The 130,613-nt window shown below is 35.3% G+C and overlaps 11 protein-coding genes, 1 long non-coding RNA gene and 1 other non-coding gene across 21 annotated transcripts; 6 read left to right on the forward strand and 7 right to left on the reverse strand.

The window, feature by feature from the left end:
• Nucleotides 1–29,338: 29,338 nt before the first annotated feature.
• On the reverse strand, nucleotides 29,339–32,562 carry FSD3 (Fe superoxide dismutase 3). 3 transcript variants are annotated; one of them, XM_086587291.1, is made up of 9 exons: nucleotides 32,373–32,562; nucleotides 32,142–32,219; nucleotides 31,675–31,866; nucleotides 31,305–31,476; nucleotides 30,832–30,905; nucleotides 30,723–30,749; nucleotides 30,611–30,634; nucleotides 29,954–30,080; nucleotides 29,339–29,712 (listed from the first exon to the last, which is right to left on the reverse strand). In XM_086587291.1, the coding sequence occupies exons 1-8, from the start codon at nucleotides 32,436–32,438 to the stop codon at nucleotides 29,955–29,957; spliced, it is 759 nt and encodes a 252-aa protein (XP_086443417.1). In that variant the 5' UTR covers nucleotides 32,439–32,562; the 3' UTR covers nucleotides 29,339–29,712; nucleotide 29,954. The 3 variants fall into 3 exon arrangements, with proteins under 3 accessions (XP_086443417.1, XP_086443418.1, XP_086443416.1); XM_086587292.1 differs by having other exon boundaries at nucleotides 29,698–29,716; XM_086587290.1 differs by lacking the exon at nucleotides 29,339–29,712 and having other exon boundaries at nucleotides 29,828–30,080.
• A 736-nt stretch (nucleotides 32,563–33,298) lies between these two features.
• LOC147473559 (ankyrin repeat-containing protein At2g01680-like) lies at nucleotides 33,299–36,549 on the forward strand. The gene is given in 5 exon segments (XM_086587289.1): nucleotides 33,299–33,700; nucleotides 34,134–34,543; nucleotides 35,441–35,538; nucleotides 35,540–35,702; nucleotides 35,704–36,549. Coding segments are annotated over 5 exon segments (1,605 nt in total). The 5' UTR covers nucleotides 33,299–33,366; the 3' UTR covers nucleotides 36,304–36,549.
• A 928-nt stretch (nucleotides 36,550–37,477) lies between these two features.
• Nucleotides 37,478–42,740, reverse strand: LOC147473560 (NOT2 / NOT3 / NOT5 family). The gene is made up of 15 exons (XM_086587300.1): nucleotides 42,614–42,740; nucleotides 42,272–42,396; nucleotides 42,075–42,183; nucleotides 41,808–41,980; nucleotides 41,626–41,674; nucleotides 41,315–41,533; nucleotides 40,306–40,515; nucleotides 40,122–40,217; nucleotides 39,250–39,338; nucleotides 38,985–39,167; nucleotides 38,472–38,903; nucleotides 38,299–38,351; nucleotides 38,166–38,207; nucleotides 37,871–38,015; nucleotides 37,478–37,791 (listed from the first exon to the last, which is right to left on the reverse strand). Exons 2-15 carry the CDS (start codon nucleotides 42,287–42,289, stop codon nucleotides 37,732–37,734), a joined length of 1,878 nt encoding a protein of 625 aa, XP_086443426.1. The 5' UTR covers nucleotides 42,290–42,396; nucleotides 42,614–42,740; the 3' UTR covers nucleotides 37,478–37,731.
• Nucleotides 42,075–42,155, forward strand: LOC147473561 (small nucleolar RNA snoR35). Its single transcript, XR_015210394.1, has one exon. It is a non-coding gene; the product is annotated as a small nucleolar RNA snoR35 (small nucleolar RNA).
• A 297-nt stretch (nucleotides 42,741–43,037) lies between the features above and the next one.
• LOC147473562 (ARM repeat superfamily protein) lies at nucleotides 43,038–53,434 on the reverse strand. Its single transcript, XM_086587299.1, has 20 exons — nucleotides 53,022–53,434; nucleotides 52,829–52,942; nucleotides 52,668–52,733; nucleotides 51,920–52,009; nucleotides 51,701–51,820; nucleotides 51,564–51,592; nucleotides 51,295–51,437; nucleotides 51,118–51,212; nucleotides 50,889–50,975; nucleotides 50,638–50,745; nucleotides 49,967–50,058; nucleotides 49,657–49,738; nucleotides 48,093–48,158; nucleotides 46,378–46,493; nucleotides 46,149–46,269; nucleotides 45,889–46,050; nucleotides 45,675–45,803; nucleotides 44,405–44,473; nucleotides 43,780–44,079; nucleotides 43,038–43,495 (listed from the first exon to the last, which is right to left on the reverse strand). The coding sequence occupies exons 1-20, from the start codon at nucleotides 53,109–53,111 to the stop codon at nucleotides 43,403–43,405; spliced, it is 2,172 nt and encodes a 723-aa protein (XP_086443425.1). The 5' UTR covers nucleotides 53,112–53,434; the 3' UTR covers nucleotides 43,038–43,402.
• Nucleotides 53,435–56,487: 3,053 nt separating this feature from the next.
• LOC147473563 (two-component response regulator ORR21-like) lies at nucleotides 56,488–60,952 on the forward strand. The gene is given in 7 exon segments (XM_086587293.1): nucleotides 56,488–57,120; nucleotides 57,233–57,385; nucleotides 57,459–57,860; nucleotides 57,987–58,063; nucleotides 58,462–58,959; nucleotides 58,962–59,630; nucleotides 60,730–60,952. Coding segments are annotated over 6 exon segments (1,998 nt in total). The 5' UTR covers nucleotides 56,488–56,921; the 3' UTR covers nucleotides 60,730–60,952.
• A 1,865-nt stretch (nucleotides 60,953–62,817) lies between these two features.
• LOC147473564 (homeobox-leucine zipper protein ROC8-like) lies at nucleotides 62,818–66,655 on the reverse strand. The gene is made up of 10 exons (XM_086587298.1): nucleotides 66,397–66,655; nucleotides 65,945–66,062; nucleotides 65,641–65,829; nucleotides 65,088–65,552; nucleotides 64,900–65,001; nucleotides 64,616–64,822; nucleotides 64,332–64,516; nucleotides 63,964–64,231; nucleotides 63,780–63,869; nucleotides 62,818–63,697 (listed from the first exon to the last, which is right to left on the reverse strand). Exons 1-10 carry the CDS (start codon nucleotides 66,519–66,521, stop codon nucleotides 63,317–63,319), a joined length of 2,130 nt encoding a protein of 709 aa, XP_086443424.1. The 5' UTR covers nucleotides 66,522–66,655; the 3' UTR covers nucleotides 62,818–63,316.
• A 6,549-nt stretch (nucleotides 66,656–73,204) lies between these two features.
• Nucleotides 73,205–76,362, forward strand: LOC147473565 (putative UDP-3-O-acyl-N-acetylglucosamine deacetylase 1, mitochondrial). Its single transcript, XM_086587287.1, has 7 exons — nucleotides 73,205–73,360; nucleotides 73,460–73,763; nucleotides 73,865–74,073; nucleotides 74,546–74,647; nucleotides 75,077–75,141; nucleotides 75,329–75,473; nucleotides 75,943–76,362. The coding sequence occupies exons 1-7, from the start codon at nucleotides 73,280–73,282 to the stop codon at nucleotides 75,991–75,993; spliced, it is 957 nt and encodes a 318-aa protein (XP_086443413.1). The 5' UTR covers nucleotides 73,205–73,279; the 3' UTR covers nucleotides 75,994–76,362.
• Nucleotides 76,363–76,878: 516 nt separating this feature from the next.
• Nucleotides 76,879–79,748, reverse strand: LOC147473566 (Zinc finger, C3HC4 type (RING finger) family protein). Its single transcript, XM_086587285.1, has 5 exons — nucleotides 79,011–79,748; nucleotides 78,799–78,918; nucleotides 78,542–78,674; nucleotides 78,278–78,427; nucleotides 76,879–77,402 (listed from the first exon to the last, which is right to left on the reverse strand). Exons 1-5 carry the CDS (start codon nucleotides 79,559–79,561, stop codon nucleotides 77,241–77,243), a joined length of 1,116 nt encoding a protein of 371 aa, XP_086443411.1. The 5' UTR covers nucleotides 79,562–79,748; the 3' UTR covers nucleotides 76,879–77,240.
• Nucleotides 79,749–79,867: 119 nt separating this feature from the next.
• LOC147473567 (uncharacterized) lies at nucleotides 79,868–91,468 on the forward strand. Its single transcript, XM_086587288.1, has 10 exons — nucleotides 79,868–80,088; nucleotides 81,917–82,375; nucleotides 82,989–83,236; nucleotides 83,846–83,945; nucleotides 84,284–84,352; nucleotides 85,434–85,548; nucleotides 89,269–89,351; nucleotides 90,234–90,295; nucleotides 90,397–90,493; nucleotides 91,357–91,468. The coding sequence occupies exons 1-10, from the start codon at nucleotides 79,876–79,878 to the stop codon at nucleotides 91,429–91,431; spliced, it is 1,521 nt and encodes a 506-aa protein (XP_086443414.1). The 5' UTR covers nucleotides 79,868–79,875; the 3' UTR covers nucleotides 91,432–91,468.
• Nucleotides 91,469–91,928: 460 nt separating this feature from the next.
• On the reverse strand, nucleotides 91,929–104,584 carry LOC147473568 (Prolyl oligopeptidase family protein). Of its 5 annotated transcripts, none has more exons than XM_086587284.1 (13): nucleotides 103,888–104,555; nucleotides 103,540–103,814; nucleotides 103,270–103,464; nucleotides 102,571–102,917; nucleotides 101,673–101,964; nucleotides 101,299–101,457; nucleotides 98,558–98,923; nucleotides 97,717–97,782; nucleotides 97,167–97,215; nucleotides 96,466–96,589; nucleotides 93,859–93,944; nucleotides 93,514–93,568; nucleotides 91,929–92,240 (listed from the first exon to the last, which is right to left on the reverse strand). In XM_086587284.1, the coding sequence occupies exons 1-12, from the start codon at nucleotides 104,063–104,065 to the stop codon at nucleotides 93,549–93,551; spliced, it is 2,157 nt and encodes a 718-aa protein (XP_086443410.1). In that variant the 5' UTR covers nucleotides 104,066–104,555; the 3' UTR covers nucleotides 91,929–92,240; nucleotides 93,514–93,548. The 5 variants fall into 5 exon arrangements, 1 of the variants encoding a protein (XP_086443410.1); XR_015210391.1 differs by lacking the exon at nucleotides 91,929–92,240 and adding an exon at nucleotides 94,068–94,239 and having other exon boundaries at nucleotides 93,452–93,568; nucleotides 103,888–104,211; XR_015210390.1 differs by lacking the exon at nucleotides 91,929–92,240 and adding an exon at nucleotides 94,057–94,239 and having other exon boundaries at nucleotides 93,452–93,568; nucleotides 103,888–104,211.
• A 1,812-nt stretch (nucleotides 104,585–106,396) lies between these two features.
• LOC147473569 (polygalacturonase inhibitor (DUF639)) lies at nucleotides 106,397–115,642 on the reverse strand. Of its 3 annotated transcripts, XM_086587296.1 has the most exons (11): nucleotides 115,503–115,642; nucleotides 115,223–115,424; nucleotides 114,593–114,836; nucleotides 114,262–114,351; nucleotides 113,952–114,121; nucleotides 113,226–113,368; nucleotides 110,895–111,069; nucleotides 110,203–110,806; nucleotides 109,271–109,383; nucleotides 107,789–108,032; nucleotides 106,397–106,746 (listed from the first exon to the last, which is right to left on the reverse strand). In XM_086587296.1, the coding sequence occupies exons 2-11, from the start codon at nucleotides 115,408–115,410 to the stop codon at nucleotides 106,516–106,518; spliced, it is 2,202 nt and encodes a 733-aa protein (XP_086443422.1). In that variant the 5' UTR covers nucleotides 115,411–115,424; nucleotides 115,503–115,642; the 3' UTR covers nucleotides 106,397–106,515. The 3 variants fall into 3 exon arrangements, with proteins under 3 accessions (XP_086443422.1, XP_086443420.1, XP_086443423.1); XM_086587294.1 differs by having other exon boundaries at nucleotides 115,223–115,642; XM_086587297.1 differs by lacking the exons at nucleotides 115,223–115,424; nucleotides 115,503–115,642 and having other exon boundaries at nucleotides 114,625–114,764.
• LOC147473570 (uncharacterized) lies at nucleotides 111,755–113,844 on the forward strand. Its single transcript, XR_015210393.1, has 2 exons — nucleotides 111,755–111,907; nucleotides 112,052–113,844. It is a non-coding gene; the product is annotated as an uncharacterized LOC147473570 (long non-coding RNA).
• Nucleotides 115,643–130,613: the final 14,971 nt, after the last annotated feature.

Below are 130,613 nucleotides of genomic sequence, written 5' to 3' on the forward strand. Positions count from 1 at the left end.
AAGGTAATATATTATTTAACAATAATTGTATCTTGAGTATACCTTTAAGCATTCTCATTACAAATGGTTTTCTTTATCTTCATGCATGATTATATGAATGGTCAACGCTTCTGGAGTAGTTACAAGATATTACCATATATTATCTGGCGATTGACATGGAATGCTCGGTGCGACATTGTTCTGCTGGCTTCACTTTTGAGGGCCCAACGTGCAATGTAATTGAGGCAATCTATGAACTTAAGCAAGTAGTATAATAAGTGAGAGCATAATTAAGAATTTTATATTTTGAATTTTATAAAAGCCATGTAACCCATTGCTTGTGACATCTCACGCACTCTTGGAAGGCCTCCTTCTAATTCACATATTAGATTTTTTGGTAGACCCGAATACTTGATTCTCACCACATCAAGAAGAAACATGTTAATGTTTGGCGGTTGTTTAGTTTAACTATTTGTTATTGTTGGTAACTTATTGTTTGTGGACAAAAGCGTGTAGTGCACTTTTATTATCTGTGAGGGGCCTCCGTGAATCTGATTAGTATTACCAGCTATCTACTTGAGAAGTTGAGAGACACGGGAATAAAACCAATAACTAGAATAAAAAGATTTGACTTATCCTAATTTTAATACTATTTTATTATTTTTATTTCCTTCGATTAATTTATATATTGTTTCAAAATAACTTTAATAGCACTTCATGCCTTCGGTAATACCTAGATTGTAAATATTGAACATGCAAGTTTTTAACATAGGCCACACAAACAACAATGTATAAATTAATTATTTCCTAACTTCTCTCAGATCACCTTACTTCATGTCAAAACTCTTTCTTTTCGGTTCCCCGCTAAATTGGAAGTTTGGAAACAAATTTTACGGTAATTTTTCTTTAAGTACTTTGCCTTCTTTATTTGGCTAAGTTGTTCACATAGGATTATCTTTCAATGATAAAATAATATTTCTTTTTCATGTTTTCCAAAAAAAAAAAAAAAAAAAACCAAATATTTTCTTATTTTCGAAGGCTATATACTACAAAACCACAAAAAAAAAAAAAAAAAAAAAAAAAAAAAAAAGTTTCAAGAACTCACTCCGTTTAAGAGTGTACCATTTGGAACAACCCTAAAGCTATTTGACTTATTTCAAAACCCTAGCTTAGTTGTGTAACATTTTTCTTTATTGTTTTGATGTGTCGATTTTGCTGTCATGTCTATAATATCTAGATTCAAACTTTTACCTAACTCACAAGAAAATGCATTTACTTTCACTAAGGTAATATATTATTTAACAATAATTGTATCTTGAGTATACCTTTAAGCATTCTCATTACAAATGGTTTTCTTTATCTTCAGGCATGATTATATGAATGGTCAACGCCACGGAGTAGTTACAAGATATTACCATATATTATCTGGCATTGACATGGAATGCTTTCGGTTGACATTGTTCTGAAAAGCTTCACTTTTGAGGGCCCAACGTGCAATGTAATTGAGGCAATCTATGAACTTAAGCAAGTAGTATAATAAGTGAGAGCATAATTAAGAATTTTATATTTTGAATTTTATAAAAGCCATGTAACCGCATTGCTTGTGACATCTCACGCACTCTTGGAAGGCCTCCTTCTAATTCACATATTAGATTTTTTGGTAGACCCGAATACTTGATTCTCACCACATCAAGAAGAAAAACATGTTAATGTTTGGCGGTTGTTTAGTTTAACTATTGTTATTGTTGGTAACTTATTGTTTGTGGACAAAAACGTGTAGTGCACTTTTATTATCCTGTGAGGGCCTCCGTGAATCTGATTAGTATTACCAGCTATCTACTTGAGAAGTTGAGAGACACGGGGAATAAAACCAATAACTAGAATAAAAAGATTTGACTTATCCTAATTTTAATACTATTTTATTATTTTTATTTCCTTCGATTAATTTATATATATTGTTTTGAAATAACTTTAATAGCACTTCATGCCTTCGGTAATACCTAGATTGTAAATATTGAACATGCAAGTTTTTAACATAGGCCACACAAACAACAATGTATAAATTAATTATTTCCTAACTTCTCTCAGATCACCTTACTTCATGTCAAAACTCTTTCTTTTTCATGTTCCGTTAAATTGGAAGTTTGGAAACAAATTTTTACGTTAATTTTTCTTTAAGTACTTTGCCTTTTTATTTGGCTAAGTTGTTCACATAGGATTATCTTTCAATGATAAAATAATATTTCTTTTTCATGTTTTCAAAAAAAAAAAAAAAAAAAAAAAAAAAAAACCAATATTTTCTTATTTTCGAAGGCTATATACTACAAAACCCAAAAAAAAAAAAGTTTCAAGAACTCACTCCGTTTTAAGAGTGTACCATTTGGAACAACCCTAAAGCTATTTGACTTATTTCAAAACCCTAGCTTAGTTGTGTAACATTTTTCTTTATTGTTTTGATGTGTCGATTTTGCTGTCATGTCTATAATATCTAGATTCAAACTTTTACCTAACTCACAAGAAAATGCATTTACTTTCACTAAGGTAATATATTATTTAACAATAATTGTATCTTGAGTATACCTTTTAAGCATTCTCATTACAAATGGTTTTCTTTATCTTGTGGCATGATTATATGAATGGTCAACCTTCTGGAGTAGTTACAAGATATTACCATATATTATCTGGCGATTGACATGGAATGCTTTCGGTGCGACATTGTTCTGAAGCTTCACTTTTGAGGCCCAACGTGCAATGTAATTGAGGCAATCTATGAACTTAAGCAAGTAGTATAATAAGTGAGAGCTTAATTAAGAATTTTATAGTTTGAATTTTATAAAAGCCATGTAACCGCATTGCTTGTGACATCTCACGCGACTCTTGGAAGGCCTCCTTCTAATTCACATATTAGATTTTTTGGTAGACCGAATACTTGATTCTCACCACATCAAGAAGAAACATGTTAATGTTTGGCGGTTGTTTAGTTTAACTATTGTTATTGTTGGTAACTTATTGTTTGTGGACAAAAACGTAGTGCACTTTTTATTATCCTGAGGGCCTCCGTGAGATACTGATTAGTATTACCAGCTATCTACTTGAGAAGTTGAGAGACACGGGAATAAAACCAATAACTAGAATAAAAAGATTTGACTTATCCTAATTTTAATACTATTTTATTATTTTTATTTCCTTCGATTAATTTATATATTGTTTCAGAAATAACTTTAATAGCACTTCATGCCTTCGGTAATACCTAGATTGTAAATATTGAACATGCAAGTTTTTAACATAGGCCACACAAACAACAATGTATAAATTAATTATTTCCTAACTTCTCTCAGATCACCTTACTTCATGTCAAAACTCTTTCTTTTCGATTCCGTTAAATTGGAAGTTTGGAAACAAATTTTACGTTAATTTTTTTTTTTTAAGTACTTTGCCTTTTTTATTTGGCTAAGTTGTTCACATAGGATTATCTTTCAATGATAAAATAATATTTCTTTTTCATGTTTTCAAAAAAAAAAAAAAAAAATTTTTCTTATTTTCGAAGGCTATATACTACAAAAAAAAAAAAAAAAAAAAAAAAAAGTTTCAAGAACTCACTCCGTTTTAAGAGTGTACCATTTGGAACAACCCTAAAGCTATTTGACTTATTTCAAAACCCTAGCTTAGTTGTGTAACATTTTTCTTTATTGTTTTGATGTGTCGATTTTGCTGTCATGTCTATAATATCTAGATTCAAACTTTTACCTAACTCACAAGAAAATGCATTTACTTTCACTAAGGTAATATATTATTTAACAATAATTGTATCTTGAGTATACCTTTAAGCATTCTCATTACAAATGGTTTTCTTTATCTTCAGGCATGATTATATGAATGGTCAACGCTACGGAGTAGTTACAAGATATTACCATATATTATCTGCTGATTGACATGGAATGCTCGGTACGACATTGTTCTCCTGAAAGCTTCACTTTTGGGCCCAACGTGCAATGTAATTGAGGCAATCTATGAACTTAAGCAAGTAGTATAATAAGTGAGAGCATAATTAAGAATTTTATATTTTGAATTTTATAAAAGCCATGTAACCGCATTTGCTTGTGACATCTCACGACTCTTGGAAGGCCTCCTTCTAATTCACATATTAGATTTTTTTGGTAGACCAGAATACTTGATTCTCACCACATCAAGAAGAAACAAGTTAATGTTTGGCAGTTGTTTAGTTTAACTATTGTTATTGTTTGTAACTTATTGTTTGTGGACGAAAAAGTGTAGTGCACTTTTATTATCCTGTGAGTGCCTCCGTAGATACAGATTAGTATTACCAGCTATCTACTTGAGAAGTTGAGAGACACGGGGAATAAAACCAATAACTAGAATAAAAAGATTTGACTTATCCTAATTTTAATACTATTTTATTATTTTTATTTCCTTCGATTAATTTATATTGTTTGAAATAACTTTAATAGCACTTCATGCCTTCGTAAATACCTAGATTGTAAATATTGAACATGCAAGTTTTTTAACATAGGCCACACAAACAACAATGTATAAATTAATTATTTCCTAACTTCTCTCGGATCACCTTACTTCATGTCAAAACTCTTTCTTTTTTTCGATTCCCAATTAAATTGGAAGTTTGGAAACAAATTTTACGGTAATTTTTCTTTAAGTACTTTGCCTTCTTTATTTGGCTAAGTTGTTCACATAGGATTATCTTTCAATGATAAAATAATATTTCTTTTTCATGTTTTCAAAAAAAAAAAAAAAACCCAATATTTTCTTATTTTCGAAGGCTATATACTACAAAAAAAAAAAAAAAAAAAAAAAAAAAAAAATCAAGAACTCACTCCGTTTTAAGAGTGTACCATTTGGAACAACCCTAAAGCTATTTGACTTATTTCAAAACCCTAGCTTAGTTGTGTAACATTTTTCTTTATTGTTTTGATGTGTCGGTTTTGTTGTTATGTCTATAATATCTAGATTCAAACTTTTACCTAACTCACAAGAAAATGCATTTACTTTCACTAAGGTAATATATTATTTAACAATAATTGTATCTTGAGTATACCTTTAAGCATTCTCATTACAAATGGTTTTCTTTATCTTCAGGCATGATTATATGAATGGTCAACGCTACGGAGTAGTTACAAGATATTACCATATATTATCTGCTGATTGACATGGAATGCTCGGTACGACATTGTTCCTGCAAAGCTTCACTTTTGAGGGCCCAACGTGCAATGTAATTGAGGCAATCTATGAACTTAAGCAAGTAGTATAATAAGTGAGAGCTTAATTAATAATTTTATATTTTGAATTTTATAAAAGCCATGTAACCCATTGATTGCTTGTGACATCTCACGCACTCTTGGAAGGCCTCCTTCTAATTCACATATTAGATTTTTTTGGTAGACCAGAATACTTGATTCTCACCACATCAAGAAGAAACATGTTAATGTTTGGCAGTTGTTTAGTTTAACTATTGTTATTGTTGGTAACTTATTGTTTGTGGACAAAAACCGTGTAGTGCACTTTTATTATCCTCAGGAGGGCCTCCGTGATATCTGATTAGTATTACCAGCTATCTACTTGAGAAGTTGAGAGACACGGGGAATAAAACCAATAACTAGAATAAAAAGATTTGACTTATCCTAATTTTAATACTATTTTATTATTTTTATTTCCTTCGATTAATTTATATTGTTTCAGAAATAACTTTAATAGCACTTCATGCCTTCGGTAATACCTAGATTGTAAATATTGAACATGCAAGTTTTTAACATAGGCCACACAAACAACAATGTATAAATTAATTATTTCCTAACTTCTCTCAGATCACCTTACTTCATGTCAAAACTCTTTCTTTCGATTCCCGTTAAATTGGAAGTTTGGAAACAAATTTTACGTTAATTTTTCTTTAAGTACTTTGCCTTTTTTATTTGGCTAAGTTGTTCACATAGGATTATCTTTCAATGATAAAATAATATTTCTTTTTCATGTTTTCAAAAAAAATATTTTCTTATTTTTTTCGGCTATATACTACAAAAAAAAAAAAAAAAAAAAAAAAAAAAAAGAACTCACTCCGTTTTAAGAGTGTACCATTTGGAACAACCCTAAAGCTATTTGACTTATTTCAAAACCCTAGCTTAGTTGTGTAACATTTTTCTTTATTGTTTTGATGTGTCGATTTTGCTGTCATGTCTATAATATCTAGATTCAAACTTTTACCTAACTCACAAGAAAATGCATTTACTTTCACTAAGGTAATATATTATTTAACAATAATTGTATCTTGAGTATACCTTTAAGCATTCTCATTACAAATGGTTTTCTTTATCTTCGGGCATGATTATATGAATGGTCAACGCTTCGGAGAGTAGTTACAAGATATTACCATATATTATCTGGCGATTGACATGGAATGCTTTCGGTCGACATTGTTCCTGCGAAGCTTCACTTTTGAGGGCCCAACGTGCAATGTAATTGAGGCAATCTATGAACTTAAGCAAGTAGTATAATAAGTGAGAGCATAATTAAGAATTTTATATTTTGAATTTTATAAAAGCCATGTAACTTCATTTGCTTGTGACATCTCACGACTCTTGGAAGGCCTCCTTCTAATTCACATATTAGATTTTTTGGTAGACCGTAGAATACTTGATTCTCACCACATCAAGAAGAAACATGTTAATGTTTGGCGGTTGTTTAGTTTAACTATTGTTATTGTTGGTAACTTATTGTTTGTGGACAAAAAATGTAGTGCACTTTTTTATTATCCTGTGAGGGCCTCCGTGAGATACTGATTAGTATTACCAGCTATCTACTTGAGAAGTTGAGAGACACGGGGGAATAAAACCAATAACTAGAATAAAAAGATTTGACTTATCCTAATTTTAATACTATTTTATTATTTTTATTTCCTTCGATTAATTTATATATTGTTTCAGAAATAACTTTAATAGCACTTCATGCCTTCGTAATACCTAGATTGTAAATATTGAACATGCAAGTTTTTAACATAGGCCACACAAACAACAATGTATAAATTAATTATTTCCTAACTTCTCTCAGATCACCTTACTTCATGTCAAAACTCTTTCTTTCGATTCCCGTTAAATTGGAAGTTTGGAAACAAATTTTACGTTAATTTTTCTTTAAGTACTTTGCCTTTTTTATTTGGCTAAGTTGTTCACATAGGATTATCTTTCAATGATAAAATAATATTTCTTTTTCATGTTTTCAAAAAAAAAAAAAAAAAAAAAAAAAACCCAATATTTTCTTATTTTCGAAGGCTATATACTACAAAACCACAAAAAAAAAAAAAAAAAAAAAGTTTCAAGAACTCACTCCGTTTTAAGAGTGTACCATTTGGAACAACCCTAAAGCTATTTGACTTATTTCAAAACCCTAGCTTAGTTGTGTAACATTTTTCTTTATTGTTTTGATGTGTCGATTTTGCTGTCATGTCTATAATATCTAGATTCAAACTTTTACCTAACTCACAAGAAAATGCATTTACTTTCACTAAGGTAATATATTATTTAACAATAATTGTATCTTGAGTATACCTTTAAGCATTCTCATTACAAATGGTTTTCTTTATCTTCGGGCATGATTATATGAATGGTCAACGCTACGGAGTAGTTACAAGATATTACCATATATTATCTGCTGATTGACATGGAATGCTCGGTACGACATTGTTCCTGCGAAGCTTCACTTTTGAGGGCCCAACGTGCAATGTAATTGAGGCAATCTATGAACTTAAGCAAGTAGTATAATAAGTGAGAGCTTAATTAAGAATTTTATAGTTTGAATTTTATAAAAGCCATGTAACTTAACATTGCTTGTGACATCTCACGACTCTTGGAAGGCCTCCTTCTAATTCACATATTAGATTTTTTTGGTAGACCAGAATACTTGATTCTCACCACATCAAGAAGAAACATGTTAATGTTTGGCAGTTGTTTAGTTTAACTATTGTTATTGTTGGTAACTTATTGTTTGTGGACAAAAACGTGTAGTGCACTTTTATTATCCTGTGAGGGCCTCCGTGAGATCTGATTAGTATTACCAGCTATCTACTTGAGAAGTTGAGAGACACGGGGAATAAAACCAATAACTAGAATAAAAAGATTTGACTTATCCTAATTTTAATACTATTTTATTATTTTTATTTCCTTCATTAATTTATATATTGTTTCAGAAATAACTTTAATAGCACTTCATGCCTTCGGTAATACCTAGATTGTAAATATTGAACATGCAAGTTTTTAACATAGGCCACACAAACAACAATGTATAAATTAATTATTTCCTAACTTCTCTCAGATCACCTTACTTCATGTCAAAACTCTTTCTTTCGATTCCCGTTAAATTGGAAGTTTGGAAACAAATTTTACGTTAATTTTTCTTTAAGTACTTTGCCTTTTTTATTTGGCTAAGTTGTTCACATAGGATTATCTTTCAATGATAAAATAATATTTCTTTTTCATGTTTTCAAAAAAAAAAAAAAAAAAAAAAAAAAAAAAAATATTTTTTTCTTATTTTCGAAGGCTATATACTACAAAACCAAAAAAAAAAAAAAAAAAAAAGTTTCAAGAACTCACTCCGTTTTAAGAGTGTACCATTTGGAACAACCCTAAAGCTATTTGACTTATTTCAAAACCCTAGCTTAGTTGTGTAACATTTTTCTTTATTGTTTTGATGTGTCGATTTTGCTGTCATGTCTATAATATCTAGATTCAAACTTTTACCTAACTCACAAGAAAATGCATTTACTTTCACTAAGGTAATATATTATTTAACAATAATTGTATCTTGAGTATACCTTTAAGCATTCTCATTACAAATGGTTTTCTTTATCTTCGGCATGATTATATGAATGGTCAACGCTCTGGAGTAGTTACAAGATATTACCATATATTATCTGGCGATTGACATGGAATGCTTCGGTGCGACATTGTTCCCTGCTAAGCTTCACTTTTGAGGGCCCAACGTGCAATGTAATTGAGGCAATCTATGAACTTAAGCAAGTAGTATAATAAGTGAGAGCATAATTAAGAATTTTATATTTTGAATTTTATAAAAGCCATGTAACCGCATTGCTTGTGACATCTCACGCACTCTTGGAAGGCCTCCTTCTAATTCACATATTAGATTTTTTGGTAGACCGTAATACTTGATTCTCACCACATCAAGAAGAAACATGTTAATGTTTGGCGGTTGTTTAGTTTAACTATTGTTATTGTTGGTAACTTATTGTTTGTGGACAAAAACGTGTAGTGCACTTTTATTATCTGTGAGGGCCTCCGTGAGATACTGATTAGTATTACCAGCTATCTACTTGAGAAGTTGAGAGACACGGGGAATAAAACCAATAACTAGAATAAAAAGATTTGACTTATCCTAATTTTAATACTATTTTATTATTTTTATTTCCTTCGATTAATTTATATATTGTTTTGAAATAACTTTAATAGCACTTCATGCCTTCGTAATACCTAGATTGTAAATATTGAACATGCAAGTTTTTAACATAGGCCACACAAACAACAATGTATAAATTAATTATTTCCTAACTTCTCTCGGATCACCTTACTTCATGTCAAAACTCTTTCTTTTCGATTCCGTTAAATTGGAAGTTTGGAAACAAATTTTACGTTAATTTTTCTTTAAGTACTTTGCCTTTTTATTTGGCTAAGTTGTTCACATAGGATTATCTTTCAATGATAAAATAATATTTCTTTTTTCATGTTTTCAAAAAAAAAAAAAAAAAACCCAATTTTTCTTATTTTTCGGGCTATATACTACAAAAAAACAAAAAAAAAAAAAAAAAGAACTCACTCCGTTTTAAGAGTGTACCATTTGGAACAACCCTAAAGCTATTTGACTTATTTCAAAACCCTAGCTTAGTTGTGTAACATTTTTCTTTATTGTTTTGATGTGTCGGTTTTGTTGTTATGTCTATAATATCTAGATTCAAACTTTTACCTAACTCACAAGAAAATGCATTTACTTTCACTAAGGTAATATATTATTTAACAATAATTGTATCTTGAGTATACCTTTAAGCATTCTCATTACAAATGGTTTTCTTTATCTTCAGGCATGATTATATGAATGGTCAACGCTTCTGGAGTAGTTACAAGATATTACCATATATTATCTGGCGATTGACATGGAATGCTTTCGTCGACATTGTTCCCTGAAAGCTTCACTTTTGAGGGCCCAACGTGCAATGTAATTGAGGCAATCTATGAACTTAAGCAAGTAGTATAATAAGTGAGAGCATAATTAAGAATTTTATAGTTTGAATTTTATAAAAGCCATGTAACCGCATTGCTTGTGACATCTCACGCACTCTTGGAAGGCCTCCTTCTAATTCACATATTAGATTTTTTGGTAGACCGTAATACTTGATTCTCACCACATCAAGAAGAAACATGTTAATGTTTGGCGGTTGTTTAGTTTAACTATTGTTATTGTTTGTAACTTATTGTTTGTGGACAAAAACGTGTAGTGCACTTTTATTATCCTCAGTGAGGGCCTCCGTGAATACTGATTAGTATTACCAGCTATCTACTTGAGAAGTTGAGAGACACGGGGAATAAAACCAATAACTAGAATAAAAAGATTTGACTTATCCTAATTTTAATACTATTTTTTTATTATTTTATTTCCTTCGATTAATTTATATATTGTTTCAGAAATAACTTTAATAGCACTTCATGCCTTCGGTAATACCTAGATTGTAAATATTGAACATGCAAGTTTTTAACATAGGCCACACAAACAACAATGTATAAATTAATTATTTCCTAACTTCTCTCAGATCACCTTACTTCATGTCAAAACTCTTTCTTTCGATTCCCGTTAAATTGGAAGTTTGGAAACAAATTTTACGTTAATTTTTCTTTAAGTACTTTGCCTTTTTTATTTGGCTAAGTTGTTCACATAGGATTATCTTTCAATGATAAAATAATATTTCTTTTTCATGTTTTCAAAAAAAAAAAACCCAATATTTTCTTATTTTCGAAGGCTATATACTACAAAACAAAAAAAAAAAAAAAAAAAAAAAAAAAGTCAAGAACTCACTCCGTTTTAAGAGTGTACCATTTGGAACAACCCTAAAGCTATTTGACTTATTTCAAAACCCTAGCTTAGTTGTGTAACATTTTTCTTTATTGTTTTGATGTGTCGATTTTGCTGTCATGTCTATAATATCTAGATTCAAACTTTTACCTAACTCACAAGAAAATGCATTTACTTTCACTAAGGTAATATATTATTTAACAATAATTGTATCTTGAGTATACCTTTAAGCATTCTCATTACAAATGGTTTTCTTTATCTTCGGCATGATTATATGAATGGTCAACGCTTCTGAGTAGTTACAAGATATTACCATATATTATCTGCTGATTGACATGGAATGCTCGGTACGACATTGTTCCTGCGAAGCTTCACTTTTGAGGGCCCAACGTGCAATGTAATTGAGGCAATCTATGAACTTAAGCAAGTAGTATAATAAGTAAGAGCATAATTAAGAATTTTATATTTTGAATTTTATAAAAGCCATGTAACTTCGCATTGCTTGTGACATCTCACGCACTCTTGGAAGGCCTCCTTCTAATTCACATATTAGATTTTTTTGGTAGACCAGAATACTTGATTCTCACCACATCAAGAAGAAACAAGTTAATGTTTGGCAGTTGTTTAGTTTAACTATTGTTATTGTTTGTAACTTATTGTTTGTGGACGAAAACGTGTAGTGCACTTTTATTATCTGTGAGAGCCTCCGTAGATACAGATTAGTATTACCAGCTATCTACTTGAGAAGTTGAGAGACACGGGGAATAAAACCAATAACTAGAATAAAAAGATTTGGCTTATCCTAATTTTAATACTATTTTATTATTTTTATTTCCTTCGATTAATTTATATATTGTTTCAGAAATAACTTTAATAGCACTTCATGCCTTCGGTAATACCTAGATTGTAAATATTGAACATGCAAGTTTTTAACATAGGCCACACAAACAACAATGTATAAATTAATTATTTCCTAACTTCTCTCAGATCACCTTACTTCATGTCAAAACTCTTTCTTTTTCGATTCCGTTAAATTGGAAGTTTGGAAACAAATTTTACGTTAATTTTTCTTTAAGTACTTTGCCTTTTTTATTTGGCTAAGTTGTTCACATAGGATTATCTTTCAATGATAAAATAATATTTCTTTTTCATGTTTTCAAAAAAAAAAAAAAAAAACCCATTTTTCTTATTTTTGAAAGGCTATAAAACTACAAAAAAAAAAAAAAAAAAAAAAAAAAAAAAGAACTCACTCCGTTTTAAGAGTGTACCATTTGGAACAACCCTAAAAAGCTATTTGACTTATTTCAAAACCCTAGCTTAGTTGTGTAACATTTTTCTTTATTGTTTTTTTGATGTGTCGATTTTGTTTGTCATGTCTATAATATCTAGATTCAAACTTTTACCTAACTCACAAGAAAATGCATTTACTTTCACTAAGGTAATATATTATTTAACAATAATTGTATCTTGAGTATACCTTTAAGCATTCTCATTACAAATGGTTTTCTTTATCTTCAGGCATGATTATATGAATGGTCAACGCTACGGAGTAGTTACAAGATATTACCATATATTATCTGCTGATTGACATGGAATGCTCGGTACGACATTGTTCCTGCGAAGCTTCACTTTTGAGGGCCCAACGTGCAATGTAATTGAGGCAATCTATGAACTTAAGCAAGTAGTATAATAAGTGAGAGCTTAATTAAGAATTTTATAGTTTGAATTTTATAAAAGCCATGTAACTTCGCATTGCTTGTGACATCTCACGCACTCTTGGAAGGCCTCCTTCTAATTCACATATTAGATTTTTTTGGTAGACCAGAATACTTGATTCTCACCACATCAAGAAGAAACATGTTAATGTTTGGCAGTTGTTTAGTTTAACTATTGTTATTGTTGGTAACTTATTGTTTGTGGACAAAAACGTGTAGTGCACTTTTTTATTATCTGTGAGGGCCTCCGTAGATCTGATTAGTATTACCACTATCTACTTGAGAAGTTGAGAGACACGGGGAATAAAACCAATAACTAGAATAAAAAGATTTGACTTATCCTAATTTTAATACTATTTTATTATTTTTATTTCCTTGATTAATTTATATATTGTTTCAGAAATAACTTTAATAGCACTTCATGCCTTGGTAATACCTAGATTGTAAATATTGAACATGCAAGTTTTTAACATAGGCCACACAAACAACAATGTATAAATTAATTATTTCCTAACTTCTCTCGGATCACCTTACTTCATGTCAAAACTCTTTCTTTTTCGATTCCCGTTAAATTGGAAGTTTGGAAACAAATTTTACGTTAATTTTTTTTTTAAGTACTTTGCCTTTTTATTTGGCTAAGTTGTTCACATAGGATTATCTTTCAATGATAAAATAATATTTTTTTTTTTTTGTTTTTTTCAAATTTTCAGAAGGCTATATACTACAAAACAAAAAAAAAAAAAAAAAAAAAAAAAAAATCAAGAACTCACTCCGTTTTTTAAAGAGTGTACCATTTGGAACAACCCTAAAGCTATTTGACTTATTTCAAAACCCTAGCTTAGTTGTGTAACATTTTTCTTTATTGTTTTGATGTGTCGATTTTCTTTGTCATGTCTATAATATCTAGATTCAAACTTTTACCTAACTCACAAGAAAATGCATTTACTTTCACTAAGGTAATATATTATTTAACAATAATTGTATCTTGAGTATACCTTTAAGCATTCTCATTACAAATGGTTTTCTTTATCTTCAGGCATGATTATATGAATGGTCAACGCTACGGAGTAGTTACAAGATATTACCATATATTATCTGGCGATTGACATGGAATGCTTTCGATGCGACATTGTTCTAAGAAGCTTCACTTTTGAGGGCCCAACGTGCAATGTAATTGAGGCAATCTATGAACTTAAGCAAGTAGTATAATAAGTGAGAGCATAATTAAGAATTTTATATTTTGAATTTTATAAAAGCCATGTAACTTCGCATTGCTTGTGACATCTCACGCACTCTTGGAAGGCCTCCTTCTAATTCACATATTAGATTTTTTTGGTAGACCAGAATACTTGATTCTCACCACATCAAGAAGAAACATGTTAATGTTTGGCAGTTGTTTAGTTTAACTATTGTTATTGTTGGTAACTTATTGTTTGTGGACAAAAACGTGTAGTGCACTTTTATTATCCTGTGAGGGCCTCCGTAGATACAGATTAGTATTACCAGCTATCTACTTGAGAAGTTGAGAGACACGGGGAATAAAACCAATAACTAGAATAAAAAGATTTGACTTATCCTAATTTTAATACTATTTTATTATTTTTATTTCCTTCGATTAATTTATATATTGTTTCAGAAATAACTTTAATAGCACTTCATGCCTTCGGTAATACCTAGATTGTAAATATTGAACATGCAAGTTTTTAACATAGGCCACACAAACAACAATGTATAAATTAATTATTTCCTAACTTCTCTCAGATCACCTTACTTCATGTCAAAACTCTTTCTTTCGATTCCCGTTAAATTGGAAGTTTGGAAACAAATTTTACGTTAATTTTTTTTTTAAGTACTTTGCCTTTTTTTTATTTGGCTAAGTTGTTCACATAGGATTATCTTTCAATGATAAAATAATATTTCTTTTTCATGTTTTCAAAAAAAAAAAAAAAAAAAAAAAAAAATTTTTTTCTTTTTTGAAGGCTATATACTACAAAACCAAAAAAAAAAAAAAAAAAAAAAGAACTCACTCCGTTTTAAGAGTGTACCATTTGGAACAACCCTAAAGCTATTTGACTTATTTCAAAACCCTAGCTTAGTTGTGTAACATTTTTCTTTATTGTTTTGATGTGTCGATTTTGCTGTCATGTCTATAATATCTAGATTCAAACTTTTACCTAACTCACAAGAAAATGCATTTACTTTCACTAAGGTAATATATTATTTAACAATAATTGTATCTTGAGTATACCTTTAAGCATTCTCATTACAAATGGTTTTCTTTATCTTCAGGCATGATTATATGAATGGTCAACGCTACGGAGTAGTTACAAGATATTACCATATATTATCTGCTGATTGACATGGAATGCTCGGTACGACATTGTTCCTGCGAAGCTTCACTTTTGAGGGCCCAACGTGCAATGTAATTGAGGCAATCTATGAACTTAAGCAAGTAGTATAATAAGTGAGAGCTTAATTAAGAATTTTATAGTTTGAATTTTATAAAAGCCATGTAACTTCGCATTGCTTGTGACATCTCACGCACTCTTGGAAGGCCTCCTTCTAATTCACATATTAGATTTTTTTGGTAGACCAGAATACTTGATTCTCACCACATCAAGAAGAAACATGTTAATGTTTGGCAGTTGTTTAGTTTAACTATTGTTATTGTTGGTAACTTATTGTTTGTGGACAAAAACGTGTAGTGCACTTTTATTATCCTGTGAGGGCCTCCGTGAGATCTGATTAGTATTACCAGCTATCTACTTGAGAAGTTGAGAGACACGGGGAATAAAACCAATAACTAGAATAAAAAGATTTGACTTATCCTAATTTTAATACTATTTTATTATTTTTATTTCCTTCGATTAATTTATATATTGTTTCAGAAATAACTTTAATAGCACTTCATGCCTTCGGTAATACCTAGATTGTAAATATTGAACATGCAAGTTTTTAACATAGGCCACACAAACAACAATGTATAAATTAATTATTTCCTAACTTCTCTCAGATCACCTTACTTCATGTCAAAACTCTTTCTTTCGATTCCCGTTAAATTGGAAGTTTGGAAACAAATTTTACGTTAATTTTTTTTCTTTAAGTACTTTGCCTTTTTTTATTTGGCTAAGTTGTTCACATAGGATTATCTTTCAATGATAAAATAATATTTCTTTTTTCATTTTTAAAAAAAAAAAAAAAAAAAAAAAAAAAAAAAAAAAAAAATATTTTCTTATTTTCTTATATACTACAAAAAAAAAAAAAAAAAAAAAAAAAAAAAAAGTCAAGAACTCACTCCGTTTTAAGAGTGTACCATTTGGAACAACCCTAAAGCTATTTGACTTATTTCAAAACCCTAGCTTAGTTGTGTAACATTTTTTTTTATTGTTTTTTGATGTGTCGATTTTGCTGTCATGTCTATAATATCTAGATTCAAACTTTTACCTAACTCACAAGAAAATGCATTTACTTTCACTAAGGTAATATATTATTTAACAATAATTGTATCTTGAGTATACCTTTAAGCATTCTCATTACAAATGGTTTTCTTTATCTTCAGGCATGATTATGAATGGTCAACGCTTCACGGAGTAGTTACAAGATATTACCATATATTATCTGCTGATTGACATGGAATGCTCGGTACGACATTGTTCCTGCGAAGCTTCACTTTTGAGGGCCCAACGTGCAATGTAATTGAGGCAATCTATGAACTTAAGCAAGTAGTATAATAAGTGAGAGCTTAATTAAGAATTTTATATTTTGAATTTTATAAAAGCCATGTAACTTCGCATTGCTTGTGACATCTCACGCACTCTTGGAAGGCCTCCTTCTAATTCACATATTAGATTTTTTTGGTAGACCAGAATACTTGATTCTCACCACATCAAGAAGAAACATGTTAATGTTTGGCAGTTGTTTAGTTTAACTATTGTTATTGTTTGTAACTTATTGTTTGTGGACGAAAACGTGTAGTGCACTTTTATTATCCCATGAGGGCCTCCGTGATCTGATTAGTATTACCAGCTATCTACTTGAGAAGTTGAGAGACACGGGAATAAAACCAATAACTAGAATAAAAAGATTTGACTTATCCTAATTTTAATACTATTTTATTATTTTTATTTCCTTCAATTAATCCATATATTGTTTCAGAAATAACTTTAATAGCACTACATGCCTTCGGTAATACCTAGATTGTAAATATTGAACATGCAAGTTTTTAACATAGGCCACACAAACAACAATGTATAAATTAATTATTTCCTAACTTCTCTCAGATCACATTACTTCATGTCTAAACTCTTTCTTTCGATTCCCGTTAAATTGGAAGTTTGGAAACAAATTTTACGTTAATTTTTTTTTTTAAGTACTTTGCCTTTTTATTTGGCTAAGTTGTTCACATAGGATTATCTTTCAATGATAAAATAATATTTCTTTTTCATGTTTTCAAAAAAAAAAAAAAAACCAATATTTTTTCTTATTTTCAAGGCTATATACTATATACTACAAAAAAAAAAAAAAAAAAAAAAAAAAAGTTTCAAGAACTCACTCCGTTTTAAGAGTGTACCATTTGGAACAACCCTAAAGCTATTTGACTTATTTCAAAACCCTAGCTTAGTTGTGTAACATTTTTCTTTATTGTTTTGATGTGTCGATTTTGCTGTCATGTCTATAATATCTAGATTCAAACTTTTACCTAACTCACAAGAAAATGCATTTACTTTCACTAAGGTAATATATTATTTAACAATAATTGTATCTTGAGTATACCTTTAAGCATTCTCATTACAAATGGTTTTCTTTATCTTCAGGCATGATTATATGAATGGTCAACGCTACGGAGTAGTTACAAGATATTACCATATATTATCTGCTGATTGACATGGAATGCTTTCGGTGCGACATTGTTCTGCTTGAAGCTTCACTTTTGAGGGCCCAACGCGTGCAATGTAATTGAGGCAATCTATGAACTTAAGCAAGTAGTATAATAAGTGAGAGCATAATTAAGAATTTTATAGTTTGAATTTTATAAAAGCCATGTAACCCATTGCTTGTGACATCTCACGACTCTTGGAAGGCCTCCTTCTAATTCACATATTAGATTTTTTGGTAGACCGAGAATACTTGATTCTCACCACATCAAGAAGAAACATGTTAATGTTTGGCGGTTGTTTAGTTTAACTATTGTTATTGTTTGGTAACTTATTGTTTGTGGACAAAAACGTGTAGTGCACTTTTTTATTATCCTGTGAGGGCCTCCGTGAGATCTGATTAGTATTACCAGCTATCTACTTGAGAAGTTGAGAGACACGGGGAATAAAACCAATAACTAGAATAAAAAGATTTGACTTATCCTAATTTTAATACTATTTTATTATTTTTATTTCCTTCTTCGATTAATTTATATATTGTTTTTCAAATAACTTTAATAGCACTTCATGCCTTCGGTAATACCTAGATTGTAAATATTGAACATGCAAGTTTTTAACATAGGCCACACAAACAACAATGTATAAATTAATTATTTCCTAACTTCTCTCGGATCACCTTACTTCATGTCAAAACTCTTTCTTTTCGATTCCCGTTAAATTGGAAGTTTGGAACCAAATTTTACAAATTTTACGTTAATTTTTCTTTTTAGTACTTTGCCTTTTTTATTTGGCTAAGTTGTTCACATAGGATTATCTTTCAATGATAAAATAATATTTCTTTTTTATGTTTTCAAAAAAAAAAAAAAAAAAAAAATATTTTCTTATTTTAGAAGGCTATATACTACAAAACCACAAAAAAAAAAAAAAAAAAGAACTCAACTCCGTTTTAAGAGTGTACCATTTGGAACAACCCTAAAGCTATTTGACTTATTTCAAAACCCTAGCTTAGTTGTGTAACATTTTTCTTTATTGTTTTGATGTGTCGATTTTGCTGTCATGTCTATAATATCTAGATTCAAACTTTTACCTAACTCACAAGAAAATGCATTTACTTTCACTAAGGTAATATATTATTTAACAATAATTGTATCTTGAGTATACCTTTAAGCATTCTCATTACAAATGGTTTTCTTTATCTTCAGGCATGATTATATGAATGGTCAACGCTATGGAGTAGTTACAAGATATTACCATATATTATCTGCTGATTGACATGGAATGCTCGGTACGACATTGTTCCTGCGAAGCTTCACTTTTGAGGGCCCAACGTGCAATGTAATTGAGGCAATCTATGAACTTAAGCAAGTAGTATAATAAGTGAGAGCTTAATTAAGAATTTTATAGTTTGAATTTTATAAAAGCCATGTAACTTCGCATTGCTTGTGACATCTCACGCACTCTTGGAAGGCCTCCTTCTAATTCACATATTAGATTTTTTTGGTAGACCAGAATACTTGATTCTCACCACATCAAGAAGAAACATGTTAATGTTTGGCAGTTGTTTAGTTTAACTATTGTTATTGTTGGTAACTTATTGTTTGTGGACAAAAACGTGTAGTGCACTTTTATTATCCTGTGAGGGCCTCCGTAGATACAGATTAGTATTACCAGCTATCTACTTGAGAAGTTGAGAGACACGGGGAATAAAACCAATAACTAGAATAAAAAAAGATTTGACTTATCCTAATTTTAATACTATTTTATTATTTTTATTTCCTTCGATTAATTTATATTGTTTCAGAAATAACTTTAATAGCACTTCATGCCTTCGGTAATACCTAGATTGTAAATATTGAACATGCAAGTTTTTAACATAGGCCACACAAACAACAATGTATAAATTAATTATTTCCTAACTTCTCTCAGATCACCTTACTTCATGTCTAAACTCTTTCTTTCGATTCCGTTAAATTGGAAGTTTGGAAACAAATTTTACGTTAATTTTTTCTTTAAGTACTTTGCCTTTTTATTTGGCTAAGTTGTTCACATAGGATTATCTTTCAATGATAAAATAATATTTCTTTTTGTTTTCAAAAAAAAAAAAAAAAAAAAAAATTTTTTTCTTATTTTCAAGGCTATATACTACAAAACCAAAAAAAAAAAAAAAAAAAAAAAAAAAAAAAAAAAAGAACTCACTCCGTTTTAAGAGTGTACCATTTGGAACAACCCTAAAGCTATTTGACTTATTTCAAAACCCTAGCTTAGTTGTGTAACATTTTTTTTATTGTTTTGATGATGGTCGGTTTTGCTGTCATGTCTATAATATCTAGATTCAAACTTTTACCTAACTCACAAGAAAATGCATTTACTTTCACTAAGGTAATATATTATTTAACAATAATTGTATCTTGAGTATACCTTTAAGCATTCTCATTACAAATGGTTTTCTTTATCTTCAGGCATGATTATATGAATGGTCAACGCTACGGAGTAGTTACAAGATATTACCATATATTATCTGCTGATTGACATGGAATGCTCGGTACGACATTGTTCCTGCGAAGCTTCACTTTTGAGGGCCCAACGTGCAATGTAATTGAGGCAATCTATGAACTTAAGCAAGTAGTATAATAAGTAAGAGCATAATTAAGAATTTTATATTTTGAATTTTATAAAAGCCATGTAACTTCGCATTGCTTGTGACATCTCACGCACTCTTGGAAGGCCTCCTTCTAATTCACATATTAGATTTTTTTGGTAGACCAGAATACTTGATTCTCACCACATCAAGAAGAAACAAGTTAATGTTTGGCAGTTGTTTAGTTTAACTATTGTTATTGTTTGTAACTTATTGTTTGTGGACGAAAACGTGTAGTGCACTTTTATTATCCTGTGAGTGCCTCCGTAGATACAGATTAGTATTACCAGCTATCTACTTGAGAAGTTGAGAGACACGGGGAATAAAACCAATAACTAGAATAAAAAGATTTGACTTATCCTAATTTTAATACTATTTTATTATTTTTATTTCCTTCGATTAATTTATATATTGTTTCAGAAATAACTTTAATAGCACTTCATGCCTTCGGTAATACCTAGATTGTAAATATTGAACATGCAAGTTTTTAACATAGGCCACACAAACAACAATGTATAAATTAATTATTTCCTAACTTCTCTCAGATCACCTTACTTCATGTCTAAACTCTTTCTTTCGATTCCTGTTAAATTGGAAGTTTGGAAACAAATTTTACAGTTATTTTTCTTTCAGTACTTTGCCTTTTTTATTTGGCTAAGTTGTTTACATAGGATTATCTTTCAATGATAAAATAATATTTTTTTCATTTTTTTCATGTTTTCAAAAAAACCAAAAAAAATTTTTCTTATTTTTTTAGAAGGCTATATACTACAAAACCACAAAAAAAAAAAAAAAAAAAAAAAAGAACTCACTCCGTTTTAAGAGTGTACCATTTGGAACAACCCTAAAGCTATTTGACTTATTTCAAAACCCTAGCTTAGTTGTGTAACATTTTTTTTGACTTATTGTTTTGATGTGTCGATTTTTGTTGTCATGTCTATAATATCTAGATTCAAACTTTTACCTAACTCACAAGAAAATGCATTTACTTTCACTAAGGTAATATATTATTTAACAATAATTGTATCTTGAGTATACCTTTAAGCATTCTCATTACAAATGGTTTTCTTTATCTTCAGGCATGATTATATGAATGGTCAACGCTACGGAGTAGTTACAAGATATTACCATATATTATCTGCTGATTGACATGGAATGCTCGGTACGACATTGTTCCTGCGAAGCTTCACTTTTGACGGCCCAACGTGCAATGTAATTGAGGCAATCTATGAACTTAAGCAAGTAGTATAATAAGTGAGAGCATAATTAAGAATTTTATATTTTGAATTTTATAAAAGCCATGTAACTTCGCATTGCTTGTGACATCTCACGCACTCTTGGAAGGCCTCCTTCTAATTCACATATTAGATTTTTTTGGTAGACCAGAATACTTGATTCTCACCACATCAAGAAGAAACATGTTAATGTTTGGCAGTTGTTTAGTTTAACTATTGTTATTGTTGGTAACTTATTGTTTGTGGACAAAAAAAAGTAGTGCACTTTTATTATCCCTGTGAGGGCCTCCGTGAATACTGATTAGTATTACCAGCTATCTACTTGAGAAGTTGAGAGACACGGGGAATAAAACCAATAACTAGAATAAAAAGATTTGACTTATCCTAATTTTAATACTATTTTATTATTTTTATTTCCTTCGATTAATTTATATATTGTTTCAGAAATAACTTTAATAGCACTTCATGCCTTCGGTAATACCTAGATTGTAAATATTGAACATGCAAGTTTTTAACATAGGCCACACAAACAACAATGTATAAATTAATTATTTCCTAACTTCTCTCAGATCACCTTACTTCATGTCAAAACTCTTTCTTTCGATTCCCGTTAAATTGGAAGTTTGGAAACAAATTTTACGTTAATTTTTCTTTAAGTACTTTGCCTTTTTTATTTGGCTAAGTTGTTCACATAGGATTATCTTTCAATGATAAAATAATATTTCTTTTTCATGTTTTCAAAAAAAAAAAAAAAAAAATATTTTCTTATTTTCGAAGGCTATATAAAACAAAAAAAAAAAAAAAAAAAAAAAAAAAAAAAAAGAACTCAAAAAAAAGTTTAGAACTCAGTGTACCATTTTTGGAACAACCCTAAAAGCTATTTGACTTATTTCAAAACCCTAGCTTAGTTGTGTAACATTTTTTTCTTTATTGTTTTGATGTGTCGGTTTTGCTTTGTCATGTCTATAATATCTAGATTCAAACTTTTACCTAACTCACAAGAAAATGCATTTACTTTCACTAAGGTAATATATTATTTAACAATAATTGTATCTTGAGTATACCTTTAAAGCATTCTCATTACAAATGGTTTTCTTTATCTTCGGGCATGATTATATGAATGGTCAACGCTACGGAGTAGTTACAAGATATTACCATATATTATCTGTTGATTGACATGGAATGCTCGGTACGTCATTGTTCCTGCGAGGCTTCACTTTTGACGGCCCAACGTGCAATGTAATTGAGGCAATCTATGAACTTAAGCAAGTATTATAATAAGTGAGGGCATAATTAAGAATTGTATATTTTGAATTTTATAAAAGCCATGTAACTTCGCATTGCTTGTGACATCTCACGCAATCTTGGAAGGCCTCCTTCTAATTCACATATTAGATTTTTGTGGTAGACCAGAATACTTGATTCTCACCACATCAAGAAGAAACATGTTAATGTTTGGCAGTTGTTTAGTTTAACAATTGTTATTATTGGTAACTTATTGTTTGTGGACAAAAACGTGTAGTGCACTTTTATTATCCTGTGAGGGCCTCCGTAGATACAGATTAGTATTACCAGCTATCTACTTGAGAAGTTGAGAGACACGGGGAATAAAACCAATAACTAGAATAAAAAGATTTGACTTATCCTAATTTTAATACTATTTTATTATTTTTATTTCCTTCAATTAATTTATATATTGTTTCAGAAATAACTTTAATAGCACTTCATGCCTTCGGTAATACCTAGATTGTAAATATTGAACATGCAAGTTTTTAACATAGGCCACACAAACAACAATGTATAAATTAATTATTTCCTAACTTCTCTCAGATCACCTTACTTCATGTCTAAACTCTTTCTTTCGATTCCCGTTAAATTGGAAGTTTGGAAACAAATTTTACGGTAATTTTTCTTTAAGTACTTTGCCTTCTTTATTTGGCTAAGTTGTTCACATAGGATTATCTTTCAATGATAAAATAATATTTCTTTTTCATGTTTTAAAAAAAAAAAAAAAAAAACCCAATATTTTCTTATTTTCGAAGGCTATATACTACAAAAAAAAAAAAAAAAAAAAAAAAAAATAAAGTTTCAAGAACTCACTCCGTTTTCAGAGTGTACCATTTGGAACAACCCTAAAGCTATTTGACTTATTTCAAAACCCTAGCTTAGTTGTGTAACATTTTTCTTTATTGTTTTGATGTGTCGGTTTTGCTGTCATGTCTATAATATCTAGATTCAAACTTTTACCTAACTCACAAGAAAATGCATTTACTTTCACTAAGGTAATATTTTATTTAACAATAATTGTATCTTGAGTATACCTTTAAGCATTCTCATTACAAATGGTTTTCTTTATCTTCGGCATGATTATATGAATGGTCAACGCTTCTGGAGTAGTTACAAGATATTACCATATATTATCTGCTGATTAACATGGAATGCTCGGTACGACATTGTTCCTGCGAAGCTTCACTTTTGATGGCCCAACGTGCAATGTACTTTAGGCAATCTATGAACTTAAACAAGTAGTATAATAAGTGAGAGCATAATTAAGATTTTATATTTTGAATTTTATAAAAGCCATGTAACCGCATTGCTTGTGACATCTCACGCGACTCTTGGAAGGCCTCCTTCTAATTCACATATTAGATTTTTTGGTAGACCGAATACTTGATTCTCACCACATCAAGAAGAAACATGTTAATGTTTGGCGGTTGTTTAGTTTAACTATTGTTATTGTTGGTAACTTATTGTTTGTGGACAAAAACGTGTAGTGCACTTTTTTTATCTGTGAGGGGGCCTCCGTGAGATCTGATTAGTATTACCAGCTATCTACTTGAGAAGTTGAGAGACACGGGAATAAAACCAATAACTAGAATAAAAAGATTTGACTTATCCTAATTTTAATACAATTTTATTTTATTTATTTCCTTCGATTAATTTATATATTGTTTCAGAAATAACTTTAATAGCACTTCATGCCTTCGGTAATACCTAGATTGTAAATATTGAACATGCAAGTTTTGAACATAGGCCACACAAACAACAACGTATAAATTAATCATTTCCTAACTTCTCTCAGATCACCTTACTTCATGTCTAACCTCTTTCTTTCGATTCCCGTTAAATTGGAAGTTTGGAAACAAATTTTACGGTAATTTTTCTTTAAGTACTTTGCCTTCTTTATTTGGCTAAGTTGTTCACATAGGATTATCTTTCAATGTAAAAATAATATTTCTTTTTCATGTTTTCAAAAAAAAAAAAAAAAAACATTATTTTCTTATTTTCAAAGGCTATATACTACACACAAAAAAAAATAAAAAAAAAAGGTTTTTGGAGCTCGCTCTGCTTTCAGAGTGTACCATTTGGAACAACCCTAAAGCTATTTGACTTATTTCAAAACCCTAGCTTAGTTGTGTAACATTTTTCTTTATTGTTTTGATGTGTCGGTTTTGCTATCATGTTTATAATATCTAGATTCAAACTTTTACCTAACTCACAAGAAAATGCATTTACTTTCACTAAGGTAATATATTATTTAACAATAATTGTATCTTGAGTATACCTTTAAGCATTCTCATTACAAATGGTTTTCTTTATCTTCAGGCATGATTATATGAATGGTCAACGCTATGGAGTAGTTACAAGATATTACCATATATTATCTGCTGATTGACATGGAATGCTCGGTACAACATTGTTCCTGCGAAGCTTCACTTTTGATGGCCCAACGTGCAATGTAATTGAGGCAATCTATGAACTTAAGCAAGTAGTATAATAAGTGAGAGCATAATTAAGGATTGTATATTTTGAATTTTATCAAAGCCATGTAACTTCGCATTGCTGGTGACATCTCACGCACTCTTGGAAGGCCTCCTTCTAATTCACATATTTGATTTTTTTGGTAGACCAGAATACTTGATTCTCACCACATCAAGAAGAAACATGTTAATGTTTGGCAGTTGTTTAGTTTAACTATTGTTATTGTTGGTAACTTATTGTTTGTGGACAAAACGTGTAGTGCACTTTTTATTATGCTCTGTTAGGCCTCCGTAGATACTGATTAGTATTACTAGCTATCTACTTGAGAAGTTGAGAGACACGGGAATAAAACCAATAACTAGAATAAAAAGATTTGACTTATCCTAATTTTAATACTATTTTATTATTTTTATTTCCTTCGATTAATTTATATATTGTTTCAGAAATAACTTTAATAGCACTTCATGCCTTCTCGGTAATACCTAGATTGTAAATATTGAACATGCAAGTTTTAACATAGGCCACACAAACAACAATGTATAAATTAATTATTTCCTAACTTCTCTCGGATCACCTTACTTCATGTCAAAACTCTTTTTTTCGATTCCGTTAAATTGGAAGTTTGGAAACAAATTTTACGTTAATTTTTCTTTTAAGTACTTTGCCTTTTTTATTTGGCTAAGTTGTTCACATAGGATTATCTTTCAATGATAAAATAATATTTCTTTTTCATGTTTTCAAAAAAAAAAAAAAAACCAATATTTTCTTATTTTCAAGGCTAATAAAAAAAAAAAAAAAAAAAAAAAAAAAATAAAAAACTTTCAAGAACTCCGTTTTTGCTTTTAGTGTACCATTTGGAACAACCTTAAAGCTATTTGACTTATTTCAAAACCCTGGCTTAGTTGTGTAACTTTTTTCTTTATTGTTTTGATGTGTCGGTTTTGCTGTCATGTTTATAATATCTAGATTCAAACTTTTACCTAACTCACAAGAAAATGCAGTTACTTTCGCAAAGGTAATATATTAATTAACAATAAATGTATCTTGAGTATACCTTTAAGCATTCTCATTATAAATGGTTTTATTAACCTTCAGGCATGACTATATGAATAGTCAACGCTATGGAGTAGTTACAAGATATTACCATATATTATCTGCTGATTGACACGGAAAGCTCAGTATGACATTGTTCCTGCGAAGCTTCACTTTTGATGGCCCAACATGCAATGAAATTGAGGCAATCTATGAACTTAAGCAAGTAGTATAATAAGTGAAAGCATAATTAAGGATTGTATATTTTGAATTTTATCAAAGCCATGTAACTTCGCATTACTGGTGACATCTCACGCACTCTTGGAAGGCCTCCTTCTAATTCACATATTTGATTTTTTTGGTTGACCAGAATACTTGATTCCCACCACATCAAGATGAAACATGTTAATGTTTGGCAGTTGTTTAGTTTAATTATTGTTATAGTTGGTATCTTATTGTGTGTGGGCAAAAACATGTAGTGCACTTTTATTATGCTATTAAGGCCTCCGTAGATACAGATTAGTATTACTAGCTATCTACTTGAGAAATTGAGAGACACGAGGCTTAAAACCAATAACTAGAATAAAAAGATTTGACTTATCCTAATTTTAATACTATTTGATTATTTTTATTTCCTTCGATTAATTTATATATTGTTTTAGAAATAACTTTAATAGCACTTCATGCCTTCGGTAATACCTAGATTGTAAATATTGAACATGCAAGTTTTTAACATAGGCCACACAAACAACAATGTATAAATTAATTATTTCCTAACTTCTCTCAGATCACCTTACTTCATGTCTAAACAATTTCTTTCGATTCCCGTTAAGTTGGAAGTTTGGAAACAAATTTTATTGTAATTTTTCTTTAAGTACTTTGCCTTCTTTATTTGGCTAAGTTGTTCACAGAGGATTATCTTTCAATGTAAAAATATTATTTCTTTTTCATGTTTAAAAAAAAAAAAAAAAATCAAAAACTCGCTCCGCTTTCAGAGTGTACCATTTGGAACAACCCTAAAGCTATTTGACTTATTTCAAAAGCCTAGCTTAGTTGTGTAACGTTTTTCTTTATTGTTTTGATGTGTCGGTTTTGCTGTCATGTCTATAATTTCTAGATTCAAACTTTTACCTAACTCACAAGAAAATGCATTTACTTTCACTAAGGTAATATATTATTTAACAATAATTGTATCTTGAGTATACCTTTAAGCATTCTCATTACCAATGATTTTCTTAATTTTCAGGCAAGATTATATGAATGGTCAACGCTATGGAGTAGTTACAAGATATTACTATATATTATCTGCTGATTGACATTGAGTGCTCGATATGACATTGTTCCTGCGAAGCTTCACTTTTGATGGCCCAACGTGCAATGTAATTGAGGCAATCTATGAACTTAAGCAAGTAGTATAATAAGTGAGAACATAATTAAGGATTGTATATTTTGAATTTTACCAAAGCCATGTAACTTCGCATTGCTGGTGACATTTCACGCACTCTTGAAAGGCCTCCTTCTAATTCACATATTTAATTTTTTTGGTAGTCCAGAATACTTGATTCTCACCACATCAAGAAGAAACATGTTAATGTTTGGCAGTTGTTTAGTTTAATTATTGTTATAGTTGGTAACTTATTGTGTGTAGACAAACACGTGTAGTGCACTTTTATTATGCTGTGAGGGCCTCCGTAGATACGGATTAGTATTACTAGCTATCTATTTGAGAAATTGAGAGACACGGGGCTTAAAACCAAAAACTATAATAAAAAGATTAGACATATCCTAATTTTAATACTATTTTATTATTTTTATTTCCTTCAATTAATTTATATATTGTTTCATAAATAACTTCAATAGCACTTCATGCCTTCGGTAATACTTAGATTGTAATTTATATATTGTTATTTCTGAAACTATATATAAATTAATCGAAGGTAATAAAAATAATAAGGCCCACTATTCTCTCCTTTCCTTTTTTCTCTAAGTCAAATTCATTGGGCCTCTTTCTTCTTTGGGCCCATCTCTTTGGCCCAATACGATACGTACGAGACCCACTTGTCTCATTCTTTTGCTCTTTTTACCTGTGATGTCCGTAGTCATGAATATGGCTCACACACACCCCCCTCCATCAGCTGCACTTTTTGTGAAGATGTTCTAGTACATCGATGCACTAAATTTGAGGTTCAATTTTGCTCCTTACCTCTTGGAGCTAATAACTCTACGAAGCAGTTGCACCACTGCACCACTACATGCAAGGATTTCTGTGATATCGAGAATCTACTGTATTTATGCCTGGAGGGATTAATTTGTAAAGATTCCTACCGTGTGTGACCCGTAATGTCTCGGAAAAAACATTGCCTCTACGCATTCCAGAGGCGATGCATTTCCCTACTCGAGATGGTTTTAATTTTTTTATTTTAAAAGTTCTGAAAACTGGATTATAGATTAAGCGTTTCAGACGTTTGATGGTGTTTTTTATTTCTCTTTTAGCACCTTACCTTTCAAGTTTCAACGTTCGGAAGCACATATTCAAAGTTTCCACAATAAAGCCAACAAACTTTAGATCATGTCTTCGTTTATGCATTTCCCATAAAAACGTCTGGCAAAGTGACTTCTACGTCAATTGTAGAATACAATTTTGTCACTCTTTACTCAGAAAATGCCTTGCGGAGATAACTCATTAGTTGTGTGGTCTCCACCTAGAGCTGTCTTTGTATTTGTACAACCACATAAAACCTTACATTATAACCCCATCTGCTCCTGAAATATAAGTCCATAATCTTGGCTCTTTCCCAGCCTCACTAATGTTTTTCCTTTTTGCCTAACATTGTCGTCAATCATCAACGACAAACCTTTTGTCTGTTTCTTCACTGGTTTATATTTCTCCAAATTTTCTTCATTTTGATCTGTTTTAGTTCAAACTTAGAATGTTCTATACTTCTATCTTTTTTTCTTTTTTCTTTTTATCGGTAAAATATAATTTTATTAATATAATTAAAGATAGGTACATAAGGATGAGATATCTTCTACATATAGAAAAATAAAATAAAATAAAATAAAACCATAAAGTGATAAGTCTCTTAGCCCATCATCTCATTATGGAATGAGACTCCCATCGAAACACAAACGCCTCAAAAAGTATGTCTCGTGTCTCAATATGCACCTTTGACCAGAAATATAAAAGAACTTCAATTGCCAACACAACTTTCTCCATAGACGTTGTTGTTCCCTCAAAGTGTCTTTGATTCCTCTCCAACCAAATGCCCCACAGAATCGCAAAAGGCAACATGCTCCAAAGTCGTCTCCCTTTCCCATAGTAGATTCTCAAGTCCCATGAGGCTAATAACATCGTCCCCTTCCCATAATGTTCTATACTTCTATCTCACGTTTGCAACGCATAAGAGAGCAAAAAGAATGTGCACAGAATGTTATGATTAATACAACTTCTAAACGTACATCTCTAGTCTAAATTTAACTTATAAGAATGTCTGATGAAGAAGATTACACCTAGTATGTATGGTAATAGGTAGTTTCTCAAGTGAATCAAAATTTGGTTTGTACAACAAATTATGTTCTAAGGGTAAAATAGAAATCAATTTAAAAAAGAACAATAAGCACCTCAAGCCATAGGAATATTTGGCTCCCCTAAATTAACAAAGGATTCTGCTCGAGCCATTCGCGTTGTTGCCGCATGCCATGAGACAAGGTTGTTCATAAACACATTCACGTACTTCCCTTTGTCGTTCTGTTCGGCGTTCCAAAATATATATATATATATATATTAGTGGATGAACTCAATATGGTCAAAATATAGTATCACAGTTGAACTTTAAACAAGCAACGAAGACTTGTCGTTTACTGGAAATAAACAACAATTTCACGATGCCAATCCTAGATCCTGAAAACACTCACATCCAGGAGTTAAGGCCCATGATCTAATAGATCTAAACTTCATAGTTGCTAATTAACTGACCAACTGAAAGCCAAGGCCACCATATTTGATTAAGCTGATATTTCATCTTTGCAGGTGAAATGAAATCATGAACTTAACCAGCTGGTCCAAGCGTACAAAAGAAAACCCTTCCGGATAGATTGGGAAATGACTATGGGTGTTTTGAACTCATCAAAAATGGAGCTGCAGCCAATACGAGCATCATTGTATAGTTTTTTTGTTTTAAGCAAGGCTAGGATCCTAGGAAGCTAAGGTGACGGAACCTTCAATCAACTGCCTGTTGTGGACAAAAAACCAAAGGGATGGCGAAGAGATATCTGTACCTTGTAATCGACATGATAAGCATGCTGCAAAAAGGAAACCAAATAACTATTATCAGCATTACAATTTCTGCACATATAATACGAAATGAAACCAAAAGAAACAATAAAGTACCTCCCACATATCCAAGCTGATGATAGGCTGCAACAAATGAGAGGGTCAGTGCAGCTTCAAAAGGAAAGATAAAGAAAATGAGACAAGCAGAGGAATGATATTGACATACAATGTCACCCCAAACGATCGGATTAACAGCATTTGATGTCTTCACCACTGCAAGTCTTTTCTCTTTAGGCTTCACTGTAATGATCAAAATACAAACAGTTAGAAGGAATGCATCTGCCAAGTAAGCATGGGTGTTCTAACAAACTTAAGAAATCTGTACTTTGTGTGACAGATTATCATGAACAAAAAGGGGAAGATACAAAGGAGATCTCTTAAGTGCAACGAACACGCAAATACAGTTTCCAAGACATTTTTTTGTAATTCCGTTTCTTTAGGCCTCTAGGGGCAGGAGGTGCAGGGTAGAGAAGATGGAAATTTAATAATTGCATTTACTTTGTGAAGCATAATGCATAACAAACTCATGCAGGTAACAAATTAATGTCATGTAGAGAGTACATAATCACAGCTAATGAGTGAGGACTGAAGACTCAGCATGAAAGAACAAACAGATTAAAGATACAGCATACATACCGCAAACAAGCCAAACCCAGCCAGAACCAAATAGTGCGAAGGCTGCTTCAACAAATTTTTCCTTAAAGTTAGTAAACGAACCAAAATCCTTCTCAATCTGCTGTAACACTCCTTCTCCAGGTATCTTACCGCCCCCTGGTTGCATGGATTCCCAAAAGAAGTCATGATTCCAAACCTGCAAATCATTGGTTCCATTATCCCCAAGAGTATTAACCACGTGCTTCAAGAGGACACATACAAACTCAATGATTTGGATGAAGTGAAAAGGTACAAAGAAAGGGGGAAAAAATGCATACTGAATTCAGATGATAAAACAGAACATAACTTCAACTAATGAGTGAGGACTGAATGGATCCAGGATTAGAGGGCACACCTGAGCAGCATTGTTAAATTCTGGCAAAGGGTTCCCATTGTTATAGGTTACTCTGACAAGTTCATCCATGGTACATCCATATAATGGGTTGTTGTTCTGAAGCTGTCTGTTCAAACCTTCCACATAATTGCGATGATGTTCACCCCAGTGCAACTCCAGAGTCTTCCTACTCATATATGGTTCCAAAGCATCCTATTCAAATATATGTAAGCAATATATCTGTATTAATCTCTGGCTGAGGAGAAGTAAAGCCATGAAACAAGTTAAGACGAGGAAATATAAGGTCGCAGGTAGACTACAGAAACTACTAACAAGAAGAATGTATCTCAATAACATGGGGGAAGTAAAATTTTGATGAGCCTAACTATGCAGGAAGCCTAATGTTGAAAACATTTGGTGTCATAATCTATAAATTTGTTGCAGTAGTAGATATTGTTCAGTTTTATCTAAAGAAAAATTGTCCTCACGAGTTTATAAGGAGGGGTGGTCAAGCCATAGAAGGCAACGAGTTTGGGCCTTGGTGGAGTAGAGAGTTTTCCTTTGTGCTGCAAATAAGAAGAGAAAAATTGAAGAGATGTAGATGGAATTAGCAGTTAAGAATTGGTTGATAAAATAGTAGAATGCCTAGCTATGATAGATGATTTTATTCAAAGAACCTCCATTTACTAAAATGAAAAGAGTAGTAGTAGTAGTAGTACCATAGGTAGAAAGTTGGGAATGGTGGAGACGCAGAGAAGATGAGAATTGGTGAGGAAGCACCCCATATCTACTCCTTTTCGCTTGTAAGTCGTTCCTGGGTTTTAAGAAAAGGTTTTAGCTTTATCCGCTTCTGCTGCTCCACAGTCCAATATTTCGATTTCGATCGTTGAAATTTCGACTGCATTTGTCAGGAATTCATCATCCTATTTACACTATTGTATATTTGTATGTGTATTGAATAAATAGTTCCCTATACGACTAATGAGATGTTCATCGTGCAAATGGTTGTGCATTCTATTCTATACAAAGGGACCTTTATCTTTGTCCTCATACTGATACATTGGTATATGTAGAGGTGTGAAAATCTGAAAAGCACCAACTAATAAAAGTCTAAAAAGAAAATTAATCATGGCAATCATACATACATCTTTTAATTAAACAAGCCTTTTGTATTTGATAGTCATTGACATTTTTAATACTTTATTAAGTAAGCTCTCAATGTTGCTTATCTTTCTTTTATAAAGGGTAATTTGTGACTTGTTCATTGTTGCTATTCCTGGTTTAAATAATGGCTAAATCTATGGTGCGCACCCCACTCCCCTGTATGGTGGCTGTTAAATCACAGCCCACCATATACCAAGGACAGAAGATTTAGCCTTGGATGAAAAAGGTAATTTGTGGCTTGTTCATTGTTCTACCATAATCAGTGCTATTCCTGGTTAAAAATAAAACCAGAATTGGTAAGAATAACAGAAACAGTGAAAAAGAAGGAAACAGTTAAGTCTGTGTTGGTTGACCGTTGACGTTTAGTTATGTCACTCACTCACTCCATCAAACTCGTGAGTGAGATATGGAAAAGGTTCAAAGAATCTGAGTGTCTGATGGCTTTCTATTCTATTCTTGTAATCTTGTCAATGTTAAAAAATAAGAGAAAATCTAGTGTGCGCAGGAGAGTGAGTGGTGTAGTCAATCGAGGCCTCCACCAAAAACACAATGGAGGATGCTAGTAACAGTAACTCCCCCTCCACTAGTGCTGCAATTCAGATACGGCTGCTAATGTCGCAGCAGTCAGCTATATTCTCCGCAGTTCGATCCGGCGACCTCCACACCCTCAAACACCTCCTCCAAGCAGCACCATCCTCATCTGTTTCCAGTATCATGTCCTTGCAGAACGATGCGGGCGAGACATCCCTCTACATAGCGGCTGACAACAATCTGGAACAAGTCTTCAATTACTTGCTCACCTTTGCTGATCTATCATCCATTTTAATCCGGTCCAAGCTCGACATGAACCCCTTCCACATCGCTTCCAAGCGCGGCCATCTCGGTACTTTCATTTATATGCATATGCTTATTTCATTATATGAATTCTGCACTTGATAGGCTTGCTTGCTTGCTTGCTTTGTTAATAGTCTGCGTCCTTTGGTTTCCTTTGTAATTCAACTTTTTTATTATCTCTTCAAATACAACACTATACAGATACGATCCACTTTTGATACAAACCCTAGTTTGACTAATTCTCAAGCTCTGCCAATATTCAACCTGCTCTCTTCTCCATTAGCCTCAAGGGCCCAGGATAATTTGTGCTTCGAAAAGAGAGCATCGCTACCGTTTGGATTTGATTCTATCCAAAGCCTCCTGTATTGCCTCTGAAATAACCTCCATTAGATCAGATTTTAAATGCATTAACCACAGCAGTATATAATACAACTATGCCACTCTCATGCAGCATCTAAAGTGTGGATTAATTTTGTGTCCAGGGATCGTAAATGAACTTTTGAGTAGATGGCCTGTACTTTGTCAAACATGTGACTCGTCCAACACTAGCCCCCTTTATGCAGCTGCTGTTCAAGAACACTTAGATGTAGTGAACTCAATACTAGATGCTGATGTAAGCTCTATAAGAATTGTGAGAAAAAATGGGAAGACTTCACTGCACACTGCTGCTAGGTATGGTCATCTACAGATTGTAAAGGCACTTTTAGACAAAGATCCAGGAATTGCTTCTATAAAAGATAAGAAGGGGCAGACTGCACTTCACATGGCTGTAAAAGGCCAGGATCCTTCTGTAGTGGAAGAGTTATTGCTTGCTGATTCCTTGATACTTAACGCACGGGACAAGAAGGGAAATACAGCTGTACACATAGCGACCAGGAAATGCCGTCCACAGGTAAATTTTCTATCTGTATTCTACATTTTTCCATTCTTCTGATGTTTCTATTCCTCTCGATTCTTTTCCCTTCTCTTTATGTCCACATGTATTTGGCTATACGGTTTCAGTTTTATCTTTCTCACGGAGATTTTATTGGCTTTTATAAGTTTCACGAATACCCTGTTCCATGGTAAGAGTCTATTCTCCAACCGTATGTAGTATCTCGCTGAGTCTTCTTTGTTTACACATGAATCTTGTTGAAATAGATTGGTTAGATTTTATTTTTGTAATCCACATCTTTCAATCAGTGGGTGTTTGAAAACCTTAATGCCAAATGATTGGCATAGTGCTTTGTTAAGTGACTAGAATTATTTATGTGAAGGAACTCCTTTGGTTACTGTATGTTGAGTGAGCAATGCCAAAAGGGCCAAACATCGTAAGTAAATGAACAGGGTAAATGATATTATATAAGGCAGTTGCTTCTTCAGTTTCTTCAAACGTTTGTATTGACGCTCATCTCACTTAGTTCTCAAATGTTGGGAAAAATAGCAGAGGCAGTAGGAACAGGTCCATATTTTAAAATTTAAACAACTTGTAAGCTTGCTTCTTCAGTTAAGATGTGATTTGATTAATGTGCATCTGATCATCCAACTAATCAATGTATCTGTTGTACGAGTCGCTTTTTTCTTTAGTTATTCTTTTGTTTCCTTTAGTACTGGAAGAAGCACATATGATGGGAGTCAATTATCTCCATGAATATATAGTGATTGATTGTGAGCTTCATTAGCATACATAAAAGACAAATACTATTTTTCTCAGATGACCTCATCATTTCGCAAATTTGAACTCAGTCAAAGGAAAGTTGGTGACTCAATTAAACTACCATCCATACTGAATAAAATATTTTGCTTACAGATTGTGAACCTTCTACTGAGCTTTGTATCTGTTGACGTCAATGCTATTAATCATCAGAATGAAACCGCAATGGATTTGGCAGATAAACTCCAATATGGAGATTAAGGAAGGTCTGGTTGAGGCTGGTGCGAAGCATGCTAGGTATGTTGGCCAAGTAGATGAGGCAATGGAACTGAAAAGAACTGTTAGTGATATAAAGCATGAGGTGCATTCACAGCTTATACAGAATGCAAAGACCCACAAAAGAATGTCTGGTATTGCCAAAAGAGCTACGGAAACTGCATAGAGAAGCTGTTCAAAACACAACAAATTCTATAACTGTTGTCGCGGCTCTTTTTGCCTCTATAGCATTCATGGCTATATTCAATCTACCCGGTCAGTACTTGCACCTTGGACCTGATGCTGGGAAAGCCAACATTGCTGACAATGTTGGGTTTCAAGTGTTTTGCTTTTTAAATGCTACATCTCTGTTCATATCTCTAGCTGTTGTTGTGGTCCAGATAACCTTGGTTGCCTGGGATACCAGTGCACAGGAACAGGTTGTTTCAGTAGTAAACAAGCTAATGTGGGCAGCATGCCTTAGCACCTGTGGTGCATTTCTGTCAATGGCTTTTGTAGTTGTGGGAAGTAAAGCCTCTTGGATGGCTATTACTATAGTGGTAGTAGGTGGACCTATCCTAATCGGTACTCTTGCTAGCATGTGCTACTTTGTTTTCCGAAAACATTTCAGGATAAATGGAGATGACTCTCAGAGACGTATTAAAAGGCCGAGTGGCACGAAATCATTTTCTTGGTCTCACTACTCGGCTTTCTCAGATCCAGACGCGTATGATTCTGACCATGAAAAGATCTACGCATTATAGATTTGTTTTGACATTAAAAGCATGCAAAGATTGGTCAGTTCTTGTGTATTTGCTGTATGGAGTACAATCAAATTATCCGTCGATGCAGTTTATAAGAGTTCTTTTAACCATCAGAGGCAATTTCCGGGTGCAGAGTTAGTGGTGGGGGTCATTGATTAAGATTTAAGAATGAGGAGTACAATTGTGAAAATTATGTAAATTTATGTACTCTGTTTAATGCTTAATAGTTGTTGCAGTTCTCAGCCACTGGCTTCCTCCACCCCTTTTCTTTCAAGTTTCAACAGTTGTTTTATTTGAGATATTTTGCCACTTTCGCTACATCCTATGTTTATCAGATTTGCAATCAGGATGTTATATCACATGCCTTCTTCGACAAGTTCCATACTGTTATCCTGGTGAGACCAATCTTGTGCTGCCAATGTTTGAAACGTTTATTTATATGAATGCTAACGATTATCTCATATTTTAAGCGATAAAAGTATCTGAATGTTATATATTGTCAAAACGAAAAATGACCATTTTTGTTGAGGGCTCTACAAACAATTTTTAATTACAAGACCAAAACATTTTAACAAGCATAACTTGAATCTTGATTCCTTTTTCTTGCCCATCTTTATTAAGGAGCCCTATTTTCAAGAAAACCGAGCTGGTATAAACATTACACAGTTACAGCAGATTTTGTCGAAGGCACAGCTGCACAAGTACGGCACTCTGATGATAGGCGGAAGGTCCCAACCCAGAGTGACTTTTGTAGTTGCACAAACAAACTCATCTGGAACCATAATCCCAGGAAAACACCAAAGAATGTAAGGCGACCATAAAATTATAGCTCAAGACAGTGGGATACAACTACCAACATTCAACTGGTCACCATGCTAGTTTATCCCATTCAATAAAATAAAATAATTATAATAATCAATATAAACATGGGTTTGCCCAATTCTTTCTTAAATTTTATCTAAACCACACAGCTGGTAACTGAAAATCAATGTGCAACTCTTCTGAATCGCTGATGCACATCACGAAAAAAAAATATAGCTATATATATATATATATATATATATATATATATATATATATATATATATATATATATATATATATATATATATATATATCTTGCAGCTCTATTGAACATAAAACTATATATATATATATATATATATGCACCAATAACATAAAGCACCAATAATCTGGCATTTTACTCACCTAGTAAGATTCCAATGATAATTGCCTTTTCTAAAGATAGCACAGCAGGCAAGATATACACAATTCTTTTTCAAAAAACTAAAATAAAATTAGGCGGCATTCAGGTAATTGCAATAGGAAGGCATTGGACAGTTAATAACAGGAATTAGACAAAAAGAGGATCCTATTTTTAGATCAACATGTCCCAACAACGAGAACTTTACATCGGAAAATCTTTTGCTAATGTGCAGGTAGTGCTGGTCTCTTCTCCATCTGTTCATACTGTAGAACGTAGTTATCCTGCATGCAACCACACAAAATCTTGTTCAGAACTTTAAATATTGAATTATGAAAATAACTGGCTGGTCTTGATTCAAACCTTGCGAACAGTTTCCCATATGTTTGGATCAAAACATAGGTATGTTCCCCTCTCATATGTATTTGTCTTGACAAGGGGCTCCATGCTCGGAATTCTCGTTAACCATATACGCATTTCCTTGTGGTAGAACCATCCTCTGGAAGACCTGCAAGTATAGGGCAAAGGAATCCCAAGGTAATTGCCACCAAGTTTGGGAATGATAAACTTTTCCAAATGAGGGAATAACCAACAAATTAAGCACAACAGAAAACATATGATACCAAATATGTTAACAGGGAGATTTAGAGAGTCATACAGTTCATTTGCTGCATACAACTGTGCTTCGTCCCTCGGCATGCTGAAAACATATAAGAAAGAGAACTCACATCAATGTTGTGGTCAAACAAGTCCTGGATTTCAATTAAAAAAATATCCACAAAGAACTGCACCTGTAAAATATGTAAAACAACGTCTGCAGCTTGAATTTTGAAAAGTAACCTTGCTGTGTCAACCAAGTTAATGGCTTAGTAAGGAGACAAAGATGGCTATGGTTCACAAAAACAAAATATACAATAAAAAAAGGCAATAAAAGTGAACTCATTATTGAAGAGCATCAGCTCACATGTAGCACAGGCGGTTGCTTGGCATAATAACATTCTGGCACGTGGTACTCAGGTCCTCCCTTGGTAGCGCCATCAGACCATGGGGACACAAATTTTTTATGAAGGTCCTCCCCCGAGTTCAAATTTAGTCCTAGTGTTGTCAGATCTATTCCTAGAGCAAGGGAAGTCAAGTCAGGATCACTCATCCTTATGACACTTAACAAGCCAAGCAAACCAAAAGGATCGGGAGCAGTCTGTGTCGCCTGCAGAGACTTCATGTTCTGATCTCTATATGACTGACTGGCTGCTGACATCTGTTGCATACGAAACTGAGACTGATTCTGGAGCTGTTGATACTGCTGAATGAGTTGATCATATGACCCAATACCAGAAACTGAATTGAGGTTGTTTACAGATCGCAGTCCAATGCTAGGTGGTCCACCGTTCTGAACCTACATGAGACAGAAGGCAGTCCTTTCACATGAGATAAATTGCCCAAGGCAACGAAGCAGGCTGAGGACTCGTGACAATACCTGTGAATGGTAGTTCGCATGTGAAGACGGAAACAGATCGGAACCATGTAAATGGAGAAGATCTTGACTGTTTGCATGGGCAAAGGAAGCACCCGTGCCACTTACGGATGGGCCGTGAAGCTGCTGCTGCTGCCGATGAGATGAATATGATCCAGCCATGTTGAATCCACCAGACCTCCCCATCTGTATCTTTCAAAAGCATAAGCTTCAACTTGACGAGGCATTCAAATTCTATTTAGGAGAAAAAAATTCTGACATGACTCACAGGGAACTGTTGAGACTGCATCATAGATACATTATTGTCATGAAGTTGTTCTTTCTGATGCATATCCATTGCAAAATCAGTACTGCCACCTGCATGGGAGAAAAATGTTGATTACAAACACAACAATATAACAGCTGCATAACCATTCAATGACAATCAGAATGAAATGCCTTCTTGTGTACTGAGACACCAATAACATGTGGTAAGACTGTAAGAGGAACTTTGAGTGAGATTGTCCCATAGCACCAAAACAGGAATAGATAACCACAGATTGACAAAATGCTGAAGGATCCAGGACAACAAAAGAACACAAGATGCTTAAATGAAATATCATACTGGCACTAAAACTAATTGATGATGATGTAAGAATTCCATTGGCTTTTAATACATAACCGAGTGAACAATGCAGAACACAGGATGCATATATAAGTTTTAAACATGGGTACGAAATGTCAAACAAATTGACACTGGGGAATTTGTTACTTCCGCACATGAATGCCGCTAACATGTACCAGCATGCCTCTATCGCGTTACATAAGAAAGAGTGCTTCCATAAATTAAATTCCAGTAAATGGAATGTCCTCATCACACCAAACACATGATATGTAGACCACAGTTCTGGAAGTAACTTTGAACCAAAAAGGAAAGAGGTTGGGAAAACAATGCCATCAACTTACAAGGCAAAAAGAAACTAATTGTTGTTGCACATGGGATAATATTGGTAAAACCTTACTTTTTCAAAAACCATGCAAATTGGTGGCATCAACAGAATAAAACAGGTTATATACTGCCATGTTTTTTTCTTTGAATCGGTAAATAATTAAAGAAATGACATCAGCGTGGATCAAACACAATAAAAATAAATAAATTACCTTTAAATCCAGGCAAAGCTGGAAAATCTTCATTTTGTATGCTAAATTCTTGGTTTTGTTGAACTATAGAGCTAACACCTTGTTTTCTCATTGAACCTGCAGCGCAATCAGGGGTCCATATGATATTCTATTGAGAAGCAACAGAAGCTAAAAGTTGATAGTAGAAGATAAACCCATCAATTACCAAGTTGTCCTTGAGGACCTCCTGCAGAACCAGGCCGGCCAGTCAACCTTGGAAAATCATTCAAGTCAAAAGGGGCATTTTCGTTGGACCCTAAGTCAGTTAGCATTCCCATAGAATTAAAGGCATTACTTCCGCCTTGAACTTGACTTTGAGATATTGGACCTCCAGTAGCAGAATAAGAATTTCCAAGCATAGACATGACCTGCGGTGCTGAATACATTACAAGTTACTTCTTGTATCAGACAAGCACTAGTAATTTGGGATAACACCTTATTCATTATTCCTTTGATCAAATCCAAAATGCAAGATTCATTTATTCAACAGAATAAGTTAAGAGACGATAAGTAACAATCAAGTAATAAAGCAAAATCAACTAAAAGAAAGACCTACTAAAGAAAAATTAAACAGCAATAAAATGAATGCTACATGTAGATGTAGACAATGCGAGACAAATCTGTAGTGAAGGCATCTTAACATGCATTGCAAGTTCCATATTTTGGAAGCAGAAAATGTTTATAGTTGCTGGATGGGAGAGAAAATAACTCTAATGTGGCACACATTATACTGATTAACTGCCCTTTTACCAAAATTATTTTTGTTTTTTTTATTTTATCGACAGGAAACAACTTAACAAGTCATTTTTTCATTTAAAGCATACCTAAGATTGACTGCTGAAGACATACAAATATATAATAGTAACAGAGAATAACATATTGTTAAGAAAAACCATCTAGGAATACATATACAATAAGAAAATCATATGCCCCAACTCAAAGGCTACCTTAGAAAGTTATTATAATAAGACTTGATAAGGGTATAATAGTTGTTTATCCCTAGTTAATTGAGATTTCTGAGTGTAGGGCACTAAATAAGTTTCAACAACATGGACAAAACAAAGAGTCAATTGTAAACAGCATACTCCAAGCAATTATTTATCCAAATAGAACATCTGTGACATTAAAAATGCTTCATTGATCTCAATCAGAGAGAGAGAGAGAGAGAGAGGTACATTGTGGAAGAACTCCTCCCATTAATCTGTTAGGTCCTTGTACACCCAAATTCCCAGATGCACTATTGCCAGATAAATTCAACCGAGATGGAAGCCCAGGCATACCCAATCCTCCACCGGAGCTTAAGCTTCTGCCTATGTTTCCACCACCACCAATGTTTCCTATTGAACTCGTCATCCTAGGACCTGCATTTCCAAGAACTGTAGATACTCCCATTCCTGTAATAGCACAGTGTTAACAGCAGTGCAAGTAAAAGAAAAAGCTACCAGCAGGAGGAACTCCTCTCATGCCTCAACTAGTACACATGTACCTCCTCTGTTTGGGGCTCCTGAATGCCCATGTGTGCTTCCATGAGACATCTGCGATATAAAATTGAAGTCCGCATAAAGCTCAAAGTCACAGCTAAAATTGCATAACAGCAGAGTATATTTCTCAGCTGTTGACATCTTTCAATCTTAGATACAGACACAGAGAAAGAGAGAGAGCGTGTACCTGAGACAGAGCCACCGGAATACTGTTTGATGTGAATCGGCCATTAGAAAGACTTCCTGTAGGCTGTTGTACAGCACTAGAAGGGACATTGTTCATACTTGAATTTCTTGATGCAAGTGATCCTGGCATGTTGGGGATGTTGAAGTTCCCATGAAGATTATGCAAACCTTGTACTGTTCCAATTAACAAGGAATAGCCTATGAATTCACCTATTTAAACATAAAAGCTAAAAAAATAATAATAATAACTAGAGAATAAATGTCCCACCAGCATGATGAAAACCTGGAGTGACTGAAGCAGATTGGGCAGAAAATGAGCTCCCAAAAGGCCGAACTGTGGTGTCGGGTAGATTTGCACTTGGTTCGTTGAGGGAAGACTGCACATAAAGGTTATTGTTATTTTAATGTTGATGCTATATAAATTAACAACTTAGTCAAGAAACATAAAAGTGGAAGAGGAAGTACATTGAGTAAGCCAGACATTGGAGAGAATTCAAATGGAGGAGCAGCAGCAACAAAGCATTACTGAGAGCAACCGATCATAGTCTCAATTGTCTTTTGATTTTGAATTAATTGCAAAACTAATAGACCTGGCAAAAAAAAAACATTTTAATAACAAATAACTAGTAAAACCCTAAACTAACGAATCAGAAAAACAAAAAAATAACTAAACCCTAAATCCGAACGACGGAGATTTGTGTAAACTAGTAATACAAAATTGAGAGTCAAAGTAATAAGTAAGTAACGGAATGCCACCCAGTACAAAATTGAGAGATCACTAAAAAAAACTAAAAAAAACTTACGTACCTTTGATATGAAAATTTTTTTTTTTTTTTTTCAGTAGCAGCGTCGTCGTCGTCAGTAAATTTGTCACTCACGACGACTGCATCTCTTTTATTTATTTTGGGTTTTTTCTCTGTGGGCTGGGCTGGGCCTCCACCCAAATTGACACTCAAGCATCCAGCACGCCGTTCCCATAATTGTAATTTGGCATGGGTTTCACACAATACAAATGCAACCATATTTATTTACGCTGAGAACTCTCCTAATTTCCTGTCTCAATAGTGAGAGTTGTGGTTTGTAGATCCAAAGATACAAACTAAACAATCATTAACAAACTACATCGCATGACTCCTCTTCCTTCAAACAGATATATCTTTACCAAGAATCTACAGACCGGTGATATTTTACTACAAATGACATGGAGGCCCCAATGATCAGACAAAGTAAATTGTACAAAATTCTCCAATTGCTTTATTCAAGTAATGCCTGAACTGTAGAATTGCTCCACATAAATAAATAAAGACTTCCCTTCCTGCCCATATGGTCTTCTACAACAGAAAAAAAATTGAAATATATAAAAAATGACAGGACCGGATGAGCATGCCCAAAAAATAGCTCAGAAACAGCCCAAGCCTATCACGAATGGACCCCAAAACTCCACCACTGACCACCCCAACGTCACAAATACAAAACAATCTATTACTAAGATATACATTTTTTACAGTTACAGCAGAATTTTGTCCACGGCTCACGCACACCTGTAGATAGGTCGAAAGTAATAGCCCAACCGAGAAAGCTACAAGATGAATGGAGTCATGACGATCCCCTCCACGAAGATCTTGAAGGTGGCCGACTCAGATCTTGCCCCGGTGAAGGTCGGCGAAGTTCCTCAGGTCTCCACACCTCCTGCACATTAAAAGAATAACAACGTACTAGCTAAGGTCCAAAGGAAGTACTCAACCCAAATATAGAATTCACTTTTTTCATTTTTTTTTTCACTTTATCTTTTAGTCCTTATTTATTCCCTTTGTTCTTTTATTGTTCAAATCAAGACCTGTAATAATTTGATGTTATAACTCAAGAAGTCACAAACTGCAACAAGATAAGGAAAACCCGGTGACCGCAACTGGTTACCAAGCAATTTTTTGCAGGGTGTTTGTAGGCTGTGGCAATGCAAAAGTTTAGCATACCTGAGATAAGGTGGATGAGGTGGAATTGCGTGCCTGCAACTGGGATTTTGTATGCATGCGGTGTTGATGTTGCATGTGCTCAAACTGTTGCAGTCGCAATGGGAAGTTAATCACATTATCTATATTTCCAGTATTGCGGCCGTTCTCACCACCCTCAGTGATATGTGATCCCCCTGCCATCTGATTTAAAATCGGCAAGTAGGAGTCCGCAGAAGATGTTCTCTTGAATTGCTCACCGCTGAAGGAATATGGAGGAACAGTTCTCAGTCGAGTCTGCAGTATTTTGAAAGCTGCACTTTGCTGCATTCACATGCAAAATTACTAGCATCAAGATTGAGAATAAAACCATTGAGCAGGATTTTAGCAAGAATCAGGATACATCTAGAACATGTCTAGCTCCTCCAATCTTTTTGCGTCATTTTTTTGTTCTTTATTTGTTAAATTGTTTTTTGTGCCAAAAGAAGTGTGAAGGAAACCTCCACATTGAGTTCTCACAAAAGTCAGTCCTCAACTAATCTCCAATTATGCCGACAAAAAAACTTACATTTTTTCTTACATGCATAATACATACACAGGAAGCAGAAACATAAAATAATTATAACCGTGTTTAGCTCTTCAGACCAACCTGAGGCAACAACATCAGAAGACCGTACAGTGCTTTCAACAACCATATATATCTTCCAGGTTCAAGAAGCTGCAAGATCCACAAACTTATCAACAAGGAAATCAGAGGAAAAAGAAAAATCTGATGTACACGAGACGAAAAGTATCTCATAAAAGTTTAAACAATATATACCTCACCTAAAAGTACAACTACCTACTACAACTCGATTGTCATTATGATTGTTTTTGCTTGGTAGTATGGAGTACTTACCTCTTCCACCTAAATACACAAACACTGCTTTGGATATTCACAAAGTTCCACCCAGCACAACATAACTTAAATTAGCATATCTTTCCTACGACAATATACTCATCTCCACCATCCCGCTTTTTTTTTTTTTTTTTTTTTTTGCCCAACAAGTGGAGAGACGGATTTGGACCTCTAATGTTACAAAGCTCCATTACCTTTGTTGTCTTTAATTCTTTGGTTTAGCTTTAATACCCCCCACCCCCACCACAACATGCCCACCCACCCATGCCCCGCTCCCCCAAATATATCCTGAATTGACATCCCTAACAAACGTAAAACTACACAATGAGTTGAGGGATGAATTTTAGCGCAGATTATCTTCCTAACATGGATCTTATGTCCACAAACAATCAGCTCATTTCAAGATACATATATAATATCAGTCAGGCTAGGTTGACATCCCTACCAAAAAGTGTACTTTGGCTGATTTTTAGTAGTGACGACCCCCCCTACCATGTTGATCACGTCTAGAAAAAATCAGCTTATTTCAGTATCTCTAGCCTTGTCGAATGTGGCTTACAAAACTGAAATAATATAGGCCATTACAAAAATTGCAAATGTAAACACAGCTTTTGGAGGTTACACAAAATGAAATGAGCTGATTTTTTGGGGAGATCGTATCCATGGTGGGGGAGTTAGCATCTACCAACAATCGGCCAATAAATCATAGTGAAAGGACACTTTTTGGTAGGGGTGTCAACGTGTGTTGCAACACACACACACATATACATGAAACGTTGTGAACCCTTAGATAAATCGCAAACTTACAACCGACTTTTGGCAAGGCGAGTTGTTACACCAATAAACATAGACAAATGATATTCTAAATCTCAAAATTATAGGAAATAAATCTCTGACAAGATCTCAGATTGAGACGGGTAATGCTCAGAATGAACATATGGCAAGAACCTTAATTACTGCAGGCAAAAGTCAGTGTGTCTGAGTTATAGAGCTACATTAAAATTGGTGAGAAGCTGTGCACCTGCAGTCTAAGGTAAGAAAAGATTGGAGTCTCAAGCAAGCGGATCAACTTGTCCAGCTGGACCAAGAACTTAACATTAATATCTTCCTCCACCAGTGACTGAATCACGGAACTTGCGTGCTGGTAAGCCTGTCAAGAAATACAAGTACGCCGCTTACGTAAAACTTCACAAGGGGTTTAATTGCCTGCCTGATGTGCATGACAAGTTACCCACCTGAGTTAATAAGCAAAGACTTATTGTTGCTGTTGGTGAATGGCACCAAGAAGCATACAACGACACAAACAAGTCTTTGCCAGCAGGATTCACCATTGACTGCTTTAGAAGTGCTCTTAGATCAGATAACTCAGAGGAAGTAAGCAAAATCAGATTTAGAGCCTATAACAGAAAAATCAGCAGACAGCACATATGTCAAAAATTGTAATAAATTCTCTCCCTGGCATCACTGTGGATGTTCTCACATAATATTACAGAACCTGAACCATGATGGACGCAAAATCCAAGTCAGCTTCTCCCTCAAGAATTGTGGAGAGTTCCAAGTACACACGCTCAGCATCCAAAAGAACACATAGCCGACGGATTATCAAAGCACCACGCCTGAAAAAAATTTAAAGACTTACATTAGAAACAGAAACATGTTTAAACTCATAAAGGGAAACAACGTTATCCAAACTGATTGGTAAACATCAAAGGAAATTAACTCACTTCTCGAGAAGTGAGTGGTCAACCCGGAATTTATGCACTAGGAAAACAACAAGTTGGCGGAATTGAGGTGCATCCCTTGCTATGCATGCATGCACATCAAGCACCAGGAGAACTACCTGTGAATGATAACCTCATTTTAATTTACTCCTTAATTCAATAGGGAAGTAAGCCTTAAAGGCGCAAATAACACGTAAAAATTCAAACACGAAAAAAGAACCTTGTCAATAATAATAAGATGAAAGAGATGAAACCTATAAAACAAATAAAAATTTTCAAACACGCATCTATATATACAGTCTGCAGTAGCATTATCTTTCAATTCAATTATCAGTGCTAGATACTGAGTCAAAGACATACACACTCATATATTCCCGACATAAAAAGGTTCCTTCTTCGTTTCCATATTGAATAGAAAGGGCATGGAAAGACAAAAAAAAAATCATTTCTCAGGAAGATAGGTAATGTCATTTCATATTATAGCACTAAATACTGGTTTCAGAATCTAAAGAACTTGCAATTTCAACCCAAGAATACCTGGACAGGTTTTTTATAAACAAATAATATCCCTAAACTATCTTTACAAGCAATCACAATCCCTGAGCGCAAATTGATGGCTACAATCTTACTTTTACAAAGAAGAAAACTGTATAGGGCCTCCACAACTCGCAAGTTATATATCAGGCCAACTTACACAGTCCAGAGAGATTAAACTGAATTTTCGTCTCTTACGAAGAAGGAGGCCATGCTATCCATTTCTTATAACAGTCATACCAAACTTAAACTAGATATATCAATATCCCTCGGAATAGCGCAGTTGGCCATAGGCCAGATATGCTTTGATGTTGTTCATGCTTGCAGTTCTAACACATGAATGGAACAGATTGATTGCGCCTAGGCACAAACCAAAAGAATCAACGGCAGGTACAAAATGTATAAACTCAAGTAACCTGAAGAATTAAAGAAAATAATTACTACAATAACTACCTAATCTTCATGAATCTCCAGAATTAGTAAAACTTTAAAGCCTCAGCAAATAGAGTTCAAAGAAAAGGAAAAAAAAATGTTTTCAGCTTATAAACATCTTACCATAACTGTCTGTGTCTTAAAATACACAATTTAAGTCGAAGTTATAACAAAATCATAGAAAAAAAGTCAGTCAATCGTGTATCTTATCTTATGACACACCATATGATACATACAGTATGGTAAAGATATCTATTGATCATCAAAATCTCTTCTCCTTTTCCCCTTTTTAAAGGTCCCATGGACCTCTTGTGAAGTTTTGGTTGAATATAGACCATTCAGAAGGAACTACTACAATTACGGAAGTTTATACTTCTTGACAGTATTTGAAACTCTAAAGAGATTTTACATCTTTTTCTTTCTCTTAAGAGAAGCATGATCCAATATTGTTCCTTTAATTGTCTATAGGTTTCCACTTTCCACTTGTTATAAGAATTCGATACGGTTCAGATTCCTTAAAAGTAGTATGTACAACAATTAGCCCAATTATAGTATCTTATTTTCAAGATAAACGGACATCTCACAAAACTTTAATTCTACACAAAAGTAACTAAATAAATCACATGGTACAAAGATTAAACATTACGAAAAACACAATATTTACAAGTAACGCATTGGCATTTCTATTCACGGTGGGTAAATAGCACTCAAGGACCATCAATAAAATAAAGTATAACATTAAGGGTGCTTACCTCGTCAGATGGATCTGATAGTGCTTTAAGAAGAGTGTCAAATATGTCATCCAAGACAGATAAGACCTAATCCAAGAGAACATACATATATAAAAAAACTACCATGTAAGGCTGTCCAGACGAAAACTAAAAATCATGCATCCAACCAATGTAGTATGTAACAATCTAACGAAGATATATGATGAAATAGGCCACAAAATATTGCAAAATTTGCGACCAACTCTCGCATTTTCACATGTTGATATCAAATATATTGTGATGATTTTTTTGCTCTAGAAATATCAGCAGCATCCCTTAATCCATATTGCCCTTCGGAAATTTTATCTGCCAACACAACCATCTTGGCGATATATGCTGAGATTTTAAAAATCTGTAATTTGACTGATGACAGGATTTTGAACTATAGTTGTTATTCAAGGGTGATAAAGACTTTAAAAAAATACAAGAGATGAGCAAGAATAGAGGTCTGGCTTGGGAAGGTGAAGCACCAAGAAGTGTAAACTGGAATTCTGTGAAAAATTAATTTGATCTTCGGTGAGAAAATGAGCTCCAAACAAGGGCTATATATAGCAAAAAGTCATGGGATTAAGGGTCGGTGATAACAGTTGGAAAAGTCCCAAACCAACTCTTAGCCAAGCAGATCCCAACATATGTAGAGTCAATTAGGTATTTTTGCTGCTCGTTAAAGCACTACTTGTTCACCTCCCCCACACCCCCCCCTTCTACCCTCTCTTTTTACCGCTCAAAGAAAGAATGTCATCCTAGATTGGAGGAAAAACATGACTTCCATAAAAAGCACATTGAAATAACGATGGACCATATCAAATGAATATAACAGCCCATCAATTTTACGAGGGAAATCTACAAATTCATCGCAAAGACCATGAATGTGGGATATAAAGAAGAAAACACTTACATAACGGTCAATGAGCTGTGGAAAAGAGAAATACAATTTGGGCCTTTGGGGGCATACTACATTTTGAAGTAATAAAGTAGGGGTTTCTTGAATGCTATTCTAGAACATTAATTATAAAAGTATTAATTGCAGTTGAAATTCCCACATACGTAATGGGCTAGCTACTCAAGTTAAATCTCATTAAGTAAAGACTCTTTAGTCATATACTCACTTCATATATTTTTTAAATATCTCTATTCATTCTGGTAAAAATCAAATATTCTTGTTGAAAGAAGGTAATCCATATGCTAGACAACTTTCTTCATTAATTTTTTTAATGCGCAATGTTTTTCTTCTTTACTAGATAAAGAAACATCAATTAAGAACTCCATGACAATGCACCTCGGTCAGCATATTCCCTAAGACCATACATCAGCCATAATCATTTGCTTCACAGAGTTCTCCACAAGAACTATTTGACAAAGTAAAAATAATGTTCTCAATATAGTAGATACTTTACCCATGTAAAAGATCACAGGAATATTTTTTTTTCAAGTGCAACTTCTGAATGAATCAATTTACAACGGGAATGAGGAGATATCAATAAGCACAAGAACGCCCACTTCATAACAGCATGCTTACAAGAAGCTTCAAGCGATCAAAAGTTACCTCAGCACGATATCTTGCCAAAAGGGTTCCAATCCAATGCAGTGCTTCAATTCGAGTGGCTTCCCATTCACTAGATAGTTGCCTAACAACAGAAAAATGGCCCAACGATTCATAATTAAGTTTCGTTAAATGCAAGCAATGATTCATTTATGACAAACTGTCAATATGTAACTAAACCAGGACAACACATGTAACCCTCTCCTCTCTTTGTCGATCGTTTACAAGACAAAGAGCTACATTAACCCTTACAACATAGAAACATTAGTAACCTTTAAAACCTAGCTGGTTTCCCAGATGACAAAAACTGCACCTCCTTGCAATGGAGAGGATAGCTCCAACATCAAATCCCTCAGCAGGATCAGCCCTGATTGCACGAAGCTCTTCGTTGGTTTCACGAGCAACCTAATACATAAATTCCAACAGTTAGAATCTTCAAAAAATTGATAATAATAACAATAGCAATAATAATTATAATTATGATAACAAAAAATTGATAATAATACTAATAATGAAAATAATGATAATAATAATATTGATGACGATAATAATAGTAATAATAATAATGATAACGATAATTATAACAACAACAACAATAATGATAATAATTATAATCGTAGTTTTGTTTAAAGTTCAATACCATCAGAGAAAAAGTAAAAGCACTCCCTTTTAAGATGCTATGAATTGCTTCCCCGATGCCAGAGAAACAATGTCTCTTTAACCTCAACAGTGATGAAAAAAACAACTTCAACCATCATTGTACATCAGTTACAATGTTTAATAACAACTTACAATTTATGGATTTAAAAAGAAAAGGATACAGAAGAAATTATGATTTATAATAATTATAAGTTTGTATGAAAAACAATATAATCTCCATATTTCTCAGTAGAAGAACAATAATGATGGAAACTGTCTGACATGTAGTGGTCAGATAACCACATGCATTGGATTATCATTGGCTAACAAAAGAATATCAATTACCACTCTTATCTTTTCTTCTTTATCAGAGATACAAGGCAATATGGCTCCGAGAATATCAGCATAATATGGAACAAGCTGGTCACCACCAAGTTTCACAAATTCATTTATCTGCAATAGGTAGTGATGTCAGTCGATGAATTACAAACAAAAATATTCTTCTACATCCAATTTAAAGTGGGGAAAAAGACAATGGGAAAAGATGACTGGTAGAAACACAAATTTCCTTCGATCAAGTAAGTCAATCTCCTTACCCACGTAATCGCCGTCAGACGGGTGAATTCATCAGGAGAACCTGCCCTTTGTACTAATATTTCAGCCATGCGACCATAATCTACAGACTACAAAGCAAAAGCACTCAAATCAGATAATTATACACCATATGACAAAAAAACTCACCGGACTAACATCAATATTCTTGAAAGTCAAACAATAACCAATAAATATAATGGTAGCACGCTTGTAGTGTAACATAGATCTTACTGGTGAATTCTTGATTTCTTGCAAAAATTCAGATAGTGCTGAATCAGCTTGTTGCCGTATCTCGTGGCTAGAATCACTTAACATGTTGAACAAACCTGATAGCATCGAAAATTACTATGAATTACAATCATCTACAACAACTCTTAGTTCTGTCCTAAATGTAACTAAAATATTTACCATCAAGAAAATCTGGAAGAAAACCAAGCATGTCAATATCAGGAACACTGTCTAACACCGTAATCCACCCTACCAAAAACTGGCGAACATAAGGATTTAGGACATTCATTCGCTCCCTCAGCAGTGGTATAAACTCCTCGATGCTGGGAACAACAACAGTAAGGATTCGATTAACCAAGTTTTCGAATTTTGAAACATTAAAGACAAACAGTTGACTGCTTCCTTATCTCGAAGCAAAATCCTTAAAATTGAGTGGAAAGATCTCGCACCTGAATTGGTCACTTTCAGTTACAATATCCTGTTCATCATTGTGCAGCATCAAAACACATGTTTTCAGCACAATATTGGCACATCAACTAAGAAGAAATTATTTGCAAAACCCTAAATAAGAAGGAAAGCTATCAACCTTTACAAGCCGATCCAAAAGATGAGCAGCACTCTGCACGTTGGCATCTGAGTCTGCTGAGAGTTTACATAGGGCATCAAAAATCTGATTGAAAAATACAATGAAATCTCCTCTTACAACCTGCATAGCGACAAGGAAGATCAGGTTGGGACCAATATATACTCAGAATGCAGCAATCCTCAACATAGTGCCAAGAGGAGCCAGCTGACAAAATCTCACCTTTGCAATGTTATATAGAGCTTCACAAGCATAGTAGCGAACTCTGCTATCTTGGTCAGAAAAGGAATTGAGAACAGGTGGTACAATTTGCTGAGAGGAAACATAATATACAAATCATTAATGTTGAATATCTAGAAGGGAGAGAGAGAGAGAAGATCCATCCATCTGTGTTCACAAAATAAACTTGAAGGCACTAATCATGGATCCTGGAGTGGTGTCTCAAAGTCGACAACCCAATAACTGAATTCCGTATTCAAGGGTGTGGTCTATTTAAGATGAAAAAGAGTTGGCAGTGCTATTAGAGATCCATATTCCTTCCTAAAGTTCCACGTTAGGATAGCTGTCTTCAAGCAAGAGACTGAAACATAGCTAATGCAATTTGTTGTCGGCTTAAAGACTATGAGAGTTTATCTCTAATTTGCCAAGCCAGCATGTTGAGTGGAACCCAAACTTTGACAGATAAGTATCCATTAGAGAAACATATAGCACAAAAGGTAAGAAGCCAGTATCGGGTGTATACTTATCCAGTTATGCCCCTAAAGAAGAAAAGCTGAACAGCTAAAAACCCATAATGCCTCGAAGCCTAGTGTTTTTTCATTCTTGGTGCAGGTATTGAAAAAAATGTAGACATTTTAAAATTAGGGCCTGAGGGCGGCCTTGCTATGAGTAGATAAGATGAGACAGGCAAAGTGATTGATAAGAAAATGTGGAGTAGTAGTTAATAATAATAATAGTAGTACAAAATTACCTCGAGATGTTGAGCAGCTTCCATAGTTAAACCAACAGTTGCAGCAGCTAGTCCAATTAATCCCCCCTGTAAAAAAAAAAAAAAGATTAATAAGTCTAAGTTGATATTCATCAAATTTGATATATATATATATAAAGAGAGAGAGAGAGAGAGAGAGAGACCTTTCGGTGATTGGCCTGGGGTGAGTAAGTGAATTCAGTGGTTAACAGATTGATGACTGCAGTAATTCGATCGTGATCTCCAGCAACTGCGAGTTGCTTAACTATTCCTTCGATCTATATATATATATATTATGTTATCAGCAACAACATTTCATTTTCATTTTCAAAAAAAAAAAAAAAAAAGAATGATTACCTCGAGAGCAGCGTTTTTGCGCTTCTCGTAGAGCTTGTCAGCGAGGTTACGAAGGACCGATGCTGGAATTAAGGTGAGTGCATCGGCCATATCGCCTCGGAAGTCGGATTCACTACAAGCTTCGTTTCCGAAACTTCTCCTGCTCGAATCGGAACATTACCTTTTTACCTTTTTACCTTTTTAGGGAAAATAATCCAGATCAGGAACTGGATAAATATCAATGTGCCACCTGAAATATATTTTTTAAATCTCTCTGTCTCTCTTTCACGACCACCTTGTTTAATTTCGAACAGCCTTTTTTTTTTCTTTATTTACGGAATTTGCCACTTCGTACGTTCTTCTTTTGGACCAAAACTCTCTCTCTCTCTAACCAAACTAGACTTCCATCCCGGGCCTGGGGCCCAACTACAGGCACTTATTATTTCTATTTCTCTATTTCTCATTTTTTGTATGTGTCACACGACTCACGACTGAGAATGCGTGTGATTTGATGCTCCAGTTCCCATCTGCCGAAACCGAGAAAAGCTAGTTGCAACAACTGTACTACGCAACTAAAATATATATACATATATCTCATAGCGTATGTGTATAACAACGAGGTTTTGGACCCGGATACAGTCAAATTCTTCTAGATATTTTTTATTGATTGAAAATATAGTCCCCCTCTTTGAGTTGTACTCAATTAGGAAAATTAATTCTATTGGTGTATTAGTGTATTTTTAGGGCAAGTTTGAAAGTCTACTTAAAATCTGAAATACATATGACTTGGTTTGTCCTCACCCACACTGGCTTGGAGTCTAGCTTCAAGGAGCTATTTTCTTGCCCAATAAAATATGAATTGCATTCAAAGAGTCTGAAGTAACTAAGATCTGCCTTTTTTTTTGCAATATCTCACAACTAATTAGTAACCCATCATAGATGACTTTCAATTCTTGATATAAACTGACCTAGTACCTCAAACCTAAGTAAATAACATCTCCATTGCAATCTCGAATGGTGCCTCTAGTTCCAGCATGATATCTGTCACAGAAACATCAAAATTGAGCTTGAATGTGCCTCCATCAGGCTTGGTCCAGATACAATCGGTAGGAGTACTTTGTCTATAAGTAGCCACGATACCAAATCTATCAATAAGTTTAGTATCCTGATTGAAAATCACGTTTACAAAAAAACCCTTAATATAAACCTTCATGGAGTTGATGAGAGAAGTACAAACCACTTGCCATGGTTGTGATATATATATTTAACTCTCTCGTAACCTTCACTATTCTCTTTCTCATCTAGAGATGCATTGCACCTTCACTATTCTCTTCCTCCTCTAGAGATGCATTGCAGTCGGTTTGTTGAGTTCTCTTTTCAAACAATATACAATTTGGCGCACCAGGAGTTGTTAAAACTAATTGAGAAGTATGTAAAACCAGGTAAAAACATTGATTTTCAAGATATGCTTCTATTGAAAACATTGATTTTCAATATATGCATTGCTGCCTGATATTCCTTTCACTAAGGCCTTTGAAGAGGCTACTGAGTTTACCTTATTTAAGTTCCTAGTGTCTCCATTTATGCGGAAACTCATGGAGTTTTTCAACATTGGGTCAGAGAGGAAATTAAATAGGGCGATTCAGGTTGTTCATGAGTTTGTTGAGATGACCATATCTGAGCGAAGAAATGAAAGCTATCCCAAATATAAGTCTGATTTGTTAACAAAACTTCTGAATGTTAAAAGAAATCCACCGAATATACGGTCACCGATTGGAGAGTTATTTGCACCTTTAATGAAATGAAATATCGAGCCACCGATGCACCCCATGCTAAAGGCTCCACCTAGATCGCCTAGGATTCGGTCTGGGCGTGGTTCTCGGCTATTTTATGTGTGGTCGACTGACATTTTGTTTGTTTTTACTGGTGAGAGAATATGAGACCTACTACTAAAAACCCTCGGTGTCAATTCTATTTTGTTTGGAGCCGGTGTGTTTTTTTAAATAGGGCAGGTAATTGGGTCGGGTACGGGTTGTTGATATTTAAACCGACTTTAGCTTGGGTTTGGGTCCAGTGGAAAGTTTATGACCGGTTGAATATTTGAATGTTTAGTGTTACGTGGTTCAGCGGCACATAAACGTCTTTTATGGCAACCATTTTTATCCGATTAGTATTTTCATTTAAGCAATCATTTTTGAACTTTTTAATGTATACAGTAAACAACTTAGACGTTAAGTTCATTTAGCAAATATTTTCAATATGTTAAAGCATTATTTCAATAAAGAGAAAGATGAAAGAGAGAGATACGAATAAAAAATAATTGTCTTGAATTCTTGAAGGTGTGAGAGAGAGAAGGTTCTACTTCTTTATGGAATTTATTTGGTTTGTAACTTATTCATGGTTATGATTTAGTTGTTATATATATGATATTGACGGCTAATCATATGTTAAAAATTCGTAAAATAATTGGAAATCGGATCGGATCGATTTTGAAATCACGTATCAAATTTGGTTTTGAAAAAAATGGAATTTTCGGAAAAAGGCGGCACTGCATCAAGTGCAAGTTAAACTAGCTTATATTGTGCGACAACCTTATAGTCATAGTAAATGTGATGATTGAGCATGGTAGCTCACTGCACATGATCCATGCGCATGATACCTACTGTAATTGATGTCGAGGAAAACTTAAAACCTGTCTTTTAATGAGCTATTAAGGAATTGATGAATTGTATAATAGTCAATCAACAAAACAAGTGGTACGCTGCACCCAAGAACTTTGTCTATCTTGTTTAGTTCATATATATGCATCATTTGATTATTGGTTCACAACACGTTCCATTCCACTTTGATATTTCCATCTGAGACACAAATGTAAAATGGAGCTCTCAGTCTTCAGCATGAACAATTTGCTTGAACACATAAAGCTTTATGATATATTACTTGCTTTATTGGGTCTTTTCGTCTTCAGTTCTTTGGTACAAAAATTCGGCAACAAGGGTCCGATGTTGTGGCATGTGATGGGAATCATACCAATCTTCCTCGTACACCTCGACAACATCTATGGCTGGGTTACCAATGCTTTGATCACGTCCGGTGGCTCATTTTACTATCGAGATATGTGGATGGGCGGGGCACATGGAGTCGTAACTATTAGTCCTTCGAACATAGAATACATGCTCAAGACAAAGTTTAAAAACTTCCCTAAAGGAAAGTACTTCAAAGAAAGGTTTTGTGATTTACTCGGTGACGGTATCTTCAATGCTGATGATATATTGTGGAAGGATCAAAGAGGAACCGCTAACTCATACTTCTATATGATTCTAATACTTTCTTATACGATATAGGATTGGTGCTCCGCTCCACGGTATTATTGGCGCTTGTGTTTGAGTGCTTAAGTGCTTATTAAAGGGGTGGAACATTTTTTAAAAACCGTTGAATGAAAATTTGTGATAGGAAATACAATATAATTAGTTTAATAATGTGGAGTGGAAGCTGATGGTTGAAATAACAATAGTTTAAGGGGCGCGGTATTGGCACCCTGATAAATGGGACTAGCACCCTTTTGACAGGTGATTGCGTTAGTGTTTTTTGTGTATTTAATGAAAGGTGCTAGTACCGTTGAATTGGTGAAATGGGTGCTAGTCCAATTTATAGGGGTGCAATACTTTAATAAAGGTTTTGTCGTTTGACTCCCTTTGGCGTTGCGTGTCTGCATTTGTATCCCATCCACTCCTTTGTCTCCGAATTTCTCCCTCTGCTACCCAAACAGCCAAACAGGATACACTGAGTAGTAGAAGCCTAGTAGGACATTCTCCTCTCTGTGTCAATCAATCAATCAATCAATCACCCCGACGACGCAGATCTCGAGGATATGGAAATCTGACTGACTCACTTAGAAGACGAGTGAGTGCGCGTATATGGATGATGATGGGAACTAAATTGCAGCAGTTTTCCAGCACCATGACTACTACGACGAGCAGCGATCAATATTGCTCTACTAATAATAATAACAAGAAGAATTTAGATGAGCTCCCAAATGGGCTGAGGGTTCTTGTAGTGGACGATGACACCACTTGCTTGAGGATATTGGAGCAGATGCTCCGCAAATGCTCCTATCACGGTATCCATGCCCTCCAATTTTACTTGTTCCTTTCCCCAATTAATTGTTGAATACCTGAAGATTCTGTCTACTTTCCTTGGTTAATGTCAAATTCATTCTACTTGGGTTGCAGTTACAACTTGCTGTCAGGCAACTGTTGCCTTGAATCTTCTCCGAGAAAGGAAAGGTTGTTTCGATTTAGTAATAAGCGATGTTCATATGCCTGATATGGACGGATTCAAACTCCTTGAACACGTTGGACTGGAAATGGACCTTCCTGTTATCAGTGAGTACCATTTCCTATTATTAAGATGTCGGCTCTTGCACTTTATACACGAATTCAAACTTTCTTTTTGCAGTGATGTCTGCTGACGGGAGGACAAGTGCGGTAATGAGAGGAGTTAAACATGGAGCCTGTGATTATTTGATTAAGCCTGTAAGACTGGAAGAGTTGAAAAATGTATGGCAGCATGTCGTTAGAAAAAGGTGGAGTGGAAGTAGAGATCCTGAACAATCAGCTAGCATGGAGGAAACTGATCGGCATAAACGAGCTGGTGATGATGTTGAATATGCTTCATCTGCTAATGAAGGAACCGATGGCAGCTGGAAAATTCAGAAGAAGAGGAAAGATGCTAAAGAAGAAGAAGATGAAGGAGAATTGGAAAACGACGACCTTTCTACGTCTAAGAAACCACGTGTAGTGTGGTCAGTTGAGCTCCATCAACAGTTTGTCACTGCAGTGAATCAACTTGGAATTGACAGTATGAACTTTGAGAAAATATTTCCTCTTCATGTCCTATTTTCCAGTTACCTTGAAGGTGTTTGTTGAAACCTTGATTTTCTGTTTATTTGTTGATTAGTGACGATGTTCTCCACTTTGAATGCAGAAGCTGTTCCGAAGCGAATCCTCGAATTGATGAATGTTCCAGGTCTAAGCAGAGAAAACGTTGCAAGTCATTTGCAGGTATTATCCATGTAATTTAACTATGCAAAAAATTATATGATTGCACATGCTGGCGAGTTTCAGTAGTTTTTCCAAGGCCGAAATCAGAACTTGTTGCTCTACATGTTAAGAGGACAATGGGTTGCAAATGATGTCTGTATAGGTCGTAGAGCAATATAATTCCTTTGTTTTGTTGTTCTTTTCCTCTATAGAGCTCCTAATGGGCCTTATATCAAGTTTTGGCTTGGAAAAATGGCCTCTTGAATGCAACTTTGAGTAGAATTAGAGTTTCTATGAGCTTGTACCTCCCCAAATTTGTTGCATTGCTGTTCATTCTTGTTTTAAGAATTTGGTTTTGCAATGTAATGGCTCATCATATAACTCATTATGCTAATTTGTAAGCTGATTTTAACGTACAGAAATTCAGACAATACCTAAAGAGATTAAGTGGAGTAGCTCAACAACAGAGTGGGATTTATAATAACTATTATGGGACTGGAGAATCAATTGGAAGACATGGCTCAGTAAGCGGAATCGATATCCAAGCTTTGGCTGCCTCTGGTCAAATTCCTCCAGAAACACTAGCTGCTCTGCATGCTGAGGTTTTTGGTCGACCAACAGGTACTCTAGTTTTACCTGTGATGGACAAGGCCGTTCTTATACATGCAGCCTCGCAAGGTGGAAAGTCAATTCCTGGTGAATGTGGTGTGGCATTTGGACAGCCTATTGCTAAATGTCCACCCCACATATCCAAGCAATTTCCTCAATCCAGTGTATCTGATGAGGATATCCCTTCTGGTATTAGTACATGGCAGCCTAACAACCTCACTACTGTGGGGTCTACTGGCAACCACGAAGGGTTGAGCGCTCAAAATAATAACATGTTGATGCAGATGCTACAGCAACAGCAACAGCAACACACCATCACTCTGTTCTACCAGAACTAAGCCATACAATTAATGTGCGACCTTCTTGCCTTGTGGTCCCCTCACAATCGCCGACCAGTTTTCAGGCAGGAAATATTTCTGCTCCCTTCAATCAGAGCTCCACCTTAACAACCAGCAGCTTGAATGACTACAGTTTTCTTTCTGCTCAATCACATAATGTCTCTGTGGGTCTTGGGCAAGTTCCTTGTGTGGACACAAAAGGCGGTGGTGTTCTAGATGGGTACTCCATTCCAAGTTCCATCTCCTCATCAGTATCATCTTGCTCAGGTCGAGCTGACAATGTTACAAGGTGGCAAACTCAGAACTTTGCCATCAATTCCAGTGCTGCTAGACAGGTGTCAGGGCCAAATATGTACAGTGTTCAGGGTTCCTATACCTCAAAAAAAAATAACTTACCTGATCAAGAACTGGGTAGGGATCTTGGGTTTGTTGGTAGAGGTTATTCCGTCCCCAGCCGATTTGCAGTGGAGGATTTGGAATCATCAATAGGCCACGTAACTCATGCGAAAACGTATGGGGACAATGATGGAGGGGGAGTGAAGCAAGAACTCAATTTGGATTTCTTTGAGAATGCTAAAACTGGCATGCCAGTGATAGGACAGTATTCTCCTAGTGATCTCATGAGTGTTCTCTCCAAATAGGTACGTTGCTGTTTTCGTACACTTTAAGAGAAAGATGTTTCTCACTAAGGATGCTGGGGTTTGGATCTTATTTTTAACTTCTGGAAAATGTTTCTGTTATCTGGATATTTTTTTCAAAGTTTTGGACATTTATATCTGCTACACATGTGGCTGGTGGGACATGGCAAAGTAAGAATGTTAGATAATGGTAACAAATCTATTTTGTGTTGCCTCCAAGTCTACAAAAATTAAGCATAGTGTCCAAACCTTCTCTCAGTTTTAAGGTTTATGAACATTACTCTTAAGTGTATTTATTTGGACAAAAGTATACCAAGTTTGTTGTTATGTAATTATTATCTATTATTTAAACAATAGTGCAAGCCATGTTTTCTTTTATTTGGAGAAATTGCTTCATGTTCTTAAATACTTCTAAAATTTGATGATTTCTTCAATGAGGAACTCTAAGGTGCTACCTTTTTAAGGAGCCACTCCAAATGCAAGATTTTACCCTAGGCAGAATTTTTTTTTTTTTTTTCAGATTTCCAAAATGTGAGCACCCAGAAAAACCTTGTCTTTTGTATGTATTGCTCCCTGTGACATCCTTAGACGGCTAGCTCCTTAGCAATCCTCTTCCTGAATTACATGGTCTGTAAGGTATATATATAGTACTATGTTTGTTATTTTTTGTTATTTCGTTCAATTTTTCCACGAGTGGTTTAAGCATGGTACTTTAGATCCAGACGGATTAGAAGGTTTTAGATCTTCGTTTCATACTCCCAGCATGTCGTTCAAGAGTGGCAAGATATCATCAAGCTTTTTTTGTTATTACTTGGTGATTAGAAACTACTTTGTAGTTGGGCTGTGGTAGGGTATTGCTGCGCATGAAGGATCATGTCATTTCTTGATTGTCCTTTTATAATTGCTCAATTGTTATCATGATACGAGTCCATTTAAAATATCTGTATACGAATCCATTTATAATTGCTCACTTGAACTAAATCAATTGTTATCATGACCGAGTATCTTGGACAGGAGACCGTATTGTCTTCAATTGCTCAATGGTTCATATGCATGGTTTTAACATCTAGTTGGAATCTAAGTCGAATTTTTCCTGAAACAGGTTTTTTATCTGTTGCTTGTTGAAAAGATTTGCTCCAAAATCCACAGATCACGATGATTCATGAGGTTATCGCTGAATATTTGGAAGTGATTCCTTGTGGTGTGTATGTATTATTCTTACTCTTGTGATTCCGTGTGAAGCGACTCATACTGCTTGCAGAAAATTCCTTCACCTGTTCCTGGATGTTTTTGAGAGGAATTGCTCCCGTACTTATTTTACAAAATGGTGTTTAGAAAACATAAGCATAGCGAAAAATTCCATTTATGGTATTTAATTGTAATGTTGTCGCAGGTCATTTTATGTAGTCATGAAGGGTTTGTCCTTCGGAGCCATTCACAAAAATAAGCTATGTTGAGCCTGAAGAATGGTTAAGATCTGAAATTTTATCGTTTTATGAACTAAAAAACAGATTAAGTTTCCAAATATTTCAAGGGGGCTTCAAAGCTGAGAAACAAACTTTTCTGAGTCATTACTAGATATTGTATTATATGTATTTGATCTTCTATAGTATTGTAGCTTGTAATGTTATGCCCAAATTTTTTTATAAGAACTCAACATTGATCCTAGGCCATTTTGTTTGGCTTCTGTTTGTTAAGGAGACGAAGCGTTTGAGGGTCTTTTATTTCTGGGTTGTGTTGCATAACCCATCGCTACGACCATATTATCATTTGCTCAGTTTTCCATAGTGTAGGAGACCGTCTTGTGTATGTAAGATTTTGTATCATATTCAACGCAACTGGAGACAAGCCCTTCAGTGTGGCCTGTTGACTGTTGTGATTTGACTTATTTGACCTTTTGTAATGGTACACAATGGGTCGCAGTATGTTTTAGTGACTATAGTATCGCATAATATCGAATTCTATAGTGGCAATGGATCCATCTATCATCTATGTAATATAATACTGGTTAAAATGTCATGGTGGATATATGTCGAAGTTGTGCTGTCTGTTGCCCTCATTACTGTCTTGGGCAACGTAAGAAGTGAATATACTGGGCATAGATGAAACTGCATGCACATCCTCTATCAACGCTACTTCATATGTATGGTGTGTGGTCTGTAGTCTGTACTAACTCTAAGCAGCGAAGGTATTCATGGGAGACAGTCATATTTGGGAGAACTGAAAGTCATTGAGCCTCGATATCAGATCACCCATCATTCTAAGGAATATATGAAGGACTTCTGTCCAATGGGTTGTGGATAATAAAGTCATAACAATCCCATAGACACCAGGATCATACACTTGACAACAATTTATTAGACACCAGTTTGAAATTTGAATACTCCGTGGTTAATATGTAAGAGAAGTATAATGGGGGCTATATGGGCTGCTAAAGGCAAATATAGCACCCCAACCACAAAAATGTCATTCAATGTGCTGCTAAAAGGGTTTTAAATTTGGAAGGAGTAAAACCCAGCTAAAGTTAAGACCTTCTCTAGCAGCTGTTATAATAAATTCGGGAGACAAACGACATAATTTCTGCCGTTCGTGTGTTAAATTTCGACGGACGGAAGAAACTGTGATATCCGTCCAAAAAAAATTCAACTTAAGTTACAAAATAATGGACAGACGGCAAAAACTATATCTGTATCATTTAGCACTTCAAAACAAAAACACGATTGGATTAGTTTTTTGATTTTGGGGTTACAAATTTGGCTGGACAAACTAAAAGATCTATGTGGCACCTTTTAGGTTTTAGCAGCTCTCCATTAGACTTGCTCTAAGGACGGCTGTACGTGTCAATTAAGGCCAGTTTAATAAACCTTCTTGAATGTTAGTATCTGTAAAGGGGGAGAAAGGGTCCAACACTCAGATGTGCGGGATGCAGTATGAATATATGATTGTCAAAATTGAATGCGTATAGTTAGATTGATCACAAACAACAATCATAATCAATAACATGTTATAAATAGACAATGGGTCCATACACCCAACGCTGCTTATCTGACAATATTTAACCCGTCGATGATGGCCATACTTCCTTCCCTTCCAACCCAATAAATAATGAGACAGCCACGTGTGATTAAGAAAGATATTAAAGACATCACTGTAAGTCTGTAACAAACAAACCAACTTTGAGACAAATAAATGAAATAAGCCACATAAACACAGCATCATAGATAGGTAGATTGATAGATTATTCATGAATGTAATCGAAACAAAAGTCCCTCAAAACAGAAGTCAATGCCCGAACCATTACCCTTGCTAAGTGATGATGAATCCACACAGCAAGGAAACACTGGCTATGGTGCGTTCTTGACTCCCTCTTTAAAGACCCTTTTTGGTTTCCAAAATGACTGAATGAAAGGAATCCTATTTGTTTAAAAGCCAAAAAGAAAAAAAAAATACTCTAGGGAGTTGCTATAAAACTTGGAGTAGCCAATGCAGCAGCAGATGAGTTAAGCAACTTCAGCTCTTGATGAGGGCATTCAATACTGACCAACCAAGTAAAATCAGAACCAACAACCCACCTCCAAAATCCATCTTTCACCATTAAATGCCACCAACAAGAGTCAATGAGTTGTTCTGATCCCTATATTTAAAGATTGTTGTGGTGAGTGCAGCCATGCAGCTGAAGTAGTAAATCATCAAGAACCAGTGCAATTCAAGGCAGCCTTTATTTGCTGGACAGTGGTGCTGATGAGGTTGTTAACTGTATTCACCGACTCCAAACTGAGTTTTGCTGATGGCAAGCTACTCACTAGTATCTGAAACGCCACCGTCACAAGTGATCCTCCTGACCTGCTTACTGTAGAGCTCGTTGAAGTGCCTGCTGTACCTTGGTCTGGTCGACCATCTGGCAAAATGGCAAACCCCGAAGGGAGCAAAGGGATGAACGAAGGGTCTTCACCACTCATTGCTATGTTGATAGCTGGAAGATCGACGGTGGCATAGACGACAAGTGATGCTCCCGATGAGTCTGTACAGCTCTCTTGGAGAATCAACATGTTATGACTTGCATTTAATGCCTGTAAGAAAATGTACTTGTGATGAAAGGACTAACTAATCTGGATACTGATAGATATAATTCAAGTCAGAAAGAAGACTTACTCGAAGAACTGATATACTATTTCCAGGATGTGATCCATTTGCAATATGAGCAACCTCTTGTACCGAATTACCATTGGAGAGAACATCCCACTGATCAAAATAGAAAAGAAAACCAAGTACTTAGTTCACTTTTCTATTTGGTCCCTAGATAAAAGTGATCCAACACTAAATGTTCATAGAATACCTGAGAACGAGACCTCTCGTCTCTGAAGAAGTTGAATACATTCTGTGAAGATACAGGCAGCCATATGGAAGTTGCAGCACTAAGAACCACACCATTGGGTTGCCCAGGATCTGTGCTCTTGTGAACTGTCACTCGGACCCCGACATCATTCAGACCAGAAAGGGTAGTCCATCTGTGGCCATTTGAAGCACTTATGCTCGCACAGAAATTGTTAATCATCCTTTGTGAGAGCTTCATCATGCTTCGTCTACCATCCGTGAGGGAATAACTAAACATCATTTGAAATAATGTAAGAACAGACTGAGGCAACCAACAAAGCGCATGATAAGGTGCTAAAAGTACCAAAGGTTCAAAGATAATTCTAATACACACCTCCTCCAAGATCCCGCGTAGAAGCCCCAGTCACCATCAGAGAAGCAAATCGCTCGCACATCCTCTGCAATGTAGCAAGCCACCTCTCTGCTCCGAATGCCATACCACTGTTAACAACTTCCCTGTAAAGACGATGGCTCGGTGTTTTCTCTTCAACCTCCACATGTTCTGCCCAAGTGACCTATCAAAGTATTCCTCCAGATATGAGATAATAAGAGGTGGCCTTATTTAGGAAGAAGAAATCAACTGAAAATTGGGTGCATGTTATTGATTCAATCACCTTAGAGTATCCATTGGGCATGTCTTGAATCAAGCAACCAGATGGAAGCCTTCGAGAGTGAGGTGACGAAAACTGATTTTGTCGAGATATATCAAACGACACATCTGATATCGCCCATAATCCTTGCTCTAGTTGTTGGCAGTACCGAAGGAAGTAGAATTCTCGAGTTGATACCAAAGGTGAAAGCACCTGTAATTCTTCGTACATCTGTGCATAGAGACTTCTATTTAGAACAATTCTGTCAAACTACGATTCACATGTTGAATGAAGATATAGGTGATTACCAGTTGCAAGGATCCACTACGATTGCCTGTCATGCCAGATGCTAGTACTTCAATTATCTTAGCCTTCAACACTATTGTAGGAAAAAGCTCTACCCATTTATTCTGCAATGAAATTGGTACCAATTAAGAAACAGTAAGAAAACAGACACTAGTAACCAAGATTAATGAGGAAAAGGAACAATGCTCACAGGATCCATAAACATGTCAACCAGTGCCAATCCGTTCATAATAACCACACCAGAGTCTCTTGATGCCTCTATTCGAACATCTGGATTTTTCAATTGATTCATGCTGGGAAAGATTCTCTCATAATTTTCAAGATTAAGAACATCCCTCCCATCAACTGGAGACCTCATCCACAAGGGTTCACCCGCCTGTACAAGGCGTATCAATTCATCCATGGCATTGGAAGCACACTCAGCCATCAGTGATTTATCCATCTCAGAGATGCCGGACATCTGTAATGGCAATGTAGGGATGGAAGAGGAGCTTCCAGGAAGAAGATCAAGATCGAGAGAAGGTCCAGAGATGCCCTGAGCCCCAAAACTCCCCATAGATAAGTCCAATGAAGTAGCGGAAAGAGGCTGAATTGGAGGGAGTTGTGTAATAGGTCTTCCAATGTACTTAGCAGCAATGCTAGATACTCTGTCAAGCTGCAATAGACATCCATAAAAAAATGAATAAGCAAATTACAAAGAGAAGATGGAAATGAAGAAGAACTAGTTTCATTTAAAATTATACCTCTTCTTTCAGTCGGGCATTTTCCATTCGCAGTTTTTGTTCATCAAAGTACATATCTTCGGCCATGGGTGGACCACCGCAAGATGGGCAGATAACATTTTTTAGAGCCTCTCTAATTGCAATGTTCTCACACCGGATCTTATCGTTCTCAGACCGAAGTGCACAGTTATCTGCACGTTCGTGTTGTGCCTAAAGCAGCATCATAGAGATGAAGAAGTTGGTGGAAAAAAAAAAAAGGTAAAAGAACAATGGGGGTCCTGTGGCCTAAAGGAAAGATATAACACAGGAGGAGTGATGGAATTACCTTCATCTGCGTCCTCCTGTTTTGGAACCAGAACTTGATCTGGCGAGGTTCCAGCCCCAAATCTCTGCTTAACTGCAACCTCTGCTTCTCGTCTGGGTGTGGACATTCCTTGAACATTCTTTAGTTCAAGACGAGAAACATCAACAACATAAACATCAGTGACCGACACAATCCAATCCATTACCAACCAGTTGAATGAAAGAAACAGAAAAAACAGTCCTTTTTTAAGTTTCAAACAACACTCAAAAAGGAGGGGAAAAGAGAGAAGAAAACAAAAAGATAAATGGCCAAAAGGGAGAAGCTAATCAGAGGTCAAAATAACTAAAAACAGAAAGGGAAAAAGGGATAAAAGTCGTTTTGAGTGCGCACAGGAAAGTGTGTTTAGTTTAATAATATGTGAAATCTAGCTATCAGCAGTGACACACCAAACAAGAAAGGGGACAAGAAGATACCTTTCAAGCTCCTGAATCTGACGAGCAGTGTGACGGTGGTAGCGCTTCTTCTTTCTGTTGTGTTGGAGGTCAGAAACATCTTGGTCATCCCCAGACCCAGCACCTCCTCCACTTCCAGAATCCATCTCGTTTCTTGCTGCTTCTGGCCTTTTTTATTTTTCAAAAACTCTTGAACTACCCCAACAGCTACTTAATTGTCCTCTCATCCAAAGTGAAAACTTAAATTAACTGCTGGAAAGAAGAAAAGGGGCTGGTGCTTGTTTGTTGGAAATGCATGCTTGTTGTTGGTGTTATAAAAAATTTGGCTAGTAGTAGTAGTGGGACAAGAAGGCCGGAGTTAATGATGAATACAAGGGTGATAAAGGAGCTGATATGGAAAGGAGAAACGGCCGGGAACAAGAGATACGGGAGGCATCAATCAGGATGAGAGAGAGAGAGAGACAACGGAGCTAATTTGGTAACAGAATCACACTCCAATTAAAGCCTTCTCGCACGCTCTCTCTCTCAATATATCTTTTGATCCCAAGCCCAATATTATTCCAACGCACCCGGCCTCCAGAAGATATATATGTTTTTGGTTATTAGACCATCACACCTTCTCTTTGCTTGCCCTTCTAAAAGAAAGAAAAAGAGAGAAGACAGACAAGTGACCGACGGATTTAAAGCTCTCTTTCTAACTGCAACTGCCTGCCTGCTTCAACAACTAAACAAGACTAGTACTACTCCTCTTTCTCCCTTCGAGGCTGGACTGGATTTTTCTCTCTCCTCAACAATACATACACACTCTCATACTGAATGTAATGTAATGTAGACTAGTATAGCAGTAGTAGTATTGTAGTAGTAGTAGTAGTGGTGAGTGTGGATATAGAGAGTTGGGGGTGGGTGGGTGGTTATACAAGTATATATATATTGAAGTAATAGATACCAGTATACAGTCAGTTTTTCTTTTGTGCGCCATTAATAGGCTACGGCTCTTTCATTGCCAGTTGCCAACCGGACTTTTCTCAACATCATTCACCACCGGGTTCCATTTCCCGATGTATACGAGCTGACTTGTCGTCACCCGTATGGACATATCTTCTATTAGATCCTCGTCTCCTTTTTGACTAAAACGACCCCAACTTCCTTTTCCATTTCCAGATTACTCCAACTTTTCACACCCACACGTACTCATGTCTCTTATGTAAATGCCCAAGCAACCAAAGTCAACCCTGTTCCTTTCGGGTATGGGCGTATGGCATCCAATCTTGACATCTTCTTCCACTTTTAGCCAAAATTATATCTGGATTTTCAACTACTGCCTTGGGGAAAAGAGTAATTCGTTAATTGAAACCCAAAAACAGCTAGTCCCTCCCTAAGTATACATCATTATTACGAAATGAATATACGACATGTTTCAATTCCAGAATCGTTGGATCTCAATTATTTGGGCATTGAAACCTTAATTAAATTTCAATAATAATACAAATTTTCAGTCATTTTTATTTTTTTTAAAAGTGGAAATTATATTTATAACGATTAAATCGATAACAAGTTTTACAAATAATTAATACAAGCGTGTCTTGTGAGTCTTTTATAAACGGTAAATTCTATTTTTCTAAATACAAATTCATTAGAACTAATTTCTATTTTTCTAAATACAAATTCATTAGATCCAGCTGTCAAAACGTGCAAAAACAAATATATATATTTTTTTATAGCCATAATTAGGCTTTATTAACACTTTATATTCATGAACTAATACTAATTCTATCTCATACTAATTGACCAACTCTAAGAAACTAGTCACATTCATACGATTGAACATTCTTAATCTATAATATACATGTAGAAAGGCTGCAACCAACCTTCTAGCTGATTGTCTTTCTTGTAACACCATCATGGATGGTTGTGCATCAATTTTAACAATTTTTCTTTTTAAGCATAAATCTTAAAGGAATTACTTATAAATCTTATAATTACTCTGAGGGAAATGATTATGAATTCTCTTCTAACAATCATAAAATATTATTATCATGGAGCCAATATGGAATGAATTCCAATCTTTTCCCTATCTGGGGGAATGACTTGGCTTCCCTTCTTGAGTTGTTTTTTATTGCACAAATACAATATGGAAAATTATGCTTGCGGGGAAGCTCGATCTTAATCCTTTGAGCTTTGAAACAACAACTTAAGTAGTTGGCCAGGGTGGCCAGGGCAGTTTAGGATATCATCTATAATGCCAACAAAAAAGAAACAAATAATACGAGATCAACATTAATATATTATAGTATTTATGACAAAATATCTATGACACTTGTGGACTGTGGAGGAGACAAATTTTATGAAGACCACCCCTACAAAATTCAAAATTCAGAATTCAGCCCGCTATAAGTAAATGGAGCCCAAAACTCAAATTTGTCTATGAACATAATGCTGAACTATTAACTTATCAAAATGTGTAGTATATGACATATTGTCATATTGTATTTGTAAAGAATAAAAAATAAAGGCTATTTTATGGAAGTCTAAGTTCGTATACTATAAAATGGATAGTAATGTAATGGCAGCTGGCCAATTCTAACGAGTTTGTATTTAGGAGAATATGATTTGTCATTCAAAAAAGATTTGATGTACGTTTATTTTAATTATTTGTAAAATTCATTATCAATAAAATTTCCACTTAAATGAAAACAAAAAATAAATAAAAATATACCATAAAATAAACCTAACGCAAAACAAGTGAGCAACCAACCCAAAGTCTCAAACAACCCTCATACCAGAAAAAGACATGCAAGCTAAGACAGACCGTTATTGTTCTAGATGTCCATACTAGAAATGTTCTTAGCAACTCATTGACCAACTAAGGCATCTGATCCATAGGAGACGTTCTTGTACATTATGAAATGAAATTGGAAAATACAACAATTCTTTAATTTGTTCCCTTGGCCTAAAAATGATTAGGAATTGAACAATAATGGTGATGTAGGGTTTATAACCCCTATTTCTTGTGCCAGGATTACTTCTGCTTGTGCTAAGATTGTTTTCACTACTTGTGCCAATGATTATAGTTTTAATAATTAAAAATATTGTTAATTGGGAATTTAATATTTTCTATTATATATGAGTTTAATTATTAAAATTTTAAGTTTCTTGATTATCAAGTATAAAACTTAATTATCTGCATAAATATAAAGAAGTCAATTGTAGTTTAGTTTTAGTTAGTTTAGTTTAGTTTTTTTTTTTTTTTTGCTGAGGATAATTTATATTAAGCAAACATGGAGGCACTATATATTGTGCAAGGGTACCTAAGTCTCCTCATCACATTAATTGTACGTAGTTTAAATGAATCAATTTTCAATTATCAAATCTCTAAAAGCCTAGATGCTTTTCTATTTCAACTCCTACAATTCTTCAATTCAATATTCTTCTCATTTAAATCTATTTTCACTTTTGAGGATCTCCACATCGTTCATTCTCTTTCTCTTTTTGTTCAACATCAAATTACGATTTTTGGTGCTAATATATAATTTACATAGCCGAGCAAACATGCATATGTGACTTTGCTATATGGTTAGGTTGGTTGCAATAATGGCGATCTTCGAAGGCGTATGTTCGTACTTAGGTGTTCATAATACTGTATTTAATTACTATATTTCTACTATCTGTGAAATATATAGTTCGAAGATTTTGAATTTTTGATAAATTTAATTACATCCTTAATTAATTATCAGAGTTCATCATATATTTTTTATTTGGTGTTTTTGTGCATGAAAGAAATGACTATGTTAATGTCAAAGTTCATTAACTCATATTGTACACTCATATGGCATTGGTAGATGATTAATATTCCATACTTTCATGTGAAGTGAGGCCTCATTTTAATAAATTTTTACTGACCCTGTGAGCTGAGGTACGTAAAAGACATTCCATCTTTTGTCTTGTCATTGTAGGTTAGTATTTGGTTGTAACTAATATTGAATTGATGAATCATATTTGTCGATCACCATTCAACATTTATAGTCGAGCAATATCATTCATCATCGACCTATTTTATTGTTGTTACTATACAAGCAAACAACTTCAGGACATAATACAAGCTCCAATAAAGCTTTCGTGGGCTCGTGGCTTCTTCTTTAATATCTCTAATTAATCCATTGCGACTAATGAATACATAAACTAAAGTAAAAACGGAAAAGGCGACCAGCATTATACGATTACTGATGATGAGAGATGACCAAACGTTTTGAGTAGTTGGTTGTAGTTGTGACAAAAGTTATCAGATCATCATCATATCATGCTTCATATGGGCTATGGCTCCTTCAATATGCATTTAACATATCTTTATGTTAGTGTCTCTGAATATACATCTAGAGTCTAGACGTCTAGTATCCTCAGGCTTGCAATATTATGTTAGCTAGGGGTACCCTTATGTTAGTGTCTCTGTGTTAAGATTTTAATATATCCTTCTCATTTGACTGCTGAGTACGTTTATCTTTTAAAGCCGTATTAGCTCAGTATATTCGCGTTACCGTTTTAGTTTCATGCAAAAACAAAAGAAAAAGGCTTCGTCTATGAGCACTATATCAGGCATTAGAAGTAATAGAAGTATTTTATCGAAATGTCAAAGCGGTACATTCAACTGCTTGCTCCATTTTTTAATGGATTAGGCGTGGAAAAAACATATTTAGATGGACGAATATTTGTTTCAAGTTCTTCATGATTTTGTTAGTTCAGATTGGAATGTAAGTGGAATGAAGCATCCTGAACTATTTAGGCCATACTATTTGAAAAGAGATATAGGTACTGCTTAAGCACTTGCTAACCTATATAAACAGTCTGTACAAAGATTCAATTAGGGGAATCGTTTTTAACTTTATTCCAAACTGCAACAATTTTACTCATGCAGATCTAAAACTCACCAAGTGTTAATGACGCTAGCTACAAAACACAAATGCAAATAAGTTAAACACATTTACATCCTACCTATATACTTGCAGATTCTTCCAAGTCCCTATGAATTGGCCCGGCTGCCAAAAAAAAAATAGGCGTTTATGTTTTCTCATTCCTGGAGTTTCCATCATTTTTCCACTTCCTTATAGAGCAATTGAACCAACAGTAAGAACAATGCTTAGTGTAAGCCATTATATCCTGAAATAGTAAGCATATGTGCTTCACATGGCATGGGACTGATCTAGTCAAGGGCAGCTTTGTTCCTCCGAGTATTAATCGGCTTTGGCAAGCCATCAAAGATTGGTCTAGCAATGGCTGCGGCTGAAAGAGCCTGTAAATCAGGTTTTAAACTCCATTTCAAAGTAGTGAGGATGGATGAGGAGTCACTGGTCTCCTGGTCCTGCAAATTCGATGTGCTAGATGATTTTCTGACTTCCACAAAAGCATTGACCATTGGAGAGTTTACAATTCCCATAGGTGTAGAATTTATCAGAATGTCAAAGCCTAAGAGGTAAACCTTTTTCCCGTTATTCAAACACACTGCTTCTTGCTCTTTCATTATTTTTGAAAACCAAATTCATCAGCAATGGATTTCTCAACCTTGGCTTCTTCAAGTGGAAAAATTAAGCATAATTTAAGAAGTATCCCAGATGGACGAATGTTCATTTGTTTCCCTGTAGACTAGTTCTTCATGATCATTCGGTATGAGAAAAAAATATTTTACAACTATGGACACTAGTTCAAACTCCTATGTACAACTAAAAGCAATGCCCAATACCAACACTAAAAATTGGTATCCGTTGGAGGAGAGAACATGAAATCTTTTTAGGTATCCTCCTTATGTCAGAGATGTGTTTCTTTAAACTGTTTAAGCAAAAAGCCTGAATGCAACCAAAGTTTATTCCAAATGAATTTTTGTTTCAAAAGGTTATATTGGTAGTTGTTACTTGGAGGAAGGATATATTATCGTCTCTGGAGAATGATTGCTCACTTATTGGAGTTATTGCAGTCTTATCTCTCTCAAACTTCGTATGACAACTTTATTGCAATCGCTAGTGAGAATATATGATCAAATTGCACAAAGAATTTGAACGGAAGAAGAAAATAGGGCAGCTTAAGTGTTTCAAAACGAGAAAAGTATCTAATCTAGTGACCCTTTGATGTTTTTCATATTGGTGCTGTCTGCCTGTCTGGTTTCAGAAAACATTGCCAACTGCAAATTAGATGGTACATTAGTAAGTGAAATCATATTCCACCAATCATTTGCTAACCATATTCTCGATTCTGTCTTGTTTTAAAATTTTGGGTCGAGAGAACGAAACAGTACCAGATAAAATATTTTCAAGGGGGCTAAATTCGACAGTTTCATTTTTTTTTCTAAAGAAAAAATTAACCTAATTCTAGAAAATTGAGAGTGAGTGTTTTATTCTAACTCAAGTAAAATAAACGACTGCATGAATTAAATCTTGATATTCCAAACTCAAAATCACATTTATAAGTTTGGATTATTACATTGATTGGTAGATATGATCTTTAACTAATACATTGAAAATAATAAAAAAAATCCTTTCTAAATTTGCCATATTCTGGTGAAAATAAACCGTTTACGAAATTTTATTTCTATATTTGACAAGTTTGGAATTTTTTGAATTTTATTTCAGACAACCAAGCCATGCGCTATCTTTTGATGATAACCCTAAATGGATAGTAATAAAATGGAAAATTATTGAAGATTAACAGGTTAGGGGTACCTTGCTGATAACAAGAAGAAAGAAAGAGGTGTGCGCTGGTTGTTTCTGTGATGTATTGGCTATTGCATTTTAGGAGAAAAAATAAGATGGGGCATTACCTCGAAAGTTTATTCGCATTTTACGCTACTCAGTATTCGTCAGAATATCCTTTCACTTTGTTAAGTCAAATAGAATCGCTTTTGTTCGACTAAAATCGAGATATGACTTATTATTATCATAAATCCGTGCGATTCCTACACTCGCTGCGACCTTCTTCACCTTCTCTATTCTCATGGAAACCGGTAATCAATCAATCAATCAATCAATGGGCATATATTATATTAATTAAGTAATAACTAGAATGATCGAAAGAACGAATCTTTCTTTTATTTTATTGGCAGACTGGTAAGCTTCAGCAAACCCTAGCATCTGAAATCCACAAGTCGGGTACCACTCTTCATTCCGGCGTAACTTCCACTGTTAAGCTGTTTCCCGCCTTAGCTGGCCAAGGCAGGTTCTTCATTTGTGGCGACGATGACCACTTGAAAACTATTCCTGCCTCCATCCATTTTGTCACCGACACAACTCTTTGCACTACTTTGAGCAGAGACGGAGCCAGGGTGGTTCGGACCGTCGAGCACTTACTTTCCGCTTTAGAGGCCACTGGGGTCGATAATTGCCAAATTCAAGTCCTTGGGGTTGACCTCATGAGGTATCTCATTATACTCTTCCACCATCAATAACTTGTAAATAACTGGATTCTAACTTTGAATTCGCCTTTATTTTGTTTGCCTGTGATCGATCATAGGTTCCTCTGTTAGACGGGTCAGCAAAGGAATGGGTCGAGGCAATAGAGCGAGTTGGAATCTCTCAGGCAAAGGATCACAATGGCAATACCATGGACAAATTAGCACCATTTCTTCATCAAACTGTGCATGTCAGGACAAATGATTCTTTTATAACTGCCATTCCGTCTCCAAAGGTTCAAATTACTTATGGAATCAACTTCCCACAGGTAAAATTTATATCCCTTCCCTTCTCAAGTTATACATCACTACACCTCTTTTTCATATGTTATGCATTCAATATATTACAGGTAATGCCACTTTTATTTTTTCTAGTTCACATTAGGACTTTTGATATGCAAGTCACATTTTCTGTGAGTTGTTCACTATTAGAAGCTACCCATTCTGCAGCTTATGTAGTAATCAAGTGAGCAGAAGGGGTGAGGGGTATGTGGCCCAAAATGTAATCTGGTAGGTTTCTGTCTGTCTGTCTGTCTGTCCTCAATCTTTTGCCTTCCTTCTCTCTCTCCCTCCTTCACTCTCCAACTCTCTCTTTCTCCCCACCCACAAACCCATCTCTCCCTCTCTCTTCTCCACCCTCCGCTCACGCCCCCACTACTGCTTGCAGTTATCTAGTAAATGAAAATGTAAGTTAATGTTCGGTCAGATCCAAATATAGTAACCTCTTTCATTTTTTCGCAGGTGCCGGCTATTGGTTGCCAATGGTTTTCGTCTGTCCCCCTAGACGATTTTTCCTATTTGAAGGAAATCTCTCCTTCAAGAACTTTCTGCATACATGAAGAGGTTTACTTCTAACTCACCTCCACCGATAGGATTTATGATTCCTGTTTTAAGTGTAAATGGCATAACGATGCCTGGAATACTTTTCTTGCATACATGGGTAACACTGTTTCCATTGACAGTTTTAGTAGTTTCTGCCCAAAATATAATGAAGAGCTAATTTTAGCTTTGCATAATCACGTGGAACATTTTTCTGTGTTGAGAACTTGAGATCTGCATTCACTGCATAATTTGCATATATAAGTTACCACGATATGGTGGTAATTTATAACGATAAAAGATTACATTTTGTCTGTTATGAGTTATCAATAAAAGACTACATTTTGAATTGAGTTATCAAGTAATGAGTAATTTCTCATTCATTTTTTTATTGAAACTCATTCTAACTTTCTAAGACTGTTCTTTAATGTGCATGTATAAATATTCATGAAGGTGGAGCAAATGTATAATGCTGGATTTATTCAAGGTGGTTCTACAGAAAACGCCATGGTTTGTAGGTTAGTTGCTCCATTTCATGCTATTGTAACTTGATTCACTCTCCCAGATGTTACATTCTTCTTACATGATCATTTGGTTTGGAAATATGATGACAAGAATAATTTGTAGTCTCAGTAGGTTTCTCTAACTTGTTTTTTCTGTTCATCATTTATCTATTGATTTTTATTTTCTATTTTTTTTATTCAGTTCCAAGGAAGGATGGTTAAATCCACCTCTACGATTCCAGGATGAACCTTGCCGCCACAAGGTTTTAGATCTTGTAGGGGATTTTTCTCTCCTTGCACAAAATGGTAATCAAGGGGTTCCCATGGCACATATAATTTGTTATAAGGTAATCCATCTTTCTCTTATCTCTATTGATATCATACTATATCGACTTTCTTTGTATTTATTTATAAGAAAAGGATATTTGGCATTCAGAAACTCGTTTGGAGGAATGGGAATTCCAGAGTTTCACTTTTTTTTCTTTCTCAAGAGGTTTCTTTAAGTGCTTGCTTTTGAGGCAATGGTGTGCATTTAGAGAGCGAGTTTGTGGACAGACTTGTCCACAAACAGCAGCTTCTCATTGGTCCAAACACTTTGTGGGCCAGATAAACAGTTTTTTCGAGCAGGTAAATAGTTTTTCTGGGCAGCCTCTCCACCAATCAGCACATGAGGTCTTGTGGACAACAAATAGTTGTATGTCCACAAAAATTATTCTCGTGCATTTAATAGTCAAAGGTGGATAGAATTATGAGGAACAAAGTTTCAAAAATTCATTAGAATCCAAATTAAGTGCTAAGTAGGCTTGAATGTTGCAGGGTGGCCATTCGTTGCATGCCAAATTTGTGCGTCATCTTACAAGATTATGAAAATGAAGAACCAGACTGAAGCATGCAAAACATCCCGGACTGAAGCTTGTCTTGACAAAACTGAAGTCATTGCCCCCCAAATACATATTTAACATGATCGTGGATCTTATACATCAGAAGGATTTTGTTTCCATGTTATAGGCAAAGACAACCATGATTTGCTTGCTTAGCAGGCGGATACAGACTGTATAGTGGTGAAACCTCATCTGTGGGACTTCCATACACCATGTCTTCTAGAACGTGTGAAAGGTTTTTACCACTCTATGTTTGCAGTATCTTGTATATGTAGTATTGAAATTTTTGGTCACTGTATATGCACAAAGGGGTTTACCCCTATGTTTGCAGTATGTCATGATGTGGTTATCAAAACTGTCTATGTATTATCTGTCTTTTCTCTATATATACATGGAATGCATGTGGATTTTTAGGCTTATTTCCTAACAATCCTCACATAAACCACCTTTAAAAATCTGACCCCGTTGAACATTTCTAGTTTTATCAAAGTAAGAGTGTTCAAATTTGAAAAATGTGTGAATCCTGGATTCCTTGGACGACCCTTTCTATTGTATGTACCAAAACAGTATGATACCACAAATATGAATATATGATGCATATGATCGAGATCATGTACATGTCTCGCCAATGCTGAATGGGGAAAGAGTATGCACATATAGTCATGCGTGGCAAGTGGTGAATCTAACATTCTTGCCTCGTTTCTGATAACCCAAAGTTCAATCCATTTGCCAACCTAACGGATACAGAGCTCCATTTGAGATGTACTTCCACAATTTAATCTGATGTCTCTGAAAGGGCTGATGTATAAATCTAAATAACTGCACTTGATAAATAAAAAGATAGACTACTAAACTCTTCAAGTTGTCAAGATACACAAGCTATTATCTTTTAACTGATGTAGAAATTACAATATGTGAATATTTTTATCATAAAACACAAACACAAAGATAGGTTTATAAAATAAAAAACATATACATATTTAGATTCCTCTTCCACCACCATTTGTAATCTCATCTAGAAAGCTCGGGGAATCATTTGGAGGCAGTAGGCTCCAAAACAATTTTCTTATCCTTTTTGTCAATGCAAAATAACTGAAGAATCAGAAGCTCAACAGATCGAGTGCCATGTCCTAGAAGGTTATTTTAGTTGCAGATCCACATTCCTTTCTCCACTCTTCATCTATACACATGTAGCAGGTGGGAGGAATACACTGGTGGTGTCTGTTTGTTCCTTCAGATCTGGTCGTTTCCCTTCAGAATATTGTACTTGCAAAGTGGACAAGATGCATTAATCTTGAGCCATTTAACGATACATGTGGAGTGGAAATGATGGCTACATGGGAGGGCATGGAGCTCTGCCGCATCCTCATACGAGCTCAAACAGATACAACATTCCTACATAGGAGTGCAAAAGAGAAAATGATTAGATCTATAATGCTCTCAATGGGTAGACTTCCCAGGCAGATCATTGATATATGTTGTAAAACTCTAGTGATGAAATTAGCCCGGTGTTGCTTCACATCAATAACCAAGAATTGGATGGTTTTGACTCAATAAACAATACTTCTTACATCCATTTCTAAATTGTAGGTAACTGAGATACTGTTTGGAAAAGGGGCATAAGATGACGGCATTGTGCAGGGGTATTCATCAGAGTAGAGTAGGTGTGGAAACTAAATTTGTCGCTGAAATTCAAGCGATTGCATTCAGTCTAGCCAAGGCTATTCTACAGGGTTGGAAGAGAATATGGATAGTATCGGATTCAAACGCTGCAGTTCAAGCATTCAACACTAACCAAGTGCATTGGAAAGCCAGATCTTTATGGAACATGTTAAAAAATGAGGTTGAGTGGCTACGCATTTCTTCCACATGTCGAGAGTGCAACTTTGGTGCTGATGCATGTGCACTCAAAGGTGCATCTACCCAAAGGACACAGTGAGTGGTGGGATGGAAGACCAGACTTCCTGTCTAGAATTGAACATCAAGACATGACATATTGCTGATTTCTTACTTGCTGTAATCTATGTATAGTTGGTATGCCTCAGCATATACAACTATTATTTTGCTTCATTCTTTTTATTTGTAAGACTTTTTACTTTTGGCTATTCAACACAATTAACTTTAGCAAAAAAAAAATATGGGTTAATAATATTAGTAAGAGATGTACTTACTTGAAAATGCTATCCTGTTCTACCAAATATGAAAAATTATAAAAAGAAAAAGTGGACTAAATCTGTATGGGTCTATGGGATGAGAATATAAATAATTACCGCGTCTTCAGGTAACAGAACATGTGTGTCAGCCAATTCTCCATGTACAGGTACCATTCTTCCTGCCCCACCAGTAGACTTCTCCCCATTGGTAAACACTTTGTAATTATATTTCCGAAGGATGCTGAGATCTGATTCTGTAGCACCTTCCTGTTTATTTACGCCAGAATGGTGGAAACAGTTAGCTACACGAGGTTTTCTTCCTTTTATAACAAATCACTTATTTTATCATGGTACGAAAATGATAATTCTTCCTTGTTATACCTGGCCTGCTACAGCATAGAGTACGGCGATAATGCAAGGCAAACAACAGCAAAGAGCAATGCCAATCATGCACGCCAAAGCAACACAAAAGATAGCAAAAAAGACATCGAACGCAAGGAATACTACAGCCAGCCTGCAAGACATCCAACATGAAATAGTCTAGTTATTATTGTTTTGAATTGGTGGTTGATAGATAGACATACAGATTCTAAAAGATAAAAAGAGAAGTAACAAGTTGGGGTGTTGAAGGCATATACCAATAGAGACGGGGAGCATTGTGCAAAAGGATGTCACCACCAGAGACTATCCAGTAAAATCCAACTATCCACCAGAAGAAAGATGCCATGGTATTGATGGATTCGCATCGCTTGGCAATACTGATGAAGCAATCGTTAGCAATCAATACACAACAACAACAACAACAAGTGCATTTATGCGGTAGTAAGAGTGTTGATGTCTGAATGTATACCTGGAACGATTCCCAGTGTTGGCAGAAAAAGAAGTACGTGCATCATCGACCTCATCATCCTCGCTATCGTCATCAGATGAAGATGAAGAGGATGTTGATGTTCTGAGGCCTTCTTCCAGAGTAGTGGGAGTACTGGTTGTTCTGGTCCTGGTATTATTCACTACGAGTGTCCTCCTCCTCCTCCTGCGGTATTCCAAGGAGACGAGAAGGACGTGAATTACACACTGTAGAGCATACCCGCCAATCCAAACCCTAATAGGAGTGTTAGGGCGTTCGCCGAGAGTGGAACTGAGCATGACAATGGACACGACAGTGAATGCTAGATTCCAGGCTATATCGAGGGCAACCACCGGTTTGGAATAACCCCAATCGGCGCGACGCTCCTCGAGCTGCACCGCGGCCGTCTCTCGGACCATGTTGGACGGTCCTCCGCCGCGTCGACCGGCCGCTCGGTTGAGCAGGCGAGCCAGAGCGTTGGGTCTGACATCTCTTGGCCGTAGCAGTGGCACCCCCTCCTCCGATCCAATTGTTTGCTGCTGCTGCTCTGCCATTTTTTCTCTTCGTTTCTTCTAATTATTCTTATTATTATTTTTATAGGAAGGAAGTGTTTAGTTTAGTTAAGAGTGAGTGGAAATAATTCAAAGGTTGACGAGACTTTGGTTTGGATTTGTAGATATGATTTTGTAAGTGAAAGTGTAGATTGTATTAGATTTGATTCTTATTTAGATACTTTTAGAAGCCAAGTGTATATATATAATAATATAATATAATATAAAATCGTATCAAAAAGAGGGGGCCTGGTAACTAGTGGTATGGCTCAAGGGAGGAGGATGGAGTGGTGACAAAGCGACGCTTACCCTCATGGATGTCAGCAACCAATCCTCCCGATAAGAAAATGAAAACCAAGGCTCTACCATCTCCGGTAAAACGTGGAGGAGGAACCAGGAGGAAAATGGTTACTAACAAATTTAGAAGATCCCCTCCTCCGGATGATGATCCTATAGGCAGTGAGGACGAACAAGAGGGTACAGATACCGATGATCTCACTGTTGACGACCTTATCGCCATTGCTCAAGAGGTAACTGAATTATGAATTCTTCTACCTCTTCCATTAATTATTCTTCTGATTATGATCATGTACTCAACTTTGCAACTTCGTATGCTAGTACAAATTCACAGTAGAAAGCACTTTCGAATTATTTCAGCAATGCCATATGCACCTTTCCTTTCCCATTTTGATCAATTTACCTTTCAGGATTTATGATCCAAGGATAAACTACTAGAGATTGAGATTTACCAATTAGAATACGAAAACGTGAACCTACTTGATCCATAATAACACAGCTTACGAGCCTGTACTACTGCCCCCCTTTAATGGTTCACACACACACTCCATATGACCTAGGACCTTACACAATAACTTCCTTTAGTGCTTGCATTTTGGGCCTCTCTGCCCTTAGCCGGTGGTATTCACCTCATGTTTAGACTATCCATAAACTGCACCTGGACACGTGGACTATGGGCATAAAGGATAATAAGAGGCCTGTGGTGGTGAGCAGGGTGGTTCTGTTGCATGATCTCTGGTTGTGTGTGTGATTTCCAACACCTTGGATGACAAGAGACCATAGTTTCTTCGTTTTACTACCTATTTCACTTTACGTATGTCATCTTTTAACTAGATTATTTCATCAAGAAATTGTTCTGGTTTCTCGATTCTGTGTGGCAGTTTTTATAGCCATACCTATCTCGTCTTGGGTAATATTACTTTAAAGAATACAGTACTTGTGCAGAACAAGATATCTATTTTACCTAGGTACTAGTTGAGCTTACATTTTACTTATCCTTAATCGTGGAGTCATGTGTTATCACTCCTTAAATGTATTCGCATAGATGGTGGCAATGTTTTGAACGATGCATAGTTTATATACGGTAACTTTGAGTTCGTAAGTAAATTTAGGTTCTCACCACTTACAGATGAAGGTGATGCATTGAACTTTCTAGTTTCTTATTATATTTTCTGAACGTATTTGAATGGAAGCACCAATGTAACTAATGTATTACATTGGGATTTTTGAACCAAGATTTTTCTTCTTTTTTGGAAGTAAATTGTGTTTACTTGTTCCCAAGAAACTACAGAGTTAATAGAATTTTGCGCTTCTTGAAGGCCTTCTATCACAAATAATTTAACTATACCCATTGCCTGTGGTTCCATCCAATTTAAAGAATTAAAGTCCTTAATGTATCTTTTTTTTGGAGCATAGTATATCTATGCAAAAAAGTCGCTCCATTTATATTAGAATATAACCCTTATCGACACAATGTTACATACTAAACACATGTTGGCACACTTTTATAGGTTTTGTAAATCGGTTTTGTAGGACTTCGCATTTTAACATATTGTATGACTGGGACATGACAGTAGCGTATGTGTACGTCTGTCACTCGCACTATCATAATTTATAATATTTCAATGTATAGTGAAAATCTGAAAGATGGTCAGGAGGATTTGTAGGTGTCTTCTGCCTTGGTAAAGTCTGTGGGGGTTGTAATGACGGAGTGTGGTTTAAACTTGCCAGCGCCAATGGCCACTTATTCCTGCCGCTTGAATATATAAATAGATATTAAAACCCAAAAAGTGAAAACTCGATATGAGGAAGAGGAGGGGGGAGGGGAGACAAGACAAGGTTGCTATGTTCTTATACTGTTTAACCCTATAAAGTGGTGCTAAAACTTATATACACTGTTAAGATGTCTTTCAATTATTCTTTTTGGTGAAGTTGAATAGGTTTTCTTACCATGGATACTTCTGATAATCTCTTGCATGGTAGTTCTCAAGTAAATTTGTGCAACCATGAGTTTTTGCATTCAGCATTTCCTCTGGTTTTATGTTGCTAGTATGTTTGCAGTATGTCAAAGCTGATGATGAAGAAGAATGTCCGAGGGGAGCAACAATAGAACCTGAATCAGGGAAAGGAATTGCAGCAACCTTGTTCTCTTGTAGAAATAAGACAGGAGGATCAACCTTGAGTAATGAGGTGTTACCAACGCATACTTCATTGGGATTCGTATCTACCTTATCTAACTTAGACCAGACTAAATTAATGGATCAGGAGAACTCCACAAGTGAAGACTTCATCCAGGGTTCTAGCAGAATGGGGGATCCTGCCGAAGATATGTTGGATCTACTTCTGGGACCCCTGCTAAAAAAACCTCAGATTGAACCGACAATGCATGAAGCTGTTTTAGATGAGATTCCCTTGGACAACAGGTTCCAAGAACGGCGTCAAAAGGAGGAGTTTGGTACCCAGGTGTTTCCATTAATGAAGAAGAAGAGCAGTCTTAAAGACAAAGTGGCCATGTTTCTAGATTGAATATTTCCATGAAGGCAGTCAAAGGGTCAAAGGCTCTTTACAGTGAAGCTACTTCTAGTATTCACTGTTTTGAACAAGAAAAAGAGTGAAATTCTAATTATTTACCTTGAGACTGTAAGGAGGAGGTCCGTTATGTTCACTGCAAACAATTTGGAGCATTCATACTAAGAGCATTCTTTTACAATGTACTAGAGTATGCGTCCTCAGTCCTCACTGTCTCTGATATTAGTTGTAACGTCGTGTTGCTCTTATTAAGTTACTCCTATGTAATGGGCGTTAATTGGATTCTTACTGAAATGTTATGGTTTGTTAAATGAGCATGGATGGAGTTATTTCAATTGCAGATGGCTAAGATCTGTTTGGTTTTGTGGTTTTGTGGTTATGACTTATGAGTACTGTTGGAGTAGGTATCTCAACATTCAATAGACATACGGTAGTAGTGTGGAAATGTAGAATAGAAGAAAGGAAAAAGTGAACAATAATTGATTTGATTGTTGTTGGGATTCGCAGTGAACACAAAAATAAAAAAACTAAAGTAACCCATCAATTATCTGGCTATGGGTTTTACGGGGGCCTGACTTAAAAGTGAGTGAACGAATTCTGATTTATTGATTGGTTCAAGAATATGTCCAACAACAACGACAGGAACATGAAAGTTGATCATGGAGTGACGGGAGATTCTTCTATTCCAGCATTGAATCTTCATCATTACCGGCACTCCATGTCGTTTCAATCCCCACCAGGAACGAGCAGCAAAGCTCCCATGATGATGGCGTCTGGACTCAATCCAGATGTTGAGTTGGCCGTTGAGTGGTCTCCCGATGAGCAGGCCGTTTTGGAGGATGGCCTTTTCAAGTACTATTATTTCCTTTCTTATTAATTAATTACCCGATTTTGTATGCTCCTTCCCCCTTCCCTCCTTACAAATAGTAATCCAAATCCATTCTTACTGTTGTTACTTCTTTTCAACACTACCTTTCCACAAGTGCAATATATAATTCTAGAAAATAAAATTTATTTTATATAACTTTATTATCAATCTATATCATTTTCATTAACCATAGGTACCTCCATCGAGCCATTGTTTATACCATGTTGAATACCCAAGCATCCGACGCTCCCTTTAGCTGGATTATATATGTTTACATTGGGAAGATAAACCATCGTACCACTTTCCATGAATAAAGAAAATCATTCATCCCAGTACTCCATTCCTCTCATCTCAACTCTCAACTCTCAACATGGTGCTGATTATGTTTTTTCGCTTTAAAGTTTTCTCCATATCTACTACCTTCCTACTTATACGACTTTTGAGTTACATTACCATTGGTTTACAACTTATTGTTGCCAAAAATAAACAAGAAACTGCCTAACTTTGCAATTAATCTATCCTCGCGCTATATTTGATTAATCTATTCCACTTGAGGTGTGCTGATTTTGTTGACTGTCCTATGGATTTCATAGATATGCTGATGAGCCAAATATCTTCAAGTATATCAAGATCTCAGCTGCACTACCAGAGAAGACTGTGCGTGATGTTGCTTTGAGGTGCCGGTGGATGACGGTGAGTTCTTTACTACTTTAGGTTGGGGAAACAAATATTATGTTGTTAGCGGAGGCGGTTTTAATGAATTAGACGTTTTGGAATTGTTTGATGTGTATCATTGTAAAATGATGGTTATCATATGTAAATGTGCTATAATATCTTGGATTAAACTTTCATCCAAAGTTTGGTTTGTGCATTTACATTTAACGTACAGGCATACTTCAAAAAGAGATACTGTGATGTTAGTATTCTCACGTGCTTTTATGCATCAGTAGGGCACATGGGCCTCTTACCTAGTTCATAGATTCTATCTGATACCTTTTTCAGAATTTGTCTGGTTATGATATTTTTCACAGAAGAAGGAAAATGGAAAGCGGAGGAAACCTGAAGAATTTTACACTGGAAAGAAGATGAAAGATAGGAAGGTAACTATCTCCAAACAATATTTTCACCTTTATCAGGATATAATATCACTCAAAAAGTCCAAAGCAATTAGAACATAGCAGACAAAGTTACTGAGGTAGAGACGTCCTGCAGAATGATATCAAGGCACTCAGGGGAAGTTCTAGTACTGCAAGTAAATGTGTGCCCAGTTTATCAAGGCAGGGCGAAAAACCAGAAAAAATTAAAATTAAAATTAAAAATAAAAGTGTGCAATGGTTGTGTTTAATGGATAATTCGGATGGTGTTCACTAGGTGCTTAGTTCTCCATGTTGAGGGAGACTGCCACATGATATATTATTTCAGCCTGCTTTATAGTTCATGTCTATTGCTGACTAAGACCTAGAGTGCAGCTTTATTTAGACTATAGATTACATAGAGCCAGCATAAATGGGCAAAGAACTCGATACTGACTAATGGAGTGTCCCCCTGCTACCCAATCATTTGGGGGAGATCTCTGCTTCAGAGAATGGCCTCGATTACCTTCTGCAATTGGTTAATCTGAGTTTTATATTCAATATGATGGAGGCTGTAAATACCTTTTCAAACCTTCTAATTTCGTTGGAAATTCCGTTGTTTTGTTCATCCCATCTAGTTCATGAGAAACAATATCCATTGTTCACAGAGGAGAGAGCGATAATAATATCCATGTTTCTTATCTAGTGAAAAATTGCAATTGCTATTACAATATAAATGGATATTTTCATTTCTTTTTTATATATGACTAGGAGTCTTTTGTTGTTCTTGAACATTTACGTTGTCTGAATGGCATGCATGGAGATGCATTCACCAATAATATTTGAGGATGCCCTTATGTTGTTTTATTTTTTATTCTTTTTTTAGCGTAAAGATTTGGCAAAATGACCACAAAATGAATTCCCTCTGGAAATATATGCATCTCCACTTCTTTTCTTTCTTTTTTATTTTTATTTAAAAAAATATATATATTTCCAATGAACATATATAATTCTTTCTTTCTTTCTTAGTGCTTTCAGCATCTTTTCTCTTAATACAATTCTGCTTGACTTCACTACAACGAACTGATGTTTTACGAAAATGTCTCAGGAAAAGCCAGAATCGTCCTCAAACTCAAGTGTAGCTCCAGACCCAGCCGCAAACATGGGCACTTATTCCCTTATGATGCACCATAGGGACCAAAATGATCAGATATCACTTGAAGGTTGGTTGGTCATCCCTTAATGCTAACAAATTTAGTTTTTTAGTAATTATCTTTATGATCACATTTTTTTCTTTTGGGTTCAGTGACTTCAGTCCTATATTCCTTTTACCTATTTTTTTTTTTTTTTTCTTGATCGGTAAGCATAATTTATTTATTAATATGAAACCAATCAAAGAAAGTAGGATGAGATGTCCTACTAGTACATCGACAAAGAAAACAAAGAAAGATAAAAACAAGAAATTTCTAAGCAAAGGTCCCTGATCAACACATCAAGGAATTCCATCTAAACATAAAATGGCTGAAAGGTATATCCCTCATCTCGCCATGCACCTTGGACCAAAAGAATAAAAGGCCTTTGATAAACATCATGACCTCCTCCATAATCTTCACCTTTCCTTCGAAATCCTTGCAATTCCTTTCCAACCAAATTCCCCACAAAATGGCAAAGGGGATCATGCTCCAAATATGTCTTCCATTTTCTGTCTGTGAACTCTTGAATCCCATGAGGCAAGTAGCACTTTCAACGAACCTAGGCAAACCCACTTAAACTGACCTGCACATGCAGCTGCTCCAAATTCCCAAAAGAAAAGACATCATAAAAGGTTATGATTCACAGACTCGCCCTCATTTAAACAGAGTGGGCAGAAATCAATAAGAATTTCCTTAACACATCTCTTTCTAAGGAAAGGTGAAATCACGATTTAAAGATGCACACCACACGAAGAAAGCAATTTTTGAAGTTACTTTGGAACACCAAATAATTGTGCTTGGAAAATTAAGGATAGGTCCCCCCAGTCTAGATCTAGGAGGGGGAATTACTGACCGCAACCAAAAATAAAAAGATTTGGTAGAAAGTATCCCTTGTCGTCACAAGACCAAAGTCTTCCATCTTTGTCCGATCTTGCAAGAGGAATATCATCCAGTGATTGCGTGAGGGAGGCCACACTCACTATGTCCCTGTTCAAGAGTGCAACATGAATTTCCAAGTCCCAAGCACAGTTTCCATTCTCCTCCTATATAATTAAGTTAATTGGGTGATTCTTAAGATTAGATGTGGCATATAATCGATGAAAAACACGGAAAAGAGGTCTCTCACCCAACCACACATCCTCTGAGAACCAGATCCTCTCACCCCAGGACCACTAATCCACCCCATATGATTCTCACCAAACCTAAAAGTATTCCCTTCCTCCAAAGGCTCTCTCTCTCTCCTCCCCGAACCTCCATAACCGTTTACGTAACAAAGCAAGGTTGAACTCGTGTAAACTCCAGACACCCAAACCACCTGCCTGCTTGGCCAAACAGAGCTTATTCCATCCAACCAGATGGAATCTATGTTTTTCCTCAGTCATCTAAAGAAAGTTCCTAATAATCACTTCCAACCTATATGCAACACTCGAAGGCATATGAAAAGGAGACATGTAGTAAACAAGCATTGCTAGAGAGAGTGCTCTTGATTAAAATAACCTGGTCGCTTTTGGAGAGGAAGCATCATTTCCAACCAGCAATCTTCTTGCTAAAGCTCTCCACCACCGGGTCCCAAATAGCTTTATATCTATAGCCCGCTCCTATAAATTTTACATCATGATATAACCCAGAAAATCCCAATTCACATGGTCATAAGCTTTACTTAAGTTTATTTTGCTCAAAATCCCTGATACTCCTCTTTTTCTTCGATCATCAATTGCTTCATAGGCAATCAAAACCCCATCTAAAATGATATGACCAAACACGAAAGCCCCCTTCTCCTGGGCTATCACTCTAGAGAGCACCCTCTTAAATTGCATCAAGAGGACCTTAGAGATAATCTTGTAAGCACTACTAATGAGGCTAATAGGATGCAGATCATTTATGTCCTCCATACGATGTCTTTTAGGGATGAGTTTGACAAAGGTACTATTTTTAAACTGTGAGCCAAAAAAACTCGTTTCACAAAAGTCTTCAACCATTGCCATAAAATCCAATCTCACCACATCCCAAACTTATCAGGTCTCGGCAATTTATTGGTTTTCAAAACAGATATAGCCTCCCATTCCTCCTCAATACGTGTCCCAAGGTCCTCCCTCTCCTCCTCCAAATTGCAATCCATATAAAGATTATCAACGTTGGGTCTTGCAAAATTATTATTTGTACAGGAATTCTCTTAAACGGACATGTCCGTTGACGGACATGTTCTTCGAAAGCAACGGACATGTTCTTCGAAAGCTTATATAGTGTCTTCCAAAGCTTATATAGTGTCGTCTGTTAAACAAGTTAATAAGCCATAAATTAAAAAGTTTTGGACGACACTGTATAAGCTTTCCAAGACACTATATAAGGTTCCCAAGAACATGTCCATTTAAGAGAAGGCCTGGTCTTTGTATACAATTTAGAGTAATACCCCGCCATCTTCTCCCTAAGATTCTCCTCACTACAATCCTCAACACCATCAATGTGTAATTTATCAAGATAATTCTCTCTATGCCTAGTCTTGGCACATTGGCGAAAAATTTGGTATTTGATTGACCCTCTTTAAGCCACTGAACACCTGATTTTTGTCTCCAAGAAATCTCCTCCAAAAAAACCATATTCTCAAAATTCGCCTTTACCAAATTATTTCCTGATTTTGTTTTTGTTTTAGCTGCTATTCATAGAATTATTGAGTCTTGTGGCCTTTGCATGTGCCTTTTCTTTTCTTTTCATAACTTTTTTTTGGCTTATGAGATAAGGCCTTGTGAGAGCTTATGTAACTTTCTTTGAACAACTTTTCCTTTGGTCAATGGTCATTTGCAGGGTGTTTACAACATTGAAATGATTCCCCAAATGTACTATCGCGTTATCTGCAATATTCTGTGAAACATCACGGTAGATTCCAATGTTAGCATGGCGAGATATGTTGATATGCCACACCAATCTTGTGCCCATAATTGTCAGAATTTCCAAATTTCACAATTGTCATAATTAGCATTGTGTATACAATTTAAACAAAACTACTACCAACTTCTAATTCGATTTATTCTTAATTACTAAATAAAATAAACACAAAAATAGAAGTTAGAGCATTGACCTTGATGGCTTGAGGGCTTTGAGGCTATGGTCCCGTCTTCAGCGTTAGGTGCTCACTAGGATGTGCCGCATCAGTTTCACCCTTATCATCTTATCATGTCTTGTTTAAGGGGCCAACTTCTATCACCCCTCTCGATATCACACTCTATGGTGGGGGCCCTTGGCTGTGCCGCTGTACCTGCCAGGGTTACCATGATTGTGTAAAAGTTCATGTACTCCCACTATGCTTTGACTTGCTGCTACCTTTGTTCAGTCGGAAGTTGTACTTAATAATTTCAGACCTTTGAGTCTTGTTGCAGAGAGGAAGAGGAATGTTCATGTGTAGGACTTGGAGTGAGGTTGGTGCTCGTATCTAGTTTGAATTGGGAGGTCTGACCTTGATGTGGATGGATCAAACCTCGGTTTGATATCTTGGTTATGTATATGTACTTGTTGCCCCGCATGCTGTATGGTGTTTGCAATTTGGTATGTATGGTGTCTGAGAGGATAATCTCCTCTCCTTTTGTATTTAAATATATTTTGTCTAGTAAAAATTTGAGGTTGTTTTCACGGGTGGGTGGGCATCCCATTCAGAAAAGAAAATATAGTAGATAACTTTTCATGAAGGTAGACACGCTTTATATCACTCTGGAAATTTAGCTATTTGTTGAGCTTATGTGAGTTTGATAATACCAGGAGCCGGTGGCACAACAAGGCATCTTCTGGATGAGAATGCTCAAGTTTTCAGCCACATCACAGCTAACCTTTCAACATATAAGGTGACTAGCTCAAGTTAATTTTTGGTGCCAGAGATATCTGTTTTCTTTGATTTTTAAATGTGTTGATTCAAACCACCTAACCTCTTTGACCACTGTAATCTTACACCTAATTTAAACCGTTGGGGCATGTTTCAGTGAAAAGTATTGTTAGCATGCCCGGCTTGTGGACTTATACCTATTATAACCCTAGATACTTGCCTTGTAGCTAAGTGTGATTGTTCATATGTATGACTGAGGATTTAAAGACTCTACTTTATTTTCTTGTACGGTCACTTTTGTAATTGGACTCACATGTTTTGCAAATGACTGGTTGTGGAGAGGATGATCTTTTCAGGTGGCCATAGTTCTCTTGTTGATTTGTGGTCCATGTTTCTCTTAACGAAAAGTGGCTTACATGTAAAGTTATTGTGGATAACCCATTTTTCTCATTAAAACAATCCCTATTTAGATATAGTTAATGAGATTTTCAATTATAAGTCAGCACCACGTGTCTGAAGATGTCGATGTGTAGGGACTGCAACATTAAAGCTGAAAGACAATGTTTACATCACCACTAGTGGGCAATAGGCAGGGTGGGTTACTTACACTGGAGAAAGAGAGAATTTAATGCTTGTGGGGGGTGGGAGAAGACTTACATTAAATGGTGTTGCCGATTGATGTAGGTGCCAACTAGCAAAGTTGGTAAAACCTTTGGGTGATGATACCAGAGGTCTGGGGTTCAAACCCCGCGGCATCAATGAGATACTGAACTCGTTTAAAAACAGGCTTGCCAATAATAAAAAAAAGTGTTACCGATAGATTTGTTTTTACCATCAATCTGTCTATCTTTCGTAATTTTTAGATTGTACAAGTCTTATTTGATGTTGTTGTGGTTTTGTGCAGATACAGGAAAATATTGATTTGTTTTCTCGTACCTGGAACAATATTTTAGCTATAATAAACGAGTATGTGGGTTGCTTGTCATTTCTTCGCTTTGCCAAACTAATTTCTGATGCATATTTGGTTTTGAGGCTCTAAGCTAGACTAAAACTCTCTTTATATGCAGCATGAGAGCAATGCCTGGAATAATGAGCCAGATGCCACCATTGCCTGTGTCAATCAACGAGGAACTTGCTAATATTGTTCTACCTAACACACCTCGGGTAATATTTTTGTAGATCCTGTAGGAATGCCCCCCACACACACACACACTATTTTACTAGAAAACAACATAGTAAAAGTCAAAAGTTGTAAACTGTTTCAGGGGTCTCATTCTGTTTTTTGGATTTTTAAGAAAAGAACAATTACATATTGTAGAACTTTTGTTTTCAAAGATGGTTTTGCATAACTTCCATTTCTGGTTTTTTTTTTTTTTTTTTTCCCCGGCTAGCTTAGATTTTCCCTTTCTTTATTTTTGGTTTTTTGGGACTGGGAATGCATGGGTAATGTCACCTGGGCAGGGTATAATGTAATAGCTTTGCTGTTACTGACTTTTATTTATCCAAAAAAAATATAGTAAAACTTCGATTTCTTGTATAGTACAAGAAATTTTCATTAAGTTTATGAGGAAGTATGTGCCATACTGCCATGTAAGCTGGTATCTGGAATGATTAGGTTTAAGGTCTATTTGATTATTTGATTTAATTCTAACTAAAAGCCAGACTCAATAAAGATCTAGTGGAGGCTACACTAATTTGTAGATGAGTTCTTGTGTGGGTAGTTGGCCTCATTCTGTTTTCCAACATCTGCTTGCATGGTTTATTGTTTGATGAAGGTTGGGTTACGGTTTTATTTTTATTTGTCTTGTATCTTTTAGAAACTTAGCTTTTAGGCAAGTGGTATCGTATCAACAGGGGCACATTTGTAAATGAGCATGAAGTTCGAGAGAGAAGACAAAACTGGCTGACGTATACCATTGAAAGGGAGCTTTAGTTATGTATGCATTAGATTATATGTAGCATGATATGTGGTATAGTGGGGTAAAGAAGCGTCTTAGGGAGGTTCTGTAACTGATTCCAACTTTCAGGTGTGTAGGGTAAAATATGGTGAATCTAATGAGATGCTTAAAGCGTCTTGGCTTTTGTGGCGATCATGTAGATAGAAGTGTAAAGTGAAAATGGAATGTTCCATTGCAGCTAGTCATGTTATAGGACGCAAGTGAACCTTTGTTTGGGTGTTCCTACTCTTGTTGTGTCGTTTTTAAGGTTTGATGTGGTGGTTGTAATTTCCTTGTAATTGTAATCACTTGACCAAGTACTAGGGCCTTTCTAATTGTTTGGTGTATGTGTCCTCTGAGTTCATTGATATTTTATGAGGGGAGGTACCTGAATGTATGATTTATCTTGTGAATAGAGCTTGGGGTCTGCCTATCACCCAATCCCCATAACTATATCAAAAGAGAAAAGAGAAACTTTTGACAAATTAAATAAAGATTCCAAGTCATCATGTTGTAATTGTGGGTATATGGTTTTAAGATTGGATCCGAATTAAGAATACTAGTTTTTTAATGTGTTCATAAGCAACTCTATCTCGGTAAATTTGCTCTGAACGAATGCTTGTCTGTAATGACATAGCAATGAAAAATGTGCTGCTTTTGCCTGAAAGAAACTTAAAGCTGCATCTTCTATTCAGAGAATGAAATGCAATATCATATACCAATATCTTTATGATGAAGTTACTTTTCCTGTGGTTGTGATCATTCTGCAGACATTGACTTATTGCTCGCCTAGTACAATCTATCGGCACCCAGAGCGGAGATGTTGATGTATATTCGGAGAAAAATGAAGGGGTTCATCTTGTCTGTATAATCACTAGAACATTTCTTTGTAAATCCATAACAAGCTGCTGAGAAGCCTGAGATTGTTGTTCTCGGGTGTATTCGTATAGCACATGCACTGAAAGACTGGGTCCCTGGTTCCAAGAAGATGAAATTTGTAAAGATCACATTATACGGCATAACAACCCAAGCACCGAGAAATAATTAGACTAGCAACCGCCATGCTCCATATTTCGGGTACAGGTGACTTGCAAGCTAAGATATGGATCTTGTATTAAGAAACACTTCGTGTATATATTTCAGACAACCTTGGATTTCACTTATGGATGCTTGCTAGTTTACATACTTGGTCTGTTGCTTTATCATTTACTCATGCAATGAAATTACGAGTCGCACAACCAAAATAGATTTTCTGTCCATCAGTTGATGTGCTTGCTGAGGATTACATTTCAGTAAAACTCGGCACTTTAGTCCGTATGTGGAAAATGAAGGAGCTCCAGCACGATATGAGAATACTAGCTGACGATTTGCGTATTCCAATGATTAGTTTTGAATTATGCGTGGTTAGCATATTCAGATATATAGTATTGGCTACACATTGCAACGATTGGTCTGATTCAATATATTTTAATTAGGGTGGACGCGTGGTTATGAAAGGGTACCCTTGCAAAATCCATTTTTGCTACAATGTTCCAAACTCTACTTTAGAAATGCTCGTTTTGTATAATTTCACTGGGGGGGGGTGTTAATTAGTATACACCTGTTATAGCCAAAATTATGCCAGGCCTCATGGAAGAAACGGCACATACTGCGAAAGTGGGAAGAATACACGTGGGGAGTACAAGGTACTTGATGGCTTTCAAGTTTCAACTACAGTATAAAAAAAAAAAAAAAACAAAAAAACAAAAAAGCAAATTACCAAAAAACATCTACTGTAAAATAAATATATACGTGAAAGATCTTGTTGTTAGGGTGTTGTGGTTTATTCGTATCGTAAGATTCGTAACCCCTGGAAGAAATCTCTGATTTGTTCACTTATTCTTTGCCTAAACCAATTCGCATGACCCAACCCACTCCTAAGGCCTAACCAAACATTATGTCAGTGGTGATATATGAAGTTATGAACCATAGTTCTAACTAAATCCAATTTTAAATATTTAGACTCTCATTTCTCATGTATGCTCCTCTTTCTTTCCCCTCCACCCATGTCAACTCCATCCTTCCAACGCCAATGTTTTCACTTCATCCTAACCCGACCACCACCAATGTAACTAATGCCTCTAAATTTCACCAGTTTCAATCTTAATAGAACATTATAGTTTAAGCGTATAAGAACTATCACCAATTCCAGTTAAAACCAATTTATTTATGTTCATATGTTGAACCCTATTGATTCATGAGTCATACCAGTATTCAAAAGTACTGACCACAAGTAGCTTCCTTCAAAAACAAAAGGTAAAATCTGCAAATTGACAAAACAAAGAAAATTAGTTCTCGCAACCATTATTTACATTAACCTCTGCCAAAACTCTGGTCCTACTAAATCATATCATCCAATTTAGCCCTGAAGGTGTGAGAAAAAATGAATGTGGTGTAGATTTAAATGGGTTTAGTAAAAAATACAATGGGTGCACAACCATACAATGATAATCAGCACAGTGCACAACCAAGCCTTCAAGGGCCTTTAGATCCAAAGAGCAACATTGCTAGACGGTCATTAGCGCAACTACATTATTCAACTGCATGTATTACCATGCTCAAAACCATGGGATGGAATCATGTCTAGTGCCTTCAGTATAAAAGCATATGTAAAGGCGTCTTCCTGGAGCTTCTCGAACCTGTACAAAACCAAAGGTATTACAGATAGAATGTGGTACAGGGAAGCATAACTACTAGGTTACCACATATTCACCCCAAAAGAGATGCAAAACTAAACATTTAAACGAGTACAGGCAGTGTACAGCTATCGATGTGCTCTTCTCTATGTTGTTTTTGTTCCTCCCTCATTTACCACTTTCGGAGTCCCTTTACAAGTCTTCCATGACCTCAAGAGTGTCCCTTGTGGTTAGACCTACACTCACTGCCCACAGAACCACTTGCACCATCCTTGTTGAAAGTGTGGCCCACAAAGGTCTGGCAAAAGAGGCACTGGAGTTACTGAATGAATTATGCGTAAGGTGTAGCCCATTCGTATAACAGCTCAAGTGCTAAAAACACTTTCCTAATTTTAAGTGATTTGTTTTTTGATTGTTTTGTTAACTTAATATAACACCGTTACTAGCATTTGATTTCGGTGTTAAATGAGTGTACAGGTGTCGATTTATTTTTGTAAGGTGTAAAAGCTTAACTTTTCCACCCGGGCGGAGAAGATCAGGCCTCTTTGTACTTTCTATCCCACTTCACACTTCAGGAAACTAATAATATTACTTGGAAGAATAAATAGTATATAAATGTGTAATCTATTCCCATAAATGTGCAATCTAGTCCTCGTAGCGGTCAAAACTTAACAATTGGGAATAAGATCTAAACAGCTCACAATATTCATCCTTGATGTCCTAAAAAAGCCTCAACCTGATGCATGAGCATTGATGACATCATGCCGATGTCATCATAATATCAAGATGGCTGCCTCCTATTGCCTAATTAGTTATTAGTTTAAGAATTAATAACTAGTTTCTATTTCATTAGTTTTTATTGGTTTTAATAATAGGTTTTTCATAAGGTTTCTATTTTGGTTTCCAATTAGAATTATAAACAAAGTTTATTATATAAAGGCATCTAGGACTTCATTGTTAGAGGGGTTTTTATTGAACATTAATTTTAAGAGAATTGTTCTTCTTGTTAAAGGTTTAAACCCTAGTTTTAGGTGTTTGTTTTATTAAATCTTATTGATGTTTATCCATTGGTGAAGCTTCCGCTAACAAGATTCATCACAACCCTCCCCAACCCAGTGGCGGAGTCAGGAATTTGTTCCAGGGTGAGCCGGTGCGAGCACTACAAGTTTGCGACACAATTTAAATAATTTGTTCACATGCCGATTTGCTTATATCTTTTTAAGCTTTTTTTCTATGACACATGTTTTCTTTTTAATGAATTTTAAATAATTATTTTTTACGTAAACAAACAATTGTTAATTTATCTAATCATCAATTTACATTAATTTACATAATAATGGAGATTTCCAATAGTGGTTTTTAGCTATGATGCACAGATACGGGTACGGGAACCGATATGGTGACACTGATACGGGTACGATACGGGATTTTTGAAAATCTAGGATACGGGTACGCCCATGGGTACGTCCAGAGTTGTAATATACATAAAGAAAATTGGGATTGGAATAAGCAGATGGGCTTGCCTTTTAGTCCAGCCCTATTAGCAATTAGTTAGTTTTAAAGATGGCCCATTCATATTAGAAATTAGTTGGTTTTAAAGATGGCCCATTCCTATTAGAAAATTTAAAACAGGGCGCAAATGAATGAAGCCCAAATCAGTTAACTTATTACAACTGGCCCGGTTCTTAAACCACCCATTTTTATAAAGTAGTCACGTGCCTTCTTTAACTAAACCTATTCTCCAAACCAAAACAAAGGCATTTGAATCTGTCTCTCTCTCATCTCTCATCTCTCTCAAAGGTAAGAATTGATTCTGGTAGAAGAAGAAGAACCGAAGAAGACAGGAAGTAAAGTTTAAAAACGCAACTTCTCTATTATTTTATTGAGTGAATTGTTAATTGATTGAAGTTTCCGCCAATTTTAGTTCACATCACTTTTATACACGGCTTAAGATACCATATTAGGATTATTTCACGTGGCAATTTTTTTAGCCCATCACATGAACAATTTTTAAATGGGTGACGTGGAGTGAACGCCCCCTTTGGGTGACCAGAGAAATATTGTGCTATGATATCATGTGGGATTCGGGCATCCAACTTAAAACTAATTGTTGATAAGTGGAGAGGCCCCAAGACTTATATATCTTTATGCGTGATTTAAGATACAAGATATGAGATTATAAATCTCAACAGCCCAAAAGGCCTATTGTAGAGTCCATGTCACCCAAGTATGTATGTCCATGTGTTAGGCTCAAGTAACACCACACGGGAGGGGGCATGTTGAGATGTTTAGTCTCACTCCCGCATGAGATATTTAAAGTCTTGCATAAAAGCATATAAGTTTTTTGGCCTCTCCACTCATCACCAATTGGTTTTGAGTTGGATTCCCCAATGTTTAATACCTTCATATTATGCTGAACATTTTGTAATTACGACCTATAATCAATGATAAATCTTTGGTACTTGATATTGTTCACTTCCAACTCTTGAATCAGTTAAGCCCTTACTTCAAGTAGAATTATTACCTTCCTGACTTTGAGAAGTGCCCAGCACCAAGCTCACATTTGAAAATCAGTACGTTATCATCGGTCTTCATTTCCCTCAACTTGGCCACAAACTTTGCAGGTTCAGAATACATAACACGAGGATCTGCAGATATATAATAGAGATACGAAACTTATGAAGAAAACAATATAGGAATAGGAGAGCAAAATTTGTCCTGCAGTTGCTGTCAGAGCGTTACACATCTGCTGAGTTCAGCAAGGGTCTAACTAAAAGCAAGATGCAGTTTGAATTTGTTAACCATTTGATCAGTATAATCCTTTTTCTAGAACATTGAGCATATTTATCGAACTCTAACCATCCAAAAGAATATTAAGCTTGGATTACTTAGATAGTTAGATCATGCGTGATGCAGTTTGAATTATTTAACCATCTGACCACTATAATCCTTCTTCTAGAACATTGAGCATATATATCGGATTCTAACCATCCAAAAGAATATTAAGCTCAGATCACTTAGATAGTTAGATCATACATGAAGAGCAGACATATAGAATATCTCCCATGTTAGACCTCAGGAAGTGGTAACTTGTTAGCACTTTAAAGCTTTTAAAGGGAAATGGCAAAAGGCCAAGAGCCAACTTAATCCTGTCTTCCCATATTGACAGACAATCCCTAGAAAAAGAAATGTTCAAAAACAACTACTCCGAAGGATCAAACTTACCATTTAAACCAGCTGTAACAAGAATGTTGGGGTAATCTTGTGCCCTTACCTGTGTAAATTTGGAGGCTGGTTAGTAAGAGATCATCATCACGAAACAAGCGGAACTAAAAAGCATAATTAGAACCAAGAGTCAATACTCCGCCATGAGAATATTAATTTTGTAATCATTAGAGTAGTCCTTCATGAGCACTACAATATGTGTAGTTTAGTATAGAGAATAAAGACTAAAGCAACCAAAAACTCAAGTTTGTATAGAATTCAGAGATAACGTGTAATACCAGACTATGGTGTGCGTGTGTGTGTTTGGCAGGGGAGAGTTCCTTTTAAACATCACTAACGCGGAAAAGATGATTAATCTAGCCTTCTTGATCTCAACCTCTTAGATTTGTCCATAAAATAACTCTGAAAAACAGATCATCCTTAAGAAAAGTAGAACTTCTAATCATCACGATCATTTGTCGTGATGTACATGGTGTAAAATGATGCTTTCGTTTTCTCAAGTGTGTTGGTGACAGAATAGATATAATCTACATGATTGTTTGGTGCTCACATTGTCAACGGGAGAATAAGATTTCATATAGAAGTAGAACTCTTCTTCACGAGGATCTCCCCATTCCTGCAACAACAATAACAAATCAACAAGAATTCCCCCAGACAATTGGAAAATCTTTTGAAGGTTATTTTGCATTTATCAAACAATATTGTCGGTTCATAAAACAAAAAGCATCTTATCCATTCCGCTAAAACACTCGGAGAAGTCAGACAATTCGGTATCAACTAGATAGATATGGATGGGAAACCACTAAATGTATTCTCTTGCTTTCTGATTGTGATGCAAATTATTGGACGATAATTGTTGAACTATCCTCAATGATGGCACAAAAACACAAAAAATCGAACTAGCATAAAATTATTTGGTTCCCCCCGCCCTAGATGAGCCAATTAGGATCCCCACCCCCCCACCCCCCACTAGATGGGAAATTAGGTCAACCCAAATACACACAAAAAAACACGGTCAACCCAATTTGACTTTTGTGTGTGTGTGTGTGTGTGTGTATGGGGGGGGGAGGTAATACTCGTTAACCCAATTTTCTATGCATAGAGTCCTCATGAAGTCCAACTAGAGCTTTCAAGAGCAAGCTGACTATGTAGCCATACTTGGGGTTGCAAAGAAACGTGTATTCCACAATCAAAACCTATTAGTAATCTTGTCAAGGAAGTTTTAAATATTCAAATCATATCAATCTAATTATCATTGAGTACCCTCTGTTGAATTTTATATAGGAATACTGGAATACTAGATGATGCACCCATACAGCTGAATCAACTTTTGCATATATAACTATGTAAGTGAAACAGTAAAAGAAACTCAATATTAAGGAAGAGATGACCTCCCACTCCGCAGTTGTGAGTGGTATAGTTGGATCAAGCATTGTAGTGACAACATCTACAAATGGAACTCCAGCTACAGCTGCCTTGAAAAGATCAGGCCTCATGTTCAAAACAGCACCGATAAGCAAACCTCCTGCACTCCTTCCATTGATGCATAACTTTTCTTTTGAACAGTACTTGTTCTCTATTAAGTACTCAGCACAAGCAATAAAATCGGAGAATGTGTTTCTCTTCTTCATCAGCTTCCCATTCTCATACCACTGCCTCCCCATTTCACCACCCCCACGAATGTGAGCAATTGCGAAAATAAAGCCCCGGTCCAACAAAGACAGCCTTGATGCCTTGAAACTGGGATCTATGCATATCTGGTAGCAATAGGACCAAGTATTTCAAATTGATAGGTTACCATGAAAATGATAGATATGATATGAAGAACAACTTCAATGCAAGGCATTAGAGACCATAGAACAAAGTATCGCGATAAGGGGATTTATCCACCCCCAAAATCTTGATATATATCGTCGAAAAATCTGTGTCGATATTATACATGAGGGGAATCTGTGAAAATCCACAATATATTACGATATATCGTCAAATATCGACGATAAACCAAATTTTCGCAGATACTTCTATTAAATAATAAAGAATAAAAGGGAAAAGAAACTTGTACAACAATGTATTTTATTAATAGAAAATTTCTTAACTTCAGATCTACATCCAAAGATTCTTAATTTTCTTTAGAATGATTTATTTGGGAACAAAAGATCTATTATTATTTTTTGAGTTTTCCTTTTTATTTTCAAATAATTTACTAGTCCTTTGTTTTGTTTGGATGAGCTTGTCAACAGGATGTTTTGGGACACGGCAGCACAAATTTCAGGAAACAGAGTTAACTTCACCGTCTAACCTTTTCAATCTCTATTATAAATTTATAATCAAGCGGTATTAGGTGCACCCACACAAATTTGCTTGTGCAGGTAACCTCTCTAAATCCGGACTCTTAGAGTAATTCATGGAAGGAAACTAGAAGAAAAGAATAATAATAATAATAATAATAATAAAAACGAAAAGGATAATTGGATTTACCGAAAAAAATTGATAATTGGTATTCTTTGTAAAAATATATGCATAGAAGTACATACAAAATTATATTTGATTGAGACTAAATTCAAATGATTTTAAAAAAGATTGGTCCGAAAATAAAAACAAAAAAAATAGTTTGATTATATCCAAAATTTTGGATAAAAAAAAAATGTCAACAAGAGAGATGAGACTGAGAAGATGGAGTTCAACATCAAATCTTATCTATTCATATTATAGGAGATTAGAAAACTAAAACCTCTCTTCTTAGTTCTTCCTCTCTAAAAAGCTTTCTTGAATCTATTGAAGAAGGCAGCCATTGTTTGCATATTGAAGAAAAGTAAAAAATGAGAGAAGGATAAAAGGATAGTATATATATATATCACGATATTTTGAAAGTGTGGACATCGTCGCTCAAATATCACAATATTTAAGGATATATGGAGGATATTTACAGTTTTTGCACCAAAAACTATCGAAGTCATATCCTTGATATATTCGTATCATTTGTTGATATCTCGATACATATCACGATATTTTGTACTATGTTACAGACGGCAATTTATCTAAAAAACCTATGTACAGTTTATGATGTCGAACACTCTGTATTTTAACTGAAAATGTCATGTCTCCAGAGTGTCCCTGCTAGGGGTGTGCATGGGTCAGTTTGGGTTGGGTTTGGGACTAAACCGATGACCAAACCGACCCTATCGGTTTATACTTTACAATAACCAAACCAAACCAAACCAATTTCCAGCCTAACTGATACCCAAACCAACTGGATTACAGTTTAACCGAAATTAACTGACCCGAACCGACTAGGTTACAGTTTAACCAAAATTAACCTACCCTGAACCCTAAATCAAAATTAACCGACCCAAACCGACCGGTTTTCACATATTTTTAAATTAAATCAAATTAAATATTTATATTCTAATATATATTATATATAGTGGGTCGGTTCGGTTCAGTTCGGATTTGGGACTAAACCGACCTGACTAATAAGCATAACCAACACGTTCAGTTCAGTTCGGTCGGTTTTATGCACACCCCTAGTCCCTTCCGTGTCTCATCCGTACACATGCAACACAAAGTTTATCTAAGCAAGACAGCAATGGGTTTAGCTGAACTGAAAGTAGGACGGGACAAAATGCATGTAGCTTCTTTGAAATTTTTATAATCGCAGTGACTAGCATGATAGCTTATGGCCTATGTTACATGGACACACCACATTTTAAAAATAAACCATGTCAGATTCGTATCCACGTGTCCATGTCGGACATGCCACATACACATCTTGTATGTGATATACCTCAGTTTTTATATTTGGCCGTGTTGGATATGGACACACGTGTCCGTGTCAATGTAACTTAGCTTATGGCATTCAAGGTCCCATGTACAAATTTAATGTGGATCCATCTAGGGTCTTTAAAACGATTTCCGCATTAAATATGCTGTTACAGCTGAGCAGTTAGGAGCCATAAGTCATGCAACACGTATACAGATACAAAATATTTGGTCTTCAACTAAATCACACTGTTCCACATTGCCCACTTAAACAATGCAAGTAAAAACTCTTAATACTCTATGAAGAAAAGGGCTATAAGTTTTTTTTTAAAAATCGAGCTAGGATTACCAGAACAGATAAAACAGAAATTACCTCATATGAACCATATCCATAAAGCAGTAGCGGATCAGAACCATCAAGCTTCACAAGATTCTTTCGGTAAACAAGTGATACAGGTACTTGAGTGCCATCTGAAGCAGATACCCATTTTCTCTCAGTTACATAATTTGAGGTATCAAAATCTCCTAACACCTGGGTAAAATACGTGGATATAAAAATTAATGAAACACTGCATTTTTTCAAGAACTTTTCAAAACTAAATATAAAGTTAAAAATAAAAATAAATTAAATTAATGAACAGACTTTGAAGGAAGACACTACTCAAGAAGCACAAGATAACCACGAGAAAAACAGAATAAGTTACAGAAGGTTCTAGAAAGTATTCAGAAAATAAGCAGATCGCTTACTGTTTGAACTTTTTTGAGAACAGAAATGCCAGTGTTCATGTCATAATCATATACAGATGGAGGTGTCCTCATTGAACTGTACGAAAACCGTAATATGCTTGAAGAAAACTGAGATTCTGAAGATTCCACCGAGCATATAGGATCAATAAAATCAACAGGCCGGCTTTGCTGTAAGCTACTGATTAGCTGCCCCTCGGCGGGAAGGTTATATATACTCACATTAGGAAGACCATTTTTACGCTCATATACGACAAGATGATCAGTGAATAGTTGTATGTCCTGTATTTTCACACTGTAGAAAACCCAAATGTTAGTACACTTTCAGTAAGTTGAAACCGTGCAGTGATGAGAAACTATGCTGTAAACCAGACAGCATAAATATGAAGTTTGAAGATATTTTATTGTCCATAGGACACAGAAGGAAACATGTTCAGATGGACATGGACATACCCATTCTGGAACAACACTTTCAACTACTATCCGAAAATAAAGTTGAGAAAACCACAAAGTTGGCTTTCCATTAAAAAGAAATTAGAACAATGGCATAGCTTATCCCAAATTTTAACCCCTAAACCATTAACAGCACCCCCCCCCCCCCCAAAATGAAAATAAAAAATAATTAAATACACAAACCCCCAGACAAAAAGATTAATCTTAAGACCTTGGTACACAACCCCCTACAGCTTGACCAGCGGAACACCGTTATTACCCATCTACTTTACTTTCAAGAAGTACAGATTCCAAATAACATTCTTCATACAGTTACTTTGAATATCTACTTTGTTTCCAAAAAAGAAAAAGAAAACACACACACACACACACACACACACACACACACACAAAGGAGAAAGAAACAGATATGCACTACAAGCAGAGACAAGTACAAACTCTGTATTACCTTTCCCTGTGATGCAGCAGCACAGTTGTAGCAGATGTATCATCTAATGGACAGACAAGTAACTCAGAGTTGAAGAATTCGTCACTTCTCCTCTGAATGAAAAAATAATTTCCACGATGGCTGGCTGATGTATCAATGCCATTTAAGCGAGGCGTCAAAACCTTAAGCTCATTGTCTTCGTTCTTAGTGTCAAGGTAGAATACAGATCGCGTATTTTTACTTTGAGATCCAATAAATAAAAATCTTTTGCTCTCAGAAGCATCAAGATCAATAGAAAATATATCATCTTTTTCATGATAAAGGCAGAGGTCTTCTGCTTGACTGGATCCCAGCTTATGTAAGAACACCTGTAATTCACTACAAGTATAAAATAAAATGTAACTAAAACTGTAGAAGTAGTTGTACTTAATAACAACGACGGTAAAATTTTTACTGGAGTAGTTTCTTGTAATCCATGACAAGTATACTTGAAAAAGTGTAATTTATAATGAGAAATTGATTGTTGGTCTTGTTGTAACAAATTAAAAGCTATATATGAGTCAAACTGTTGGGTTAGCACATGAGATAAATTAAGGCAGTCAAACGAGCGACTCATAAACAAGTTAATACTACCAAAAAGCGAGTAAAAACAGGTTCAAGTTAATACTACGACAACTTGAAAACATCAAGCCAAGATTGGATGGAGCAACGATGAGTCACCTTGTCAGGGCGAAGGATCTGATCCATTGTGACGTAAACCAATGCATGGTCACCAGCCCATTCAAGGTAGGAGGTTAGACCTACAAGAGACTCTCCAACATAGGCTCCAGTGTCTGCATTAATGACATATACAGTGTAGATCTCGTCTCCTTTGGTATCTTCAGCATAAGCTATCAACTCATTATTTGGACTGACCTGGAAAAAAGAAGAATATGGAGCTATTGAATATTGATGGATAAAAAAGTGAAGATTAGTGTAAAGTAGAGTTACTTTGAAGGCACCAATACTATAGTAGGCATGTTGTTTAGCCTTGATGTTTTCATCGAGGATAACATGCTCAGGAGCATTATCGGTTGGCATAGTATCGTAGACGGAAGCAGCAGCAGCATTGTTACAGCTGCGCCTACAGTGCTGAACGTACTCGTGGCCTTGCAATGTTCTTTCATAGTAGTAATAAGATCCCCTGCGGGAAGGCGCAGATATATCATCTTCTTTGATGCGTCCTCTTATTTCAGCGTAGATCTCATCTTCCAAGTGTTTGGTCCCTGAACCAAAACCATTAATGTAAATTACATAAATCAATAAGAAAGGCGAAATAATAAGTAGGTGCATAACTACCTTCCATGACAAAATCAGTATAAGCAGTCTCTTGTTGGAGGTGGGAAAGGACATGGGGACAGGAACGAGTATCGTCTCGGAGCCAGTAATAGTCGTCGACCCTGACGTCTCCGAACATCTCCATCTCATGTCTCACTTTCTTCGCCACCGGAGGAGTTTTCATCTTGTCCGTCGTCATGGCGAATCGGCAGAAGCAACGGCAATTTCTTCTTGAGCTAATAAAAGAGTTGAGAGGGATGACAAATGCGCCAATACTGCTAGCGCTCTTGTTCACGACTCTTCTTATCCGCCAACTGGCAGAAGAGATTTCAGGGGAGAAGAGATTTCGGAGAGAGAAAGCTGCCAGATTTTTTTTTTGACAGAGAGACGGAAGGAGTTGGTTTTTTAGTATAGGACTCAATTAGCTCTCCACCCTATAATTCACCCGCCTGACTCGAGGTTGGCATTCTCTTTCCAGAATCCAAATAACTAAGGTTGCCCCAAGGGAAATTAGGGTCTCCCCAAATACAATGGAAAAAAAAACAAAAGACAAGCTCAACCCAATTTGAAAAAAAATCACTCTTCTACTAGCAAACACCAAATTTTGGCCGATTCCTGAAAATGAAAAAACACAAAAAAAACTTAAGATAGTATCTCCCCTAAATATGCTCTTAGACCCTCAAAGTCTCAAACAACTATCACCATTGGTGATTGGTATGATCTAAGAATTAAGGGAATCATTTTACTCACCAAACACACTTTCCTACTATTTTCTTCAACCGTCAGATTGGAGGATCCAAGGGCTAGGATTATCATGAGGTGGCAACTCTAGAAAGGTCAAAGTGAATAGAATCTGGGTTAGCTCAAGCCAAGCCTTATTGCACCTGTCCACACATCCACCCTAGGTGCCCACGTGTCATAGTTATCTATTTTGTCCAGTGAACAAAGGGACTACTAAGAGCATTCCCAATGCAGTCGTAACTATTTTGGTGAAAAACAATGTGAGACTGTCCAATGCAAAAGTGAATATTAATCTCGAACGAAATGTTAGATTTAGCCTTCGTAAAATTGAAAAAAACGCCTCACGGGCTTTTTCTTTGGACCGCATGCTACTTCTATATATACATGACCAAAACCGGGCGATTCAATCACTTTCAATTTTTATCTCGATTATAAACCCTCTCCTTAGTAAAAAAAAAAAAAAAAACAAAAACCTACTTAAACTCTTGAAATTTTATATGGATCATTTGAACATTTTGAGGGTGATGATTATATGACGATGGGAACAATTGGGGGAGAAGAACTTGTTATAGTACCGATAAACATCCATATGTATTCAAATGAACGACTTTATTGGCAATGTGCACCTAGTGAAGCACTTGATATGGAAGTTGTGTCTTCTACACGATGATACAACACGGTCGAAAGCAATAGCTAATACTTTCGTAATTAATTAGTTTTGATTAAATATTTTGAATATTATGTATTAATTAGTTGAGTTTGACCAATTAATTATTTATCTTATACGCATTATTTTTTTTTCATAATATCAGCATGTTATTGACTACCGAGTTAGATCGGCTTTACTTTGTGTTAAAGAGTGGTGGAAGGTTATTAAGAGTTTGGATGAGTTTGTACACATTAGAGATAGTATTTTGTATACACCTCTGGGTATTTTTGTTGGTGTGGATTATGAGAAGGCTGATTGGGCAGTGGTCATAGCTTTAGTAGAAAGATGGTGGAGTATAACTCATACATTTCATTTCCCTTATACGGAGTTAGGGTTCACACCACTAGATTTCCCCCATGATTTATGGGTTGAGTATCGGTATAGACCAACCGATACATTTTCATACAAATTATGAGAATATGGATAGTATGTTTATGAGTTTTCCTCATTTGGATGCGGATGCTTATAATTCTTCTAGTATTAAGCTATCTCATATTAATACTGCATTTATAGAACCCCTTCTTGAATACATGAGCCAGTTAGTTACCGCTCTACCCCAGTAGTGAATGTTTTTTATTGGACATGTTCTGTTTTCAAACGACTATAATATTATGCTTATGTATATGATTTGCATACTATGAATGACACAGGGTGGCTTAAAATGCCAATCCAAACATTCTAAGTAAGTCCTCGACATGTGATTCACGGGACTTTTAATTTTTCGAACTCTTTGTCCTAACCATACATTCGAATTTCATAAATCCAAAACCGAAATCCATTTCGACACATTCTAAATTCTTTCGAATTTCAATTATTTCGACACTATATTCGAATTTCGATTTTTTGAAAAACCAAAATTCCAAACGAATTCCGGAATTTCGTTCGGAATCACAAACTATAGTCCTAACATAGACATGATTGCTGAAAACCATCTAGTAAGGGGAAATCCTAATTGGCTCATCTAGTAGGGGGGTAACACTAGTTCACCCAACTTAAAATTGTTCAAAAGTAGGGGGACATTGTCAGATCCTTGCGAAAACAAAAACTGGCTGACAAAAACCTAGCTCAGTCTCAAAACCATTTCAATAAAACAACTTTTAATTTATTTTGATTTGTTTGGATCTCTATAGAGCACTACACGTGTCACACTAGAAGATTAACCAAATTTAAATTTATACAAACGCAATTAAGCTAATCATTTATTTTGTCTTTCTGTTTTCTTCTCCATTTTTGATGAGCCGAACTGGAGCTGCTGGAATCCCTATCCACCACTCTTTTACCCGCCTTACCCACCTATCATTGTAATCTTTCCTCACGGGCATCTCCCTCGTATACATTTCAAGCAATATCAAAATCACAAGGATCTTAAGAGGCACAAATGCAAACAGTGCAGCCATGATGATCAACACACGAGCGACCTTCTCTGTGGCCTGGAAAACAAAATCATTATTTATAATAACACTTCATTTACCATGATTTAGGCATCTCATGAGGATCGTCAATCTGAATTTAAATTTATGAAACTACATAATATCAAGCTCTTCCCTATGGCCTGGAAAACAAAATCATTATTTATAATAACACTTCATTTACCATGATTTAGGCATCTCCTGAGGATCGCCAATCTGAATTTAAATTTATGAAACTACATAATATCAAGCTCTTAAGTTTAGAAACATAAAACACAATCCTGCTTGTGAAGCCCAAATACATAAAGAAAAAACATATGAAGTGGAAAATGTTGCACTTCTTTATGTATGTCCAAGTAGGTTACAAGGCAACTCTAGACATTGTGATGTAAATGATGTGGTGGACATGTCCAAGTTCAAGCCCTAAATCCTAAGTCTTATTTTATTGTTAGGGTTAACGAGTAGTACCCCCCACTAGATGAGCAATTAGGATTTCCCCCACACTAGATGGGAAATTAGGGTCTTCTCCTTCTCCCCCCCAAATACACAAAAAAAACAAGGTCAACTCAATTTGACTTTGTTTTTGTGTGTATTGGGGGGGGAGACCCTAATTTCCCATCTAGTGGGTGTGAAATCCTAATTGGCTCATCTAGTGGGGGGGTAATACTCGTTAACCCTTATTGTTATTATTATTTTTACTTATTTTAATTATGTTGGCCAACATATCATTAGTTGATTGGTTTGCTTTGTTGTCAAGCAAACCCTTGGTTATAAATAAGGGCTTGTAATAGATTATAAGGTGGTTGATTTTGGATTAATGAAAAAGTGTTAAAGTTGAGGCTTTAAGGGTTTATTTCCATTTCCCCTAACTGTAATTTAGGGTTCTATCTATTCTAATGATGTTGGATCAATTAGTCAAAACTTCCGCTGATTAGATCACATCACATTGCAACTCAACAAGGCAGTTTCTGCTATTTTACTGTTTAAGCCAAACAAAAATAATAAGTATTTCTTCCGAGGAGGTCCTAGTAGAATCAAAGACTTTTAAAGTATGTGGCAGTACCTGGGGAAGGGCTGAAAATAAGAGAGCTCTTAGCTTAAGGAGTACAATATTTCCAGCTTGAACTAGTGTTTCAAAGTGGGATATAGCTTCCTGTAGCACTAACAACTGCTCTACTGCATTCTTACTAGGAGGAGGTGCAACTCTGAAAGCTTCCAATGGCTTCCCTCGGTTGCGATGCCTGCGCCAGAGCATGAGAGACGCGAGGAATACACAAAAGCAGGGTAATGCATACTTGGTCCAATCCCTGTACGTTACCCTTTGCATCAACTTCTATTGTAAATTGAATGAGGCAATTATACTGTAATAACTAAAGATGAAGAAAATAAATTTTGTAAATTAATTAGGCAATTATACTGTAAAAAAAAAAGAAAGAGAAATGACAAGCAATTTCATCTTACAACGTGAACTAGCAGTGAAATGAACAGCTAAAGATTCCAACTTTCATTTCCTTGATAATTATATCACCACTCACTATGTTAGTATTACTTAAGGAGAATTGCTAGAGTCTGGCCCTTCTATAGGGGTAGGACCATTCTAACCCGCAAGAAGACAAGAAAAAGTACCAGACCACTTAATCAACCAGTTTCTCGTTCATTGAGAAAAAACTTGTTCTCATCTTCTCTAAGTTTCAAACCATACAACACCGCCAAGTTGCAAACCACTACAACCACCGGCGACCACACCAAATTTACTTGTAAATCAGTTAAGATTATTTATCTAAATCTTCTTCTTGGCTTTGGCCAATAATTAATGATGATAATTTAGACCCAATGAAGCAACCCATGTTGAAACTCAAAAGTTTCATTTTATTTTTTTTGCAAATTCACCCAAAGATCCAAAATAACATCTAAATGATTCCATGCCAATATTAAAGTTTTTAAAAAGGGAAAAAAAAAAAAGGAAATGAATGGGTTAAGAGAGAGAGAGATACTATTCATCCATTTTTGAGAGAGACAGCCCCTCCATCATTTAGCATTATTTCTAAATGAATGGGTTTTTATACATACACAACTTATCCTGTTTTATACTATTCATCCATTATTGACTCCATTTTCTGTCTTTTACAGCCCACTCCATCAGTTTAAACCTTCTAAAAATCTTGATTCCAGTTCTTGGCTAAAAAGCTTATTATTAATCCCATTTTTATTCATTAAGCAATTGTCCTGATGTATTGGTTTTGGGTCACATGTGAAAGATATCTTTTGTTGAATTCATGTTTTTATTATCCTGTTTTTTTTTTCCCCTTATTTCAAAACCATGTAGAGTCCAACCTAACGCAAACAATTGTGAATGAATGATGATTTTGTTTTCTTTAGTGGGTTAAGATGGTCCTTCATTTAAATAGAAATGCAGCATTTCAAAACAAAAGAAACAACTAACTTGTAAGCCTTCTTCTAATCAACGAACAAAAACAAAAGAAGATAGAACTATCGCACAATTTTTCCCATAAAAACTGCAAAACAAATATAGAGGACAAGTTACCTGTAAAGTGCATAACAAACAAAGACCAGAAACACAGTCGATTTCAACTGGTCCTCCCATGAGGCCAAAAAATGTAACCGATTAACTGATTCAACCACCGGAAAAAGTAGTTCCTGGCAACAAAGATAAAAGAACAAAATGATCATCAAGATAAGCACTGAAAAGGAAATCCCACCAAATGTAAAGATATCCCAGTATTGTTCATCATGAGACAACTACTACTTGAAACGAATCATGAGGTTAGCACAGTTACGGCATCACAGACTCATCGCGAATGAGGTCCACCATATAGACAATTTGGATTAACGGCATGCAAATCACGAATGCATGACACAAGAGTGTCAAGTTTAGAAAGAGTAGGTAATTGACAATTTGACATCTGGTTCTTCAAAAAAGACAGAAGATTCATTGTGGAAAATCTTGTTCATAATTTCTTATCTCTCCATTGCTGCTTGAAGATTAAGATTTTCAGAAATCAAAATAAAAAACATAAAAATAAGTTAGACGTTTCCTGATTTCACTTTGCTAACAGTTTTGAGTGCAACAGTCACCTTCAATAGGAAACCAATATTAGCTAGTTGGTTGTGAAAATAAGAGTTGTTAAATGGCTATACTAAGCCCCTACCAAATAAGAAGTAATTATAGTTTAGGCCAGGCTACATTGACACCCCAAATTGACACTCCTACCAAATAGTGTGCAATGACTTAATGACTGATTTTTAGTGGATACAATCTCCCCACCATTGATATGATCTCCACAAAAAATCATCTCATTTCGAAATGCGGAAGTACACTTGAGCTAATTGTTGTTGACATGATCCACATGGTTGGGGGTCATCTCCACCAAAAATTAGCCATTAAGTCATTGTGGAAGTACACTTTTTAGTAAAGGTGTCAATTCGGGGTGTCAATGCCTAACCATTATAGTTTACCTTCATGACCGCGACATTTGTATCAATACCCTCTACTTTGACTTGGTCAACAGTTGCCTGTGCAGTCTCAGCTCTACCAGTGTCATAATTCAAATGCTTGACAACAATTTCCAGAGGATTTGTCTCGCCAACATAAACATCTCCAACCGGGAATTCAGTTTCTTCATCTGGATCAGCACCTCTTGGTAAGCTAAACCCGAGTTTTATAAGTGCCTTTAAGGAAAAAGGTGATAATGAACAAGGTCGTTTCCCATCATCTGGTAACTTCCAAACAACTTCATGCCCAGTGGTCTTAGAAGTCAAAAGCTCAATGCGACTTGATAGAGTTTCCAAGATCATATCTCCTTTGGGAAGCTTCTCAGCTAAGTTGTAATTGAGTAATGTCTTGTAATGTGAAGGAAAGATGTGAAACACTTGTCTAACAGCACTGAGCCTGAATATTCCTAAAATAGCTTTAGCAAGTGCCTCCACATGTTGAGTCTCTTTGAAGTTGTGCTTTCTAATGAACCTATGTGCAAGTAAGACTTCGAGAATATTTTCCAACCAGTAGTCACGTCGAGAATTGCCTTTGAATTCAGGGAATTCAAAATAAACAGGCTCAATTCTGGGGAAGAAAAGAGTCCAATTTTAGTTGGAAGGCTCATTCTTCTTAGATATATTTGCATAAACAACCTACCATGACAAAAACTTACACAGAAGTTGATTTGTACATCACAGCTTTATCGAAGAGACGGGCGCCCAACGGACCGGTCAATTCAGGTTTTACAACCTGCTTTAATTCCATTGCCAAATCATATCTGACGGCTTTGTCATATAAGCCAACTCCAGACTCAAAGTAGAGAGCATAATTGGTCAGTGTCAATCTCCCTGCCACAAATGGGAAATTTCATAAAACAGTGACATAATTGTCCAAGACCATTCAAGTACAGTCAAACCCCAATAAGTTATTACCCTTGGGACTGGGCAAAATGCAGTAAGTGAGCGGGGTGTTAGTTAATCGGTAAATTAATAACATATCAATTCATAGATTAATTAATAGCTATTAACATATCCAAATATTTTTGAATTTTTAAAATATATTCTATGTACAATACTTTTATTTAGAAATCCAATACATTGTAAAGATCATATAATATCACCTTAGTATATATTTCAATATAAATTTAAAACAAGTTCTATTGTATAAGGAAATATGTATACATCAAAGTGATATTATATGATCTTTATCATATGGTAATGGTGTATTTAATCAACCTCAATTTCTACTAATCGAATACAAGCTGGTCTACAACATTACACATCATAGTTGGTCTCATATGTACCACTTCTGATTATATTATTTAGTTATGAAATTATTTGAAATCTATTATCTTACAAATTTACCAAAATAATTAATTTAGTACATTAGTCCCAAGTTGGAACTGGCAAAATTCATCATTATAGCGTGATTGTATCGCGTGTTAGTTTAACGGGATTCTATTTAACATCATGACCAGTATGAGTACACACAAATATTATTAGGTCACTAATATTCAGTGCAAGGTAAACCAAATTTTTTTTTTTTTTTTTTTGATAGGCAACCAATTATATTTTGATCCATGCTAAACTATGAAGCACGGACGCGGACACCGACGCAGCAACACATGCATATTAAATAAAATTTAAAACATTTGCATTTATTAAATTTAAAATTTAAAATTTATTTGTATTTCCATGCCCGGATAGCAATTCCGGGTCCATGACCGAATGGATCCAAAATCATATCCCAACCATTTATGTAAATGATTCAAAACCTCAAGAACAATAAAAATAATCCATATCCGAGTGGTTGTTGGGGCACCATTTCCAGCCCTAGTCATATATCAAGATTCAAAACCACAAGAACAATAAAAAGAGTGGTTGTTGGGGGCGATATACTTTACAGACTTTTGGAGGCAATTTATGGAGTCTGTTTAGCCGTTTAGACTTTAGACTCTACTATTATTAGGTCGTCCAAATTAGAATAGTTCTTTTGGGCCTTTTCTTTTCTTTTTATTTCGTTTCAGACTTTTGGGCCATTTCTTTTGGGCTTTTTTATTTCTTTTTATTCCATTCTGGTCCTAAGCCGCGTCCATGTTGTGTCCAATCTGCGTCCAACCCACTATGTCACGTGGGACACGCATGTGCCGCGTCCCCGCCGTGTCCGACACTGACACAGTGAAATTTTTGCCGTGTCCATGCTTTAGAGATGCTAAATAACCCAGAAAGAGTCCAGGGTCAAATAACAGTATAGTGTCCCTAAGTTATCTAAATATTGACACGATAACCAAATGTTGCATGCCTCCAACACCGGTGGGCCTGCGCTCCATCTGGTGACAAAACCAGCAAGAATCCTCCCACACATGCTTCTGGAACCATAAAGAAACAGTCTTTTCAACTAGGTATCAATTTGACACACAGACATAGAGATGGGTTCTATGCACACCGGAGCTTCTACACGAGGTCCTTCATGAACCTACAAGATGAGTTAGGGTGATCTCCCCCGCATGATGATCATCTTCAAAAAAAATTTGGCTCGTTTCGACATTTATAACCTTTTCAATGAGGGCCGCAGATTTTTTACATCTGCCACCCTTTTTCCCAACGGTTAGAAATGTCAAAATGAGCTGATGTTTTCTGAGGATGATCTTCAGGCTGGGGAGGTCACACCCATGAAAAGTCAGCCCCTAGGGCATCATGGTTGAGAACCTTGTGTAAACATCCGAAGCCGAAGGTTCATGTGCCTTCTGTTGACCAAAATGGTTGAGAGGAGTTGGTCATAACTTAAAATCTGCAAGATGGTGCCATATACAGCATAATCTTATGTTTAATTGTATTTACGTTCTCAAACGTTATCTTTTTGCTGCCAAATCATAGCTACTAGGAGTTCACATTTGTATTCTGTAAATGAATTCATTCCTATTATCTATTTACTTCACCTATTATAGTTATTTTGAAGGAATATCACAAGGCTAAGAGCAAACGCCTTAAAGCTCGTGACTTACCTGGCCATGCAGAGATCCCAATGTGTTGCAAAACTGGTTGAGTAGGAATGGTACCATCAATGTTTAATATAATTTCCCCATCAGCAAGCTGAAGGCTTGAACACAATGGTGGTCCAGATGCACATTTTGCAGCTTTGATTACCCTACAATACAAACTGATTATAAAGCTAGTGATGGAACAAGAGAAATTCGTAGCCAAGTTATAATAATTATAATGCACCACTATGTTGTAATTCATTTTAAAACTCCATTTATGTCCTTTCTTTTTTTTAAAAAAAACTTCTGAGTTTCTTATACTACCGAATATTTGTATGGTGGTGAAGATATATTCAATGGATTCTAAAATCACACTAGGAAGCAAGGTAGTTGACCCACAAGAACTGCAAAAACAAAAGAGAGTATTCCAAATGACAAATCTTAATCAGACTTGTGTGCGCAAACGTGATACATGGCATAGTTAAAGTGAAAAGAAATAAGACCATTACTAAATGAGAGACAAGAAAACTGACAGCAAATCTATTCTAGAAAATATAAGTTCTTCACAACCAGGAACAACAATGACCAATACTAAGTAAATGTAAGACAATAAAATGATCACAGAAGGCATCTACTGAAGTTCTCACTTGACATGTGTTGGCTTAAGATTTCATAAAGTGAACAAATAAATTAAAATACGAAAACAGTGCCACAAACTTGTACAACAGGAGAACGCAAGCTGGAACATACTTGTCAAGGCTTCCAAGGTACTTGTCATATATGAGAAAATGAAGTTGGCCGCCTGAAGAACTTGTGAGGACATCAAATAGATTATGGACTGTAATTATATCTGCTATAGCAGGACATGCAGGAGCAATTCGAGCAAAAGCCTTTGGTCCAACCGTTTTATTTTCATCAACCTGACGGAGTAGGAAGTAACTGTAAAAAAAGTAAACAACAGATGCAAACGATAACACATAGAACCAAAACTTAAAAAACAAGATGCAACAGTTGGCTTTAAAGAGGGAAAGGAAGAAGAAGTAATGGGACAAAGAACAACCTGAACAGCCATGCTTATGGAGTTTGTATAAAACAGAGACCAACCATCATCCTCCTCCTCGACAACTTGATTCTTTGGAGAGACATTTTCCTGTAACGGGAAAAGAAAAGAACAGTACTCATTATACCAAAGACACTAAACGGTCAAAGAGTGCATTGGTTGATAATATATTTTTCTACCAAATCAAACAATGTAATGGTAAAATAAGGAAATCAACAGATGCGACACACACTAAAAAAGTCAGTATAATGTTTATAGTTGCTAATTAAAAAATTGACTGAGTGGACAACAATAGAAAGATTGAGTTGAGAGGCATGGCAGTCCGTCGCACATTAAGTAATAAAGGTTGTTGGCTCTCAATACCAGGGAGCTCCCACGCAAGCATCATATCATAGGTCAAGCGGCGAAAATCCTTATCATTCAAATAATCAGGATGCTGGTTAGTGAAGACATGGAGTGCTTGGTAGGAGCAATATTCAAGCAGATTCCTAGCATAGGTAGAGGAGGTGTTGGCATGGTCAGGCATCTCCATCTCAAAATGCTGCTGCAATACTAGCGTTGGAATGCACAAGATCCTGTAAATGGAAAGACAAACTGTTAAAAGGGCATCGAGAAATATAATCCCCACTTGGCATTGTCCATGAATTGCTTTGTTTTTTTTTTTACTGTTAAAAATATTTTGAACTTGCAGTACATGCACTATCTCCATTCCTAATACCAAACATGTTTGGAAGGTGATCTTCAGAAACGCTATAAATTCAAGGTTCTTCTTCAAGATCGTTTTTTTTTTTTTTAAATGGAGTAATATTAACAAATTGGGCTTGAATAATAGATGGTATGCAATATAGTATAAGATGAATTCAGAGGAAAAATCAGTTGACTATTTGAGCAATGCCATAGTCCATAACTCAAACAATTGTCCCTAAAATGTACAAGTAGATGATAAGATTGATTGATTTACTTGGAACAGCGATCGACGACGGAGTTGGCCAATGTAGATAGCAGAGAGATAGCCAATGGGGTGGTGCTCGTGGGTGGGTCATCGTCGTTTGGTTGGTCTTCGTTTCTGGTGCCGCGGAAAATAATAGACTTGAAGGAATTCTGGCGATTCAAAAACTGCTCTACCAAATTCCCAATCTTGCTCTCCATACTTCTTCTTCTTTCTGAACCAAACAAAAAATTGTTAACACGCTGGTGTTATTATCTAGTAGTATACATTTGGAGGGGCGGGCTCTTGCAACCTTCCTTTCGCGCGTTAAAGAAGGCCTATTCCCCTTAAACCTGTGACGACATATACCGATATACGAGTACGAGTATAACACAGGGATAGCTTCTCCCCAAGTCCAACTTAATAAATTTTAATTCTGAAAACTCTGTGTATAAAATTACACAGTTTTCTTTCCCCATGTAAATTTAAATGTAAAAATTTACACAATATTTTACATATTTATATTTGTATTTACATAATTACATGTGATAATGTATTAAATTTACACAGCATTTTTTGTAATTGAAGTAGTTTGTAAAATTATATTTTACATTGCTGATGTTCCTTAAATTCGTAATTAAAATTCAGGATAGACTTAAGTAGGCAAATTGAAATCTCCCTATTTGCTCAATTTATAAACACCTCTTTCACAAAAAATATAAATCTCCACTAGGGGTGTTCATGGGTCGGTTTTGGGTCGGTTCTTATCGGTTTCAGTTTTGGGTCTATTTTTAGCGGTTCTTATCGGGTTCGGTTCTTTTGGGTTTTTTCTTATATTTTGAAAAATCCATACCCATACCCATTAATTAAGTCGGTTCCGATTCCGGTTTCGGTTCCTTATCGGGTTATACATTTTTATTGCTAAAATTATTTTTTTTAGTTATATAACCAATATAAAAGTTAGTTTACGGGGACTATAACACTTGTCATCGATATTTTTGTCCTCTCATAAGAAGTAATGGTCCTAAATTCAATAATAATATTTGAAAGTTATCTAAAAATTTTAAATATATTCTCATACATTATATGTATGTGTATATTTTAAATCGAACATATGTATATTATACTATACGTAATGCGTCATATATAGAATAAATACCACATGTACCACAATTGTTAGTTAGCATTGTATGTATTCGTTATCTAATATATATACATGTAATATATCAAGCACGTACACATTCATCGGTTCATGCATTAGTTAATATAGACAGTGCATAAGTTAATTCATAGTATACTAACTATATCGATAGAGGCGTGACACGTAAATATTATTATTAATATTTATAATACACATATTTAATGTAATATTATAAAATATGCATTTAATAACACACATTCACTATTATGCTAAATGTTATATATATTTAGTATAATTTTACACCTAACAAATATAGACTATATATAATAATAATAATGTTTGGGTTCGTTTTTATTTAGTGTAATATAATACTAAATTCTATATATGAAAATCAAACTAATCGGTTTCGGTTTCGGTTCCGGTACCCATCGGTTTTTTACTATTCGGTTCTAACGGGTTCGGTTTTTTATCGGGTCGGTTCTTAAATACCCGCTTTAAATGGGTCTAACATTTTATGACCCAGATCCGCTATAAATGGTTCCGGTTCCAGTTCGGGTTCGGATAATTAGGTACCCATGCACACCCCTAAATCTCCACTTTATTAAATTTAGAATAACCCCCCTAATGTAACTTAAATAATTATTTTATATAATTATTTTCTATTTTTCTCTCTACATTTAGAACAAGCCCTCTTTTATTAATAATTTAGAAAAAAAAAACTCCATAATGTCACTTAAATAACATAATTATTCCTTATATGAAATTATATCTGCCTTCTCTATGTAATTACAATTAGAATCCAAAAAAAACATACTAATTATCGATCTCGAATTACGGGTTTCAAGACTTCAGGAAAAAAAAAATCAATGCGTAGCACGGTTTGCATACTTGTTACTTATATGGGACAAAACTGAAAATGACAAAATTTTGAAATAATGAACAAAAAACCCACCCTCATTTCAAAAACACTATCAAGGGCAATAGTTAACTTTTGTCGAAAAAAGACAATAGTACCATAGTATGCACAAGTGTCAGTGCATACCAAACATCACAAATAAATTTATATGTACAAATGTCAGTGCATACGACTTATTGGTAAGTATGCGAGGTATGTACAAACGTCTATGCATACTAAACATTACAAAGAAAATGGTATGTATAAGTGTTAGTGTATATCACCTCTTGGTATGCAAAATATGCACAAACGTCAGTGCATACCAAACATCACAAATAAAATGATATGCACAAGTATCCGTGCAGACCACCTTCATTTTTCTTTTTGCCTAACGTAATATGAATTTAATGAAAATGAAAGGCTCACTACCTATTAAGAAAGGTGCATTTAAATATGTATAAAAAATAGTACAAAATGCACCTCGAACGCAAAATTGCATAACAAAAGTAGTCCACACAACTGGAAAGATATAAAAACAGACGAAAGTAATGCATGGGAAATTAAACTATGAGTAAATGTCTTTCCATTATAGAGACCTTCCAGTCGCCTTTGGAACGATTTAGTATACGACTGTGGAGGATAAAAAAATTAACGATCTTAAATTTTATTGAAAATCAAATGTAAGATCGATTGGATTTGAAAACTATAAACCAATCTTTGTATTATTTGCTATGGTTAATTGAGAAGTTTAATGTCCAACCCTTGAAAGGAAAAAATGAGATAAATTTTTAGAAGTGTAATATACACAACTTAAGCCATGCAAACGAATATGAAATTAAAGTAATTGGATGAGTTTGGCGGTTGGTAAAATGGACTCCAATGGTGTAAGCAATGGTAAAAAAAATTAAATGCTATCAAGGTGTCTTGAGAGTGTTTGTTATCACGGTGCCTTGAGAGTGTTTGTTCAGTCCATGCCAATTTCAAAGGCTATTGGTCATAAGTATGCTCACATGTATAATTTTTATAAAAGAAGTTTAAGAAACAAAAATTATGTTGACATACTCTTCAATGAGTTTATTTGTCATCGAGCATGTGCAACTTGTTTGTATATATATATAGTCTCGCTTTTAGAAGTATACTAGATTTTGGACCCGGGCATACGCCCGGGATCTATTAAATATTTTGTGTGCTGAAAAGGTTTTCACAAAATGTTTTACACAAATTTTTGAATAAGAATATATTTTTATTGAAAATAAACTGAAATAAGTTAATGAGCAGTGATTATGGTGCATAAATACTTGGAAACTAAGGGATCAAATTGAGATAGCCTCTTCAGTTTGTGGTTTATGATATTAATCCATAATTTTCAAATATAATTATCTTAAACTCGATCTAGCTTGTATAATATTTTTTTTTAGATTTATGGTGATTTAGCGGCAAATTTTTGAATCAGAATATATTTTTATTGAAAATAAACCAAATACATTAATGAGCAAAGATAATGGTGCATAAGTACTTGGAAACTAAGAGATCAAATTGAGATAACCTTTTTACTTTGTGGTTTAGGATATTAATCAGTAATTTTCAAATAGAATTATCTTAAATTCGATCTAGCTTGTATAATAGTTTTTTTAGATTTATGGTGATTTAGCGACAAATTTTCGAATCACAATATATTTTTATTAAAAATAAACCAAAATACGTTAATGGGCAGTGATTATGGTGCATAAGTATTTGGAAACTAAGGGATCAAATTGAAATAGCCTCTTCACTTTGTGGTTTAGGATATTAATCCGTAATTTTAAAATAGAATTATCTTAAACTCGATCTAGCTTGTATAATAGTTTTATTATATTTATTGTGATTTAGCAAAGAAATCATCACCACCGGCTTACGATACTAATGTGTACAAATCACTAAAACAGATTGATTGTTTCCATATCCTCAAATAATACACTACTCCCACTTGAAATGCAGATTTGTCATATGAACGCGTGTTTTACTTAACGGGTGTCGTTATATTAAATTATTTTAAAAAATATTAGCAACTATGCATAGCTATGAGATATAAAAATTATATTAATTACTCATTTAAATTTCTTGCACCACTATGCATAGCTCTATAAAAAGGAAGCATCAAACCTTGATAAAACTTACCGACTTCTTTTTATTGTTAGGTATAACAATAGAAGTTTGATTGAAGTTTTGTGAGAATGCCCAATGTGGCGAAGATAATATTGAAGCTACTTGAATAGCAAAACATTCCTAATCACAATAAAAGAATTATGATAAACACTACTTAAAATGTAAAACTATATTTGTCGAGACATTTATTCCCCCTACATATAATACAAATATGTTTTAGGGTTATTAGTTCAATGTATTTGCATCAAGTTTCTGATTTTTCATTAATTATTCTTTGAGGTTAGTTTAATGTAGTACGTTGCATCTAGTTTCCAAATTCTCATTAATTATTCTTTGAGGTTAGTTCAATGCAGTTGCATCAAGTTTCCGATTTCTCGTTAATTATTATTTGAGGTTAGTTCAGTGCAATTGCATCCACTTTATGATTTCCCGTTAGTTATTCATTAAGGTTAATTCAAGAAAGTTGCATCCAATTTTGATGTTTAGTTAATTAGTATTTGAGATTAGTTCATTGCATTTGCATCCGTGTTCCAATCTCCCATTAATTACTCTTTGAGATTAGTTCAATACATTTGCATCCGGTTTACGATTTCCCATTAATTGTTTTTCTAGGTTAGTTCGATAGTTTACAATTTCTATACGGTTTTGCATACATATAAGAGTCTGTTTTTATAAACTCACTTTCGCTTTTGGTTCCTAATTACTCATGTGAGAAGGCTAAAAAAAGCAGACATTTATGCTTTGAGGTCACATGATGCGCTTACATCCGACTCGATTTCCAGCTTAACTATTTTTTAGGCTATTTCAATGCATTTGCATCCAATTTCGATTTCTCGTTAATTAATCTCGATTTTTAGTTTAATGCGATTGCATCCAGTTTTAGTTTTCCGTTAATTATTCTTTGAGGTTAGTTCAATGCAGTTGCATCCAATTTTCGATTTTGTGTTAATTTTTCTTTAAAATTAGTTCAATGCATTTGCATCAAGTTTCCGATTTCCCGTTAATTATTTTTTAAGGTTAGTTCAATGCAGTTACATCAAATTTATAATATAATTTCCCATTAATTATTCATTTAGATTAGTTCAATGCAGTTTTATCCATTTTTCAATGTTTAATTAATTAGTCTTTGATATTAGTTCATTGCATTTGGATTCAGTTTTCGATTTCTTGTTAATAACTCTTTAAAGTTAGTTCAATGCATCTGCATTTAGTTTCTGATTATTTATGCTTTGAGGTTAGTTCGATGCAATTATATCCAGTTCCTGATTTCCCGTTAATTATTCTTTGAGATTATTTCAATGTATTTGCATTTAGTTTCCGATTTTCCACCAATTATTCTATGAGGTTAGTTCAATGTATTTGCATCCAGTTTCGATTTTCCATTAATTATTATATGAGGTTTGTTTGATGTATTTGCATAACGTTTCGATTTTTTTCTTAATTTTTTTCGGGATTTTCATCCAATTTCTAATTTCCCATTAGTTATTATCGGCGTTAGTTTAATGCAATTGCACCCGGGTTTCGATTTTTAGTTAATTACTTTTTAAGTTTAGTTTATTGCATTTGCATAAAATTTTCGATTTTCAGTTAATTACTCTTTGAGCTCTATTATGTATTTAAATCCAGTTTCTGATTTCCTTTTAATTATCCAATGTGGTGTGTAATACCAACTTCTAATGATTCATCCAGAGTGTCCTTGCAAACATGACATATAAAAGTAAATTATGCTTGATTTACTATGTGGGATCATCGAAGATTATCCAGTTCTCGATTTTCCATTAATTATTATTTAAATTATGCATGACTCACTATGTGGAATATTCAAAGATTATCTATGAACGGGTGTTGTTATATTAATTATTCTGAAAAATATTTGTAAATATGCATAACTATTATATATTAATATTATATTAATCACTCAACCAAATTTCTTATAACATGAAAACCTCACTCTCCATTAAAAAAAAATAACTCGCATTTGATAAAATTCTTCAACTTCATTTTGTTGTTTAATAATAGAAGTTTGATTGAAGTTTTGTGAGATTGCCTAATAAGGTGAAGTTCATATAAATTGAAGCTACTTAAATAGCAAGGAGTTCCCAATCATACGGAAAGAGATAAGATAAACACTATTTTAAATGCAAAACTATACTTATCGAAATATTACCACAATATAACCCAACTATGTTTTGAGGTTAGTTCAATGTATTTGCATGTAGTTTCGATTTTTTTATTATTATTTATATTTTGAGGTTAGTTCAATGTAGTTGCATCAAATTTCCAATTCCGTTATTTATTTTTTGAGATCGACCAATGTAGTTGCATCCGGTTTACGATTTCTCGTTAATTATTCTTTTCGATTAGTTCAATACATTTGCATCTAATTTTCAATTTCTGATTAATTGTTCTTTGAGGTCGGGTTCAATGCATTTACATCCAGGTTTCTAATTTCCCATTAATTATTTTGTGAGATTAGTTTAATGTATTTTCATCTAGTTTCTGATTTCGTTTATTATTTGATAAAATTGAATTTGCATCTAGTTTCCGATTTTTTCGATTTCCAGTTAATTAATTTTTAAGATTAGTTCCACACATTTGCATCATGTTTCTAATTTATAATTAATTTTTCTTCGAGGTTAGTTCAATGCAACATTGCATCCAGTTTCGATTTCCCATTAATTTAATCTTTGAGGGTTAGCTCAATGCATTTGCATCCGCCTTTCGATTTTCCGACAATTATTTTTTATGTTAGTTTGATGTATTTGTATCAAAGTTTTGATTTTCTGTTAATTATTCTTTAAGGTTAGATTAATTTAATACTTGCATTTGCATCCGTTTTCGATTTTCATTAAATATTATTTGAGGTTATAGTTTGATGCATTTGCATCCAGCTTTCGGTTCCCCATTAATTGTTTTTTTACGTTAGTTTCATTCAGTATTATATATTTTTTAAAATATTTGTCATTATTGTTTTGCCGTTATTTTTTTTTTAAAAATTTTCCATTATATATTTTGTGATGTTATTTTTTGTATAATTGTTTTTAACTATGTGGCAGTGTTAAGGATATATTCGAAATAAGTCGGTGCTTATTAAAATTGTATGATTTGTAATAGGGAATTAGTTTCTACAAATCACATATTTTTAGTAATTTTTTTTATTTGATCAAATATATAAGAATTGGAAAACTAAAAATATTTGATTCGTAATAGGAAATTACCTTTTATAAATCACCTATTTTTTAGCAATTTTGTTTATCTGATCAAATATGTAAGAAGTTGTAATACACTCTAACTCTCCAAATATAAGAATTAGAAATACACTCAAACTCTTCAAAGAGATTCTATGCGATGGGATTGATTGTAGGCTATTAGAAAGATTATCTTTTATATTAGAGTTTCACATAAGAGAAAAAAACTAACTCTCATATTAGAGTGCTACATAGGAGAGAGAAAATCCTCTATTAGAGGTCTCTGCTTTAGTATATAGATAGTAGATACTTAGTTTAAGTTAAAAATAAATACATAGTAAAACTTCACCTAAAAAATAAATTAAAACATGATTTTTTGTGGATACGATGTACTCATCGTAAAGATTATCTCCATAGAATTTTAGCTCATTTGGAAACCTGTAACCTAGGCAAATGATGATTGCAAAAACCTGAAATTTCTAGACCGTTAGATTTTTTATTAAATATGACAACAATTTTTATCTAAGTTAGAGGTTTCGAATGAGCTGAAATTTTGCGGAGATGATATTTATGTTAAATATGTCATATCTACAAAATATTATGTTTGAATTCATTTTCTAAGTGAAGTTTTACTTATGTACTTGTTTTTAACTAAAAATAAAAAAATACTTCTAAAATCCGGATTGATATATATATATATATATATATCGGTTTGTCTAGGGTGCCACTCTTAGAGTGCCACCCTTATCTCACTCTTCATTAGAGCCGTCCGATCGAGCCCTCTAGATCTCAAGATCTAATTCACCAAATTTACCGATATTTACCGATATTTTCGATATTTCATCCTCTTCTCTAAAAAAAAAAAAAAAAGATCTTTACCAAAGAGTTCAAACCGATCTAACCAAAAATTAAGACCAAGAGACCGATCTAACCAAAAAAAAAAGAGGGATCGACTAATCTGAAATGATCTACAAAAAACAACCATATATTGCTTTGTCGTGATTTGATTTCCATCTCTTCTTTTTGCTTTGCGGTATGTGAACTTCTTGGTCTAATTCACCACATCTAATTTAGATCTGTTTTCCGTTTATGTTGTTAGGTTCTAAAAAGGTTATTTTTTTTCTTGCGGTATATATTTGGTGGCTCGATGCGGCTTCAGCGTTGAAATCAAAAGGTTAGAAGCGGCATGATACTTCCTTTTTTCGATAGCATTTCATATATCTTTAACTTATATTAAACCGAACCTTATTAAGTAATAAAATTAAACCCAGTAATATTCTTTTTGTTTTAAGAATGTAAATTTACTTATGAAGTGGATGTGATTTAACTTGCATCTATGTCACATGACTAGAAGCAACAACTAATAACCCGATAGAAATATTGGATTCGAAAGCATTTTGCTTCTTGTATTATTTGGAAGATCCAAATGCAATATGACTAGAAGCAACAACTAACCTATCCAATATCCTTGAATACTCGACACCACCCCTATTTGTATTAGCTTTAGAGTCGTTTTAATCTGCCAGAATCGCGGCAAAATACTCTCATGCTTAGCGGTTCAAGGAGCTAAATGTGTTTAATTAGGTGTTAGCATATTTGATGAACTCTCGTCGAGTTCGTTGAATTGAATCTGTCGAGTTCTAAATTCAATCGAGTTCGGTGAATTCTGTCGAGTTTTGAATTCTGTCGAGTTTTGAACTCGCCGAGTTCTAAATTTCGCCGAGTTCGGTGAACTCTGCCGAGTTTTGAACTCTGTCGAGTTCTAAGTCTGTCGAGTTCGATGAACTCTGTCGAGTTTTGAACTCTGTCGAGTTCTAAATTCTGTCGAGTTCGGTGAATTCAGCCGAGTTTTGAACTCTGTCGAGTTTTGAATTGTCGAGTTTTGAACTCTGTCGAGTTCTAAATTTGTCGAGTTCAGTGAATTGCCGAGTTTTGAACTCGTCGAGTTCGATGAATTTCGTCGAGTTCTAAATTCTGTCGAGTTCGGTGAATTCTGTCGAGTTTTGAATTACGTCGAGTTTTGAACTCTGTCGAGTTCTAAATTCTGTCGAGTTCGGTGAACTCGTCGAGTTTTGAACTCTGTCGAGTTTTGAACTCTGCCGAGTTCTAAATTCTGTCGAGTTCGATGAATTGTCGAGTTTTGAACTCTGTCGAAGTTCGTGAATTCTGTCGAGTTCTAAATTCGCCGAGTTCGGGTGAATTCTGTCGAGTTTTGAATTATGTCGAGTTTTGAACTCTATCGAGTTCAATTCTCGAGTTTTGAATTGTCGAGTTTTGAACTCCTGGCGAGTTGATAGTAGCATATTTGGTTAACTCACGAGTTTCGATGTTTAAGTTATTTACATTGTTTATGTACATTGGGATTTTTGGTGTTTAAGTTATTTATATTTTTAATTTTTTCGATTTATAGAAATGGAGACATAGACATCAATGTTATGTTTATCCAAGTTCAAAATAAATAAATCATTAAATCAAACAATGAAGTTATGAACTTATTGTCTCTCCTGTTGATATCACTAGATTTTTATTTGAGGCCATATCGACTGGAGTACTGCTTGCTTGATTCAAAATAAATATATAGCTCTGTTTCAGGTAACTGTTCTATCTTTCTATCTTTTTTTTTATATATATATAATGTTATGTTTGATTCAATTCTTTTGAATTCTAGACACCCATTTTGTACTTTCCCTGTTGATGAATTACATGACAAGATACAAAAGAGTAAACACAGTTTAGCTAAAAATAGATGTTGAGTTAAGTTACTATTAGAGAGAATAAATCATGGTTATTTTCATTATTGATTTTGAATTAATAATTTAGCGTAACGGAAGAAGTTATGCGAGAGGATTTTGCATTGTAAACTCCTCGGCTACTAAGACAAATTTTAAAATGAAAGTATATTATGAATGCTAACCAATTTGCTGCATTTTTATTTTCTTCCTTTGCTTTTGGATTTTTTGTTTTGTTCGGTGAAAGAGAAAGAAAAAATGTTAAGGTTTGTACGTTTCATCACTCGTCACTAATGCTATACTCATCTTCACATTATCTATTATAAATTGATAATTATGGCTAAGCCTTTAACTCGCCATCCAACGGACATTTCTGTTTTCAATATTAAGAATACATCCTCCAATCGAATTCCATACATAGGACCTACGGTTAGTAGTTGGTACTACTCAACAAACTACACAATCCTACCGGTGGAAGGAGTCGGCAGGAAACAATGATTAGTTAAAATCAAGGTATTAAGATGATTGATATTTTTTTGGTAAAGAAGTAGATGGATAAGTTTAATCGCATGTTTAAGCCCATACAATTAATAATAATACAATTCTTAGGACTTTGTTGAGGTTTTCGTCGGAGTTAGGTGAACTCTGTCGAGTTCGATGAACTTTCTGTCGAGTTTTGAACTTCTGTCGAGTTTTAAATTCTGTCGAGTTCTAAATTCATCGTCGAGTTCCAATGCCTTTCCTTTAGCGTCCGTGATTTATTTGTTAATGACGAAAGAGTATAATTCATTCTTTAATCTTTTCTATGATTCATTCATTATATTCTTGATCATGTAAACGGAGACCTTTCTAAGGTTCCCTAGATCTTATCCCACCAAGGTAAAGGTGTTGGATCAATGCCATCGCCGGGTTCGATCGGTGGTAGGCGGGTCATTTATCCTATATATGCAAATGGAGGGAGGATCTTTACCCTTCCCCGCCGGTGGCGTTCATTCCTTCCTAAAGTCGGGAATAAGCGGGATGAGGAAATAGTATGTAAATATAGCAACAGGAAGACTAAGGGTGGTAGAACCTACTCCTTTCTTTCTTCTCTTATGATATAATGATCTTGCACGATCTACCTACGGGTTTAAAAAACACAGCGAATTGACTCAAGTAAAAATAGCAATCGCTATACAAGAATCTGTTTCTACTTTAGGAGTCTTTGTGGCATAAAAAGAAGCTTGGGAAGAGGGGAAGGGACTTCGATACCGGCAATAGGCAAAAGAAGGCATAAGAGGGAGCAAACAGAGGCTTTGAAGCCGATCCTACACCTAGAAAACTACGGATGGGATCTTGACCAGACTTTGCAAACCAACCTAATATAGATTCGAAAGAAACTACACTAGCCCAAACAAGCGAGGCTTAGAAAACAATAGGGGCGGTAAGGGGGCCATTACAAACAAAGCGAGTCGGTGTGGAACCTATTAAGAAGCTAATGGCGTCTTGAGTTTACTAGGTTCGGGAGATAAATAAGTAGGCTTCAAAGCCATAGTTGGCCAAGAGCCAGCCCGACCGCTAGCTAGAGGGCGCTAAAGGAAGCATTTGCTTTAGTCTTGACCAGTCCACATGCTGAGGGAATGAACCTTTAGGGGGTCGAGGGGTAGGAAGGATATCGTGTTTTGATGCGGGATGTTTTCTAGTTGAATATGCATTTCATTCCGTAGAGGACTAGACTATCGATTCCGTTGAAAGCGACTTTAGAGAGAAGGGGCCTAGTGGTGTGAGCTTGGTGTGAGCTTGAAGTAGGCGGGGTCCCTTCCATTGCTTCTTAAGTAGTGCACTTTCTCATTTCGAAGGCTTGAAGTGGCCTACGCTAGTACTGAGGAGGAAACTACGGATCTTTGCCGAAGCGGAATGATAACAGTGGTCCGAAAGAAGCATGAGCCGCAGAGCTATCGGCTTAGGCTTGCTCACAATCCGTTAGTTTTGAGGAGTAGTTTTACTTCTAGTTTTGAGATACCTTGGCACCAAGCATAGGACTTGTGAAGCTCGTAGGCTGGCTTCCTCCTGCATCCGACCAGACTCACTTTCGAGTCTTCCCGCCATGTAGTGCCGAATCCATTTGGATGGACTTCATTTCCTTGCGGGTCTAGTTCCCAACCCGAATCTGAAAGTGCCAAGTCGACTCCTCATCCGCAAGTCAAAGTGTCTAATTGATTGCAAAGCCGAGAGTACTAAAGGAAGGACCTACCGCTGAAGCTGCTATAGGATAGGTCGCTAGCTCAAGAAAGCGGGTGGCTGACCTTAGCTTAGCCCGGATAGGCAAAAGGACTTACTATGTGTGAGGCTACTTTGAGATCTTAAGCGAGGAGCTAGTTCAATAGTTTCGAATAGCTTCTAATCACTTGGCGAGAAGTAGTGGAGTGGCAAGCAAATGGCAATGAGGCGGTGAGTGGGGGTCGGTTAAAGTAAGCAACAAGGCATGATGAGATCCTGAACCCTACCTTGGCGTCACGAGAATTTGCTTTTGCATTTTGTCTTCGGTTGAGGCCTATCCATCCTATGCCCGTATGTTTTATCAATCGAAACTTCAAACTCAACCTCGGATCGAGGCCTTTCTTCGGAAATTTGTTTGATTCATTCCTTTGCTATTCATTCTAAACCCAACCCGGCTACAATCGTAAAAACGGGCATAGCAACGGCGACTAGCTACTCCTTCGCCAGGAGCAGAGCTCGACATTACCTCCCACCCCGGGCGTGGGGACCAAATAGCGATAAGGCCGATAGCTTCATTCGAAGCAAGCCTAATTAATTGAATTATTTGATTAATTCAATCAATCGATCTCACCTTTGTTGATATCGTCTTTCTTAGGGATACCCGAGCAAGCAAGGCAAGGACTCTACTAAGCACTTTATGCAAGTAGATACGAGTTCGGTGAATTGCATCGAGTTTTGAATTGGTCGAGTTCTAAATTCTGTCGAGTTAGGTGAACTCGTCGAGGTTTAAATTACGTCGAGTTTTTGAACTTTGTCGAGTTCTAAATGCATCGAGTTTAATGCAGCGAGTTTTGAATTACGTCGAGTTTTGAACTCTGTCGAGTTTTGAACTCTGTCGAGTTCTAAATTTGATTAGAGTTAGGTGAATTACGTGAGTTTTGAACTCTGTCGAGTTTTAAATTCTGTCGAGTTAGGTTGAATTACTGTCGAGTTTTGAACTCTCTGTCGGAGTTCGATGAATTAACATATTCGGTGAACTTCGCCGTCAGTTTTGAACTTTATTAGAGTTTTGAGCTAAAGTGGATTGATCCGGTCGGCGTGGCTAAAAGCTGAAAAAGAAGGGGAGTCCTATATATTCTATCTTGTATTGATGGCTCATTTTGGCTCACTTCCTCGATATGGGATCGAAAATGTTAAGTACTCGATTTTCTTTGAGAGGTAGCGGGTTAGGTTGTATAAGCAATTCGACCTCTTATAGGGGGATGGGGTTTAAAGCGACTTCTCTAGAGGGCAGCCGAAGCAAGATTCTAGGGCTTAAGTGGGGATTTTGGTCTAGCAATTAGAGATAGAGAAAAGTTGAGCCAACGAGGCTTTGGTAAGAAACCGATGTATGCTTAACACACCCAGTCGAGGGGCTACGGTGGGGATTTCTAGGGAGATTCAAGGTGGCCAGCTAGCTTTAGTCGGCATAAGAACAAACAACTAAATGGGTATCCTTAGCCTTTTGTTAGCTTAGGTGGCACGGAGTCTTCTCACGGGGCATCTCTTCTTTATAGCTTTATAGATTATGAATTCGATTCGAGAACACACAAGAAAAGCGTTGATGGAACCATGCAAAGCGATTGCTCATTAACTTCACTAGCGTCCCAATCAAATCATTCCAAAGTACTTCCTTATCGCTTTCGCGTGTGGGAACAAGCTCTTGGTGAAAAAACTGAAGCGTGTAGTCGGAAAGAAGATTATCCGTGCGTAAGTTATTTCCTTTTCTTGAAAGCTCTGCCGAGTAAGGGAATGCTTTCGTGTAGTCGACACTTGCACTAAGCTTTTCAGAATATCTTCCGATGAAACCGACCTGATTGCGGCGGCGTCTTGAGTGATAAGCACCGCTAAACCTGGGTTTAGTGCCTAATTTCTTCCATAGCACCCTTTATTAGAATTAAGCAGGCTGGTGTATTGATCGGGACATAATGCTCCCCTTTTAGTCATAAAGTGGTTTCTCCGCATACTATAATGATGATCAAATCCGCGATCATGGGATAGCCCGGTTCTAATTCTATATGCGGATTAGAATTGAAATTAAGACCGAAGCTTATTTAGTTCGGATGATGTAGAGCCAATTGAATTTATTTCCTTAGGTTCCTAGCTCTCCTCTCTCCGGGTGGGTTGGAAAACTTTCATATCAAAGGGTTAGCTCTATCGAGCGAAGGTTAGGTTTTCAAAGTGGTAGGCTTAGAGCCCGCAAATAAAGCTAGAAAAGTCTACCGAAGAAAGTAGTCTTTGCCAAAGCAAAAAGGTAAATGCTTATTTCATCTTTTCTTGAGATGAAATGCAAACGCCGTGGTCTTTGGGGTCCAACTTCTTTCTTTTTTTATGCGTATTGGACTTGCCGACATATCGAAGCGTAAGTGAGTCGAATCAAGCTCTTGTCGTTCGTCCATTCGAAACGATGCTATAACTTAAGAAAGAGAGGCGGCCCCTCTTATAATAATAGTAGATCATTTTAGGCATGCTATCCATTTGAATTGTTTTCTCCTCCCTTTCCGGCCATCATTTCTCGATCATTTTGCATTATAGTCCTCCTCAACTAAACAAAAACACCCTAAGATTAACGAGAAGAAGGTCTATCCCTTCAATCCATTTTGAAAGCCAAACAAGCTCGGGTAAATGGCCTAGAAATACATGCACACCTTAGATATAGATTGGCATGCACACCGCCTTATTTAGTTATTTGTTTTCACGTTGGTATTGCAACAATTTGAATTAGTTGAATGTCTTATTTTTAACTCCTATTTATTTTGTAGCAATGCCTCGAACAAAGAATCTGAATGTGAAGAATGCAGCAAAAAAGTGTTTTCCGCGGTGCTAAGAAGTTGTTAGGTGGGGGGAGTAGTAGTTCGGTCGCGAGGAGCCCGAGAAAAAAGAGAGGCAACTACCTGCGGCATCAGTCAGGTAGAGGGGATCGGAAGCGGATGATCCCAAGTAATGTAGTAAGTGGTGTAGAGTTAGGAAATCAAAAGAAAAGAAAGCAAACAATTATGAGTGATGTAGATTTAGATGTAGATGTAGATGTAGATTTAGATTTAGATTTAGATGAAGATGAAGATGTAGATGTAGATGATGTAAATAT

Source organism: Coptis chinensis, unplaced genomic scaffold (genome assembly GCF_015680905.1).
Source record: "Coptis chinensis isolate HL-2020 unplaced genomic scaffold, ASM1568090v1 utg2326_pilon_pilon, whole genome shotgun sequence".
NCBI lineage: Eukaryota > Viridiplantae > Streptophyta > Magnoliopsida > Ranunculales > Ranunculaceae > Coptis > Coptis chinensis.

Bases quoted from the DNA above. Each gene is read 5' to 3' on its own strand.
- FSD3 (XM_086587291.1), bottom strand. From the start codon at position 32,438: ATGGGGTGCTTCCTCACCAATTCTCATCTTCTCTGCGTCTCCACCATT. The intron at 30,906-31,304 runs GCGGTATGTATG...TGATCATTACAG, and splicing joins TGGCTGGGTTTGGCTTGTTT to TGAAGCCTAAAGAGAAAAGA. The intron at 30,081-30,610 runs GTACAGATATCT...AACGCCGAACAG, and splicing joins CTTATCATGTCGATTACAAG to AACGACAAAGGGAAGTACGT.
- LOC147473564 (XM_086587298.1), bottom strand. From the start codon at position 66,521: ATGGATTCTGGAAGTGGAGGAGGTGCTGGGTCTGGGGATGACCAAGAT. The intron at 65,553-65,640 runs GTATAATTTTAA...TGTCTATTGCAG, and splicing joins ATGCCCGACTGAAAGAAGAG to CTTGACAGAGTATCTAGCAT. The intron at 64,517-64,615 runs GTGATTGAATCA...ATACTTTGATAG, and splicing joins TGCCCAATGGATACTCTAAG to GTCACTTGGGCAGAACATGT.
- LOC147473560 (XM_086587300.1), bottom strand. The intron at 38,904-38,984 runs GTATTGTCACGA...TGTCTCATGTAG, and splicing joins ATGCGAACTACCATTCACAG to GTTCAGAACGGTGGACCACC. The intron at 38,352-38,471 runs GTGAGCTGATGC...TGGTTGACACAG, and splicing joins AGCAACCGCCTGTGCTACAT to CAAGGTTACTTTTCAAAATT.
- LOC147473568 (XM_086587284.1), bottom strand. From the start codon at position 104,065: ATGACGACGGACAAGATGAAAACTCCTCCGGTGGCGAAGAAAGTGAGA. The intron at 97,783-98,557 runs GTCATCTCTTCC...TTGTTGTTGCAG, and splicing joins TCACAACTGCGGAGTGGGAG to GAATGGGGAGATCCTCGTGA. The intron at 97,216-97,716 runs GTGAGCACCAAA...AAATTTACACAG, and splicing joins CTTATTCTCCCGTTGACAAT to GTAAGGGCACAAGATTACCC.
- LOC147473562 (XM_086587299.1), bottom strand. From the start codon at position 53,111: ATGGCCGATGCACTCACCTTAATTCCAGCATCGGTCCTTCGTAACCTC. The intron at 51,438-51,563 runs GTGCGAGATCTT...TGTTGTTCCCAG, and splicing joins ACTGAAAGTGACCAATTCAG to CATCGAGGAGTTTATACCAC. The intron at 43,496-43,779 runs GTATGCTAAACT...TTTAATGTGCAG, and splicing joins CCTCATCCACCTTATCTCAG to GAGGTGTGGAGACCTGAGGA.
- LOC147473565 (XM_086587287.1), top strand. From the start codon at position 73,280: ATGACTTATTATTATCATAAATCCGTGCGATTCCTACACTCGCTGCGA. The intron at 73,361-73,459 runs GTAATCAATCAA...TTTTATTGGCAG, and splicing joins CTCTATTCTCATGGAAACCG to ACTGGTAAGCTTCAGCAAAC. The intron at 75,474-75,942 runs GTAATCCATCTT...TGAATGTTGCAG, and splicing joins CACATATAATTTGTTATAAG to GGTGGCCATTCGTTGCATGC.
- LOC147473567 (XM_086587288.1), top strand. From the start codon at position 79,876: ATGTCAGCAACCAATCCTCCCGATAAGAAAATGAAAACCAAGGCTCTA. The intron at 83,946-84,283 runs GTGAGTTCTTTA...TATTTTTCACAG, and splicing joins TGAGGTGCCGGTGGATGACG to AAGAAGGAAAATGGAAAGCG. The intron at 85,549-89,268 runs GTTGGTTGGTCA...TGATAATACCAG, and splicing joins TGATCAGATATCACTTGAAG to GAGCCGGTGGCACAACAAGG.
- LOC147473566 (XM_086587285.1), bottom strand. From the start codon at position 79,561: ATGGCAGAGCAGCAGCAGCAAACAATTGGATCGGAGGAGGGGGTGCCA. The intron at 78,919-79,010 runs GTATACATTCAG...TTGCTTCATCAG, and splicing joins AACACTGGGAATCGTTCCAG to TATTGCCAAGCGATGCGAAT. The intron at 78,675-78,798 runs GTATATGCCTTC...GATGTCTTGCAG, and splicing joins AATGCTCCCCGTCTCTATTG to GCTGGCTGTAGTATTCCTTG.
- LOC147473569 (XM_086587296.1), bottom strand. From the start codon at position 115,410: ATGGAGAGCAAGATTGGGAATTTGGTAGAGCAGTTTTTGAATCGCCAG. The intron at 114,352-114,592 runs GTGCGACGGACT...TTCCCGTTACAG, and splicing joins AACAACCTTTATTACTTAAT to GAAAATGTCTCTCCAAAGAA. The intron at 114,122-114,261 runs GTTGTTCTTTGT...CTACTCCGTCAG, and splicing joins CCATAAGCATGGCTGTTCAG to GTTGATGAAAATAAAACGGT.